Source organism: Gopherus flavomarginatus, chromosome 9 (genome assembly GCF_025201925.1).
Source record: "Gopherus flavomarginatus isolate rGopFla2 chromosome 9, rGopFla2.mat.asm, whole genome shotgun sequence".
NCBI lineage: Eukaryota > Metazoa > Chordata > Testudines > Testudinidae > Gopherus > Gopherus flavomarginatus.
The window spans coordinates 36,199,240-36,321,135 of NC_066625.1; the positions used below are offsets into that span (position 1 = coordinate 36,199,240).

At 47.2% G+C, this 121,896-nt stretch overlaps 2 protein-coding genes across 5 annotated transcripts; both read left to right on the forward strand.

Annotated features, from left to right (window-relative positions):
* The first annotated feature begins 63,255 nt into the window (after positions 1 to 63,255).
* On the forward strand, positions 63,256 to 69,143 carry NHLRC4 (NHL repeat containing 4). 2 transcript variants are annotated; one of them, XM_050968396.1, is made up of 3 exons: positions 63,256 to 63,352; positions 66,420 to 67,146; positions 67,618 to 69,143. In XM_050968396.1, the coding sequence occupies exons 2-3, from the start codon at positions 66,435 to 66,437 to the stop codon at positions 67,779 to 67,781; spliced, it is 876 nt and encodes a 291-aa protein (XP_050824353.1). In that variant the 5' UTR covers positions 63,256 to 63,352; positions 66,420 to 66,434; the 3' UTR covers positions 67,782 to 69,143. The 2 variants fall into 2 exon arrangements, with proteins under 2 accessions (XP_050824353.1, XP_050824351.1); XM_050968394.1 differs by having other exon boundaries at positions 66,420 to 69,143.
* A 1,333-nt stretch (positions 69,144 to 70,476) lies between these two features.
* On the forward strand, positions 70,477 to 121,462 carry PIGQ (phosphatidylinositol glycan anchor biosynthesis class Q). Of its 3 annotated transcripts, XM_050968226.1 has the most exons (12): positions 70,477 to 70,544; positions 75,368 to 75,639; positions 80,467 to 81,167; positions 87,680 to 87,811; positions 89,872 to 89,992; positions 102,405 to 102,531; positions 103,579 to 103,732; positions 106,132 to 106,243; positions 107,711 to 107,791; positions 108,834 to 108,948; positions 113,368 to 113,429; positions 117,212 to 121,462. In XM_050968226.1, the coding sequence occupies exons 3-12, from the start codon at positions 80,494 to 80,496 to the stop codon at positions 117,362 to 117,364; spliced, it is 1,731 nt and encodes a 576-aa protein (XP_050824183.1). In that variant the 5' UTR covers positions 70,477 to 70,544; positions 75,368 to 75,639; positions 80,467 to 80,493; the 3' UTR covers positions 117,365 to 121,462. The 3 variants fall into 3 exon arrangements, with proteins under 3 accessions (XP_050824183.1, XP_050824182.1, XP_050824181.1); XM_050968225.1 differs by lacking the exon at positions 75,368 to 75,639 and having other exon boundaries at positions 70,479 to 70,544; XM_050968224.1 differs by lacking the exons at positions 70,477 to 70,544; positions 75,368 to 75,639 and adding an exon at positions 77,979 to 78,289.
* Positions 121,463 to 121,896: the final 434 nt, after the last annotated feature.

Genomic DNA, 121,896 nt, shown 5'->3' on the forward strand with positions numbered 1-121,896 from the left:
CTGAATAAAGAGATGTGCTTTCTGCTGTCTCCCAAATGGAGCAAAACTTGGTCTCTGATGGATCTTGACTGAGGGCATATCCTAGAGACAAGGACCCCTGAGTAAGAACACTGATTTTCAAAAGTTTAAAACCCTCTGATGTTCGTTGAATACCTGCATCACTTTGTGTGGGGCCACTGTCTTTCTCACTGGAGTTGCCATTTTGCTGGTCAGATGATGTAGGTTAAGTCACCGTAAATGCAGGTCATCACTGCAATGAACAAGACTGTCAAAGTATCTGGAAGGTCAATTCTATTAATTTAATGGTTAATTCAGCTAATACGTTTGCTAAATAACATAACGCACCACCATTACATTAAGCAGTTTAAATACGTAAATTATAAAATGGACATTGCAGCAACTCCTACTTTGAAAGACCCCTCATTCCTGAGCTGCTGTGCCACATCAGAGACAGATCTAGTCCTGTGCTGAGTGCCAGGCCTGAGTGCTGATCCTTGTTCTGACACTAGGGGCTGGGGCAAAATTTTAAAAGGTGCCTAAGAGAGTTAGGAGACTAAGTCCCATTGTCAAAAATGCAAAATATTTTTCTAGGGAGGGAAAAATTAAAGACACAGCTACAAAATGGGAATAACTGGCTAGGTAGTAGTGTGATAGGTTGGAACCCGTAAGGTGCCACCTGATGCACTGAGATACCACTGAGCTCACCAGTTCTGCTAGCCAGGGCACCCTTTTTACGTGTCTTGTTGAGCCAGGCTATTAAGCCTCCTCCAGCACACACACAAGCGGGGCCACACCCAACTACAGAAAGACACAGACACTGAGATCAGCTCTAGGGACTCAGATTAAGGGACTTGCCCCAGCACGCAGGTGTCCACCTCCCCTCAGGTGCAGACCCAAATGTATATTATGAAATCCACCTCCTTCCTCAGTGTGGAGGAAGGTATGCACAGCCTCTTATCCCTCCCCTCACCCAGTTATGAATTGCGCAGACTTTGTTATATTATAAACAAGAAATAAGTTTAACTATAAAAGGCATATTTTAAGTGGTTAAAGGGGTAGCAAACAGAACAAAGCAGATTATTAAGCAAATAAAACGAAACACACAAACTAAGCTTGTTTCACTAAAGAAATTCATTACAAACAGTAATTTCTCACCTCAGATATTGTTGCAGGCAGATTATAGAAAGTCTTGAAAGGCAGCTGCACTGGCCTGCAGCTTGAGACTTCAGGTATTTCTACTCATAGCCTAGATACCCTCCCAGCCTGGGTTCAACCCTTCTCCCCCCAGTTCAATTCTAGCTTCTAGGTGTTTTTCAGTGTTTCTTTGGGTGGGGAGGCAGAGGAAAACCCTGATGATGTCACTCCCCTGCCTTTATATAGCTCTTGTGTATGGCCGGAACACTTTGTCTCCCAATGGAAGAACACTGGCATTCCAGGGAGTGGGTCCAGTACCAGGTGACTCAGACCCATGTCTCTGCAGGGCTGTGGCAGCCATTACTCGTAGGCTGCCTGGAGTAACCACAGGAAGACTAGGCTCTTTCACAGTTCATTGTCTTTGCTAATGAGCCATTAGCCCTGACTTGCTTTTCCATTGTTGCACCTGAAGGGCTAGTTGGGGGTGACACTCAAAGTAACACATTTGAAATACAGATACATAGTCAATATTCCTAACTTCAGGTACAGAAATGATACAGGCATACAAATTGGATAATCACATTCAGATACCTTTCCAATTATACCTTGCATGAATCATCTTGCATAAAGTATATCTCAGTTATGTCATATCCATATCATAAGCATATTTTCATAAAGAATATGGAGTGAAACGTCACAAGTAGCACTGCTGAAAAGGAGCTGGGGGCAGAGTGGAGCACAAATTGAATATGAATTGAGAATGTGATGCTATTGCAAAAAAGGTGAATACCATTCTCAGGTGTATTATATACAGGAGTATAGTAAATAAGACACTGAAGATAATTGTCCTGATCTACTCAGCACTTGTGAGGCCTCAGCTGGAGTCCTGTGTCCGGTTCTGCGCACCACATTTTAGGAAAGATGGGGACAAATCAGAGAGAGTCCACAGGAGAGCAACAGAAATGATAAAAGGTTTAGAAAACCTGACCTATGAGGAAAGGTTAAAGAACTGTGCACATTTAGTCTTGAGAAAAGAAGACTGAGGAGGGATAGCTCAGTGGTTTGAGCATTGGCCTGCTAAACCCAGTGTTGTGAATTCAATCCTTTGGGATCTGGGGCAAAAATCTGTCTGGTGATTGGTCCCGCTTTGAGCAGGGGGTTGGACTAGATGATCTCCTGAGGTCCCTTCCAACCCTGATATTCTATGATTCTATTAACCTAACAGTCTTCATATCTGTTAAAGGCTGTTATAAAGAGGACTGTGATAAATTGTTCTTCATGTCCACTGCAGACAGGACAAGAAGAAATGGGTGTAATTTGCATCAAGGGTGATTTAGGTTAGATATTAAGAATAACTTACTAGCCTTAAAGCAAGTTAATCTCAGGAGTGGGCGTCCAAGGGAAGTTGTGGAATCCACATGGATGGAGGTTTTTAAGAATAGGTTGGACCAGGGGTCGGCAACTTATGGCACACGTGCCAAAGGTGGCCAGTGAGTTGCTCAGCCCGCCGCCGCTCTGAGGTTGTCACTACTGGACCCTTGCCAACCGGGATCCTGCTGCCAGTCCCACTCAGCACCAGCTGCTGGCCTGGGGGAAGGAACTCCAGGCTGGCAGCGGGCTGAGACCCTAGCTGGCAGGCGCCAACATCTGAAACCCAGAGCAGCACAGGCTGAGCCGCTCAGCCCGCCTTCCCATTGGGGTTTCCACCACCAGCTCTTGCCAGGTGGGGTCCCACTGCTGTTCCCATGCAGCACCTGCTGCCAGCCTGGGGTTCCTTCTCCCAGGCTGGCAGCAGGCTGAGACCCCAGCTGGCAGGAGCCAGCGGTGGAAACCCCAGAGTGGCGGTGGGCTGAGCTGCTCAACCCACTGCTGGTCTGGGGTTCTTGCTGCTGGCCCCTTGCCAGCTGGGGTCCCACCACCAGTCCCACTCAGTGCCCACTGCTGGCTTGGGTGAAGGAACCCTAGACTGGCAGTGGGCTGAGACCCAGCTGGCAGGAGCTGGCGGCTGAAACCACAGAGTGGAGGCAGGCGGAGACACTCAACCCACTGCCAAAACCCCAGATCTGGGCAGGCTGACCCGCTTGGGGCGCCCCTGCTCAGGGGTTCTGGCTGCTGGCCCCTTGCCAGCCAGAGTCCCCGCCACAGCCCCAGTCACCTTGCTTCCGGTTGGAGTTCCAGCATAGGCCCCCTGCCAGACAGGGTCCAAGCCTCCAGCCCTGCTCAGCCCTACCAGCCGCCAGCTCCACTCACCTCAGCTGCCGATCTGGGGTTCCAGCCAGTTAACAACTGATCACTCAGAAGCCTGTGTGCTGCTTAAAATATCCAAATAGGTGCCACCAGACATTGGAAAACACAGCAAGGAAAAGCAAGGGAAACGATCACACTAAACTAATAAGATCTGCATTTTAATTTAATTTTAAATAAAGCTTCGGAAACATTTTGAAAACCTTGTTCACTTTACATATAACAGTAGTTTGGTTATATATTATAGACTTACAGAGAGACCGTCTAAAAAATGTTAAAATGTATTACTAGCACGCAAAGTCTTAAATTAGAGTGTATACATGAAGTCTCGGCACACCACTGTTTAAAGGTTGCCAACCCCTGGCTTAGACAAATACCTGTCAGGGATGGCAAAGGCTTACTTGGTCCTGTCTCAGTTCAGGAGGCTGGACCAGATGACCTCTCGTGGTCCCTTCCATCCCTACATTTCTATGATTCTATAACTGCAGGAGATGCCGCTTTAAGGAAAACACCAAATAGTGTGAGATTTGCGATAATGTCACAAGAGAAGGCAACAAGGGCAAATGCAAGGCTATTACTGAACTGAAATGAAGAACACATCTTCTACTGGAATAAGCAATTAACTGAAATCTCTGTATTTCTGGGCATGGAGGCTTTCAGTTTGCTGACAATATTGGGCCTTGCTGAAAAATTAAGGGCTGGTCATGTGATAAAAAGTTCTACAACCCCATCATCCCTGAGGGCTGTGGAACCACCCTATTGGCTGACAGGAGATGCCTGGGTTGCTCCATCCCCTTTCCATGGTGACAATGGAATAGCTGTGAGGGAGGGGCTTTTCTATTCTCCCGTATCCTCATTGGACATATGATCCAGAGCCAATTGTGCAGGGAATTGGCTCCGCTGATTTCTCCTCTCCTACCCCAAACACAAGTTCTGCTGGGGCGGATGGGATGATCCGGGGCTTTCCCTTTGCCCACTCTGTGGTGGGCTCAGCCAAGCAAGAGGGCCTGCTGGGGTGGGTGAGGGGCAATCTTTTGATCAGCATTCTATACATTTTGCCCAAGTGTAGCCAGAGCGAGCAGCTCACTCACCCATCAGAAGAATTTAGTGTGAGAGCCCAAAGCAAGGAACAGATGTCATTTCACTGGGATTATGGGCTTGTCTACACTGGCACATTACAACTTTGCAACTTTCTCGCTCAGGGGTGTGAAAAAACACACCTCTGAGTGCTGCAAGTTTCAGCGCTGTAACGTGCCAGGATAGACAGTGCACCAGCACTGGGAGCTGGAGCTGGTACTGTGACTACACAAGCCACATTAAAACACTGCTGTGCCAGCACTTTAACATTGCCAGTGTAGACAAGCCCTTACTAAAGAGATTAAGGGAGTGAGGTGCTCAACTCCCACTGAAATTCAGTGACATCTAACTCCCCTCGACTTCTTGGCACAGCCCAGCCTTTAGCTGGTGTAACCAGGAGCAGAAACTAGAGTGAACTAGCAAAAAGCACAGTTTTAATAGGCACCTAAATTATTTTCACTGCAAAAATGAGACATGGCAGCTCAGCTAATTAAACTAGCATCCTAAAGCAATGCCTGTGTGTATTAGCAAATGTGGTGCCATGATTAGACATCAGTCTCTAATTCAGCCACTGTGCTAATAGCGTGTTGGGCTTGTCTTTAATAAGGACAAAATGCAACAAATGAAATATTTGAAACTTTCCTCTTTAAACAATTGAAATAAAAAAGGCAGCTCCATCCTGATTAAAATGATGGCCGTAAACAGAGTGAGTCTGTAGTCAGGGATGTATAAATAAATGTGGTCATACTTATATGAAGGTTCTGTTTATAAACAGCTCATAAAGGGTTCATAAATGATTAATATGTGTTTTAATAAATGGTTAATCAGTTGTCATAGAGTCCAACAGGTCAACAGGTTGTTTATACCCAGGGCTTACAATCATCTGCAGTAGCTTCCTCTGATGCCTTCACAACCATTTGTAGCTCACAATTCTCACGTCTATAACATGCTGATAACACTTTATAACAATGTATTAACCTTTGTAAATGAAACTGTAATATAAAATGTCACCAGAAATGCTTTTGATGTGGGTCAGTTTCTGATCTAATATACAGCAGTGTTAATCTGGAACGGAGCCACTAGGACAGGGGCGGGCAAATTTTTGACCTGAGGGCCACATCTGGGTGAGAAAATTGCATGTAGGGCCATGAATGTAGGGCTGGGGCAGGGGGTTGGGGTGTGGGAGGGAGTGCAGGGTGTGATGTACAGGAAGGGGCTCAGGGCAAGGGGTTGGGGTGCAGGAGAGGTTTGGAGTGCAGCAGGGGGCTCAGAGGAGGGGGTTGGGGTGCAGGAGAGGTGCAGCAGGGGGCAGGGGGTTAGGGTGCAGGAGGGGTGTGGCAGCAGGCAGGGGGTTGGGTTGCAGGAGGGTTGTGGCAGGGGGCTCAGGGCAGAGTGTTGAGGTTCAGGAGGGGTTTGGGGTGTGGCAGGGGGCTCAGAGCAGGGGGTTGAGGTGCAGGAGGGGTGCAGCAGGGGGCTATGGGTAGGGGGTTAGGGTGCAGGAGGGGTTCGGAGTGCAGCAGGGGACTCAGGGTAGGGGGTTGGGGGGCAGGAGGGGAGTGGCAGAGGGCAGGGGGTTGAGGTGCAGGAGAGGTGCAGCAGGGGGCTGGGAGCGGGGTGCTGGAGGGGGCTCAAGGCAGGGGGTTGGAGTGTGGGGTGCAGGAGGAGTTCGAGTGCAGGCTCTGGCCCAGCACCACTTACCTGGAGTGGCTCCGGGGTGGCAGCAGCATGCACTGGGGCCAGGGCACGCTCCCTGTCTGCCCTGGCCCCATGTCGCTCCGGCACCACGTTCTGCAGCCCCGGGAAGTGGGGGCAGAGGGCTCCATGTGCTCCCCTCGCCTGCGGGTACCTCCCCAGAAGCTCCCATCGGCCGCGGTTCCCTGTTCCCGTCCAATGGGAGCTGCAGGGGGTGGCACCTGCAGGTGAGGGCAGCACACTGAGCCCTCTGCCACCCCCACCCAGGGCCACAGGGACGTGGTGCCGGCTGCTTCCGGGAGTGGTGTGGGGCCTGCGGCGCCATGAGGGTGGCAATCCCAAGGGCCGGATCCAAAGCCCTGCTGGGCTGGATTCAGACCACAGGCCGTAGTTTGCCCACCCCCGCACTAGGAGTTTGAACAGCAGCACTGCTATTTTTATGGTGGTGTCATTTTGTTTTGTTAATAGACAAGTCATCTCTGTAGGTACTTATCTGGCCCCCATCGCCACAATATCTGAGCACCTCACAGTCTTTAACAAGCAAATCCTCACAATGCCCCTGTGAGGCAGGGAAGTGTCATTATTCCTATTTCAGAGCTGGGGAACAGAGGCACCGAGAGATTTAGGAACTTGTCGAAGGACATGCAGCATGTTGGTGACAAAGCAGGGACTTGAACTCAGTCTGCTGAGACCAAGCCTAGCACCCTAATCACTAAACTGTCCTTCCTCCCGTTGCACCTTTTGTTGTGGCCTAGCTATAAATGTAAGGGGCTGACAACCCTACTTCAAAAGGGGAGCAAATATTTAACGATGCTCACAAGTACCTAGTAAAGTAATCACAGCATTTTCCTTGGAATTCACAGCACACAGCAAATCCCCATTCTTTTCCTTTGGTTTTCATTAACCACACTGAATTCATGCATCACTCATACTCAGTCCAGTTCCTGGTGGACAGGTATCCTCATCATAGAAACCATCACTAGAGTTGGCACTGACTGCCTTGGCAGAGAGGCCAAAGGCTGAAAGGGGATGGAGAATGAAGCACCATCTCACCCCTAGAGGGGTCCCTCCAAGGCAGGAGTGGAACATATTTGTGGGACATTGTTGTGGTAACCTGACCAACAACTGACCAGGCTGTAGCCATTCTGTGGACAGATGATCAGCCTCTAGAGCCATCTGAATGGTGCCTTCCCCCAGCAGTAAATTCACTACCAAACAATTACATCAAGGTAAATTAATCTGGAGTGAATAGAAATTAAAACTAACCATACGAGTTAACACTATTCACCTCTCACTCTATATGGGTAGAAATTACCCCCATGCAGAGAGCCAGCATAGATATCATGCAGCGCTGAAGTCCCATTTCAGCTCTATTCTCAGGTATCTAAGTGCTGCACAGTTTTGCAGCACCTCTTAGCACACGGGTGAATTTCACCCTAGGAAAATCCCAGTGTAAATTAGCTGGAATCAGTATTTTGTTATCATCTTGCTACAAAACATTCATAGCAAATGAACAGTCAAGGAGCAGCTGGCAGGGTCATACAGCTGGCAGGGTCATGATGATCAAGACACATGTGTAGGCCTGGATCCAGGGAAGTCCCAGGAAGACAGATCCCTGCCCAGTTGCCAACTGGTAATGCCCACTTCCACCCCAGGCACACGAAAGGAATGTTCTGTTCCTCTGATTTCACTTCCTGTCCTCAGAATGTTCCCTGAGTCTGGGCAGGTGAGATTCCTACCACCATGCCAGGTAATGCAGGTATCAAGGATCACCTGAGACCTGAGTACTCAGAAGTGATAGGGAACCATGTACGGCTTTGCCTGAAAGTGCTAGCCGTTTGCTAACAGTCTGTTGTAATGCGCTGGCTTTCAAGGAATGAGGGACAGATATTGTTTTCACAGAGGGATTAAGGGATCTCCTGCTAGTACCAGTCAAGGGACACCTTCTTTAGTTCAAGTTGTAGAGGCCTGTATTTTGAAGAGGAAGGACTTAAATACAACCAGTTGACATTTTTCATTCATATAACTTTTTTGATGAGAAAAGGCATTTTTCATCAAAATGGAAATTTCAGATGGAAATATACATTTTCAACCATAAGTCTGGGGGTTTCACCCCAAAAATAGAAAACCAAAAATTTTGCAGTGAAAAACTTTTTGTCGGAAGAGCAAAAAGATATTGTTTGAAAGGCCAATGTTTTTCCAGTTTTGGCCAAACCATTTTCAGGTTTGTATCTCTCATTTATTTGTCAAAAACCTCAGAGGCAAAATGTTGATGAAAGCAACAGAAAAATTACCTATTTTTTTGGCAGGAATAAAATCCATTTCCCTGCCAGCTCTGGACTCAAGCTCTAGTCCCAGTTGCCCGCTCCTTTGCAGGGTAGGGGAAATTCATGTAATTGTACATCTGTGGTCTGCAGACCATTGAACTTTTGCACTATGATACTTTGTCTGTGGTGGGAGTGAGACAGGAGGAGGAAAAGTCTTGACTTATTTCAGTTTGAATTTTGTTAATAATCAATCAGACCCAGTGTGGAGGCTGCACACTCAAACCCTTGTGAGGTGTCCATCTACGCTTCAAGGGAAGAAAGGACAAATTCAGAGCAGAGTTGACTTGTAAGGGGCAGCATCGCACCATGGTAGAGTCATAGTACAAAAACATACCTGTGTACAATACTGCAGTGTCTGACCCTTTGCATGCTTATTGCTGAAATACAGGACAAATGGTGTCCTGCATTGACTTGATATGGCAAGGGAGATATTACACACTAGTAAGGGACAGCCCTTAGAAGAAAGGATGGGAGAATCCCCTTAGCCCTACAATGAGGGCCCCTAGTCACTCCCTAGTGATTGCCCTATCATCATCATCAGAATCATCATGACAAATCTCAAAGGGAAGTGGCCCCTTGCAGATCAAGCACCAGCTGGGTCAACCTGTAGCTTGGTCGATAAAGGTGGTCTGACTGGAGATTCAGTTTATGTCCATCATTGGCAATCTTAGTGCACCACCAAAGCTTTTGGTGACCATGTGATTCCTGGCAGCGTAGCAGCATTCCTTGGTAAATGTGCTTCATAATTCATTAATCTTCCAGCCTAATAACATGTCCGTACTAAGAAAACTGCCAAAACTGAACCAGTGCTGATGGATATATTTGGGGGTTCGTTACAAATATCTTCATTTCTGATCATGTTCTGACACTTAACATGGAGTGGCTGACTGCTCTAGCTGACCACCAAATAGTCCTGGCTTGGCTAACGAAGGAGGTGGGCCTGGGAGATGGATCAAAGTGCTATTTAGGGGGCTGGGAGAGTACAGAGAGAAAATGTTCATCATCGGAGTTCTCCCAGGATGACAGATGTCTCGCCCCTACCTCAGCTCTAAAATCTCTACAAAGATGTAGAGACACTCTTTGTAAAAGTTCTCTGTGCTAGAGACAGCCCAAACCACAAAGCTCCACCCCAGCTTTGGGTCACACCAAGCTTCAGGGGTGTTTGCATGAGGATTTGGGCTCATTATAAAGACAGGAGCCATACCTGAAGTTGGAATCTAGGTCCAGATTTGGACTCTAAACACCTCTGACTGCTGGGGATATTTCTAGCTGAGTCTGGTTTGGGAATCGCTAAATAAAACACAGACATTCATCCACATGAGCTATTAAATTAACCCCTTGTGATGCAAAGAGTGAATCAAACAATCATAATGATGATTTTTTCAGATTAATTTGTTTTATCATAAATTAGAATGACATTTCTTGCTTGTGAAACATCCCTGGAGACTGATCCCTCTGTCCACAGAACAGCTCCAGCATGGGCAGCAGCAGGACAGCCTTCCCTCATACATCACTCCACCAGCATGCTTCTACATTGGCCTGGAGAGACAGCGACTAGGAGATTGGGATAGTTCAGTCTCCATGGTCTGTCCAACTCTCAGCTTCTCTGCTGAAACCTCCTCTATGGGGAGTCCCTAGTGCCAGCTGGGATGGTGAATTCTGTGATGTAGAAACCAATTTGAGACCATCATGGCATTTCGCTCAGGCCCCTGGACAGTTGTTATATGGTAGTAACTTTCAGTCACTGAAGACTGGGTCACATCAGAACTGAAGTGAAAGACTCCATCACTCATTTCCAACCCCTGAGCCAGCCAGTCCTCTATTTTTACACTAGTCCACATTGTTAGCTGCTATTGAATGTAGGGACAAAATGTAGATGGGATGTGAAACAAGAGCATGAGCCTGAATAGGCTCCTCCTTCTTTGAAATCTTCAATCCCCAGTTAGACGTTCCAGAAAGCGCCAGGCTACCTCAGTCACTTGCTCTGAGGAGCAGGTCCCATAACTTCATATTCCACCATCCTACACCTTGTCCATGGCAAAGGCTGGTTTTACCCTTCTTTTAGGGAGAAATCTAATTACAAACGTCCCTTTGAAGGGACCATCATGATCATCCAGTCTGACCTTGTGCATAACTCAGGTCCTAGAATCTCACTCAGTGATTCCTGCATCCTCCCCAATAACTTCTGAATGAACTAGAGTGTATGTTTTAGGAAGACATCCAGTCTTGATCTGAAGGAGAGTTTACTGCATCCCCAAAAATCTCTTCCAATGGCTAATTACCTTCAAAGTAAAAAAGTGGTGTCCTATTTTCCACTTGAATTTTGCTGACTTCAACTTCCAGCCATTGATCTTGTTCTCCTTTGGCTTAAAGAACAGTCTAGTATCAGGTACCGTTTCACAGTGAAGCTGGTTATAGTTCGTGATACACATAACAGGCTCCAACCTAGGTTATTAGATCAGTACCAAGATGGGCAGGATGTGTTGAGAAGGCACAAACCAGCAAGCAGAGAAGGAACCTGGAGGGGGATGTAACAACTGGAAGACTCTCAAGAGAAGTTCCTTTCACAACATTTCAAGTCTAGTGTGGCTGCCACTGAGTCAACCAGCAATAAAATCCCAACAGGAGCAGAAGGGATAAAGTAATGAATCATGGATGACCTGAGGGAGGTCTAGAATACTCCAGACGTGGTGCCAGATTTCTGCACATGGGACAGAGAGACTAAGCGTCTTATTGCTCAGACTGATTGTGTTTCGTAGCCCAGTCTTACCGTGTTCTCTAATTTATTATCTCCAGATGTCCCTTTTGATGCCAGCATTGGGCACTCTCTCCTCTCAGCCTCTTCACTCCTCATCCCTGCTGCTGACACACTGAGTGTGCATATATCAGCCAGGGAGCCATGGACACACAGCTGCACACCTTCACTTTGATACTATTGCAGTCTTCCCGCATCTGGAGGCTGGTTTACTACAGAGCCACTGAATCAGGCAGCTGGAAGCCTTCAGTCTCACACAACTCCTTTACCATTTAAGAGCGGGCTGCACATGGGAAAGCAAACTCCTCATAACGGAAGCAGCAGTACACAAGTGTTCCTTACCGTAACTTTGTCCAGGTGGTCAGCTTAATCTGGGAAGAAGTTCTAGCTACTGTGTAATGGGAACTGTCACCCCCCTAAGGGCTGAGATAGAAAATGCAGTAACAGGATCAGACAGCTGGAGGTAATGAGGTGGCTGGTGAGCTCATTAAATGTGCCACCTAGAAAGGCAGAATCTTATGCTCAAGAACTTTAAGGCTGCATGGAAGACGGGATAAAGGCAATGTGAGTGGTTTAAAGCAATACTCCTGTTTATCCTCCACTGGGGAGAACAGGTGTTAAGTGGCAGTGAGAACTCCAGACTGGTTTCATTTCTGTTGCAGGCTAAGAAATGCTGCTGTATGGCTCAGAAGGAGTGAAAAAGAAGGTCGTCAGGGTTATTTATTATTTGTTGTGTGACAATGTGCTTGGAGCTGTAGTTCCCGAAATGAGACATGAAGCTCTCCCTTGTGAATTTACAATCCATCTGAAACACAGACAGCTACAGACGATTCACACTTTGGTGAGAGAAGTTAGGGAAGAGCGGTACTGTTGAACTGATACCGGAACAAGCACATGGGTCGTGGAACATAGAAGACTTAATTTAATGATACAGAGAAAAGCAAATGTGTCCTGGCAGTGACTCTGGATGCTGTATGTTGAGGGGGAGCAGCCTCACTGGTGAATTGCATTGGAAGGTAGGAAAGTGTAGTACCCCTAGGTAGCGTGAACCGGCAATTGGTGGCAATGGATCTTGAAGAAGATCAAATAGCCTTATGTCCACGCAGGCATTTGGGAAGTGTTCCAATAGTCAAGATGCTGAATAATAGCAAATAGGGCTGATCAATAATTTTCTGTCCAACCTTTTTTTGACAGAAAAATGTGGTTTTGACCAAGCAAATTTTCACAGAAAGTGTCTGCTTTTCTCAAAACATATTTTTTGCCAGAAAACCAAAAAACCCTCACAAAACTAACCATTTTGGGGTTTTAATTGTTTGGTTTTTATCTGAAAATGTTCATGGGTTTCAAGTTTTTCAAAAATTTTCCATGGAGAAATCCTCCTATTTTCCAACCAGTTCCATAAGCAAAGGCATGCTGGGGCCTGGCTGCATGAAGATGGCCTCCATTTCAGTGGGAGGTGGAGCAGACTGTAGAAGACAATGTGTTCTCTATGCAAATAGAGTATTATTCCAACAGCATCTGGAGATGCTCAAATGCTGTGAGTGAATGAGTGCTGGACCCTGTTTCATGAGGACGAAGACTTTCCAGTGATGTCTAGATGAGGCTGAGTAAGTGAAGAAATCCCATTGAATGACCACCATTGTGTAGGGGATCCATCTAACAGACATTGACTATGACACATTTATCATGGAGGAATAACCTCTGGGGTGAACAATGTTTTTAATGACTGTAAATGTCTGACTGGTTCAAGCACTGATTTGGCCACTTGAAACACGGTGCACAGCTGCCAACAGCTGGAACTACAAGGCAGCACAAAAATGGAGAGTCTTGGTAATATGTCTTGGCCATGGGACACATGTACTGAGCCCACCATGGATGGGCAAACAAACAAGAATTAGTAGACATGGTGTGAAGATTCGGTGACCTTGGAAAAGGTGAGGGGGAATTGGGGGAAATTCTAGGCCTCTTTTCAAGGAGCTATGGGGAACAGATGGAGAGAAGAGGACACAGCAAGTGGCTCCATAGATGCCAACTGAGAGTAAAGTGTAAAGCAGGGTGGGACCTGATTTAAAGTTTCTGATGTTGGGATCCCAGAATCACGCATCACACAGATGTGACTTCCCAACTGGAGGCTCTCTTCTCTGATCATTTAAACATACAAACTCATTTTAAAATCCAGTTTCCTTACGGGGTGAGCTTTTGAGGTGAGCAGAACAGGGCTGCTTCCTCTCCAGATGCAAAGATCACAGTCTGCCTCACTAAGCAACTGTTCTGTCCCTTCCATCCCATGTTTTCCTCTCTTAATCAGAACTATTGGCATTTTCTTATGGCAAATAACCCTCACCACGTCCCACAATTAATGCTTGTGCAACCTCTGGCTATGAAAACAGCAGGGACACAACATTTGCTAATAGCCAACGTAGGCCCCGCGGCGAAAACACACACCATGGGAAAAATGGTTCGTATTGATCATGAGGTTGAAAAATCCCTCCCCCTCCTCTCTGTCTTGTCCTGTTCTTCTGTTTCAGTATCAGTAAAACCGAGAGGCAAAGGAAGGTGAACGACCTGGAAAAGCCACAGAGGGCAACTGGGGCAGGGTCATTACAGGTGGTACTTTCCATGATGGAGTGATGGGCCATAGAACGTCCATCACTGGGAGCATCTGCAGCTTGTAGCATGGGAAGTGCTTTTTGTTCCTTTAGATAGTAATTTAGACTGCAGGCTCCTCGGGGGAGAGGTGATTGCATTTGCCTCCCTGTCAACCAATAATAATGTTGGGGCTACATAAATTCTTCTCCCATTCTCACTTTCTTCTTGCCCTCAATCATTTTTCAGGGCTGTGTGCAGAAGAGCAGTCATGTGGCCAGTTCTGTCTGTCTAGCAGGGAGGAAGGGAACAAGAGAACCTGGTGCTTCATGCCATTGTCCAGCTTTGGGATTTCAGCTTGAGCAACCTGCAGGTGTGTGTGTGTTTTAGCCTGTGCACATCCTGTGGAGGCTGACATGTATGAGGAGTGTGTATGGCGGTATGTCTATGATGGCAAGCACAGTGCTGGGCAGGAACGATTTGGGGTGTAGCAGGAGTGTACAAAAGTGAGTACTAAATTAACAGAATAACAATCCCCCCCTTCAGTTCTTTGGTGTTTTTCAATCCAAGGATCTCAATGCACTTTACAAAACATTAATAAGGTCTGCAACTGCATCCAAACTACCTGCCTAAAGCTCTCCTCAGACAGGTTCAGATCATTATTCCCATTTTACAGATGGGGAAACTCAGGCACAGAGAGATTGTGACTTCCTCAAGGTTAAAAAATGAATTGCTGGCCAGGCTGGGAATTCAGAAGACCTGAATTTAAATCCTGCATCCTAGCTAGTAGGCAACATTCCCTCCCACAGAAAAAAAGTTGACCTCTTTCCAGCCAGTCATGCTTCTTCTAATCACAAGCCATATTAGTAGGCTCATGGTGCTGCCTGGCCATTAAAGACTCAGGATGAAACCCTGGCCCCAGTGAAGTCACAGTCAAAATTCCCCTGGATTTAAATGGAGACAGGATTTCAACTCTTAACCCTGATCTACACTACGAGTTTAGGTCAAATTTAGCAACATTAGATCGATTTAATCCTGCACCCGTCCACACGAGGAAGCCATTATTTTTTACTTAGAAGGCTGTTAAAATTGATTTTGGTACTCCTTCCCTGATGAAAGGATTAGCACTGAAATCAACCTTGCCGGGTCGAATTTGGGGTAGTGTGGTTGCAATTCGACAGTATTGGCCTCCAGGAGCTATCCCAGGGTGCTCCATTGTGACCTCTCTGGACAGCACTCTCAACTCCGATCCACTGGCCAGGTAGATAGGAAAAGGCCCGCGAACTTTTGAATCTCATTTCCTGTTTGGCCAGCATGTTGATCTGCAGGTGAGTGACCATGATGGAGTTCCAGAATCACAAAAGAGCCCAGGCATGGACTGAATGGGAGGTACGGGGTCTGATCGCTGTATGGGGAGACGAATCTGTGCTATCAGAGCTCCGTTCCAAAAGACAAAATGCCCAAACATTCGAAAAAATCTCAGAGGGCATGAAGGACAGAGGCTATAACAGGGACCCACAGCAGTGCCGTGAGAAACTTAAGGAGCTGAGGCAAGCCTACCAAAGAACCAGAGAGGCAAACGGCCGCTCTGGGTCAGAGCCCCAGACGTGCCGCTTCTATGATGAGCTGCATGCCATTCTAGGTGGTGCAGCCACCACTACTCCACCCCTGTGCTATGACTCTGTCAATGGAGTAGCACGCAACAGGGATGCAGGTTTTGGGGACAAGGAAGATGAGGAGGAGGAGGTTGAAGATAGCTCACAGCAAGGAAATGGAGAAACCATTTTCCCCGACAGCCAGGAACCGTTTCTCACCCTGGACCTGGAATCAGTACCCCACGAACCCACGCAAGGCTGCATCCCGGACCCGCCAGGCATAGAAGGGACCTCTGGTGAGTGTACCTTTGTAAATATTATACATGATTTAAAAACAAGCGTGTTTAATGATTAATTTGCCCTGGCATTCGCGGCCAGTACAGCTACTGGAAAAGTCTGTTAACATGTCTGGGGATGGAGCAGAAATCCCCCAAGCCTTTGCAAAAGATTTCTGGGGAGGGCAGCCTTATTCCATCCTCCATGGTAGGACACTTACCATGCCAGGCCAGTAGCATGTTGTCTGGAATCATTGCATAACAAAGCATGGCAGCCTATGGTCTCGGTGTTTGCTGGCATTCAAACAGCATCCGTTCTTTATCTCTCTATTATCCTCAGGAGAGTGATATCATTCCTGGACACCTGGTTGAAATAGTGTGATTTTATTAAGGGGACATTCAGAGGTGCCCGTTACTGCTGGGCTGTTTGCCTGTGGCTGAACAGAAATTTTTCCACTGTTAGCCACGTGGTGCAGGGAGGGGTGAAGCAATCATCCCAGAGAATTGTTGCGGGGGGTTAGTTGGGTTTGTGCTGCACGTTAACCCGAAAACCGCAGCCCCTCCTCCTTTTAAATGGTCAACCCAACGGCTGCTTGGTATAGGAAATGAGGACGATGATGTTTGAAACCATTCCCACATGTTATGAAGGTTAAAGAAGCCAAAAGACTGTCTTACCATGGCTGCTTGCAAGTCAAATTCTGTTGCCCTGCCCTTCATAAAAGATCTCTCATACCAAACTAGCATACCCTCAATAAGAGGCAAAATGCAACCTTGTACCGAAAGCACATATGCTATCTAATGTTAACAGCAAGGTTTACCATGAAAGAGTCTACCCATTGTTCTCTAAAATGTGTCTTTTTAACTACCACTCTCCCTTTTTTTTCCTCCACCAGCTACAAATGTTTCAACACTCACACTATTTTCTCATTCCCAGAGGCTAGCAAAGATTAGAAGGCGGAAAAAATGGACTCGCAATGAAATGTTCTCTGAGCTCATGCAGTCCTCCCACACTGAAAGAGCCCAGCAGAATGTGTGGAGGCAGACAATGTCAAAGTCCAGAAAGCACAATATGAACGTGAGGACAGGTGGTGGGCTGAAGATGATAGGTGGTGTCAGCTTGATGACAGAAGGGAAGAGGCGATGCTGAGGCTACTGGAGGAACAAACTGATATGCTCTGGTGTATAGTTGAGGTTCAGGAAAGGCAACTTGAGCACAGACCACCGCTATAGCCCCTGTGTAACCAACCACCCTCCTTCCCAATTTCCATAGCCTCCTTACTCAGATGCCCAAGAACGCGGTGGGGGGCCTCCGAGCACCCAACCACTCCACCCCAGAGGACTTCCCAAGCAACAGAAAGCTGGCATTCAATAAATTGTAAAGTTCAGTGTGGCCTTGTCCTTCCCTCCTCCCTCACCCCACCAGGTGCTTCCCTCCTCCCCCACCCTTCCCGGGCTACCTTGGCAGTTATCCCCCTATTTGTGTGATGAATTAATAAAGAATGCATGAATGTGAAGTAACAATGACTTTATTGCCTCTGCAAGCGGTGATCAAAGGAGGGTGGGGAGGATGGTTAACTTACAGGGAAGTAGAATGAACCAAGGGGTGTGGGGTTTCCATCAAGAAGAAACAAACAGAACTTTCACATTGTAGCCTGGCCAGTCATGAAACTGGTTTTCAAAGCTTCTCTGATGTGCACCGTGCCCTCCTGTACTGTGCTAACCACCCTGGTGTCTGGCTGCTCGTAATCAGCAGCCAGGCGATTTGCCTCAACTTCCCACCCCACCATAAATGTCTTCCCCTTACTCACAGATATTGTGAAGCACACAGCAAGTGGTAATAACGATAAGAATATTGGTTTTGCTGAGATCTAACCTGTCAATAAACTGCGCCAGCGTGCTTTTAAATGTCCAAATGCACATTCTACCACCATTCTACACTTGCTCAGCCTATAGTTGAACAGCTCCTGACTACTGTCCAGGCTGCCTGTGTACAGCTTCATAAGCCATGGCATTAGGGGTAGGCTGGGTCCCCAAGGATAACTATAGGCATTTCAGCATCCCCAATGGTTATTATCTGGTCTGGGAAGAAAACCTCTTCCTGCAGCTTTTGAAACAGACCAGAGTTCCTGAAGATGCTAGCGTCATGTACCTTTCCAGGCCATCCCACGCTGATGTTGGTGAAACATCCCTTGTGATCCACCAGTGCTTGTAGCACCAATGGAAAGTACACCTTGCGGTTTATGTATTTGCTGGCTTGGTGCTCCGGTGCCAAGATAGGGATATGGGTTCTGTCTATCGCTCCACCACAGTTAGAGAATCCCATTGCAGCAAAACCATCCACTATGACCTGCACATTCCCCAGAATCACTACCCTTGATATCAGCAGCTCTTTGATTGCGTTGGCTACTTGGATCACAGCAGCTCCCACAGTAGATTTGCCCACTCCAAAGTGATGCCCGACTGACCGGTAGCTGTCTGGCATTGCAAGTTTCCACAGGGCTATCGCCACTCACTTGTGAACTGTGAAGGCTGCTCTCATCTTGGTATTCTTGTGCTTCAGGGCAAGGGAAAGCAAGTCATAAAGTTCCATGAAAGTGCCCTTATGCACGCGAAAGTTTTGCAGCCACTGGAAATCATCCCAGACCTGCAACACTATGCAGTCCCACCAGTCTGTGCTTGTTTCCCGGGCCCAGAATCGGCGTTCCATGGCATGAACCTACCCATTAACACCATGATGTCCACATTGCCGGGGTCCCTACTTTACGAGAAGTCTATGTCCTCATCACTATCGTCACCGTGCTGCCGTTGCCTCCTCATCTGGTTTTGCTTTTGCAGGTTCTGGTTCTGCATATACTGCAGGATAATAGGTGTGGTGTTTACAGTGCTCATAATTGTGGTGGTGATCTGAGCGGGCTCCATGCTTGCTGTGCTATGGTGTCTGTGCTGAAAAAAGGTGCAAAGTGATTGTCTGCTGTTGTGAGGAGTGAATGATGACATGGTTGTCACACAGAATGGCCCCCTTGAGGATTGAACTCACAGCCCTAGGTTTAGCAAGCCACTACTCAAACCACTGAGCTATCCCTCCCCCCACTAGTCACAGAGGGAAGGAGGAGCAAATGAATACAAAACAAATCTGGTCTCTTTATTGTTTTGATCCACTCAATCTCTCTTATACATCTTAGGCTGGCAGCAGACGGTGCAGTACGACTGCTAGCCATCATCGTCTCCTGGCTGCTTGCCAGAAGACGGTGCAGTATGACTGCTGGCCATTGTCATCTCCCATTTATATCCAGGCGCCCCCAGCTGACCTCACCGAGGCCAGCCAGGAGCACATATATCTGGCCAAGTGCCCCCAACCGACCTCACCAACGTCAGTTAAAAGAGCTACCAGTCGTGATGCACCCTCTGCTGCTAAAAGGCAATGAGCTGCTGCTGTGTAGCAATACAGTACCATGTCTGGCAGCACCTAGAAAACATATGGTGAGGGTGACATGAGCAGGCTCCATGCTTGCTGTGGTATGTTGTCTGCATGGGTAACCCAGGAAAAAAGGCAAGAAACAATTTATTGCCATTGCTTTCCGGGGGGGGGGCGGGGGGGGGCTGACGACATTTACCCAGAACCACCAGTGACAATGTTTTTGCCCCATCAGGCATTAGGAGCTCAACTCAGAATTCCAGTGGGCAGTGGAGACTGCAGGAACTGTGGGATAGCTACCCACAGTGCAATGCTCCGGAAGTTGACGCTAGCCTCACTACTGTGGATGCACTCCATTGAGTTAATGGTCTTAAGTGGGAGCACACACAACTGACTGTATAAAATCGATTTCTAGAAAATCGACTTCTATAAATTTGACCTAATTTTGTAGTGTAGACATACCCTTAGTGTAAGTTATTTTCTGGGAAACAGAATATTTCATTAGGAAATGTCATATGGGAGTGTTCTTCCCCACCTTTAAACAATTAATAATACTCATAACAACCCCCCTGGGAGCTACAATAAGAAAATGGAACAATCTATTTGTATTCCAGTAAGATTAGAGACATGAATGAGGTGTCAGGGCCCCACGGTGCAAGATGCTGGACACATGGAAATGAATCAGTACTGGCAGGGGTTTTAAAATGCCACTTTGTTCTCACTAAGAGAGCCCTGACAGCCAAGCAGATCAGATCTACATGACTGAGCAGGTTCCCTGATGCTTCAAGCAGAGGGTCCAGTGTGTATTATTTGAAGACAAAATGGACTGGAATAGGGCTTCAATGTTGATTTACATTTACAGAGCATCTTCAAGCATTCTGTGGAAGGGGAAGCCTAGGAACAGAGAAGTTAAGTTACTTCTGCCAAGTCACATAGTAAGTCAATGGCTGAGACAGGAGTAGAACCCAGGAGCCCTAGTGCCTGGGCCCCTGTTCCTTATGCACTAGTGCAAAGCATCTGATAAACTATGGGTGTTTTATCCAACTCATTTAGCTCTCTGAGGACATTTCCAGAATCCTGTGGGAATGCATCATTGTGAGGTAGTGTTTTCTAGTGGATAGAGCACTGCCCCTGGGCATAAGAGACATAGGTTCTATTCCTGGCTTGACCTGGCTGCTAGGTGACCTTAGACAAGTCACTTCAGTCCCCTGTGCCTCAGTTTCCCTACCTGTAAAATGAGAATAATGATGCTTGACCTTCTTAGCAAAGTGCTGTCAGATCTACTGATGAAAATCACTAGGTGAGAGCTGGGCTCACTCTCTGCTCTTATTGCATGATTTGGCTAGACCTGAAAATAAAATGTCTTGAGTGGGTACCTGTCTGTCCCCCATACAGATTTGGGTGCTTTTCAGTAGAATACATATGATGTGATTGCTACCATCCTAACCTCCAAGAAAAATGGCAGGTTTCACCAGGGCAGGTGGGAGGAACCTGCAACAAAACAGCTGGTCAAAGCTTTTGGCAGCTAGTTGGGATCCAGTTGCAGATCTTGTTCTTTAGGAGTCTTAGGGGAGGGTTTAGGGGGTTTAACCACTAAAGAGACACTATAGCTGATGAAGCATCAGTGACACCTGGTAGCTGATTGGAGCACTTCAGTGCTGGGACTATTCCACTCCAGGGCTTGTAGATCATAAGGTTCCAGATCCCCTAAGAGCCTAAGCTCAGGTTTGAGGCATCCCAAGCAAACGATTCGGACATCATATATTGAGCATCACAGCTTCATTCTAGAATAAGGTGGGAGAAGCAGAGAGTCACAAGGGAAGGGCTCAAGTAATAGATCTGGGACTGGGATCTGAACTTCAGATCTGACAAGAGGGGAAGACCATGGTGCATCATGGGAGCTGTAGTCTGGCCAGGGAATAAGGCCCTTAGAGGAGAATGGGTGTATGAGGCAATCTAACTACATCTCCCATGAGGCACTGTCATGGCATTTATGAATAGCTTTTGGCTGAAAGTTTTTGGGTTTGGGCTGGAAACTTAGTTTTTGAAATATCACCCCAAAAATTTCAATTTCCCGTGGACTTTTTTGACAAAAATGAAATTTGTTGTTAAAGGTTTTTGTGCAAACCCGTCTCCCACTTTCCAACCAGCTCTATACACACAACAATCTGTTCTGTGCAATCCCCTGCCTCATTCACTATACACCAACCATCTTCAGAAATGATTAAGACAGGGGTCATCCAAACAACAGCCTCCTTAAATACACTACTGTCACAAAGGGGAGCTGGGCAATCATGCCTAATGGTTGGAGCAGGAGCCAGGAGACAGAGCCAGAGTCAGGAACCAAAGCCAGGGGGCAGAGCTATAGACAGGAAACCAGTATGGAAGCAGGGCTCAACCAGTCTGGGTGCAGGACAAGAGTAAGGCTGGGAATGAGGCAAACTGATCAAACAAACTCCAGGGAGGTCACTGGAAACAAAACCTGCTGTGGTTAGAAAGCAAAGAAGGGGTTTTGCTGAGGGCCAGGTTAGGAACACCTTCCTCATACTGGCGAACTGTTACCAAAATAGGGACTCTGGAGCACTGTCCTTGCATAACTACTCGCTCCTGAGAGCACGGGGCTCACACTCTGGCCCGTGGATTGTAAGTGTCTTTTGGATTGTTTGATGGTACCTCTGACAGTTATTCTCTCTCCAATTCCTTCTCTTTTTCACTTCCCACTTTTACTGTCCTGCTCTTGCTATGCCATTCTCTCTCTCTCTCTCTCTCTCTCTCTCTCTCTCCCTCCTTCCCTCTCTCTGTTCTCCACTCTCTCTCCTTTCCTTCCTGCTGCAGTCCAGCTTGCTGACCTGGCCCTTGTCCCTCTTCTTCCCTCCCTCCTTCGTTTACTTCTCGAGGCTGCTCGTGATGGAGGGTGCAGAGATCCTGTAATTCCCAGGCACAGGTGCAAAGTCCCTGCTGTGTTCCTGCCCCCCAGGCACATCCCCGTAACATCTCATCTGATAGCCCAGTGGAAATAATGTATTGTGGCAGGCAGAGAAATTCAGCAGACCAAGAAGATCTGCTAGTGCAAGAACTGCTCTGAAACCAGGAGCACAAACACCTGTCCCTCTTCTCCGTGGGCCTGATCCAAAGCTCATTGACTCTCATCGACTTCATCTCTCCATCTGTGTATTTTTTCCTTCTGTCGCTCACATGCTCTATTTCTCACTCTTTCCCTCTCCCTTGGTCTCTTTTCTCAGTGTTTCTGCCTTTTGCTCCCTCTCTCTCTCTTTGCTGCTTTGAGGAGGGTAGAAGTGGCAGGATCAGTTCAAAGAGGGGTATGCTGTGTTTGCATGTAAGCCTTTGCCTCTCTCCTGTATCAAACCAGCGAGCCCTTCACAAAACAGTCCTGCTGTCCCTCTTAATGGGGCAGGAGAAGGGCATTTTTCCGGCAGCATGAAAGGAGGAGGAATCAAGTGCACAGAAATGGAACAACCAGTTCCAGTCTCCCAGCAAATATTTCTGCAGCCGCCTCTGGCATATAAACAGCAAATGTTTGTGCAACTGACCTGCAAACACACTGTGTACTCCAGCAGGGCTGAGACTCCCAGCTTTGCTCCACCAGCACTTGATTCAGCTTTTCTTGCCCTAGAAGAGGACAAAATCTATCTCAAGCTTTTTGGCAAGGGAAACATGAACAGACCAGTCGGTGTTAACACATGGCCTTGAGTCTGCCACCCATGTAAATCAGGAGTAATGCCACTGAGCAGTAGAGTTACAATACTGGGGTGAGGGAGAGGAGAACTGGGCCCATTCTGTGCACCTGTAAGGGTGGGCTTTTCAATGGAATCTGTGAGGGATTTAAGTGCTCAAATACCTTAGAGACTGGGAGTCCAAAATCCCTTATGCTTGAAAATCCCAGCAATATGGAGTATGTGTACAACATGTGTGTATAGATAAACTTATCATTCTTCACAGGTGTGACTGAGGGCAGAGTCTTGCCACATATATATACACACATACTCATTCACATGACCTGATTGTGATCTCCAGAACAAGGGTGTCATTCCAGAGGAACTCCATTTAAATCAATATGGATACTCAATACCTACACAGGTGTTACTGACAGCAGAATAAGGCCCCGGTTTCTAACTGCAAACTATAAAGCTGCAATTATAATCAACATTCTCTGCTGACAATATAAATCTCAGCAAGTTACAAGTATCCTGAGATCATTAGAATCACAGCCCCATAACAATCAATGCAGCTTGGATGCATTTTATTTTTTAATGTTAGTTGGGAATTTTTCCCGCAGCAATTCTGGTTGTGCAAGGCCCAGACACTTGCACGTGCAAATCTGATGCCAAAATTAGCTGACTGCTTGAATACCATTGTGAAAATCCTTGGGGCTTTGCTCATGCAAAATCCAGAAAGCAAATCTCTCCTTATCTCCCTCTGTAATCTTTCGGCAATTTTGACTTTGGAAACTCTGGCTCTAGCCAATATAATTTAACATTTTTGTTCCTCCATATCAAAGCTACTTACTGTCCTGCAAAATGCATTCTGTATTTTTTTCAGCCACTTACAAATGTTGCTATATCTCTCAGGGTTTCTAGCACAGACCAGGCCTAAAATGCAGTTAAAAACTGTGAGTAATACAGAGTAATACTTTTACTGACAAAGAAAATGGCTAGAAAAAACAAAATTGTAAGTCTGGATACTAAATCCAGGCCCCTGGAATGTCCTCCCCCCCATACCCCACTAAACAGATAAGTTCTTATAATAAAAAGCGAATGGGGGCCCACTTGAACTGCTTCGGGCCCTAAGCAATTTTTTAGTGCCGGCTCTGGTCTTGATTGAGGGGAGGCTGAGCTGGAGTGGCATGCGAGGTGCCCGACTGAGGGGGGTAACTAACCCTATTTCTGCTTTAGGTCCCTATCTCAACCCCTACAACCAGTGTGACTCTGGTCCCCTGCCAGACTAATGAAGGTATCACTGCCTCACCCTACATCCTGAGTGATGCCTCTCTCCTGCCTCATCCTCATTCAACCCTGTCCACTTTGCCCAGACATTTCGAGAGCTGGGCCAGCAGCTCCTGATCCCTCTGATCTCTCCCCACTCCCTCTACAATGTCTGTTTCTCTCTATCTCTCCCTGCCTTTTTTTACTCTCTTTCCTCCTCTCCTCTACCCTGCAGCCCATGTGACAGGGCTGGGCTGGGAGACTGCCCAGGGTTGGGCCTGGAGCCAACCAGTCTTCACTCTCCCCCCTCCTGGGGATCGGGCTGGACCCAGGAGTGAAGTAGGAAATCCTTAAAGGGCAGTTTGTCGTCCCCCTCTGCCCCTCCGTTTATGACTTGTGTCCATGATGCGCAGGGCAGTGTTTCCTGGCTCAGCCCCACAGGAGAGTCCTGGAGCCTGGAGCCAGTGAGTGCAGGGCAGATGGGGATTAGGGTTACCAGGTGTTCGGTTTTCGACTGGAATGCTCGGTTGAAAAGGGAATCCGGCGGCTCCAGTCAGCACCACTGACTGGGCTGCTAGAAGTCCAATCAGCAGCGCACCAGGATAAGGCAGGGTCCCTGCCTGCCCTAGCTCTGTGCGGCCCCCAGAAGCAACTGGCCTGTCCGGCTCCTAGGTGCTAGGGCAGCCATGGGGGCTCCGCGTGCTGCCCCTGCCCCGAATGCCGGCTCCAGAGCTCCCATTGGCCAATGGGAGCTGTGGGGGTGGTGCCTGTGGGTGCAGACAGCGTGCAGAGCCCCCTGACCCCTCTGCCTAGGAGCTGGACATGCCAACCACTTCCGGGGCCATGCAGAGCCGGGGCAGGCAGGCAGGCAGGGAGCCTGCCTTAGCCCTGCTGAGATGCAAACCGGGAGCCACCTGAGGTAAGCACCACCTGGCTGGAGCTTGCACCCTGAACCCCCTCCTGCACCCCAACCCCCTGCCCCAGGTTGGAACCCCCTTTTGCCCTCTAACTCCCTCCTGGAGCCTGCACCCCAACCCCAACCCCTGCCCTGAGCACCCTCCTACACCCAAACTCCCTCCTGGAGCCCATAACCCTCCTACATCCCACTCCCCTGTCTCAGTCTTGAACCCCCTCCTGCACCCCAAATCCCTCATCTCTGGCCCCAACCCAAAGCCTGGACCCTTAGCCAGAGACCTCACCACCTCCTGAACCCCAACCAGGTGAATATGAGTAAGTGAGGGTGGGGGAGAGTGAGCAATAAAGGAAGAGGGGATGGAGTAGGAGCAAGGCCTCAGAGAGGGGGCAGAGCCACAAGGCAAGTGTGTTCAGTTTTGTGTGACTAGAAAGTTAGCAACCCTAGCAGGGACTGCAGCCAGCTGGGGTCCAGAGGGATCCTCCACTAGGCAGGTCCTAGGCACTCACCAGCTCCAGCCCTCTGCCCACCTAACTACACCAACAAGAATCATAGAGTATTAGGGTTGGAAGGAATCTCAGGAGGTCATCTAGTCCAAACAGATTTTTGCCCCAGATCCTTAAATGGCCCCTGTAAGGATTGAACTCACAACCCTAGGTTTAGCAGACTAATGCTCAAACCACTGAACTATCTCACCCCCTTGGGGGGACCAGGGGCTGGGATTAGAGTGGAGGGGTAAGGGATCCAGCCCTGGCTATGTTGGGGGAGAGGGCTGCCCCACTGGGTGCACAGCTTGGCCTTCCTAAGCAACAAAGTGTGTGATCCTCCAGTTAGTTGAAATTGATTTTTTGCAAACATGCAGGATGCTTTTTTGCCCTCATCAAAGCCGTGGCAGCAGCAGGAGAGGAGGAAATTCAGTGTTCCCTGCAGCATTTCCTTCCTCAGAGAGAGTCCCCTCATCCCACTCTCCAGGGCCACTCTCAGGATTGCCAACCCCAAAGGTGAAAAAAGCATAAGTCAAGATCCCAGAAATCATGCTTTTAAAAAGAGCTGTATTGTTTTTTTAATTGTTTTCTCTCTCCTGTGTGCATGTGAAAATGTTGGTGATTTATGAAGGTGATTTTGCCTCCTGCTGCGGTTCTCTAATCCCCCCATCTGCCCATGACCAGCAATGAATTGGTTCTAGCTCCCTTCAGTTCTCCCCTGCCAACAGCTCATCAATTCTGTGACCAAATGGTCAATCTGGGTTTTGGCTTTTCACCACAGTTGATAGGGTTCTGACCAGAGTTGGAGGGTGAGGGGCCCAGCCAAAGAAGGGGAATGGAGGGCCCCCCTAAACCTAACACTAAATCCAAACCTGAGGCCTCACCCCTCTGTCCTGAGTATCAAATAGTGAATTTACTGGAAATCAGACTTTTCCACTTTTCTGATTTTCACCAAAATTAATAGGGCTAATGTGATGCCTAGAATATTCCCTAAAATGTTGCTATTGATTAGATGCAGCATTCAAAAGTTATAGACAGACAGAAATGCCATTGAGTTGACTGTAGGGCTCATTTTGTGTGGCCAATTAAACATGCTTTATGTTAACTTCAGGGCTTCCTGAATCAGGGGCCTAGGTAGTGAGCACCCTATTGATTGTAGTCGACTTGTCCTTCCACTCACCTGGAAGGATTGAGTCATAAGAGAATATGTTTTTATTCTGGAGACTGGGCAGCAGAACTCTGTGTATAACATCTCCTTGCTTGTCATGATCCCATCTTTCATCACTCAGATTTCTGACCCCTCAGCCATTGCTCTTTATAACACTGTGACTATCCTCAGCTGTCCATCATGTTTGAAGTTACAAAGACAGGGTATGGGCAGAAGGGTATCTTTGCACTGAGAGGTTAGGCACTACTGTCAGCTCCCAGAAAGCTTGGACTGTTGTTATATTGTCTAGGTTTCTCTCCCTTCATTCTTTAGCTATTCTTCTTCCGACCAAAGATATGTGCAGTGCAGTATTGTGCTTCCATAGCATTTTCTATCAGAGGCAGTCAAGTGCTTTACAAGTGCCCCTGAGTTAGCCCCTTCCTGCTCCTCTGAGAACTAGATCAGGAGTATTATTATCCCCATTTGACAGGTGGAGAAGTTGATGCATAAAAAGGGGGAAGGGATTTGCCCAAAGTCCCAAGGAGAAACAGTGGCAGAGCCAGGAACAGAGCCAGGTTTTCCAGACAGCGATGTCTGTGCTTGAGCCTTAAGATGGTTGAAAACAGGAGCTTTCTTTGCTATGGGTCCATCTGCTCCCATTGCCCATTTCCCCCTGGAGACCCAGTCCTCTGGGCCATCCCAACTGGCGGCTACGGAAATTACCATCATGTCCCAGAAGGAGTCAGTGCGACTCACCTTCCTGTGAGGTGCTAGTGTGGGCTAGCAATTTGAGCAGGGCACTAGAAAAGGTGTGGGCAGATTCAGCACCACTTCTCCACTCTGTACAGAAGGCACAGGATGGGGGTGTAGAGCAGCCGGGGGAGGCATGAATCACCTCAGTGGAGTCTATTCTCGTCTTTGCTACTGACTCCCCATGTGACCTTGCACAAGTTACTGCCACTCTCTCTGCCTCAGTTTCGTCGTGTTGATAATGGAGCAATGATACTCTCCTTTGTAAAGTGCTTGGAGATCCACTGTGAAAGGCGCTGGAAGCAGAGGATCATTGTTATTAATACACTATATCACCTCTGCCTCTCTGTTTCCCGGAGCTGGGAGAACACCCTCTTGCGTTGAAACTTCGCCTGAAAGGTATTGCATTAGTGAGCAGCAATTGTTAATACTAATGATTATTCATAAGGAGTCATCTCTAAATGTCCTTGGCACTGAGGAACAAGTCATGGAGCCACAGTTCCCCTGATGGCCCTTAAAGGGGCCTGATTCTCTGAGGGCACATACTCAGTACAGTCTGTAAAGCAGGCCCCCAAGACTTCCAGTATTGCTTGCAAGCTCCTTAATAGAAGGGCCCAGGTGCAACAGCTTGACCTGGGTGGCATGGCAGGTGGTAGTGGTGGGGGGTGTTATGTAGACAAATCCTGACCAGGGGAGAAGGTTTGCATGGGAGTCACAATGCCACTTTGGAAGGGACAGGTTTCCTTCTGCAAAACCTTTTCCCATTCTCCCTGGAGGGCTTCTGAAGTTCCAGCCAACAGGAGCTGAGCAGATTGCTTCTCCTAATGGCTCTGGCTGCCCGTGTCAGTGGCAGCCTGGAGAAGCTGCTTCCAAGATCCTCTGCTTCTCCTCCTCCTCCTCCTTCCCAGGGCTATTTTCTCCCATTTGCAGAGCTGGCAGCATGCACACAGGTGTCCCAGAGTTAATGCCAAACAGACTCCAAGAGCCTGTCAGCTCCCACAGGCTGTAGCTGCAGGTAGGAAGGCAGCTGCTCCTGCTGGAAGGGCTCTGCCTCCCTCTGCATAACCGTGGGGTCAAATCTGCCCTTGGATCTGCATGGACAGCTCCCATTCATGTCAGTAGGAGCCTCTTGTGTGAATCGCAGGGCAGTATTGGACCCCTAGAAATTAAACAGATTGGTTTCATGAGGAGTCCTTGTTTTCTGTCTTCACATTGCAGAAGAATGGTCACTTTCCCCAGAACCACTGCAAGGGTTTTCTTCTGTGAATGGAGGGCAAAATATTGCATTGACTCTCAGAAGGGATTGGATGGCTCCGGGGCTGGCAATGAGACATAGGGAGACTATGGCTTCTGTGGCCAGTGGTTCCGTAAGTGACTACTCATTTGGGGTGGCCACCATTTTGGGCATCAGAGGGCGGGTGCTCAGCTCTCTGAAGGTCAGCCCCCACTGAGATACAAAATCTCTAGTCACTTTTGCAGATTTAGGCCATGGTTCCAAGGTGGCATCCAGGCCGAGACAGTAGGGAGTGGAAGCTGCCACCAGTTGATGACTGTTTGGTATCCTCTAAGATGAGGTGGTGCCTTCAATCCAGCTCTTAGGGCTGCAGGCCCTCCAGGATTGTCCTGGAGTCTCCAGAAATTAAAGATTAATCTGTAATTAAAGATTATGTCATGTGATGAAATCTCTAGGAATTCATCCAACCAAAGATGACAACCTTATTAGTGAAGGCAGACCACATCACTCAGCCTCTCTGTGTCTTAGCTCACCATCTGTTAAAGGGGCTAGTAGTCACAAGGGGTGTTGTGAGGATAACTATATAATTGATTGGGGGGTGCTCAGGTCAGACCAGGTAGCTTTCTAAGATAGATAGATCTGCTGCTATTTGAAAAAGGGACTTTTCCCAGAGTTGCTCTGAGGGTTTTATTTTCTGGTATGCAAGGAAGAAAAGCATACTGCCAAAAACCCCAACAATAGGGAAGGCCAGACAGCTCAGAGGCTGACAGTGAGACCACACTAGCACTGGAATTTGTGGAGCCCGGTGGGAATAGGAGGGAATAGGACTTTCACTAAATTGTGCGTTTCTTTATATGCTTTTATTTCTCATACACTCCCGGCTTCTAAGATAATAAGATGCCAAACTCACTAGTCAGAAGGAGGAAGACAGGGTGACTATAAGTTTGTCTGTAAGTCAGCTGAAGCTTGATCTCAAGAGTATAGCCACCAGGAGAGCTAGCTGGGGTTTGCACAAAGATACCACAGTAATTAGAGACACTGGAATGCAGATAGGAACATGACTCTCCATTGGGGTTTCAGTAAAGTGTGAAATTGAAATCAGTAAATTGGACTTTAAAGGGCACCATTTTCAGAAGTGGCTTGTACGCTTGCCCCTGCAATATTGCCTCTGTGCATGTCAAACTACATTGTTCATGCCAGTCAGATAACTGCCCATCTAATCCCCAACTTGACAGAGGTGTATAAAATCACGAATAGGGAAGTGTTACTGACCTCTTCATATACCACAAGAGGTAGGTGTCACCCCATGAAATTAAGACAGCAGGTTTAAAGCAAACAAAAGGAAGTACTTCTTACAACGCACAGTCAACCTGTGGAACTCATTAGCATGGGATGTCATGAAGGCCAAAAGTATAACTGGATTCAAAAAAGAATTAGACAAGTTCATGGATAATAGGTCCATAGCTATTAACCAAGATGATCAGTGATGCAACCCCATGCTCTGGGTGTCTTAAGCCTCCAGCTGCCAGATGCTGGGACAGGATGACAGGGGATGGATCACTCAAAATTGCCTTGTTCTGTTCATTCCTTCTGAAGCATCTGGCACTGGCCACTGTCAGAGACAGGACACTGGGCTAGATGGACCATTGGTCTGACCCAGTATGGCGATCTTATGTTATGACGTGTGCAGATGTGCTTTTGTCCATGCCGATGGTAGATGTGCTATTTGCTGATACTGTTTGAGAAATCACTTTACATTTTTGAACAAAAATTTCAAGGGCTTCAGGCATTCACGGCTACAGTGTATATATTTCTGTCATTCTGAAACTTGACAAATCCCATTGTGTTGTCACACAAATGTATGTTGGGTTACATAGGGTGACCAGACAGCAAGTGTCAAAAATCTGGACGGGGGTGGGGGTGTAATAGGTGTCCATATAAGACAAACCCCAAACATCAGGACTGCCCCTATAAAATCGGGATATCTGGTCACCTTAATGTTACAGCAAGGAGCAATGTGTTGCTAATCTATATTCAGCTCAACAAAATAGTTTTCATGTCAATTTTACCTCTGAGTCCATGCAAGCAGCATTAAGGCAACTAGGCCAAATCCATCCTCCATTGACTTTAATGGCACTGCCTCAGAGATGAGTTTGAGCCAGCATCTTTTGCAGGGCTAGCGTGGCAATATGGCTGCATTACTTGGTTCCCTAATCACACCAGAGTCCACCATAATGGTCCCTGCTGCAATGCAGTTCAGAGGCTGGGAATGGGAATGGCCTGACACATGCTGTACATAACCCCAAGCTCTCGAGAGCAGAATTATCTCATCTGGACAGACCACAGCAGTAAATTAGCTCTGACTTTTGCTGTGTTGTCCTCTTGCAGGATGTGCAATGGTTCTGGGCTGTGACCTTTAACATCCAGAACCAACCCTGCTGGGTGCTGCCCACACCACATCCACCCCCGCAGCCATGTCGAAGGACGAAGTGAGCTGCAAGCTGACATCGGTCTACAAGCACAAGGAACGTAAGCCTAAAAAGCCCCATTACATCCCGAGACCATGGGGGAAGCCGTACAACTACAAGTGCTTCCAGTGCCCTTTCACATGCATGGAGAAGTCCCACCTGTATAACCACATGAAGTATAGCCTGTGCAAGAACTCCCTTTCTCTGCTCATTGAATCCGATTGGCCCTATAAGAAGAGGAACTTGCTGCACCCCGAGCTCCATCTCTTGCAGGCCACGGAGGCTTCCCGGCTCCGCGGGAGGAGACACGAGCAAGAGGCCTGTGACTCCTCGGCTGTGGCGGGAGGCATGGCTAATCCCAAGCAGGCCATGGATGGGGACAGCGAAGGCAACAAGGTGGCGGCAGTAGCTGAAGCCCTGCCTTCAGAAGGGATGACCGCAGATGCTAGCCAGTTCCAAGAGGAGGAGGAAGACGTCACCAGGCTGCTGAGGGAGATGGACGCAGGAGACAAGAAGGAGAAAGTGAAGGAGACGGGTTGCTCTGGTGACCCAGCCAAGCCAGACTCTCTGCTCTTCAGATTCAAGAACAAGAGGGACAAGCCTTGCAAAGAGGCTGAGCCTGACTTCATTATCACAGATGTTTTCTCCCTGAAGAACCACATGACAAAGGGCAAGGAAATGGCTCCTCCAGAGTTAGAAGCCAAGCCAAAGCATTGCAAGGGGCCAAAACAATGCCTAAGGAGTGGTGGGGTCCTCATGGAGCAGTGGAAGCTGGTCGCCAATGGACAAAGAAGGGGCACCACTGAAGTCTCCTCACCATGTGCTGAAGGTAACATCATCCCCTGCTATCCCCCTCCAGCCTACAGCGACTACCATGAACCTCAGGGCCTCAACCTCTCATTGCTGGGCATCAACTATCCACTGAACCCCGGCCTCTTCTCCTATCTCAGTCCCAGCATGGCCAATAGCACCACGCCACACCCACAGCTGGCCCAGCTGCCCTTCCTGGCCTCCACTGCCCAGCTGATGCACCCACACTCTGCACACTTCCAGCCCCTCCAGACCCCTGAACGATCAGCCTTCCTCCCAAGATTCTACTACCCCCTGCTCTTTGAACACACCTTCAGCTCAGCAGAAAGCAAGATGGTGTCAGGCAAAGCAGAGGCCCAGGCGCCAACAGGCTCTGCCATGCCTGCTCCTACCCAAGCCAAAACCCCTAACGAGCCACCAAAGGCGGGGCTGCTGAAGGTGCCAGTGCTGAAGGCTAGTCTTCCTTGGGCGAAAAGTGTCAGGGAGGAGCCATCTCCTGATCTCAGCCATAAAACCATGCTGGTCGAGGAGGAACAGGAGAAATGGCTGGTCCAAGAAAAGGAAAGCAACTCAGCCTTGGGCATCAACAACCTTTGCAAAAAGCCAGCGTCCAACATCTACCGGAACCTTGTGGGGATAAAAGATGGGGCCCTTCTCCCCAACAGCATCAGGAAGGTGGAGTTACCAGTGGTCACCCGCTTGGAGAACACCGGCTCCTCAGCCAGCTCCTTGAAAAGGAAGTTCACTGGGAGTGGACTTGAGTCCACAGGATCTGAAACACTGATGCCTGGAAAATTAGGCTATCAAACCAGGTAAGATACAGTCAGTCTCCTTATCTAATATCCCATCAGACTTTCTATAAATGATAAAGGAAGGCTTCTGTAAGGTTGCTGTCATCCCCTCCCTGACCTTTCCCAATCATTGTTTTAATCACTTGCCTTTCAAAACTGAGTCCTGCACAAAAAAGGCAGATCACCGTCAGGACACGGCAGACTCGCCTGCCAGTAGGGTATTTCTGTGGCATCAGTGGGTTTTCTCCAACTCTTATGGTCCTTTTGTCCTTTTTGGAACCTGGAGTCTGCAGCTGCCATTGGGATATTAGCAACTCAAGCAGTTCTTCCTCTCTTTCTGTAGAACCTAACAGTGGGCCAAATCCCAAGGCTCTTGCTCAGTTGTTATTCAGTCCCGATGCAGGCAGATTCCTGTGGACTTTGCCTGAGTACCTGACTCAACACTGAATGAAGACTTCAGCCTTTGGCTCCAGATTTATTATGACAAAGACAGCCACGTAGGATAGTGGACTGAGCACACGGCTAAGTGCTAAGAATACCTGGACTCCCATCCCAGCTTTGCCACTGACCTGGGACCTGATTTTCTGGAATGCTGGGCACTCATAGCTTCCCAAGTGGTGCTGTGGATGCACTGCAGAAAATCAGGCCCTTGGTGTGTAGCTTTGGACAAGTCACTTTGCCCCCTGGGTGCCTCGCTTTCCCCATCTGTAAAATGGAACTAATGACTAGTATTTGTACAGTGACCCTAAGCATTCTAAAGTCAGGCCCAACAATATCATGAGATTGGCTTTAAAAACCTTGCAATTTTAAAAGAGAATCAATTTGTACTCTTTTCACTTGCCTTCTGGTTTTGGAGCCTTTAGGGGTCGCATTTTCAAGCTTTTACCAGAGAACTAGAAACTGACTTTCTTTTTACAGTGAAAGCTGAAATCCACATCTAATCACTTGGCTCCAGGAGCTGTGTGCTTTAAGGGTAGCAGAACTATTGCAAAACTCACAGTAGAATCATGAGATCTGGCAACATGGAAGGTGCTAAATAGATAAGTGCTAAACACAGTAAAAGCTGTTTTATCCGGCACTTCACCAACCGGAAAGCTCTGTAAACCAGCATTTCTGATCTTCATTGAAATTCCAGATTATAGTCTGGTTGGCGCGGGGCTGGCAGACAGTTGGGGCGATGGAGGGGGTTTGGGGAGCAGGCTCTGGGAGGGAGTTTGGGTGTGGGAGGGGGCTCGGGGCAGAGGGTTGGGGCATGGGAGAGGGTGTGGGGTACCGAATCTGGGGGCCGCTCACCTCGGCAGCTCCTCACAAGCAGCGACCTGTCCTGGTTGCTCCAAGGCGGAGGTGCAGCAGGTGGCTCTGTGCACTGCCCCTGCCCCGCCCTGAGCTCTAGCTCCTCAGCTCCCATTGCCTTGGAACTGTGGCCAATGGGAGCTGTGGGGTTCTGCCTAGAAGCAGCCGGGACAGGTTGCCTGAGGTGAGCATCCCCCAGATCCGGCACTCCACATGCCTGAACCTGCTGCCCTGAGCCCCCTCCTGCACCCAAATTCCCTCCCAGAGCCCACACCCTCCCACACCCCACACCCCAGCCCCACACCCGCTTCCACACCCAAACTCACTAGCACCCCTCTTTCCCCCAACATGCTGGATAAAACAGTTTTTACTGGTATATGTCAAACAAAACCCCCATTTTTCTCATCAAAACACCACCTCACAAAGACCTCTGCCCCACAGCCAATGCCAGCCAATCACTGACATGAATTAGATTACAGATCAGTCAACAAAGCCAGGCTAACAATGAACTCATGTCATGTTTTAAGCCTATCAGAAATACAGGGGGATTTAGAGCCCCAGCCTCTCCAACCCTGGATGACAAGGATTTCCATAGTCTAAGTCACCCCCTGCTTCCTCCATCCTGCTGGCAGCATCCTTTTAATTACGAATGGCTCCCCAAGAGGAAAATGACCCAAAGCTGACCTTGGTCAACTCACTAAAATGACCCAAAGCTGACCTTGGCCAACTCACTAAGGCTTAGATCCTCAAAGGTATTTAGGTGGAAGTTAGGAGCCTAAATACTTTTGAGGGTCTGGGCCTTAGTCTCTCTGTGCCTCCGTTTCCCATCTACACAGTGGGGAAGACGGCCCTTCCCTGCCTTCCCGGGTGTTGTGAGGATAACTCACCAAGTATTGGGTGATGCTCAGGTAGACAGTAATGAGGGCCAGACAGGTTTGGTAAGTATTCTAAGGAAAACAATGAGCAGGAACAAGTAGGGAACATGATCCATGTTTCCTTTTGTCCCTTTGCACTGCTGGAAGCTGTGCCCAATCCTGACAAGCATCTCCTGTGCCCATTCAGGCAACCCAGGCTGGTGAGGAGGAAGAAGTCTCAGTTTCCTAGGGCAGCTGGGAGCAGTCATAGAGTTTAAGGCCAGAAGGAAACTTCAGATCCTCTAGTCTATCCTCATAGACCAGCAACCACCACCAAACCCAACAACCAGAATTAGAGCAAAGTATTCCAGCCCTCAGAAGGCTAAACCACAGGCAGAGAACAGGAGAGACGGGGGTGCATCCATGCCTGAAGCCTCTGCAATCCCTGATGTTTTCTGAAATGCCAGTCAGTTAATGTTAGAAGCCCCCTTTAGGGCACACCTTGTGGATTGGATAGTCTCCGTGTGTTGTGAATTGGTTATTTTCCATGTCTTATGGACAGATTATTCTCCATCCCTCTTATATTTCTCCCCATTCCCTGCACAGTCTTCTCCCAAGTCCACCAGTATGCAGAGGGCATATGCTGATCTGTGATTGGGTCATGAAATTACTAGAGGTCTGCATCATAGGATTGGCCATTTTCATTGGCACACCTCCATCTAACTGAAGTATACGTGGGATGTGGCTTCCTCTGGCTGGCCCCGGGGCAAGGTGTCCAGCTTAACAGAGTTCCATCCCAAAGTCTGGCAGCACAGCTGCAGAAGTTAGTCTGCTGGAGCTGTCCCTTCTAATGTCTTAGAGGCCTTAGACACCAACCATTAGCTGTTATGGACATTTTGTTCATAGAATGGTTGACTTCTCACTAAAGTGAAGTCATGTGAAGCTTCCACTGGCTTCAACTAGAGTTGTGGATGCTCAGCACCACTCAGAATCAGGCCCCCGGTGTCTCAGGTTGGGCACTGGAAGATGGAAGCACACAAAATTAGCTGATGCTTTTGGAAATTCTGGCCTAAGTGATGTGCCCAAGCCCAAGCAGCGAGTCAGTTATCACTTAAATGGGCTCTCCTGTCCAATTATTATTTCTGTTTTTGTCTCCTTTCCTTTTCTCTCCAGTAGTTTGAAAGCCACCCCTACCCAGCTCTCAAAATCCCTGGACCACTGGCACATGGAATTTCATGCCTGCATGCCTGAAGACCAGGAGAAGACCAGTGGCTCTGATGTTCTGTCCCCTGTGATTACAGCCTCTGATCACCCGCTGTGTAAGCAGAACAAAGTACATCGGACTTCCACCAGCACAACAGACCCAGAGGCCACAACTGTGCTCATTGGGGACCTGTCAAAAACCCTGGAGGAGTACCAGGAAGTGGAGAAGAAACTCTCTGACTTGGCAAAGGAAGACACCCCTGGGCAGAGGCAGCTGAGGGAACAGTTGGTCAAAATCCGAAGGGAGCTCTATCACATCCACCAGGCGCTGGAGAAAGCCACTAAGCCCCATGAAGGCCCTTTGGACCTCTCGGTGAAAAGGTCCCAAGAGAGCCCTGAGATGGGCCACCAGGCCAGGAAAGAACCCTGCAAGGCCAACCAAGAAGATGAGAGGCTCCAGTGCAAAGAGCAAGGTGCCATAAGCAGGTGCTTGGCAGCCAGTGAAGCCAGGGATGGGGATGGGATGCCAAATTGCCTTCTGGATGCTGAGAATAAAACCATAGACCTGCTGATCAAGATGAGCCGGTCAGAGAACCTCCAGGCATCATCCTCTGAGGCCCAACTGGGTGCCGTGATCAAAGCTGAGCTGCTGCCCCTCAGCATGCCCGTAGAGCTCCATCACGTCATGGAGCCCTACTACAGCCGCACCACCAAGTGTGAAGCAGACTCCAGTGTGCTGCTCTGCACAGACGGAAGAGTCAGTGCCACCCAAGGCTCTCAGATCCCAGGGACTGAGGACAGGCCACTGAGCTGCCGGGCCATGCAGCGCTCTCTGTCCTGTGGCCTCCCCGGTGAGACAGACACCGGGTATATCCATAGCCCTTTAAATGCAGACCCGTGATCCTACTGGGCACTCAGTGTGCATTCACTGATAACTTCTCATTCTCAACCTCCCCAGCCCACTCCCACCAGACAAAGGCTTAGCCGCTGCTTGACTGCGAGGCCACATAGCGCTTTGCTCTCTAACTACCCGTGACAGGTTCCATAAGGTGTAAAAACCAATCCCCTCTTCACCCCCTTCCCAGCTGCTATGCACAGCGCTCGTGGGCTCTGCATATCCTGCCGCCCCTGTCCTAAGCCTGCAGCTCCTTCCACTCGAATGAGAGGCAGTAGGCAAGGAAGGGCAGTGGCTTCAGCGTAACTCTTAGCCTCAGCCGTCTTCCTCCTCCTCAGCCAGCCAGATGGGGGTCTCTTCTTGTGGCTAATTGTAGAGACTTGGGGGACCCCCAAAAACCAGCATTGGTGAATCAACAAAGCCCAAGACAGACGATCTGAGACAAGCCAGGAGCCTGCTGAGCCCTACAGGACAAAGAGCTGAGACTGAAATGAACTGTGACCATCGCATCTGAGAAAGCCGAGGCAAGGAGCTGACAGCTGCTGTGGGGTAGCCATAGGGAACAGACACACGGATTAACCTCACTGCATGCTGGATGGTTCCACTTGCTCCACATAATAAATCTGAGAGCATCCGTGGCTGTAGCTATAAGACTGATTCTGAAGGAGAGAATTTAATGTTGGGGCATCCTTTCCCCTTTGAAACTTGCTCCACAGCGCTAGAGGGCTGCATTGTACTCAGACATCTGGTGAGCAGTGGAGCCATGGTCTTGTCCAGGAGCTTGGCCACCCTTGGAGGCCTGGCCCTTTCCTTTGTCTCATGTTTAAATACCCTTCCCTGGCCTGTACCCTGATAAGAAGTAATTTCAGAGACAAGGCCTCAGATCCAGTTCCTGGCATGCCATCTCCTGGAGAAGCAGCCACTCCCTAGAGCTCTTCTTTGTTCATTAAAAATTTGCCCCATTTATAAGGACATGAATCCAGATAATAAGAGGGCTGGAAACCCTGGTGATGTAATCAGGGGAGCAGGGGCAGCAGAGCTGTCTGAGGCGCTGCTATCAGTGAGGCAGCTCCTTTCCTAATAATGATTTGAAAGAGACTTCAGCTTTCAAGACCTCCTAGAGATTCCAGCTGGCTGACTGGTCCCTGCTGCCCCGAGCTGACCCTTTGGGAGAATCTCTCATCTCCAGTCAGTTGCTCACATAGAAGAGGCTTCTCCAGAATTGTCGAGGCAGCTGGGCAACAGTGGCCTGCACAACAGGCCAGCAGAGCCCCCTGTGACTTTAAATACTGAGTAAGACCCCCACCTCTCTGGAACTTCGCCTTCTCCCTGTGTCTCCTTCTCGTTGGATGGTCGGATTCCAGAAATGCTCATTGCAGGAGTCTTCTGCTTCTTGGTCTGCTTCTGCCACTACCCATTCGTCAGTAGTAACAAAGGGAGAATGGATTCGGTACAGGGACCTCAAATCACTCCCCCCTTCCCCACAGCCCTGGTTCAGGATCATGGATATCTGCCCTCATGTCTACCATGCTTTTGACAGAAAAAAAACAGCTTCCCAGAGGTCCCCTGGCCTCCTAAAGAGCAGCATCCATCCACTGAAACCAGTGCTGCCCACATAATGATTTCCAAAGATAGCCCCCCCCCGCCTCTCCCACCTTTACAACCATCCCATTTACTAAAGAGGCAGTGGTTCCAGCAGTCTAGACCAGAGAACCATAACTAAGTCTAGCTGGTGGCTGGATCTTTTGACTTGGGGGGCAGAAAATGGGAGAAACAGGTCAAAGAGTAGAACCACCCCCCAAAAAGGGGCTTCAGCGGCAGAACAGAGCGACCCTTGCTTTAGACAATCCTTGTACTCTGCAAAGGGTAAGTGAACGTGGAGAGCTTTTCTGACCCTGGGTGAAGAAGGAAGATCTTCAGATAAGACATAAGGCCCCCATATAGTTTCTGGGCATCTGAGGAACCGTGGTGGACTGTCAGCTGGGAGTGTTGCATAATACTGAGCCTATGGCAATGGCTGTCTGCTGAGCTCATGGATGTAGAGCATCCACTTGACCTAAAATGTGCATTCTATGCAGTCCTGCGTGGCTTGTGGCCAGGACACAAGGGGAGGGACAAGAACTTTGTTTGGGGGACGCCGGCAAATGCCAGGCCCTAAGGATGTTTAGAGTTCATGGGGGCTCTCGTTGTCTACAGAGTTGTCAGACTTTGCTCTTTGGAAGGCACCTGTCCTGATGGGGTGTCAGTAAATGGAGCATCCCCCAACCAGAAAGGGCAACCTCTTCAGCAGCACAGCAACCCTAGCATGTAGAGGGCAGCAGATGAAGCACGTCCAGATGCTAAAGGCTGGCAACCCTAAGACCATGCTAAGCTGGCATTATGTAATGCCCCTCCGTATTAAGAGGGCAGGTGCAACATACCTTGATCTAACACCCTGCCCACAGCTCAAGTCATGACAGCAGCACAGAGCCCTCAGACTTGACACAGGAGCCAGGGGATCCTACACAGATTGGTTTGTTTCTGTGCCACAACACAACTTTTGCATGTTATAATGTCCTTGACACACTTGCCACTCAGTCTTCTGCCATGCTACTGCAGCAGGAGACATCTTGACACATGCCAACTGAGTTTCCCACTGGCAAGGCTACCACGTTCCAATGAGATCATCCCCTCCCCAGGCTAATGCTAGCCCCCTTCTCCTGAACTGGGACACAGGGGAGAAGTCAGAGAAAACAGATGTTCCTGGAGCTTCTGTGGGTTCCTAAATGGGAATCTTTATCAGAGGATCTGCCCCCATTAATTTCAAGGGAGGCAGGAGCAGGCCCACCCAGGCCTTGCCCACACATCAAATCAGTGACAGAGCTGGGATCAGAACTCAGGAATCCCTGGCTCATGTTCAGACCACTGGCCTATGCTGCCTTTTGTAGCCTCTCTCCTGTAGCTGACATATGGCTTAAATATGGATAACTCCTCGCCACCCAGCTCCTCACCCTCAGCCCCCACCGAAATGCAACCACCACGGGAATGCCCCAGGGCTCTCCTTAGGCACTGTTGGACTGTGTGTCGCCTACTGACAGTCACGCCCCATGGAGCAATCTGTACATGGTAGGTTATTTATTTCTGTAGAAGACAGGTGCTGATGGAGGAGTGGCTGGCATATGCATCGGGTAGGGGGTGGAGACTAGTCACATGTTATTTATTGTTCACAGTTTTAAGAATGTAAAAGTATTAAAAATGACCTTTAAAAATTAAGGAATTCTTCAGTCCTTTTGTTAGCATCTCTGGAGCCAGCTGCCACAGGAAATGCATTCTTGCCCCCCTCCCATTCCTGTGGCAGCAGTTTTATAACAGCAATACTACCCCTCCTCCTTGGCCATCAGCTGATGTAGCCACCTATGCTTTTAGTACTGAGCCACCTCCCTGGGATGTTGGGTGGATCAACTGATGTTTGCACTGATTAGATGTTTGAAGATTAACAATGCTACATAAGCGTAACACACCAATAAAGTTGTCCCCCTCTAGTGACTCGTTTGTTCCATATCAACAGCTTACCATTGCTAGTGCAGTGGTCCCCAAACTTTTGAGGGTCATGCCCCTCTACTCCCTGTCTGCGCCCTCCCTCTGCTCTGGAGTCAAGGCCAGGAGTGGAGCTGCAGCTCGGGGGGAGGAGGGACATACACACAGATGGGGTAAAAGGGCCAAGGCTGGGGTGCAACTGGGGATGGTTCTGAGGACAGAGCCAGAGGCACTGGAACAATTTTTATAGTGGGGGTGCTCAGAGCCATTGAACCAAACTGTAAACCCTGTATGTGATGGAAACCACTTCAAGCCAGGGGATGTGGCAGCACTTCTAATTCTAGCACTTATGGACAAAGCTGTGGCCAGGGGCCAAGGCTGGCAGTGGGAACAGAGCTGGGAGCTGGGTGGTGCTCCATTTCCACTCCTCACGAGGTGCCCCACAGTTTGGGGACCTCTGTGCTAGTGGAATTTCTCCTTTCTACAAAGGGCACTTACAGCCTCCCAGGCTGGACTCCAGAGTCGCCATCCCTGCAAAAGGGGACTGACAAACAGCAGGGATGGATGCAGGCCCTACTGAGGCAGATGTTGGACATTCTGCAGAGACGGGGAGGCCCAGGTCTACCTGCGTAACTATTTGACTGGGCTGGCTGAACAGCAGCCGTGTTTTTTTAAGCTCCTGTGGAAAGAAATTGGTAGAGGTCTCAGGGAGCGAGATAGAAAGGGAATGCTACGGCCAGGAGACCGGAGGCCCAGCTAAAGCAGTACAAGGAGATTGCCCCTACCTGTACAGGAATGAGATGCTTCACCCAGAAGGCAGGAAAATAAGGAAGCCCAAAAGGGGAGGGATAGCTCTGTGGTTTGAGCATTGGCCTACTAAACCCAGGGTTGTGAGTTCAATCCTTAAGGGGGCTATTTAGGGATCTGGGGCAAAAAATCTGTCTGGGGATTGGTTCCCCCTTTGAGTAGGGGGTTGGACTAGATGACCTCCTGAGGTCCCTTCCGACCCTGATAGTCTAGAAAAAAGCCCAGCCTGTGAGGAGAACAGAAAAGGAAGGGGTGTGTTTTGTCTGTGGTCAGCAGGAGCACCCACAGAGTGAGGTGAAGGCTAGCCCATGGGAAGGGGCTGGACAAGAAAAGGCCAGTGGGAGTCCTACTGCCAATGCAAGGTAAAGAGTTTGCTTTGGGTACCATGAGGTTGGCCATATAAAATGCATTGCGGCCTCCGTAGGGGGAAAACATGGACCCCAGTGAGACTGGACAAAGGGAGTTACAAGAGAAAATGATTGGGATGGAGAGGGCCCAGGCGGACATAGGAACGGCCACAGAGGTGCAGCAGGCTCCTGTGGGGAAAGGGTACTGGAGAAGTCCAGGGAACAAGCGAGGGAGTTCTGAGGAAGGTAGCAGTGGCAGAGCAGGCCCTGTGAATGGCAGAAGAGGACCTGCAGTTCCAGAGGGAAAAGTTTAGAGATGCCATGGAAGACCAGGGTAATCTGCATCTCTGGGTGGGAGAAGTGGAACAGGAGAGGGATGATCTGCAAGCACAGCTTCAGCAGATGCAGAGCAGGAGGCATCCCTTCCCCCAAAGGTTACATACTTGAGGGAGAGGGTGTATGAGGGGGAGTCTTCTCCACACTGACCCTGAGAGGTCAGTTGGGCCCAATTCACTGCCATGCTGCACCTGGAGGAGGACATGAGGAGGGATTTAGACACAAGGTTCAGCAGAGCAGGGACAGATTGGGCCTGTATAAGCCAGGATGCTGGGAACAGAAGGGGCTGCAGGGTAGCAGGCTCCCATCACTCCCTGAGAGGGCAGAGGTAGCTAAGGACTACAGAGGGCAGGCCATGGTCACTGCCTGGAAGGAAGGAGTTGGGAGGCTGGCGAACCCAGAGAGGTAGGTAGAAGGCTCTGGAGAATAGCAGCAAGGAATAGCAGTGTCGGTCTTGGCTGCTAACCTGAGGGCCCCTGAGCTGGAACCCAGAGTAGAGGGTAGGCCTGGGTTCCCCTGACAACCACTGAGGGACGTGGCACTAGGGTTGCCAGATATCTGGTTTTTGACTTGAACACCTCATCAAAAAGGGACCTAGTGGCTCCAGTCAGCACCGCTAACCGGGCCATCAAAAGTCCAGCTGGCCACTCACACTGGGGCAAGCAGAGTGCCTGCCTGACTCTGTGCGGCTCCCAGAAAGCTGCCAGCATCTCCCTCTGGCTCCTATGCTTAGGGCTGGCTACAAGGGTTCCGTGCGTGGCTCCCCCAGCCCCAGTGCTGGCTCCGCAGCTCTCATTGGCTGGTAACTACAGCCAATGGAAGCTGCAGGGCAGCGCCTGCAGGCACAGGCAGCACACACAGCCACCTGGCCACACCTCCACCTAGGAGATAGAGCAGGGGTGGTCAAACTATGACCTGGGGGCCACATCCAGCCCTTCAGATGTTTTAATCTGGCCCTCTAGCTCCCACTGGGGAGCGAGGTCCAGAGCTTGCTGCAGTCCATATGTGCCATGGCTCCATACGGCTCCCAGAAGCAGAGGCATGTCCCTGCTCTGGCTCCTACGTGTAGGGGCAGCCAGGAGGCTCCACACATTGCCCCCATCCCAAGTGCTGCCCCCACAGCTCCCTTGTCCAGGGACTGTGGATGGGGCAGCATGCAGAGCTGCCTGGCCGTACCTCCGCGTAGGAGCCAGAGGAGCAGGACTTGTTGCTGCTTCTGGGAGCTGCTTGAGGTAAGTGCCGCCCAAAGCCTGCACTCCTGACCCTCTCTTTTACTCTAATCCCCAGCCCTGATCTCCCTCCCACCCTCTGAACCCCTCGGTCCCAGCACAGAGCATCCTCCTGCACTTTGAACTCCTCATTTCTGGCCCTACCCCAGATCCCCTCACCCTCTTCCACAGCTCAACCCCCAATTTCATGAGCATTCATGGCCCACCATACAATTTCCATTCCCAGATGTGGCCATTGGGGCAAAATGTTTGCCCACCCCTGAGACAGAGGGACCTGCCAGCAGCTCCCTGGGAGCCTCCTGAAGCAAGTGCCACCCAGACCCAACACCCCACCCCAACCCCCTGCCCCAGCCAGTAGCCTCCTCCTGCATCCCAAGCCTCTCATCTCTGGCTCCAGCCCAGACCCCACACCCCCATCCCGGAGCCCGTACCCCCTCATGCACTCCAACCCCCTGCCCCAGCCTGGAGCCCTCCTCCCACACTCTGAACCCCTTGACCCCATCCCAGAGCCCACTCCTATACCCCAAACCCCTCATCTCCAGCCCCAGTCCTGTCCCTACCAATCATGGTGCCCTACGCAGCCCAAGCACCTCCTCCCCCTGCGGAGGGTCTGAGCTGTGCTCAAGGCCTGCAGGGCCACGGAGGTAGGAGCTGGGGGTGGAGGCTGCTTTGGGGAACTCCACAGGCCCAGAGCAGCCTGGGAGATTAGTTGGGGGCCTGGTGCTGGCAGCAGGAAGTGGACTGACCCAGCCCCAGCCCACTCCGCTCCCCCTGCCCCAGCCGTGTCACTCAGGGGAGGGGGTTTGGGGGAAGGTGTCTGCCCCCCCACCCCCCCACTCACCGGCGGCGGGAAGCAGCTACACAGCAGGCAGCCAGTGGAGTGGAGCAGGCTGGGGCTGGGTTGCTCTACTTCCCACCACCACCGGTGAGTGCGGGGGTAGGCCTGACCCCTGCTGCCAACGCCAGGACCCCCACTAATCCCCTGGGCTGTGTCCGTTGCTGGAGGAGGGGGTGTGGGAGAAGGGGTAGAAAATGAGGGCAGGATGGGGGCGGGAAGAGGCAGGGCAGGGGCGGAGGGAGTTGTCCCAGGCCCCGCACCCTCCTAAGAACATTCCTGCTCTTGCAGTGGGCACGCCCCACAGGGGGGCCAGCTGGGGGATGGGGCCGGCCGCCAGCGCTGCAGCATATGAAGTACACAGCTGTGTAGGGCACTATGAAATTTGGTGCCCCAAATTTTGTGGTGCCCTATGCAGCTGCATATTCTGCGTGTGCCTAAGGATGGCCCTGTCCGGCCCCACCCCAGAGCCCACACCCCCAGCCCTCACCCCATCTCACACCCCAACTCCCTGTCCCAGCCCAGTGAAAATGAGCAAGTGAGTGAGGATGGGGGAAAGCAAGCGAGGGAGGTATGGAGGGGTATGGAGTGAGTGGGGGCGGAGCCTCAGAGAAGGGTGGGGCATGGGTGGGCCTCAGAGAAGGCATGGGGCAGGGCAAGGGTGTTCGGTTTTCTGCAAATAGAAAGTTGGCAACCCTGAGTGGCACAGACCAGGCAAAGGATAGTGGACTGCCTGAGATGATTTATCCTGGAAAGACTTCAATACCGTGGAAGGGGGGAACATGCATGGTGACCCAGCAGGAGGGCTGAGTCGTGAAGAGGAGGCTGCGGTTCTTGGAGTGAGAGGGATCTGCAGGGTACAGGGTGACCAGACAGCAAGTGTGAAAAATCGGCACAGGGGGTGGGGGAGGTAATAGGAGCCTATATAAGAAAAAGACCCCAAAATCAGGACATCTGGTCACTCCAGCAGGGTAAGAGGATGTGAGAGACACCGCCAGGGGAGGCTGCAGCTCCTGGCTGGAGCTACTCCCTAGAGCCACCAGCAGGAGGCACCACCAGGAGTGAGTTCACCTCGTGACACTGCCCCATACTATTATCTTCAGAGTCTCTCTCCAGTGGCAGCTGCACAGCCCCATTGCCCTCAGTACTAGTGTCACAGAGGACTGACTCTGAAGGCAGTGGAGTTCCATGTGTGTCATGGAAGGCCTGATTGGGCCTGCAGAGCTTTTATTACTGGAGTTGATGCATGAAAAGGAAAGAGTCCAGCATGACTCCCAGAGCAAGTTCACAGGGCTAGCAGTTAAAAACCCCTGTTTGCCTTGGAAATGGAGCAGGCTTAATCTGGAGTCACAGAGCCACAAACATGAGACACACTGCCCTGTCCTGGCACTATGATGTGCCAGGACAGACCCCCCGTTTTAAAGTCAGATGCTGCCTGTGAAATTAAGTTGCCCTCCCATGCTGAGGGATCTGGGCATGTCTGCTTGAGAACTCACTTGCGCCCACAGCAATGGCTTGCCCCATTACCTGCTTCTGGCAGATAATGTGCCTTGCAAGCGCTCATTGCCTGGATTGACTCCACGAGCTATGACTAACATTCACCAGCTCAGTGTTTCCTCCATGTCACATTGTCAAGGTTTCTTTCCCCAGTTTGAACTTTAGAGTACAAAAAGTGGGGAACTGCATGAACACTTCTAAGCTTAATTACTAGCTTAGATCCGGTACACTGCCACCAGCCAGAATTTAGTGTCTGGCACACTTTCTGTTCCCCCAAAACCTTCCCTGGGGAACACAGATCCAAACCCCTTGGCTCTTAAAACAAGGAGAAATTAACCATCCCCCCTTCTTTCCCCCCAGACTTTCCCCTCCCTGGGTTGCCTTGAGAGGCTTCACACCGATCCAAACTCCTTGGATCTTAAAACAAGGAGGAATTTACTATCCCCTCTTCTTTCCCCTTGGTGAGTTCAGACCCAATCCCCTTGGATCTTAAAACAAGGAAAATCAGATTCTTAAAAAGAAAGCTTTTAATTAAAGAAAGAAAAAAGTAAAAATTATCTCTGTAAAATCAGGATGGAAAATGCTTTACAGGGTACTCAGATTCATATAGACCAGAGGGACCCAGACCCCAGCCTTAGTTTCAAAGTTATAGCAAACAGAGGTAAAAATCTTTCCAGCAAAAAGAAACATTACAAATTGAGAAAACAAAAATAAGACTAATCTGCCTTGCCTGGCTATTACTTACAATTTTGAAACGTGAAAGACTGATTCAGAAAGATTTGGAGAGCCTGAGTGTACATCTGGTCCCTCTTAGTCCCAAGAGCGAACAACCCCCAAAACAAAAAGCACAAACAAAGACTTCCCTCCACCAAGATTTGAAAGTATCTTGTCCCCCTTTTGGTCTTCTGGTCAGGTGTCAGCCAGGTTTACTGAGCTTCTTAACCCTTTACAAGTAAAAGAGACATTAACCCTTAACCATCTGTTTATGACACACATGCTACTCTGTATAAAGGTGGCACACAATGAATTGAGTGAAACACCTGATACTGGAGACTGACCCATTTATTATTATAACAAAAAGATAGATCAGAACAGGTGGATTATATATGGCAATACTAATATCTAGTTCTGTATTGTGTAGACCTCAAAGCACTTTACAAAGGAGGTCAGTCTCATCCCTATTTTACAGATGGGGAAACTGAGGTACAGGACAGGGATGTGACTTGCCCAGGTCATATATATCCCTATAAAATAAGTGCTATTTGTATAATACCTTTTGTCCAAAAATCCCAAATTCTCTGTAGACTAACTCACAAACTATTGTACACATATATGTAGGAATCATTTCGCCCACCACTGAAATGCAGTCACCTCTGAGATTGAGCACGGCAGCTGTTTAACAGTGCACCATCATGCTACACAATAGTTTAGGACACAAAGTGAAGATGAATCCTGTATCTTATTGAAACTGCAGAGGGATTTTAGGCACTAAAGACACAATGCAATTACTAGGGCTGGTTGGAAAATGTAGGGGGAGGGAGGTTTCCACAGAAAGTTTTGACTTTTCTTTGAAAACCCAAACATTTTCAGACAAAACAAAAAAATCTCTGAAAATTGTAACAAATTCAATTTTTGGCCAAAAATATTGGACTTTGGGTTTTCTGATGAAAAACTGAATATTATTGTTAGAGAGACAGATGCTTTTTCCAGGAAAATGTTGGTTGAATTCAAAACCCAGTTTTCCTTGGGAAAAAAAATTGAGATGGAAAATTTTTGACCAGCCTTAACAATTACCCAATTTAAGTCAGTTTCATTCTGTTTTGGCTATTTCCTGCTCAACTCCTCTTCCACTCTAACCCTGCATGCCAGGGCAGCATAATCTCCACACTGAAGTTTGCATGCCACTGCCAGTCATTCTCTCTCTTTGCCCTGGACAATACTTCCAGGACCTGTCAGGCTGTTCTCCCTTCTTCTATTCACTTCTGTTTCAGCTGCAGCCTGTCAGATTGTGCCAATATTAGTCATACTGAGTAGTACCTTATGCCAATGGTTTTCAACCAGGGGTCCTGGGCCCCCTGGGGGGCCGTGAGCAGGTTTCAGGGGGTCAGTCAAGCAGGGCCAGCATTAGACTCGCTGGGGCCCAGGGCAGAAAGCCAAAGCCTCACTGCATGGGGCTGAAGCCCGGGGCTCTGAGCACCACTTGGGGCTGAAGTCTAAGAAATGTAGCTTTGTGGGGGGCCCTGTGGCGCTGGCCCTGGCTTTTATATGCAGAAAAACAGTTGTGACATAGGTGGGCTGTGGAGTTTTTATAGCAGGGAGGGAGGGAGCTCAGAAAGAAAAAGGTTGAGAACCCCTGCTTTATGCCACAAGTAGGAAGCAAGTTACTCTTCATGGTGAGGAAGGCTGGCAGAGAAAACAAGGGTTGATTGCACTCGCTAGAGACACACACAGAGAACAAGCAGGAGTTTTGCAAGAACCACAGAGGAAAATAAACCTCATGAACAGGGAAGTGCTTTGGAATCAGAATCTTTGCCCTTCTCCCGTCCTTTCCATCCAAGGATCTCACAGCTCTGCACAAGGGTGGGGTGCTCAGCACTGTCAGCTTGGGACTGAGACATGCAGAGGTGAAGCAACTAGCCCAAGGTCACAGGCAGGATCCAGAACAGAGCCCTCAGGGTCTTACCTCACACATTGCTCTAAGCATCTGAACAACTGGGAATAATACCATCGCTCCGAGGCAATCGAAACCAAGGGGAAGGAGCAGGTGAGCTGCTGCAGAGCCACCAACATTCCAGTTCAAAAGGTGAAAGTGTTTACCTTTGTGTTTAAATAATTGGATGGGAGTTGAACTGCTTGGAAGACTTATCCCGGCTGTGATCTAACCCCCAGGATTCCGGGCTCGCTCCAGTGCAGGCCACATTACACGGCTATTTGGTCAACCTAAAGGCATCTGATAGCCGACCATTACTCCTCTTTTATGGTCAGCCTGCCTGATAGGCATCTAGGTTGGTCACGGATGGCTGAAGCGCTGGGTCCTCCATTTTCATTTTCCCACACCGCTGCCAAGCAGAATGGTTGAGAATCCCCAAAGCCCGCGTGGAGAGCAGAGTAAATGGGGCCAAATTCCCCCCATAGCATAAGCCCACAGAGGTCACAGAGTTCCATCCCAGAACACTGCCCCAAGTGTTGGAGGTAACACAGGGTCATAATAGAGACTAGGTGCCTGAATGCTTTGCCCAAAGCTGGGAGCCCATGTTCAGCAGCGCTTCACGGGTTTTATGGCTCTCTAACTGAAGGAAGGCAAAACACCTTCCATTCCATAGGGACACTAATACTTTTAACACTGTATTTCTTGTCCCCTTGTAAGGATTGGAGGGGGCTTGGATTCAAACTTACTAAGCTAACAGATTAGATGTATTTCTTTTTTAGCCTGGATGTATGGTGGGAGGAGTATAAACATGGATAAAACCTAAGTCTTACAGAATATTTTCCAACAGTAACCCTCAGGGCACTTTACAAAGGAGGGCAGCATCATTAGCCCCATTTTACAGATGGGGAAATTGAGGCACATGGCCACACTCTGACTTGCTCAAGGTCACCCAGCCACACTTTGACTTGCTCAAGGTCACCCAGGAGTAGAATCCCAGCCTCCTGAGTCCCAGTATGATGCTTTATCCACTAGATCATACTACTTCCATATAGGCGGGGTTGTCGGTGCCTTACACGATTCATTTTTGTTCAGCTGCATGACCATATGTATGTGTGGAACTAACTCAGGAATAGAGAAGCCCCCAAATTCACCCCAACATCCTCCTTCCTTGTGCTTTTTTCTCATGTGTCCACAACTCCAAAATCTCCTCCCTATACCAGTGTTACATGAGATGTAACTAAAAAGCAGTATCTCTATATATGTGCATATATGCAGTTAGCACATCATCTGAGCTCATAGAGCCGAGAAGTGAAAAATAACACTACCTTACAAGAACATTGTACACACCAAATAACACTACCTTACAAGAACATTGTGTAGTTTGCAAAGTTGGGCACCGAAAAAGTAGGAAATGTGAGATTTATGCACAACCTTAACTCTGCCCCTTTGTGTGTCCATTCTGTGTACTCGTAGACTTTAAGGCCAGATGAGACCATCATGATCATCTAATCTGACCTCCTGCCCATTGCAAGCCACATAAACTCACATACCCACTCCTATAATAGACCTCTAACCTCTGGGTGAGTTACTGAAGGCCTCAAATCATGGTTCAAAGACTTCAGGTTACAGAGAATCCTGCATTTACACTAGTTTAAACCTGCAAGTGACTCGGGCCCCACACTGCAAAGGAAGGTGAAAAAATACCCAAAGTCTCAGCCAATCTGCCCTGGGGGAAAATTCCATCCCAACTCCATATATGGCAGAGACTACAGAGAATTCTTTCCCAGGTAACTCAGAGCCCTTCCCATCTAGTGTCCCATCTAGATATTTGCTGCTATTTGTCCTCCTTTGAGGCATATGCCATCTCTCCCGGTTCAGCTCACATCAGGTTGGTCCCACCCATGTGCAGGGTCTCTGAGGCCTGCAGTTGATTGCCCTGTCAGTCAATGAGGCTCCTGATCTGACTCTGGCTTCCTAAGGCAGTTTGTGCCTCTCCAGCACAGAGGAGGTAGGCTGTCTCCTTTCCATCCCCCCCTCCATTTTAATTGTTCTCTGGGCTGCCAACCACTAAACCACTCTGGGAGCTAGAGAGGCACAGAAAGGTGTATTTGTGAGGCTACCTGGTGGGAGAGGAAGAGGGAAGCAAGCCATGGAGTGAGATGCCTTAAGGGGCATGAAGACCATGTCAGAGGAAGAAGAGATGTGACATGAAATAGAGATTAAGAGTTGTCTGCACGGCATGTGCTGAGACAAGCTGGGAGCCCTGGTGTAGGCCCAGCTAGGTAACAGCAGACACTGCCAAATCAGAGATACTTCATTGAATGAGATAGGGGTCCTGGGAGAAAATTAGCCTGTGGTCATGTCACTGAAAACTGGATCATAATGAACACACAATATGAGAGCAAAATACATCGCTGTGACTCTTATATAGACCCCTTTTCTCCCTCTGCCTTAGTGGAGCCATGGGCCTTTGACATGCAATTGTCAGCCAGTGATAAAGTCAGAAAGCTTAGGAGCAGGGAAACTCCCCTCGTTTACTCCACTATTTGTGGATGAAAGGCCAGTGGGTCTGATGTGGAAAATAGCTGGTGGAATATTCTTCTGCTCTGGAAGATGTGCAATCAAGATTTCAAAAGGCACTGTCAGGTTAAGCCAAAAAATCACCTTCAACACTTTCCAGTAGCTAGAAACCACAAGCAAACCCCCGCTCTGTATGCAAACTAGCCACCCAGACAGAAATTTTAAAACTTGTACTTTGTTGCTGGCAAATCAAAATATATTTCCTTCTATTTTGTTAGGGCCCACCATAAATCAAACTGTGTGCTCCCCCTCCTGGCCTTCAACCAGCACTGTCCCAGCGTTGCCAGGGAGCCTGGTAACCACAAAGAAGCGGAAGTGATACAAGTCCCCCTCTGTGCCAATCCACAGAGAACAGAAGTTCTTACAGTCCCGTCTTATATGATGGGCTCCATCTTGGCTGGCACACCAGGGACTGAACATAAACCTTTGGAGCTAAAAAGCATGAGCTGCATCAGCTTGAGCCAAAGAGCCACTCCTCTGTAATGGTGGGCTGTAACAACTCATATCCTCTCTGGTCAGCCCAGGAACAGGGGGCACAGGCCCTGTAATGCACACTCCCAACTGGGATACATAGACAAGAACCACAACAGCTTTTGCTCCACTAGTAACACAACGAGAAAAAGGCAACATACGCCAAAGGGCCAAAGTCAGAAATGATGGAAAGTAAAAGCCTCGGAGGAAGCAAAATGCAATGGAGAGTTAGCCCTTGATCACTGGCCATCATTCAGGTGAATGATGCTGAAACTGGCTGTTTTGCAAGCTGATGAGATGGCTTGGCTGAGGGCACTAGTCTGCCCAAGAGCAAAGGAGCTGAGCAGCAACACAGGAAGATTCTCCTGTGTGGAGGCGAGCCTGCTCCAGCCTGCCCACCCGCTGCTGGAAAACCTCCCATTCCTATGACATTAGCTCAGGATTGCCAACTCTTGTGATCTTATCATGGGTCTCATGAGATTTGGGGTTTACTTACAGTCCTAGTTCCTGTAGCGAAATGACTATGTGAGAACCTCAACTTTTATTTCCAACAAAAACATTTCTAGCTCTCCTGATTATGGAGAAAGGCTGGAAACCATGGCCTGAGTGTGATCAAAAGGACTCAGAAACCCAACAGCTGAGGAAAAGAACCCCAAAGGTATATATTGTTTTAATAATCACACCATTTTTAAGCCAGTCTCTTGATTTTTGAATGCTTGGCGTTGGTGACGTCCTTAGCACCTTGCACTGCACACCTCACGCTACCTGTTCGCAACCCAAGGTGGCAGCAGTGAGGTGGGTCACATAGAAACTGCTGTCCAAGGGCTTGGGGGTGGAGTGGAGGACACTGGCGAGGGGATGAGTGGGATTGCAAACAGAGATGGGTGAGAACACACATCAGGGAGAGAACACACATCAGGCTCCTTGTGCCTCCCTTGTACACTGCTACAGGTGAAGCCAGGATATGACCTGCTCTCAGGAAATCTATGCAGAACCAGGAAGACAATGCATGTCCCCCAACTCCCAGCCCTGTGCCTTAACCTCCAGCACCCCCTGAAATGCCCTCCTCGTGCTCTTTCCAGTTCAGTAACTGGGGAGAAGACACAATCTCCCAAGAGGCAATGTGTCACCCATGCACAACATAAGGCAGAGGAAAAAGCTCTTCCAGTTCGGTGAAAACTTTGCCATGCTGAAAGCTACCAGGGAACTTCTGTTCCTTTGATCTTCTTTCCTATGTGACTAAACTCTAGGGCCTCTGGAGGGAACATTTCCCAGGGCCCGTTCTCATGCATTTACCGTCATTCATTTTCTCTTCTCTCTCCTCTGTAAAAAAAAATCAATGCTTTTTCTAACTCTCTGGGGAAAGAACTTGCTGGCTGGAGCAGAAATCTCTCTGCCAAAGGAGGCAAAGAAGGGATGAGAGCCATGGGCACAGGCTGTATATAGGCCAATGGCATGCAGAAGGCTGCAGTCTTCCAGAGCAGTCGTTCTCAACTTTTTGGGGCTCAGGACCCAGTTGTAAATGTTTTGGCCTGCTGCGACCCAGTAAATAGTCTGGGGATGGAGGTCCTGGGGCAGTTTCTGTCAGATCCTGCCTCCAGGGGTTTGGATCCTGCCCAGCACTCACCCCACAGTAGTGGCTCCTGTGCTCTGAGGCTGGCTGGACTTGGCTCTCTGCTCCAGGTGCTGCAACCTCCGGGCTGCAGCACCACTCAGGTTTGGCCACACACCCCTGACTAAACCAAATTTGTGAGAGTGAAGTTGTGACCTGGCTCACTGGGTTGCAGCACCACTTACTCAGATTTGGCCTACCTGGACTCCCGTCGTCACGATGGCTGGGCCAGACCTGAGTGGTGCTGAGACCCCAGAGGTTGCAGTGCCTGGAGCAGGAAGCGAGCGCAGCCAGGCCCATGGGACAGGAGCCACAAGAGCTGCCACATAACCCTTTGAAACATTCTGGTGACCCAATTTTGGGTCCCATCCCATGGGTTGAGAAACCCTGTTCCAGAGGAGCATTGTCATGAATGGCTAAATGACCTAGGGGCTCAAGGCACCATAACACATTCCATGATGACAGACCAGGGCCTCCTCCTTTGGGGTCTCAATTCACTGTGACTTCATCTCTTGGGTTATATCATTGGCTCCTCCCCCTCAATCCCATCCTGAGTGGTATCTACCATTCATCTCAGATTTTCTTGGTTGCTGGTGGAATGTTCCCGTTTGCAGCATGCTCACTGGACCACAGTCACTTCGATCATGCTGGGGTATGAAGTCTCAACAGGATGACATCTTGACATGACAGTGTGATATTTGGATGTCACATTACTGGGCTGCACTGTGACAAGACAACACAACATTGCAATGTCACAACCAGAGCTATGTGGATAACCAATTTTTTATTTCACTGGCAATTCTGAAAAATAGAAACAAAATTGAAATTGAAAATGAAATTTTTCAAAATTTTCAGCCAGTTGTAAATTCAAAACCAAATTCATTTGAGGGCAAATGAAGTATTTTTTGTAGATTTCCATTTTCCAAATATCCTTATTGAAAAAAATTATAAAATTAAAGGAAATTTAAAAGCAAAGTTTTGATTTTTTTCAGTTTATTTTTCTCTCTTTTTTTCCAGCTGAAGCAATTCAGAGAAACAGGCATGAATTTATGAAATGTTTTGATGTTACCGAATCTGCATTCTTTGAAAAAAAAGGAAAAGAAAAAGGTTCAGTTGAAAAATTTTGTCTCGCACACATTGTGATGTGTGAGCTGGATTTACAGAAGGTGACAGCCCTAATCCACGTGCTTGGTTAAACCCAAATAACAAACACATAGGTACACTGATAGAAGGATTAGTGTATGATTGCTATTACATAGCAACATCAACCCTTGATAGCTAATAGAAAATCAGACACAACTCCTGCAATTGACATATGTAACATATCCCTGCCATGTATTTTTCCAACCCCCATTGTTCTGATTGACATTTTCCTTTCACCTGCTCTCAGATGTCTCTGAGTGGATAATCTCCCTGGATATTCCCCTCGGCTAGAAACATCCCTGCTTTGGAGTTGAAGCAAAGGATTGTTAGAGAAGTAGGGAGGTTTAATGAGTTGAAAGAAACTGTTTGCAAAGCGAGTAAGAGTGAAAGCAAAGTAAGCTTTCAAATAACTGAGCTAAAGAGCTCACACCTTCCGCATTCTGACGTGCCTGGATGCCACAGTGAGGAACATCACGGAGAATGGTCTGCGGGATGCTGTCAAGAAGCAAATTGCCAGGACCGCCTCCAACCACGATGTTGCCACCACCCTGAGCGGCTCACTGGAAGGTGAATTTGGAAGAGACTGAGGAGACTTTGCTTCACTCTGGATTCGTGCCCGCAATGCTACGCGATGACTGGAGAAGCATATCAGCTGCCACTGGACGTGGTGCAAGGAACGCCAGGAGCTGGGAGTCCTGGTGCCACAGGTGAAAAATACAGCTCACATTATCATCAATCCAAGAGCTAGAACCATGCTGGAGAAGACCCTGAAGGATGCCAATCTGCTGCCAATACATGGAAAACCTGAAACAGAAGCCGGATCAGGGCAAAGTGTTCGAGGTGACATGCAAGTGGGACATGCAACTACTTCCTCCCCGGGGGCTGCTTCATCCAATTTGCCGACTGGAGGTTCATCCAACTGCATCCCACTGAATGGAGCTGTCCGCCATGGGAATCGGCGCAAGCGATGCAGGAAGTGCAGCTACGCCAATGAGACGCTACCCTGTGTCCTGTGTAGTTGCAAGCCCCATTCAAGAACTTGGCAGCTGCGTCAGAGCCATCCCGCCAGCTGTGGGGAAGGTAGCAATGAACTTCGCCATCCCCGGAACCGACAGCCAACTGCAACCGGACATCGCCATCACCAATGAGGACCGAAAGAAGATCATCATGGTGGATGTCACATCATCATGGTGGATGCCTTCTGAGAAGGCAGAAGGAAACCAGTAAGAGTGAAAGCAAAGTTTTCCTGGTTCTATATGAAACTGACATTCCCTGAGGTTTCCAGAGCACAACAGAAAGCATGTTTCTTCTTAGCATTATAGCACTCCAGCTCAGAGCAAGGCCAGAAAAATCACAGCTGAACAGCTGCCCATGATGCCTGATCATCTCTCTTCATGCACTTGGTGTTAGCAGTCCAGGGGGTTCTTGTCTATATGGAAACTAGGAAAAAATGGATAAGATCTTGGGGTATTTAGTAAGCCGTTTGTGACCCCAGACCTGTTTCTGATCTTAGACTGACTTCTTTTGGAGTCCCTCCAGATTTACAGGAGTAAATCACTGTTTGTGAGAGGAGATTCAGCAGCCGTGGGTGTTGGTGTAGGGATCTGCAGACTATTCACAGAATGGGCCATAGGAAGGAATGCATCAGTTTTGATTGCTGAAGGTACAAGTTATATGGGGTGACCACAAAGGGTCACTAGCCTCCTACTACAAAATTGCACTCTACAAGCAATCACATAGTCCAGGAAGTATGACGAGAACAGATCCCCAAGTTATCTGCTTCAAATAGTTGAAACAGGAATAAGTTAGGAAAGCCCTGTGTTCTGTGTGACATGGGAGATCAGGCCAGATGACCACAGTGGCCTTGGAATGTAGGAATCGATGAATCTGGGGAGAGCTCCCACTTCATACCTAACCTGGAAGCCATGGTCATCAGAAAACCAGACTAACCCCCTCACTTGTATGTTACTGGGTCTGGAGTCACATGGAGTTAATTTCTTAGGGCCAAGTTTCCAAAGTGGCCTCTATTCCGCTCTCAGTTTTGAGTGTCCACATATTTTGAGTATCCAACATTTTAGTGCCTAAGCTTTGGGCTACCACAAATTTTAAGTGTTCAAAGTTCAGTGCCTAAATTTAAAGCCAGTCTATGGAGCATTTGATCTATTACATGTGTGACACCCTGGCACCCCAATATTCACCACTATCATCTAATTAGGATATGTTTTGTGCAAAATATGCCTTGTGAGGTATCATTCTAGAAGTCTTGATCTGCTAGACATTAATATCTTGTTGGATTGTATGTGCTATCATCATATGTAAGTTATGAAGTTTGCCTATATATGTGTTACTGAAACATGTTATGAGGTTGAAAACACCCACAAGCAGCCTTTCAGGTACAACAGTAAAAAGGCCAAACAATGTTAATGGCTTGTTGAGGCAATGCACACAAGCACAAGGATTATCCCAGGAACTGTGTGCAACAGAAACCTCTCAGAGATAGCACTACACAATGGGAACTGTTTGACCCAGGTCACAGCAAAAGAGCTTTCCAGCAAGTGGGAAGCAGCTATAAAAGGGAGACAATGACATAATGATGGTACCTCACGATGGTACCTCACTCTCCTTACAACAACACACCAGGAAACACCTGAGGAACAAGACTGAACTGTGGAAAAGTGATGGTCCCAGGCTAAAGGGATTTTTAGCCTGCATATGAAAACCTGGGAAAGCCAAGGCAACTTGTGCCTTAAGAATCTGCCAGCCTGTTTATCACTCAGTGTGAAAATGTTCTAATTCATATCCTACCTATCTAGTGTGTTAAGCTCAGTTTGCAGTTTTGTTTATTTACTACAATAATCTGCTTTGATCTGTTTGCTATCCCTTATAATCACTTAAAATCTTATATTTTGTAGTTAATAAACTTGTTTTTGTTTTGTCTAAAACCAGTGTGTGGAAATTATAACTTGGGGCAGAAAGCTGTTGCATATCTCTCTCCATGTTGAGGGAGGGGGTGAATTTCATGAGCTTACACTGCACAGTTCTCTGTGCAGCGCAAAATGGTACAATTTTGGGTTTACCTTCCAAAGGGGGGTGCGTGCCTTAGGAACTGGGAGGTGCCTTAGCGCCTTCCCATGCAAAGCTGATCTCAGCATGTGTGTGTGTAGTGCAGCAGCTGAGTGTGTCCTTACCTGTGTACATGCTGGTGAAAGAGCAAGCTTGGAGAGCTTAGCAATCTGTTACAGCAGCACAGTGTGAGAGGTAGCCCAGGCTGGTGGGTCAGTGGGGATCAGTGGTACCCCAGTTCCAGGTGGCACCCCAGCAAGGGAGGGAATCCATCACAACATGTCTCAGAAAAAAAGACTCAGATGTTATGATTTTACAAATGTTATTGGCCATTCAATCAAAGGGCACAGGAAACATATAAGAAACAAACCAAATTACCACTCAAAATCAAAGCATAACACTTCCTTACAGCTGGGTAAAACTGCTATAGGGAAACAAGGAGAGAGAATACAGTGCCCAGGAGTAATATAGCCAGTCCAATTAGGGTTCAAGCATCCCTTCAAATCCTCCTTTGAAACAACACCCCCTTATGCTAGCAGCACAGTACAGCGCACAGCAAGCAGGAAGTCAGCCAGCATAACAATTTCAGCCATCAGCCTGGTCCTGCCTTACAGGAAACCAGACAGCTTCAGAGGACTAAAAAGGACAAAATAGCAACCAGAACTTGTCCTGCTACTACACACAGAGAATGGTTCCCACTCACGGCTTTGTCATCATAGTTTTGAATTGCCATATTTCACCTTTCTAAACCCAGCAATTTGGGCTACAGAACTGTCAAAGAAACACCAGAAGATTTTTTTGCTATACTTTAGAAAGCAAAAGCATATATATTGTTTCATTCCCCTCCTATTCAAAAATGATGAAACCATTTTTGCTAAGTGATGAAACCATTTTTGCTAAGTGTTCGCCTCCCAAAAGGTCAAGCATGGAAAATTTCAGCCTAACAGATGAAAGTTACAGGTGACTGAAAACAGGGAGTTGAAATGAAAATGCTCCTGCAACTTTAACTACAACAGTCTCTAGTTATTGGCATAGCAATGTAAATAGATAGGTGACCAGAGAATGAAGCTCAGATACTATGGAAATGGGGGTTTGTGTAAGTACCAAAGATTAGATAGACAAGGTGACTGAAGCAATATCTTTAATTTGACCAACTTCTGCTCTTGAAAGCTCATCTCTTTCACCAACAGAAGTTGCTCTAATAAAAGATATTACCCACCTTGTCTCTCTAGTGTCCTGGGGTGAGGTGGCTGAGAGCACATCCTGGCCCATGTCCCCGCCATGCGGTTCCCCCACCCAGGGCAGGTAGAGGGTTCACAGCTCCCCGGCCACGGAGCTCTTACCCCAACCTGGCTCCAGCCGAGGGACAGGGCCTTGGTGCTGCAGCACAGACATAGGAAGAGCCACACATTCAGGCAGCTGTGAGGAGCCATAGATCCTCCACCTGCCCTGGGAAGGGGGCCTGCAGGGGGGGACATGGGCCGGGGGCTGCTCTCAGCCCTCCCAGGCCGGGCAGGTGGAGAGTCCGCAGCACAGTGCCCCCTGCTGCCTGGGCTCCCTGGCCAGACTCCAGCTGCCGGTCTGGCCGGGAGGGTGGGACTTCAGGGGGTAGAGGAAAGGCGGGAGGCAGTGGCAAAAAATGGGCCCCTGTCCCACCCTATTCTGGTACTGATGGATAGATCTTGCTTTTCTATAGATCCCAAAGAATCCCAAAGCACTTAAACTATCATACAAACTCTATGCAGAGAGGCAGAATGGAGGCAACGTTGAAGCAGACATTCAGAAGGGGTTAACTGACTCCTTTTGTCACCGTTCATACTTTAAACTGCTTATACTTCCATTATTGTTTTAAACTGCACAGGCTGGTAAACTCTGTCTCACACACACACATTTTGTTTTTTAACTATTGACAGTTATTTTTCTTCCATGGTTATTTAGATAGACTCAGCCTCCTGGTGACCAGATGGGGAAACTGCAATCAAACAGCCAGGCTGTGGGAAGGTATCGAGCAGCATTGGTGTTTGCATGGCACCATATATTTTTATTATTATTAATGATGACATTGCCAAACTGGCTGCTGCCCTTTTCAGGATCCCTAAAGTTGCTGCTTATGTTTCTGGGACTGGAGATGCCCTAAATCAAAGGGTTAATGAAATCTAGCCAAACTGAAACTATCCGTGTCTTTGGCTGTATAGAATCCTGTGGTACCTTACAGACTAACAGACGCTTTGGAGCATGAGCTTTCGCAGGTGACTACCCACTTCGTCAGATGCATGTAGTGGAAATTTCCAGGGGCAGGTATATATATGCAGGCAAGCTAGAGATAATGAGGTAGTGCAATCAGGGAGGATGAGGCCCTGTTCTAGCAGTTGAGGTGTGAAAACCAAGGGAGGAGAAACTGGTTTTGTAGTTGGCAAGCCATTCACAGTCTTTGTTTAATCCTGAGCTGATGGTGTCAAATTTGCAGATGAACTGAAGCTCAGCAGTTTCTCTTTGAAGTCTGGTCCTGAAATTTTTTTGCTGCAGGATGGCCACCTTAAGGTCTGCTATAGTGTGGCCAGGGAGGCTGAAGTGTTCTCCTACAGGTTTTTGTATACTGCCATTCCTAATATCTGATTTGTGTCCATTTATCCTTTTCTGTAGCGACTGTCCAGTTTGACCGATGTACATAGCAGAGGGGCATTGCTGGCATATGATGACATATATTACATTGGTGGACGTGCAGGTGAATGAACCAGTGATGGTGTGGCTGATCTGGTTAGGTCCTGTGATGGTGTCGCTGGTGTAGATATGTGGGCAGAGTTGGCATCGATGGCCAGGTCAGCCACACCATCACCAGTGCAGAACCCCTTCAGTCTCAGGGTCTCCCCCTCCCAGGGGAACCCCCACACACTAGCCCCAATTTGCTTCAGTCTTAGGCTACTGCCATTCCCTATCTACCCCCCCTCACTGGGACAGACTGCAGTGTAAGCCATTCATTATAGGCAAAGGGGGTTTGGGACGTGCTGCTGCAGCAGCCTACCCATGGGCTGTCCCCTGCAACCCAGTACCTAATAGGCCTTACCAGGTCTGCAGCCTGGGGCTTTCATAGGCCAGAGCTCCCAGCTACTCTGGCCCTTCCCCAGCCCTGCTCCAATCCAGGTTCCTTACAGACAGGCCCTTCCCCCTCTACACACAGAGGGAGACTGACTTGGGTCCTGGCTCACTGCCTCTTATAGGGGCCAGCTGGGCATGACTGGGGCTTGGCCACAGTTGAGCCTACCTTCCCTAATCAGCCCAGGCTTCTTGCAACCAACCATGGCCCTTTCCTGGGCTGTTTTCTGCCCTGAAGGGCAGGAGCAGGTAACCACCCCCACTACACTCCCATATATATAGCATTACTCTGCTGCCCAACTGCCTCCTGTGGTATCTATTGGGTTTCTGGGAACTGGGCGGGCAGAAGCCCACCCATTGCTAACAGATCCCCCACCCCTAGCCTAAGGGGAGGATCTACAGGACCTCAGAACACCACTGATTCTGGGGGACAACTAATAAAAGAACAGGGACAAGAGTGCGGTCAAAGTGTCATAAGAAGGGAGCCTGACGGGGACACTGAGCAGAGAACCCCGGACAGTGCCCACTGCCTCCTGTGGTATGGGTGGGAGGCACCTTCCTCAGCCTATTACTAGATCCCCGAAGCAGCCAATTGATGAATAATTGCAATAGACCATCTCACCAGGAAGAATAAACCTTACCCTCTTCAGCACAATTAGTCCTTCACGCTGGGATGCCTGTCAACTGCTTCTCTGTACAGTCTCTTAGCCTTACTTCCCCTGTCTCCCTGATACCACTGGCATTTCAGGGCATCTTCCAGGTCCCCAGGTGGGCTATCATGAAGCTATCATGCCCACAGCAGAGATCTCCATCTGCAATGCAGAGAGGCTTCAGAAGAGGGGATCCCCTTTAGAACTTGCCTCAACTCCCAGAGGCCAGAGGGCTCCTAATGTGTTGGAGGTCAATGGAGCAGTGGAAGGAGTTACTCCATTCATACAACTCACCTGGGGCTAACTCAAGGGAGGGTCACTTCACTGGAATCAATGGGAGCCAAATCTCCTTATGGCAAGCCTGAATTTGGGCCCCTAGATCTCTGCCCCCGCAACCCAGCCCATCCCCACAACTGAGCCAGGCAGCCAGTTAGTACTGGGACTTGAGGTATCTCCACAAGGGAGAAGGGAGTGCTTCTGTCCCCATGCCCTGCCCCTGCAGTCTCTTGTCCCAAGGTGGGCCTGGCCTGGCCAGGGCACTGAGCTGTGTCAGGACCCTGCCTTGACACAGGTGTCTCTAGGGTTTTAGGGGTGGCTCTCAAACAGGTTGTGACAGGGCCACAGTCCTGAAAAGGTGAATGTGAGCCCAAGGGCCAATGGCTGTATTTGTTTATCAAATCAACTACAACGCAACAAAAGGTCAAACCCTGTTGCCGTGGGAGATGGTTTTTGAAGCCTCCTACAGTCCTCCCAGTGTCCAGCTGAGACTGCCCTGCTTGTCATCTTGAGTTACATATGGTATTTATTTGTACTGGACACCCAAGATCCAAACACCGCCAACCTTTGGGGGAGGGCTCATCTAGATCCAAGCTCCACAGCTGGAGCTGTTTCCATCGCAGACAGAATGAAATCCCTGATCCAAACGCCCCCAAACTTCAGGGAAGTTCTGAGCTAGATACAAAAGCCATAGCTTAGTACAAACTCCAGATCTAACCTGTATCTATCTCAGCAAAGGACAGAACTAGAGACTCCAGATTCAAACATCCCCAGACTTTGGGGAAGTTTTGATCCAAACACATGCACCACAGCTTGAATCCATTGCAGCAGTGAACAGAACCAAGCCCACCCGTAGATTCAACTTTGGGGACATCCTGATCCAGATCCACACTCCCCAGCTTTAGCCCATCTCTGCAATAGATAGAACCAAAACTTGTACATTCTAAATCCCCCAGTGTTTGGGGAAATTCTGATCCAGATATTTCAGATAGGACCCAGCTGATTCTTCTGGGTACAGGAATAGTCACGAGGGTGGATTCATGAAAGTCATGAGTCTTTCCCTTGTTTGAGCTGAGCAGATGTACAACACTTTCACTAGGGGGTGAAATGGCTCAGGTAAAAGTCCCCCCACTGTATCCTTGAAACCAAACCTAAGCCCATGCCCTAGAAGTCTGATTGATTTGGGCCATTGGTTGCCTCTGATCTGCTAGTTTCCAGCCAGGATGGGAAACAGAAGGGCAACCATAATGCCAGAGAGGGTGTACACCTGGTCTTTGGAGAGCAGCTGGAAGTGGAGAAGCATGGTCTATTAGTTGTTGCAGCATAAATCCAAGCATAAGGAGAACTGGTTTCTATTCCTGTCTTTGCCACCATCTTGCCATGTAACCTTGGGTAGGGTATTCCATTAGAGCAAATCCTGCCTTTACCAGACGGAGCCATGAGCAGATGTACAACAAGAGTCTGCTTGTTAATACAAGAGTCATCCAGCAAGTGCAGAGCATGAGATAGCTCAGACTGGGCACTGGAGGGACACCAAGCTGCTTCATTGACAATAATAATGCATAGCAGCTTCTCATTCATTGATCTCAAAGTGCCTCGCAGAGTTGGGAAAGAATCACTATCCCCCATTTTATAGATGGGAAGCCTGAGGCACAGGGTTGGAAAGTGACTGGCCCAAGGTCACACAGTGAATCAGCAGCAGAGTCAGTAAAAGTACCCAGGAGTCCTGACTCCCCCAGCCCTGTACTCAGTCTACCAGGACACACCTACCCCCCATGAGAAGGAGCAGCAAGCCCTTCAGCTACAGATGACAGCCCCTTTCCTAGCATTCTCTTGAGAGCTAGGTAAGAACCCTGTGCTGGTGCTGAGCACCCTATGCCCTCTTCTCCCACCAGCACAGCCCAGGGCAGGATTTGGCCTTTAACCGCCTGTGCCTCAGTCTCCCCATCTGTAAAATGGGGGTGATAGTCCTGCTCTGCTGCAAAAGTTAACTCACTAATGTGTGCAAAGTGCTTTGAGATCCTCAGAGGAAGGTGCAAGTGATGGGATGATCCTTATTTCCCTGCCTCCTGGCCCTGCTCCCTGCAGGTGTGGTTCCCCCATTAGTGTGCTGCATTGCCTTTCCCAGTGGGTCGGCTCTGCTTCCAAAGGCCCAGCCTTACTTGGGTTTGGCAGCCTAGTCTTGTTGACACAGGCACAGTGAGTGGCTGAGTCGAGCCCAGCTTGGTTGCTAACAACAAAAGCAACTCACAGCCTAGCTCATCCTTTCCTGCGCGACCTGTGCTGCAGGGAGGTGGGAAGCAACACAGGAGCAACAAACCAGTGGGAGGAAAAGCTCTCCACACACACAGCAGAACAAAGGTATATGCAATGTATTTCCTCAGCTTTCTGTGGGCTGTGCTTTTGTGCCTTTGTTTAGGCCAAAATTGTCCTGTCTGCATATCGGCAGACTGGCACCTCAATCCATAGTTAGGCCTCAAAATTAAGCCTGAATTTTGATGCTTCTGAAAAGGGGTCCAGCTATGGAATCAGCTGTCCAAGTGTAGCTAAGCAAGCTGGAAACCTTTGACCTAAGTTGCTGTCTCAATATGTGCCCAAGCTTGGATGTCACAAACAGAGCTCTGGTTGCAATATGTTTATTGCTGGGATGACCGCTGACTCTGACAATCTCAGAGACAGGAGAGGAAGGGATAGCTCGATGGTTTGAGCATTGGCATGCTAAACCTGAGGTTATGAGCTCAATCCTTGAGGGGGCCATGTAGGGATCTGGGGCAAAAATCTGTCTGGGGGCTGGACTAAATAACCTCCTGAGGTCTCTTCCAACCCTGATATTCTATGAAAGATGTGTATTGTATGAGCCCATGCTGTACACCTATGGGTGTGTGTAGTGGTTAGAGTGCTGGATGGAAGTCCTGGCTTTGCTGCTGGATGCACTAGGACAAGGCTCTGTGTCTCTATTCCTTTACACCCAAAATGGGGGTAATGCCACTGACAGGGCCACCTGGGGGGCAAGTGGGGCAATTTGCCCCAGGCCCCACAGGTGCACCCACAAGAGTTTTTCAGGGCCCCTGGAGCAGGGTCCTTCACTCACTCCAGGGGCCCTGGAAAACTCTCACAGGGCCCAGGCCCCTGGAGCTTCTTCTGCTCTGGGTCTTCAGCGGCAGGGGGCCCTTCCTCTCCAGGACCCATCACCAGAGACCCCAGGTCCCCTGAATCCTCTGGGTGGCCCTGGCCACTGATCTCCTTTGTAAAGTGCTTTGAGATCTACTGACCAAAAGGTGGTTACTACTGGCACAGTGTGCAAGGCAGGGGGCCAAGCTTCAAGGTGCACTGGTCACTGCATGGTGCTGGCAATGTAGTTGAGCTTTGAGTGAGTGGAAATTAGATGGAGAAGAAAACTGCAGCACTGTACTCCCAACCCCCGGATCCAAAGAACAGCTGTGTTCAACTGTATTTGTGCCTGTGTTTTTGTTTGCTTTTCCACAAACTGTGGCACAAATGGGATTTTCGTCTGCATGGCTGTTCAGGGAATGGATGGTTGCATGCAAATAAGGGACATTACACACCGAGATGGATACTTGAACCTGAAGCCTTCCCCTCCTGCATTTGTTTGGAAAGATTTACTCATCTAGTCAAGAAACAGTGACAACTTCATGTGCTGATGACCAATCACATGCTACAAAGAACATAGTACAAGATCTAGCCAAAGTAATGGCTCATAAACAACCACTAGCAGCTAAAATAGGTTCTCATTGAAAAAGTACAAATATGTAGAAATCAGAGTCTGTTCATGAAAATACAGGGACTTTTTAAAAGGCTACTTCTCTCAGATAAACTAGGCATGTTAACTTGGCTCTAGTCGTTCAGCCTCACAGTGCATGGGTTTCTTCTTATTTAAAATGGTCATGCAGTGAGTTTGTGTAATGTAGCCCTTTAGGTTACTATGGAAACCATGGCCCTGATCCTGCAATAGAGTCAGCCTGTGTGGAACTGACTGTAGGACTGGGGCCCATATCTTTAAATTTCCTGAGTTTTGTGCATTTAATTTCCTAATTGTCTTGTTTTTTGAAGAGGTAAAGGAGAGAAAATCCCCAACCCAACCCCTATGTCTGATATCAGGTTCAAATAAAATTGTAACAACATCCTTGGCTGAACTGTCTGTGGGGACTGAATGTGGAACCTCTGGCTTTCAAATTAGGAGGCACTTCTGCTTTAGTTAAAGAAGCAGCTACAGTAGTTTAAGGGCAGAAGTAGCAGACATAAACCTTTCAAGAGGAAGACATGGAACCCCATTGTGTTAGCATTGGTTACAGTAGCATTACATATCTTTGAATGTCTGATTTTTTAAATAAATACACATTTATTTCAGAGTGCAAGTCACCAGATAAGTCATGCACAGATGCTGTGTGCTTTTTCCATGCCTTCTGACTCTTTAAAGACCATTTTTTCCACACTTGGCAAAGCTGCAGACTACATCTGAAACTGAAAACAAAACTAGTGTTAAGCAAACAATGCAAACCCACATCTGAACAATCTGCCTAATTCTTTAAGGCCAGCGGTGCCCAAACGTTTCCTGTCGCACCCCTACCCCTTACCAGTAATGGAATCTGTCCACAACCCCTACCATTACTGCACAGTTGGCTCAGCAGAGGAGCTTGGGCTGAAGGTGGAGCTGGGGGAGAACTGGGGATGGGGGAGGAGCTGGCCTGGGGGTGGAGAGGGAATGAGGGCAGAGCTGGACTGAGGACGGAGCAGCAGAGCTGTGGCTGGGGCCTGATGGAGCTGGGCTGAGGGCAGAGTGGAGCTGCAGCTGGGGCTGGAGCTGGGCTGGGCTGGGCTGGGCTGGGGACAGAGCAGGGCTGAGTGGCGCTCCCTCCCCAACCCCCTTGGTGGCTGGCCCAGGCTCCACCACGCATCATCCCGAACATTCCTCTGAGCCCCACAGTTTTCAGGACCACTGGTTTAGGCAAATATTGAGTGTTGCTTCAATAAATGGAGTTACAGAAAAAAATGAATTAAGCGATGCTGGGGCCAGCGCACTAACACAAAGAGTACCAGATGCAGAGCTAGTGATCCTATAGGCTAGCCTGCGCTGACCCCACTGTGAATTATAAAAACCCTGCACCAGATCTTCACTGATGTCAATGCACCTATGCCAGTTTACACCAGCTGAGAATGTGGCCCTCTTTCTTAGGAAATACCAGAGTCTCGGATGCAGAGGTTATGCAAGGGTAACTCTATCCCAGTTTGCCTTTATTTCTTATAGATATATTTGTATAAGAGGCCAGAATCTGGTCTTAAATACATGGGTCCACTGAAGTCAATGAAACTGTTTTGGATTTACACTAGTGTATCTGCGATCAGACTCTGTTCTCAGATGACATTGCTCAGTGGGAACTGAAATGATTGTATCATTTTTTCCAAACAGGAAGAGAGACTAGCCATGGACTATACTCTGGAGGCCACCAGGCAGAAAGAGAAACTTCTGAAGACTGTTTACATGCTCCAAGTGAAATCAGACACTACACTCCAGAAGGCAAGCCCACTTCTGAGCAACCATTATGGGATGGGCATGGTGACAGAACACCAAGTCCACCAGCTGGCTGAGAAGGCCAAAGTTATCTGCCATGACCTGGACAACATCAGAAACCACCTCCACTACCGACAAAATGACCTGGTTCAGCAGATCCCCAACCCCAATGGCTGCCGCTATGGCGGACCAAGTGGAATCCATTGCTCGCTGGATGGCTCTATCTATGTGACTAGTGAGAATGCACCCTGGGTCCACATCCTCACTCGCTCAGGTCAGACTTTGCAGTCCTTGCCATGCGTGGAACAGGGAAGGGAAAGTGAATCCTTTTTGCCAGAAGATGTGACTGTGACTCGGGCAGGGATGGTGGCTGTAACCGACATGATGAACGGGACCATCCACATCTTCAACCATCACTCCAAATTCTCCAAAGGGGAGTGGATCAAAATTGGGAAGGTTAATTCTCCCAGGGGTATTGGAGTGGACTCCACAGGAAGGATCCTGGTAGCAGACTACACTCAGGGCAAAGTCCACAGTTTTTTTCTGGACCACACCTTTAAGATACAGAGTACCCACTCTGTCTCCAACCTGCGTGGACCCCGCTACGTCTGCTTGGCACGTGATGGTGGGTTCATTGTGAGTGAGGAATGTGGTGACGTCAAGCTCTTCAATAGCAATCATAAGCTGGTGGGCTCCCTTGGCTGCAGATACGGGCACAGGTTTGGCAACCCAGCTGGGGTCTGTGCCGACGTAGAAGGCAACATCATTGTGGCAGATGAACAGCACCGAGCAGTCCACCTGTTCCCCAAAAGCGGGTCTCCCATCTGCCTGGTGTCTAAGGGGCTGCGGAAGCCTGCAGGAGTGGCTTGTTCCAACTCTGGGCTGCTTTTAGTAGCAGACTCTGGAGATAATTGTGTCAACGTTTTTAAATACCGTGTAAGGCCCCCCTACAGTCCCGATAATCCTTGGGCGGCCAGTGGCAGCCCAAACCCAACTCCTAGATAGGGCTCAACAGTTCTGCATTGAAACCATTTATTTCAGTTACTCCAGTTTATTTATTTCAGTTAATCCAGTGCCCCATGTGATTGACTTACAGTGACATCTGCTGGCAGAGACAAGAACTGGGACCCCAGAATTCTACCTGAGTTATTTGGATTGGGTCACCTCCACTACAGTAGCATAAGGTGTGTCATTATTATTCAGAATTCCCTCTCACCCCTCCTGCATGTAAACGCTATTCCCTTCCAGATGCTAGTATAGCTACCTGTCATCAACACATACCAATCTCAGACTGGCTGGGTCTTCACATTTATGGCATCAAGAAAGATGGTGTGAATTGAGAATCAAGTCTAGGTCAGAAACAGAGTAGCATTGTCCACTGTGTGTAGTTCACAATAGCCGTCATCAGGATGGAGTTAAACATTAAAGATAACTGATTATTTGTGGGTCAGATGGTTTTGTTTGGCCTTTATGTTTTAGACAGTACCAACGGCATTGAGAACACTGCACATCCCAGGGCTGGAAAAATATTCACAGAAAGCAAAGGAGTTCAGAATAAAGACACTAAAAAGATTACTGTCTGAGATCACCAAATTTCTATAGTGATCATGATACACATGCACACACAACCAGGACTGAGCACCCCACATTTGTGCAGCGAGCATCCCACACACATACAATAACACACACATACACAACTGCACCATGGGGACTGAGTGTCTCACACTTTTGCAATGCACATCACACACACACACACAACTGTCATTGACTACCCCATAGTCCTGTAGTGAATGTTGCACAGACAGACTCCACAACTGGCACTGAGTGCCCTACACTTGATAGTGAGCATTGCAAACCCCGCAGCTGGGGCTGAGCCCCACACCTTTCTGTCATGCCACAATTGCCTGCCACCTTGGACAGCCAAAAGCAGGAGTCTGTGAAGCGCACACACGAACCTTATCAGCAAAGGGCAACATGCTGCAGAAATGGTGTGGGAGGGAAGGAAGAGGGTGTCCCACCCAGGGGGGGTTGTGTGGGTTACGGTCATTTCACAGCCCTCCCCAGGCTTTGTAACTGACACACTGTAGCTGGAGTAAGCTGTTCAGACACCACTCACTCCCACATCACCCAGGCCATGGTGGAGTTACTCTTTCACCTCAGGTGAACCATGGAGAGGACTTTCTCTCTTGCACAGCCAGGGTACCCACCAAGCTGCCATACTTTGGATCAGATCCCAGGCCCCCTCCCAGTACCAGGACGGGATCAAAGAAGATGGGGAGATGGCCCAGAAAGAGCTAGACAGGTAGCTAGGTGGCATAATATGGGGAAGAAGAGATTATGAATGGCCCCACTCACCACCTCCACATATTATTGTTAATCATGTTTATTACAGCAGTGCCTAAGGGTCATCCCATTGTGCTAGGCCCTGCACAGACACAGTCCCTATCCCAAAGAGCTCACGATATAACTAAACAAGACAGATCCAGGGTAGGGGATGGCATAGAATACACCAGCAGAGTGAACAATGTGCGGGCAGCAAATGGCATTTTACCAGGAGTGCCATGGATTTTTTTCTGGGTGGGCTTAGATAGGAGGAGACCCACTAGAGGGAAAGGACAGCAAAGGGAGAGGGGATATGGCAGGGAAGGGAGGCGAGGGGACAAGGTGGGAGAGAAGAGGGTAAGGGGGCAGGGGAGTGAAGCTGAGGTGATGAGGCCAGGAAGGAGAGGGTGGTTTGGAGCAAACAGCCATTCATGCAGGGCAAAGAAAGTCCACTCAGATCTGTAGCGAGTTCTCTGAGATCCCTTCTTCGGGATGCTTCCACTCCTACCAACTGGAATCTCTGGCTGGCTCCTCTCTGCAAGCTTTTCCCCAAAGCCACTTGAGGGGTGGGGCAAAAGGGGAGGCAACACCCGTGTCCTTGTTTCCCCCAAAGTGTGTTGGAGAGTCTCCCTTGCACAGTTCTGGATCTAGGGGAGACGGTCCTCAGTGCTTAATTTGTAATGAAAGAGGTGCCAGGGATCAAGCAATTTTTTTTACTTTCATAACTGACGCAGCTAGCAGAAGTGCCGGGGCCCTGAACTGCCAAGCCCAGAAGTACCGGGGCTCTGAACTGTCAAGCCCAACAGTTCTGGGGCTCTCAACTACGAAGGCCAGAGGTGCCAGGGCTCTGAACTGCCAAGCCCAGAGGTGCCAGGGCTCTGAACTACCAGGGCCAGAGGTGCTGGAGCTCTGAACTGCCAAGCCTAGAGGTGCCAGGGCTCAGCCTTGGCAAGCCCTGGCAGAAATTAAGCATTGGTGGCCCTGACTGAGCCCATTTTACCCTCTCCCCACAATGCAGCACATTCTCCCTAAAAACATGTTCTACCATCCACTCCCCAGTTACATGTTCCCCGCACCATATCCTTCCATTCCCTAGAGATCTGAACCCCAGCATAAGCTCTTTTGGGTGCCCCCAAACACCTAGCTATTTTTCCCTTTACTCCCCAGTTATCCAAAGTCCGGTGTATTCTCCACAGTCCCTAAGCCAGGCCAGCCTTCAGAAAGGAGTCCTGATCTGCGGTTCCAAAGACATGATCACTTTTTGAATGCATGTACCAGTCCTAGCCAGTCTGAGGAAGTGGGGATGGGGGTGGACTATGTGTATATGAGGCAGAAGGGGTGTGAGTATGTGGGAAAAGCTAGTGGGCCAAATTTGCCCCTGAGATAACTCCATTATCATTAATAGACTTACACCAGTGGCCCTATTCACCCACCACAAAGTGAGAGCAGCTCCCTTGAGGTCAATGGGAGTTACTCATACCTTTTTGGGGGAGGGGAAGACTGGGGCCCTAGGGCTGAAGTTGGCCCACTAGCTTTTTCAGGGATTCAGACATTGTTACACCAATTGGGTCCAGCCTTTGAAGAGTTAAGCCAGGCAGCTTGTCCTTATCAGTAGGCTCAGCTTGCTGTAGCAGAGCAGTTACAGTTTGAATGTAGTGCACTCACTGCTCTCACAGGCCTAGGAAAGAAGCAGGCGAGGGGGTAAGTTCTCTCACAGCTGTCCCTGCCTGAGTTTCCTCTTTGCAGGGCTTGATACACTCATTTCAGTGGAAGTTAGAAGCCTAATACCTTTGAGGATCTCCGCTCAGGTGGATGTGGCTGCTAGGGCATCCCTCTCAGTTTGCTGCTCTTCTTAGTTCCTACAATATGCGGGAAGAAGAAATCAAGAGATGCTGATAGGAAATGAAAGAACAAGACTGGTTCAGTGTCTTGGGGTGGTATTCCACCCTACTATGCAGGAGAGACCTAGGTTTTGTACTGGGACTCCTGCTAACATGACTGGGGTGGGAACTGCTGTGGTAGCAACATGCATGACAAGCTGAGAGGAATGCACAGAGGTAGCCGGGCTGGTTCACAGGGCAGTGGGCTGTGCTAACAGCATAGGACACAGCAGGCAGAGCTGGTTAGAAAACTAACATTTTCACCCCAAGAGAGAGACAATAGTTGAGGTTTTTATTGGACTAACTTCTGTTGGTGAGAGAGACAAACTTTTGAGTTTACACAGAGAGTACTTCTCCCACCTTGTCTCTCTAATATCCTGGGACCGACACAGCTACAACAATCCTGCATTTCCCTGCAAGAAATTTTAATGACCAATTTTCATTCTAAATGTTTTGGTTGATTGTTTTCGGTTTGAATCAACACTTTCCTGTGAAAAAATTCATTGTTTATAAAACCATATTTTGGGGCAGGAAAACTTTATGCACAAAAAATGCTGACAGCCGTAACTGTGGGATACCTGCTCCCTAAGGGTATGTTTACACTACGGGATTATTCCTATTTTACATAAACCGGTTTTGTAAAACAGATTGTATAAAGTTGAGTGCACGCGGCCACACTAAGCACATTAATTCGGTGGTGTGTGTCCATGTACCGAGGCTAGCGTCAATTTCTGGAGCGTTGCACTGTGGGTAGCTATCCCGTAGCTATCCCATAGTTCCCGCAGTCTCCCCTGCCCATTGGAATTCTGGGTTGAGATCCCAATGCATGATGGTGCAAAAACAGTGTCGCGGGTGATTCTGGGTAAATGTCATCACTCAATCCTTCCTCCGTGAAAGCAACGGCAGACAATCATTTCGTGCCCTTTTTCTCCTGGATTGCCCTGGCAGACACCATAGCATGGCAACCGTGGAGCCTGTTTTGCCTTTTGTCACTGTCACCGTATGTGTTCTGGATGCTGCTGACCGAGGTGGTACTGCAGTGCTACACAGCAGCATTCATTTGCCTTTGCAAAGTAGCAGAGATGGTTACCATCCCTATTGCACTGTCTGCTATTGTAAATTGGTGATGAGATGATGGTTATCAGTCATTTTGCACTGTTTGCAATTGGAAATTGGCAATGATGGTTATCAATCATTCTGTACTGTTTGCAATTGGAAATTGGTGATGATGGTTATCAATCATTTTGTACCGTCTGCTACTGTCATGGGTACTCCTGGCTGGCCTCGCTGAGGTCGGCAGGGGGCGCATGGACAAAAATGGGAATGACTCCCCGGGTCATTCTCTTCTATATGTTTTGTCTAAAAATAGAGTCAGTCCTGCCTAGAATATGGGGCTACTAGAGAGCCAGAGAGCACAGCCACTGTGGGTCAGAGCCCCAGAGATCCCGCAGAAATGATGAGCTGCATACCATTCTAGGGGGTGCCCCTGCAACAACCCCACCCGTTGCTTCCCTCCTCCCCCAACCCTCCTGGGCTACCACTGCAATGTCCTCCCATTTGTGTGATGAAGTAATAAAGAATGCAGGAATAAGAAACACTGACTTTTTAGCGAGATAAAATGAGGGAGAGGCAGCCTCCAGCTGCTATGATAGTCCAGGCAGTACATTAAAGGGTGAGGGGGAGAGGAGCGCAGCCTCCCACTGCTATGATAGTCCAGAGAGTAAAGAATCTTTTCTTTAGACACAAAGGGGTAGGGGGGGCTGATGGTGCTCTGGCTCCAGCTGCTATGATGAGGACGGTTACCAAACATTTTGTACCAGCTGCCAGGATTGACAGGGAGTCATTCCCATTTTCACCCAGGCGCCCCTGGCCGACCTCACCGAGGCCAGCCAGGAGCACTCACGGGATGATGATGGTTTTCCACCATTTTGTACCGTCTGCCATCAGGAAAGGAAGGGGAGGGGATGCTGCTGTTCAGCGCTGCAGCATCGCATCTACCAGCAGCATGCAGTAGACATATGGTGACATTGAAAAATGGCAAGAATCGATTTTTTTTCCCTCTTTTTTCACAGGGGGGAGGCGGTAAATTGACGAGATATACCCTGAACCACCCCGGACAATGTTTTTGACCCTACAGGCATTGGGAGCTCAGCCAAGAATGCAAATGCTTTTCGGAGACTGTGGGGACTATGGGATAGCTGGAGTCCTCAGTCTCCCCTCCCTCCCTCCTTGAGCGTCCATTTGATTCTTTGGCTTTCTGTTACGCTTGTCACACGGCACTGTGTTGAATCCCTGCTGTGGCCTCTGTCTATCATAGCCTGGAGATTTTTTCAAATGCTTTGTCATTTTGTCTTCTGTAACGGAGCTCTGATAGAACAGATTTGTCTCCCCATACAGCGATCAGATCCAATACCTCCCGTACAGTCTATGCTGGAGCTCTTTTTGGATTTGGGACTGCATGGCCACCCGTGCTGATCAGACCTCCATGCTGGGCAAACAGGAAATGAAATTCAAAAGTTCGTGGGGCTTTTCCTGTCTACCTGGCCAGTGCATCCAAGTTCAGATTGCTTTCCAGAGCGGTCACAATGGTACACTGTGGGATACTGCCCGGAGGCCAATACCATCAATTTGCGGCCACAGTAACCCTAATCCAACATGGCAATACCGATTTCAGTGCTACTTTTCTCATCGGGGAGGAGTATAGAAACCAGTTTAAAGAGCCCTTTATATCGATATAAAGGGCCTCGTTGTGTGGACGGGTGCAGGGTTAAATCGGTTTAACTCTGCTAAATTCGGTTTAAACGTGTAGTATAGACTAGGCCTCAGTCTTGGCAGAGGCTGGGGAAAAGCTCTGGGAGCTTTATGCTAGGGTGGGCAAAGGAACTGCTCTGTTTTGGTGTTTTGCCTATTTTGTGTTTGAGTTAATAAACTGAGCCCTGCAGGAAGGGCCTGAAAGAGACTTAGGTGTGGCAGTGAGTATGTCCTGGGCTGGGGAGATAGGCAAACAGCCTACAAGCCTGTATCCAGGAAGCTGCTATTTTGGAGAGTTTGAGACTTTACAGATTTGGGCACTGGGAAGGCATGATGTTTATATTGGAATGCTTAAGATCATGTTGTGCCAGTAAATCACATTTCAATGTGAAGCTGGCATGACACAGTTTTGCCAGATCCTAGCATCAAAAGTAATGTTAGCCCCTCCCTTCTGGTTTTTGAGACCTCAGGGTGAAACTGAGTCACATTTTCAGACTTTTCTCTGCAAGCATCGTGGCTAGAAACTTTCTTTTTCTTTCTTTCTTTCTTTTTTTTTTTTTAAATAAAAGGTGAAGTTTGTATCAGTTTATAGATCATAAGGCCAGAAGGGACAACTGTGATTTCCTAGTTTAACCTCATAAAACAGGCCAGAGGACTTCCTTGAATTAATTCCTGTTTGAACTAAGGCAGATCTTTTTAAAAAACATCCAGTCTTGATTTAAAAATTGCCAGTGATGGAGAATCCACTGTGACCGTTAGTGGTTAATTATCCTTACCTAAAAATTTGCATTTTCTTTCTAGTCTGAATTTGTCTAGCTTCAGTGTCCAGTCATTGGATCTTGTTATACCTTTGTCTACAAGACTACAGTGTCAAATATTTTTTCTTCGTGAAGGAAATTAAGCTGTGATCAAGTCACCTCTTAACCTTCTCTGTGTTGAGCTCCATGAGTCTATAAGGCAGAGTCAGGAAATCACTTGTCTCTATGATACGGTCACACTGATGATGCAGTGTCCTCATGCTGTGAGAATGTCATGACACAACAGCAGGATGCTGAGGATCAATCTAATAAAAATGGGTGTGACCCCAGAAATGATCCCTGCAAGAAGGATTTACATGCTGTTAAAACATGTCCATGGCTGACAAAAAGATAGGACATTGCATCATGATGTGGTGACACACGGGCCAAAGTTGTGGAATACTGATCTCCAGGGGACAAAATTTTGAGTATGGTGATCACAGCACTCCCCAGGGCCAGCATTTCAGACACCCAATGAGAGACACTGGGGGAAAAAGTGCTGGTAAATTCTACCCATTTGCTCAGCACTTACAACACCCACAAAAGTAGCATATTTGATGCCCTGGTGTGCTGCTATGGAGAAGATATGCCCCGTGAGGCCAATTCTCACTATTTTATGGGTGGTGTTTCTTAAAGTCCCAGCTCCTGGGGGATGGTTTGTTATTGCATGAGAATGAGAATTTTGGGAGGAGGGGTGTAAAGGAAAGCTTCTAGCCCTTGCGATTGCAGAGAAAAGCCTGGAAACATGCCTCAAGTGTGGCCTAAAGGTTCAAAAGGCTGCAGCCAAATCAAGGACCCCAACTTATTATTTTAAAGCCAAGCTCTTGACTTCTGTGGCCTGGTTTATGGTCATTGGGGGTGAGTGATGCTGGTGTCATCAGACCCCTGGCACCTTCCCTTTGGCTGGGTGCCCACAGGCACCCCGGCCAGGGACAATGTATCTGTTGCGTATAGAGGGGCTTTGGGGGTGAAAGATGACCCTGGGGGCAAAAGTGAAGTGCACAGGTTGCCCGCTCCCCTTGCCAAGGCATCGTGAATGGGACAGAGTGGAAGCTGCTGACCCTATATTAACCACACACTCCCACCCCACTCACAGATCAGGCCCCTCCTTCTAGTCTGGGGAGCCGGGGTCGGGTACCGTATGCCTGAGGGGCTGGAAGGCTCCCCACCCGCCCCACTGTGAGAGGGGTGGAGCGCTCCAGGCAGCGGAATCTTAGAGCCACGGGCTTCCGGTGCCTGCCCGGGACGCATTGGGAACGGACGGCCCGGAGTGCTGCGAGCGGCAGACTGCGTCTCCTAGCAACTCGCTAGCAACACCCGGAAGTGGCTTGAATGTCACGAGGGTCCGACGCGCCGGCTGTTTGACGGGTAGGAGAGGGTCACTCCCTGCGGTGGGGGGCGGAGGAGGTAGTTTTTGGGGTGAAGGCGAGGCCTGCAGGGAGGGGGGCTCGGGTGGAGACTGGGAGGATGTCATGGTGACGAGGCTGCAAGGGAAGGAGCAGGAGGGGTCACACTGGGGGATCGTGGGAGGAGGCAGTAGGGGGTCACACTGGGGGAGTGTGAGAGGGAGGGGTCACGCTAGGGGATTGGGGGAAGTGGGGAGAGGTGGTGTGAGGCCAGGCAAAGGGTGGCCCTGTGTGATGTGAACTCTGGAGAGAGGTAGGGTGGGCTCACAGTGATGGTGGGGGCTGCAAGAGCAAATACAGTAACTCCTCGCTTAACGTTGTAGTTATGTTCCTGAGAAATGCAACTTTAAGTGAAACGATGTTAAACAAATCCAATTTTCCCATAAGATGTAATGTAAATATCGGGGGTTAGGTTCCAAGGACATTTTGGGGGGGCAGACAAAAGGCATTATATACTGTACGGTGGTTGGGAAGTGCCCCTGGATTACCCCACAGAGGCATAGCCTGCTGTAGGCAAGGACACTAGGAAGCACCTTCGCAGCAGCAGCGGCAGCTTCTCCGAGAAGAACAGGTGCCGACTTTGCCGGGAATTCTCCAGGTCCATCTCTTCCTGTCCCCGCTCCCCTCCAGGCCCACTTCTTTCTAGCCCCACTCCACCTCCTCTCTGGAGCACACCACATTCCCACTCCTCCCCTCACCCCCTAATCCTAAGCACCACCAACAGCTGTTTGGTGGCGCTTAGGACTTTCTGGGAGGGAGGGAGAGGGGCAGAGACACAGTGCTTCCCCTCTCATCCCCCTCCTTTCCAGCAGTTCCCTGCCGCCAAACAGCTGTTTGGGGTGGGGGGGAGACGAACAAGAGGAACTTGTGCAATGCTCCCTTGTAAAGTTGCTGCTCTTCCACAGAATTTTACAAGCAGTGGACAGAGCAGGCAGACAAACGACATTATAAGGGAGCATTGCACAACTTTAAACGAGCATGTTCCCTAATTGAACAGCGACGTAACTTTGAAACTGGGGTTGTTTAATCTGCAGAAGAGAGGAATGAGGGGGGATTTGGTAGCTGCTTTCAACGACCTGAAAGGGGGTTCCAAAGAGGATGGATCTAGACTGTTCTCAGTGGTACCAGATGACAGAACAAGGAGTAATGGTCTCAAGTTGCAGTGGGAGAGGTTTAGGTTGGATATTAGGAAAAACTTTTTCACTCAGAGAGTGGTGAGGCACTGGAATGGGTTACCTAGGGAGGTGGTGGAATCTCCTTCCTGAGAGGTTTTTAAGGTCAGGCTTTACAAAGCCCTGGCTGGGATGATTTACTTGGGAATTGGCCCTACTTTGAGCAGGGGGTTGGACCTCCTGAGGTCCCTTCCAACCCTGATATTCTATGATTCTATGAAACAACGTTAAGCGGGAGGACATTAAGTGAGGAGTTACTGTATATGGAGTATATTGGTTGGGGAGGGGTTATTGTAATCTGCTGTCCTCTGTTTCATTGCTCTGATGAAAGGCATGTCTCTCTCTCGGGTCCTTGCACTGTATCCTCCATTCCCTGGTGCTGGCAGCTCCCCTGTATGCTCTGGTTACCCAGATGGGATCAGAGACACTGAGCACCCAGAGTCAGGCTCCTTCACTAGGAAGTTTAGATTTGAAATTAGACGAAGGTTTCTAACCATCAGAGGAGTGAAGTTCTGGAACAGCCTTCCAAGGGGAGTAGTGGGGGCAAAAGACATATCTGGCTTCAAGACTAAGCTTGATAAATTTATGGAGGGGATAACCTAATTTTGGCAATCAATTGATCTTTGATTATTAGCAGATAAATATGCCCAATGGCTTGTGATGGGATGTTAAATGGGTTGGGATCTGAGTTACTACAGAGAATTCTTTCCCAGGTGTCTGGCTGGTGAGTCTTGCCCACATGCTCAGGGTTTAGCTGATCACCATATTTGAAGTCTGAAAGGAATTTTCCTCCAGGGCAGATTGACAGAGGCCCTGGAGGTTATGGTGACATTTGTAATATAATTCTTAGTTTTCAGATATAACCTATTGAAATGAACGAGGCAGTTTACACTGCAAGTCACTGGCAGAGTTGGAAATAAGCCCAGGTCTCATGAGTTTCCAGGTTGCTTCCCTGATTACCAGAATATGTTGCAGTAACTATTAACATGATGCAATTTATTTTCCTGCTGTAGAGATATTACATGTCCCCTTAAAAGTAGTATCTGAGCTCCCTCTGCTCGATTTTCCAACAGTTAACAAGCACACACATTCAGAGCTGTGTTGTTATTTATATTGATGCACAATCAAGGTAGTAAATAACTCCAGGTTAATTTTGGGGGGCAAGAGGAGAGAAATACAATCAATGTTTGGTAAATAGAGAAGGGAAAAATAGAAACATTTTACCTTCTTTCTTCTTAGCGGGGGTTATAAAAAGTTGAGAACAAAATGAATGCTAAAGCTACATGGAACAGCAATCTCTTTCTAAAATGATGGTTGAATTGGCACGGACTCTGTGGAGGGAGAGTAGCAGAAGACACTGGAAATTCTCTTGCTATGATAGCACTTTTAAAACTGCTGACACTACCTGGAAAATTTAAAAATAAAAATTCAGCTTTAAAGGTACTGTATCCTCCATTCCCTGATGCTGGCAGCTTCCCTGTATGCTCTGGCTACCCAGATGGGATCAGAGACACTGAGCACCCAGAGTCAGGCTCCTTCACTAGGAAGTTTAGATTTGAAATTAGACGAAGGTTTCTAAACATTAGAGGAGTGAAGTTCTGGAACAGCCTTCCAAGGGGAGTAGTGGGGGCAAAAGACATATCAAGACTAAGCTTGATTTATTTATTTATTTTATAAAATTTATGAATTTATAAATAAATAAATTAAAACTTTAAAAGGTACTTTAAAGGCAGGATAAGTGTCACCATTTGAAGAAAAAATATATTTATATCCCTACCTATTCCATGTTACTAAAAATATCTTAGACTGTTAAAACAGAAACATCTACAATCTCATTCACCTTTCACTAATAATTATTTGAGGTTCTTCTAAGATCCCACTTCCTCAAAGGCTCCACATAGAAGAAATTATCCCTCTGGTCCAGGAGGGAAGGATGTAACTCTCTCTGTGGCCTGTGAATGCTGCTCTTGCAGTCAGCCCGAGGGGACTGTCAGACAGCAAGGCAAGGAGCTCACTCCCTTCAGGAGCTAAGGGAACTGTCTGCTCTTAGCAACATTAAGAGTTCTGCACCAATGTTTCTACACTAAAAATCCCCAGAAACGCACACATGCACCCTCTTCAATGCAGGTATTGAGGTGGCCTCAGCTGTTGTGAAATGACGGGGAAAATTCAGACCTGGGAGATATTTGCCTTTGATTGCAGCAGTTGTGGTGCTTGCCCCACTGCCAGCACATGCCAAGAAAACTTCATCTTTCTGCCTCAAGGGGCTGAAAGGAATTCATCCATGAGCAGTCAATTCCTACCATTGCATTTGGCAGGCTGGGGGTTATGTGACTTGTCAAGTGACTTGACTTAATTGTTCCCCACCGCCCTCCTCATCACAGACAAGTGTATCTTTTCATAGCAAATTGCCAGGTGCATAGATTCAGTAGATCAGTTAAACTTTATTAAATAGAGAGAAAAACACACACACCAGGGACTGTGTACTCTCAACATGTTATAAATATACTGTGTATTTCTCTTTCCAATTGACTGCTTCCATCACAAAGATGCCAGCCTGAGGGATTCATGGAGTTTTCACATCCCTAGCACAGCACTGAAGGACAGAAAAGGACAACAGTCACCGAATGCTGATTATTCTGAGGAAGCACCCTCCTTAATGCAATTATATTTCTATTAGATGCTTCAGCATTAAGTAAAGAGACATTGTCAGCTAGTTCAAGGCTCAAAATGTATTTATTTATTGTTAAGGTGATTTATAAAACCACAGAAATGTGTTCTCCCTGAATTGGGCGGGGGGGGGGGAAAACTGCTTTAGATTGCATGGTGGTCAAGGACTGCTGGCAAAACAGGGATAAGAAGTGAATATAATATTTGACCTTCTTTAGGACCTTCTATCAAAGGAATTAAATCAGACTTTAATCAGTAAAGCCTTCCAATCCTCTTGTGAAGTAGATCAACAGTTATCATTTTACAGGTGGAGAAGCTGGGACACAGAGAAATTAAGTGACATGACCGAGATTACACAGTGAATAGGTGGCAGAGCATGTCTCCTGCTGCAATGATATAAGTGAGGATATAAGTCCTCTTGTTTCAGGGCATAGGTCAGCTTCTAATTGAAGGAGTTAGGGAGAAACATTACCCTATAGGAAAGGTTATTATACAACTATCCATTTTAAAGTTACTGCTCCTTTCTCTGGGCCATGTACTGTTGGCTGCTGTCAGAGACAAGATACTGGACTAGGTGGACCCTTGGTTGGAGCCTGTCCAGCGATTTGCATGGATTTTAGTGCAGGGTTATGAGAGATGATTCCAACACTTGCAAAATACCCTTGTGTTGGAAGCTCCACTACAAGGTCATTTGAAGAGCTTGTGTTTATCAGAAATGTGCCAAGTCCCTCTTTCACCTATGATTTTAAATGCCACTTCGTTAATAGCACCAAAGTCAGCTTCTTAATCTAAGATGCAGAGGCAGTTCTCAGCTCACTCTTGAATTTGGTGTTTTGGAACTTTACTTGATCTCCTCAGCAATGGCTTTCATTAAGCTCAGTTATTTTTTTTTTCAGTTTGTGCCTTTACCCACAGTCTCTAAGTTTTATTTTTGTATTTATTGGCAGGTATTACGTTCTTCCAGGATTGCAGTCATGGTTCTTAAGGTCTTCTTCCCCTCTTGCTGTGCCACAGCAGAAAGTGGCCTTTTGATTGGCCGTTGGATCCCAGAACAGAACTCTGCTGTTGTCCTCGCTGTGGTCCACTTCCCGTTTATTCCTGGCCAGGTGAAGCAATATCTCTCTGAAGTCCAGCGGGTGACTCAGGTCAATATGTGTGTGCTGGGCTCATGGAGTAACAGCAAACAGGAGAAGGAAGAGGTCCTGGACAAGTTCCTGGAAGATCTCAGCACAATCTTTTCCCATGAGCCCTGGATACAGCTCAGCAAAGAGGGAGACAGCAAGTTTTGGAGCTGCTGTATCTTTCAGAAATACCCCAGCAGCCCCAAGGAACATGAATTCATCTTAGTATATTATGACCAGCGCAAAGTGATGCTTTCACAGCTGCATCCCACCGACAGCCTGACCACATCTGCTGACCATAAGGGAAATGATGCCTCAAAACTAGGTGCTGTGTTTGACACCGTTGCAAAGAGCAAGGTTCTATTCATGACAGACAGATATGATGATGGGCCTATCAAACTGACTCACTGGCAGTCAGAAGGAGTGGAAGCCAGTATTATCGTGGAACTGATGAAGCAGGCTTCTGTGCCTGTGTGTGTGCTGCTGACATTCCTGCTTTCACTTGTCTCCAGTGTTTGTAAAAGCAGGTATGTGATGCAAGATGGGGCAGCTTGTGTGCTACATTGAAACGTAGTCCAACCCAAGACTATCAGTAGGGCACAAGTTTCCTGCTCAATCCCAGCAAACAATGTGCATTGTGTTAAAATATCTCAGCCTAGGTGGGGATGAGACAGTCTGAGTGGCCATCAGGGACTGGTTAGCCAACTCGCAGTCAATTTCCCCACAATGAGTAAAGACCATACTATATCTCTCTCAAACAGCAATTCCAACCCTGAGGAGCTGCTACTGATAGTAGCCCTATCCTATTTAAGTGGGAGGGCAGGGACCTGCTGTCTGTGATAGTCTCCCTAACACCCATGGGCCATCCCAGTACAAGTTAATGCTGAATGAACGATTAGCCTGTGTTGGGTTCCAGGGCATAGCAGCTGGCAGGGAATCCCCTGACTGAAATCTTCTGTTGGAGCCACATTTACATGGAGCTTGAGGGTAGTGGGGGTGGGATTTGAGCTGATACTGATGCAAGGTACAATGTTGCCATATAGATAGTAACAGTTCCCTCATACTCCAGGAGGTTTCTGGGGGAGCTGTGAGGTTTTGCAAGCTGAATTTCTTCCCATTTTCTCTGGGGGAAAACCCTCTGCCTCAGCTTCATGAGCTGAACCATGGGTTCTTCCAGCCACTGCTTGAATGACAGGATGATGCAAAGAGAGCTAACAGTTTGGTGTTTCACCCCAGTAGCTCTGTAGCCAGGATACCCTAATCTCTGTTTGCTGTGAAGTGCCTCTGTAGCTGAGGAACACTGAAGTGTTGGCAAACTGGGCATCTGATTCCAACTTTTGACATCAAATGGCACTGCTGCAGCCCTGGGACTGGATAGCAGGAGGTTAATAGGAGCACACTGGATCAAATACATCCTTGCTGGAACTTTGTTAACTTTGCTTACCTCGTGTACTGAAATGGAGTTTCACCAGGATGAATATGATGCCTCCAGTGTAACATCCTGCAAGTGCTGGCACCAAAGGGGAAATCTGAACAGACCTGAAGGAAAAAAGCTCTTGAATATAAAGCTTAGTACCACAGCTGGGAAAGCCGTCTAATGAGATTGTGTTGTGTTGCCAAAAAGGGGATTGGTTTTCAGTGTTCAAGCTGGAAGAGGACAGTTTGATTAATCAGATTTGGATAACAGCTACTAAAGCATTCATGGACAAATCTTTTCAAGTATAGCCTCAAGCTATGGGGAATGGAATCTTTTAACAGGTTTCCAATTGTGTAATACTGTCATGAAAAATCACAGTGAACCATTTCATACGGAATGGTTTGTTGGATTTTTCTACTTGATCTGTAAAGCTGAAACTGTTATAATTTTTTCTAATTATCTGTTAAACTCATTTTAGGGTCAAACTCAGACTTGGTGTAAGTAGATGGAACTCCATTGGAATTTCACTATTGTAATGGGTCTGAATTCAGCCCCTTGATTATACTCATGGAATCATTATTTAGTTGGGTAGAGCACTGAACTGGGAATCGTGTTCCAAGTTCTTTTTCCAGCTCTCCCAACGATTCACTGTGTGGCCCTGTGTAGCGGGGTGGTCACCTGCTCCTGCCTTAAAAGGATTAAAACTGCCCGGAAAGAGGGCTGTGGCAGGGAAGGAAAAGCTAGGCTGATTAGGGGAAGCAGCCACAGCTGGCCCTATAAGAGGGCTGAGGGCAAGAGGCTCTCTAGTTTTGAGAGGGGGGGACCTGGCTGCAGGGAGCTGAGAGAAGGTACCTGGAGTGGAGCAGGGCTGGGGGAAGGCCAAGGGTGCTGTGGAGCTCCAGCCTGGAAACCCCCCAGGCTGCGGCCTAGTGGAAGGCCAATTAGGTACTGGGGTTGCAAGGGGCAGCTCATGGGTAGGCAGAGGCAGCAGGTCCAACTCCCCCCTACCTATGATGAGTGGCTTTTACACTGCAGTCCGCCCCAGTGTGTGGGGGCTAGATGGTGACTGGCAGTAGCCCACGACTGAGGCAAGGTGGGGATAGATGGTTGGGGGTTCCCTTGGGTGGGGAGACCCTGAGACTGTCGAGTTATTGCCAGGGGGCAGCTCACCAAAGACAAGGGGCACTGGGTCCTGGAAGGGACATGTGGGGCCAGCAGCAGCGGGACACCGGCCTTCAGAAGACCGCTCCAGAGGCTGGAAATGCTAATTCCATGAGAGACCAGCAGGAGGCACCGCAGGGGTGAGTCCCACCCCGTGACACCCTAGAAAAGTCACTTTGTATTTCTCTGCCTCAGTTTCATTCAGGGCCACCCAGAGGATTCAGAGGCCTGGGGCAAAGCCATTTCGGGGGGGCCCTTCCATAACAAAAAGTTGCAATACTACAGAATGCTATATTCTCGTGGGGGCCCCTGCAGCTAGATCTCCCACCCCTGTGCAGCTAGTGGCCTGTGTTCCCCAGTGCCATGCTGGAGCCTCTACGTTTATTTGACAAATAAAATTTGCAGAATTTTAAAATATTGTGTGCAGATTTTAAAAAAATTTTGGCGCACAATGCCCTCAGGAGTAATACCATTTAATCTCACCAGGCATCTCATTGCTTAAGGCTCCTTTGTGTCAGCCTACTTGGTGCAAGGGTCATAGGGCAGTTGTAAGGCTTCTCTCCTTCCTTCCCCCCCGTCCCCGGAATACTTCCAGTCCTGGGCAGGGGGCATCTATATATGGAGTAGAACTGGCTCCACCAGGTCTGTGCTGCCTCCAGTCACTGAGGGCATTCCAGGGTTTGGAGCAGGGGTAGGCCAGAGGAGGGAGGACCTGCAGCCTGGTGATTCTGCATCTCTGCGAAGCCTCCTAAGAGCCATTGAAGTCTGCCCCTCCAGCCCTTGCAGAGAGGAAGGTGGTGGTCGTTCAGATTTTGTACAATTTGACTTCAGAGAAGCTGGATATGGAAATGGCTTTTGGCAGTCACTATTGTCCCTGGGGTAATTCCTTTTGATAATCCCTGTGGTGATAGAATTGTATTTGGTGAAGACATATGCGGTGTCCTCTCTGCCTGAGCTGCTGCAAGTGTCCCTCACTGAGGTTGAAAGATGCTTGGGGAGCTTCAGTCTGCACTTTACATATTGGATGCTAGTTCCTCCCAGGCTATTAAAATCAAACCATGAGGTGATGAGTCTGTTATTGAAGGTGTTGGTTTTGACCTATAAAGGTCAAATGATTTGGGTCCTGGCTACTTTAAATACTGCAGCTAAGGGTACCTTAGTTACAGTCTTGTACCATAGTAGATGAGATCACCTGGGTGCTTGAGCTAACAGTTCTCTGGTTTAATGAGAAGGGGCTTCTGGCAGGGTGATTTCAGTGAAGTGACCTCAGTTCTGGAACTCACTTCCTCATCTTGTGCTGACAGAGACCAAGTTTGATGCTTTTTGGGGCACGCTGCAAGGCTTATCTGTCTTCCCAAGCTTTTGTGCAGTGAGTGGGTTAGAAGGGGTTATTAATCTTGACAGGCTGGAGGATTTGATTACTGAAATCCACACAAACTCAGGGCTTTTTGTATGTTTCTTTTCAAAACTATACCTGCACATGCAGATAGGATGGCACAGGTAAAAATCTCATAAATGAGATTTCCCTGGCAACAACATAGGCTGCATACAGTGATTCAATGATTCAGACTTACAAAATGCCCACACATTCTGTAGCAGGTACATTGATCTGAAACATAGACATCTCTTCAGCACCACCCTGTGCCTAGCTGTGGTAATTGCAGCTTAATTTTTAGGGTTTATGTGCAGAACTTCCATTAACACTGAAAGGTCTCGAGTGCATTGTTAAGACCGTTAGAATAATTTAATATTGCGGCAGTAAACGCCCCGTGTTCCTCTTTTTAAAAATAAACTGCTTAATGGCTTCCTATTGATACTATCTGATCCTCAGAGTCCTCACCCAGTAGGGAAGCTTTGTTCCTGGAATTGTAGCACAGAGTAGCAACCAAGAGGTTCTAGTTAATGGAGCTTTCACATTTCTATGCAATCTAGATTCAAATATATTGCTTTTCATCTGCGTTATCCATCCATAGTCTTGAAACAAATTGTCTGAACTGGAAAATCAAGACTCTCTGTGCAAAGTAGGTTAAATTACTCGCATTTGGAAACACCTCCGATATCCACTTTTATTGCTCAGAACTTTTCCATTTAAACAATGTAATGATATAAAAGCCAGTCATTCTGCAACATATTAGAATTTTCTTATACATGTATCAGAAACCAGTCTGCATCCTATAAGGGTGAAAAACAAACAGAAGCATTTGTGCCAACTTGCCTTACATTGCAGCAGTAACGTAAAATCCTGGAAGTATTTTTGGTTTCTTGCTTGGATATTATTACAAATGGAAATTTCCATAGCTGATCCTACAATCGCTTTATTGGTCTCTTTCTCTATGTGTCTGGATTAGATATATTTTCAGGATTACTGCTTTTTCTTTTTCATTTCTTTTGACTGGGAGTGAAGAGTGGAGGTTAGGTTTGATGAAGTTTAGTACTAAGAAAAGAGAGAATCGGACATAATACAGACAGGCATTGCACAGACTTCCCCAAAACAACATTTTAAGCATCCTCTGTTATTCCAGTCCTGGGCTTCCCTTGAACAATGTCTGCAGAATATAGTGGTTCTATAATTTGGACAAACAATCGGCCTCATGGCTGAGGGGTGAAAACATGTCCTATCACCTCTCTCTTTGCTGCTGCATTGGGTCCAGGATTAGATGTGACATTGATCTCTCACAAAGTTCAGTTGTGACAGTGTCTCATAACAAAGGTCCATGGAGATGTCAAAGACATTGGAGAACCAATCTAGTTTCAAAATGGCTTGTTTCTCACATTTCTTACCAGTGTTCAAAGTAAGGGGTGGAGCAAGGGAGATTTCCAACTCCCAAATCAGTTACCTCCTGGGAGGAGCTTGCAGATGTTGACTGGAACAGTAGGTTCTTAAATTTTGGCCTTCTGTGGACAATCTTACTGGGAAGGGGAAGAAGATCTCTCCCTTTCTCCTGCATTTGTAGCAGGATTCTTTGCCCCAGCAAATGTTCTGTAGGACTTAATTTGTGAACCATTGGGTTAGAACATGATCAGAAAAGAAAACTCATCTCCACTTGTGCCTCATTGCATCTGTGAAGCCAGGTCTGTGAGATCAGTGGCCAGTGTAATAACCTACTGTGCTTTTCCTCCTCCACCTGTTCTTTCCTCTGTCACTTTGGATGTTACACCCTGATAGGCCAGTTGAACAGCAGTGCATTAATTTGGCTGTGAGATGGATGGCTGTACTGAAGAGCAGAATTATTCAGAGGCCCTGAATTGAGGAGAATGATTCAGAGTACATTGCATGGGATTCAAAGCCAGTGCATCTAACATTGGAACTGGGGGGGAGCCTGAGCCCTCCAGGGCTCTGGGTTTAAAACTGACAAACCCGCTGTAAAGTGCAACTGAAAAGGCTCAGAGGTGCACCTTCACTGAATCCTGCAAAGTTCTCAGCCAGCCACCCAGTTACTGTTTGTGGGTTGGATTACTCTCCTTGTGGTTGGATAGCTAGAATGATGTATGAATTGCAACACAAGGCACAGTTAGTATGTTATGCTGTCCGCTTTTAAACACATGCTCCTGCTACCAGACTCTAGGCTAAACTCAACCAACTGTAGTTTGGAAAAAGCAGGTGCAAGCCCCATGGAAATCCAGATCTAGCAGTGATGTAAATTCAAGAGCAAAGTAGGGTAACTTGCACAGATTTAGCATTCAGTGGGGGTGCAGACTGAGAGAAGCTTACATGAACATACCAAGGAACTGGAAGGGGTGGATGATGTTCTTGAAAAGACGATTAATAGGTGGACATAGAGAAAGAAGCTCACTTACCCTTAATGTAATGTATACTGCAGCCTCCCCAGTACTCCCAAGGCCAAACTAAGCTCTGATGGAAATGGGTGCAACTCCTATTGACTTCAGTAAAGAACTGACCCCTGCTTGGTAATTTTTCCTGCTTAGCCATGCTACAGGCAAGATAACTAAGGCTGGGATTTTCAAAGGTACCCAATTTTCAGTGAAATTCAATAAGGGTTGGGTGTGAATAATCCCAACTTAAAAAGGTAGTTAATGCAGAAAGGCCATATTGTACCATTGCTCACTATGCAAACCACCCATTAGTGGGAGATCTGCTGTGAACTGAGGGTAGCATGCAGTCCTACACATACACCCTGACCCATAATGAAAAAATGGAATTCAGCCCCCTCTGGAGAATGAATTTGACACAAGGGAAGCTGGTAGACTGGCATCTTTATGGGAGGCAGAGTTAAGGTAATTTGAGTGTCAAGTTTTGAAGGGAATTGCTTAGTTTTCTAATGGTAGAAGGTTTTTAAATCTCTAATTTTTTAAAAATTATTCTGCACCCAAACCACTTATGTGTGTGCACAACCTTAAACTGACCTGAAGTAATTGTTTGGTGTGGGAATTTGTAGAAGCGTCATACCACCTGTTTTACTGGCAAAAGTATCAGAGAGGATTCCCCTTGTGTTTCTGCAGAGTGCTGAAGTTTTGGCCTTTGTCTTTCATCTGGAGTAAACTCTCAACTTGTGAACAGTTGGGGCACCGACTGGAGCACCTCCAGATCATCAGCAGCAACAGGAAGGCTCAGAATCAGACCCAGCTAATGAGGTATGCTGTGTGTGTGTTCTGACAGCCCACTGAGTGACACCTGTGACCAGCTGGAGCCTTCATCAGCAGTGTACCAACCCATTTCTTCTCTAGCTTTGAAGAAATTCAGCCTCCTCTGGCTCTGATATAGCTGATACTGAGGTTGCCACCCAGTTGTTTTCCTACACTGAATGGTCAGCTTGTTTTTTATTGGTGAAGCATCTTGTTTTGTAGCAGTAATATGATTTTACAGGAATATGTGGGGGTGGCTTTACTTTTTTGTGGAGTTGCAGCATGAGAGAGACTTTTACTCTCCCATCAGTCTCTTCCTCTCCCCTTCCCTTTCCCCCCGCTCCACAACACATACTTGAGCCTGCAGAACATCTCTGCTATGCTAAGAAACATTTAAGTTCCGTCCAGAAACTTAGTGTCACCGAAGCTAGCCTGGGAAACAGGACAGGGATGCACTGGCCGAGCTGCATAGGGAAAACTTGCTCTGCAGTTCTGTAGAGCATAGGGTCTCAACCTTTTTCTTTCTGAGCCTCCTCCCCATGCCCCATCCCCGCCCTGCTCCAACATGGTATTAAAACTCCGTGGCCCACCTGTGCCACAACAGCTGTTTTTCTGCATACAAAAGCCAGAGCCAGCATTAGGGGGTAGCAAGCTGGGCAGTTGTCTGGGGCCCCATGCCACAGGGGCCCCTGCAAAGCTATGTTGCTCAGGCTTCAGCCCTGGGTGGCAGGGCTCAGGGCCCAGCCCCATGCAGTGAGGCTTCAGCTTTCTACCCTGGGCCTCAGTGAGTCTAATGCTGGTCCTGCTTGAAGGCCCCCATGAAACCTGCTCACGGCCTCCCTGAGGGCCCTGGGCCCCTGGGTGAAAACCACTACTGTAGAGCCTTTGCTTTTACAGGCATTGAATTAATCAGATGGGATATAAAATCAAGGTTCCATGGCACTTGCCGTAAGAGTATCAATCCCCACCCCCTTATCCCAGTGTTCTGGAAGATCCATCCTCCGGTAACTGAAGGCAAGGAGTGGCAGTAAACATCGAAGTAACAGAAAAACCAAGGAAACACAAAACCCCACTGTGAGTAGAAGAGGGAGAGGCAAAGATCAGAGATGGATATAGACTCCTTAAGGCCATCACTGTGCAAATCTTACTCTATGTGGTGCTCAGATACTATAGTCATTGACTCCAAGGGAATACTTAAAATACACTAATAAATTTTAAGGCCAGAAGTAATACTATGATTATTTAGTCTGATTTTGTGTGTAACACAAGCCATAGAATTTCGTCCAGAAACTCTTGCAGTGAGGGGGGAGTTAGTCTACCCTACAGTGTAAGTAAACATTATTTAGCCCAATGACTAGTGCTTGAACTAGTGCTTGAACTGAAGCATATCTTTTAGGAAGGCCTCTGATTGCAAATTAAATACTCCAAGTGATGGTGAATTTATCTGAGTAGCTGAATCCCACTTGAGTGCTTACCTAACATTCCTCTTGGAATTTCAATCCAGCTATTCAGTCCTCCTGCGAAAACCTGTTGCGTAGTGTTCTGGCTTAGCATGGATGCTGTGTTTGACCCTAGAGACAGTAGTATATTAGTGGTAGGAAAGCAGTCCCTATTCTGTGTATACCAGGGGTGGCCAAACTCACTGACCCTCCAAGCCGTATACAACAGTCTTCAGAAGTTCAAGAGCTGGCACACACGAGCCAGGCCTCAGGGCTTCAGCCCCATTCCTGCTGAAGCCCCAAGCCCTGGCAGGTGTATCCCGGAAGGCTGAAGCCCTGAGACCCTCCTCCCCACTGGACAGAAGCTCCTATCCAACCATCCCCTGCAAAGCAGAGGTCCCGAGTTTCCCTGCCCCTAGTCTGGTAGGTGGAGAGGGCTTGCACTTTAATGGTAAAAGAGGCTCACGAGCCACAGTTTGGGCACTCCTGGTGTATATCTTCAGTAAAGAGTCTTGATGGCCTTCAGAAATGAAAAGCGCTATGTAAATGAATCTGGTGATGATTGTTATCCAAACATGAAACAGCCTTCTTCCTGTGCTCTAATTTTGTTCTTCTTTCTCCTGAATGCAGGAAAGCCAACATCTTTGTTTCTCTCCTCATTGACATGGCTCTGGGAATACTGCTAATGTCCTGGCTCTACAGAGAGAATCAGATTGGTCAGCTTGCTGACACTCTCATCCCAGTGGCTGATGTAAGTCTGCCTGAAATCGTTTGTACTTAATCTCTTCTGTAGAAAGTGAAGAGCAGTTCATGCTTGTGGTAATTGTAGAGAGGACTTCATGCAGAGAAGAAAAGCATTGACTGAAGTCACAAAAATGAGGTCTCCTCAAAAGCGATTAAATCTTCAAACCAAACCTGTTGAGACTAATCAAATGTAACATTGCTCTCCTCTGAGTATCCAATGAATACAAATTAGATGTTTTCTGGAGGGCACTTCCTGCTCACAAGGTAACAATTACATCATGAGCACAGTAAATAACTCTAAGGACTGAAGAATGGAGTGCTTATCTGCCCAGGACACTTTTATTACGGAATTAACAGGAAGTGCCCTCAAGCTGTTGTTCTAGTGGGGTATCTGGGAGGGGGGAAAAGTTAGTCCAATTAGGTCTCAGAAATCATTAAACTTGGAAAAAAACATGAGAAGCTGAGGCAGCTAAGTTTGGTGAGAGCATGTTGGTGGTGAGTTCTGAGGGCAGTAGTTAGTCAGGGTAGGTAACACTGAAATTCTCTCTCAAGTGTTCTAATGATAGATTGGGGAATTCACCTTCTCCTGTGCCATTCTCCAACCTCAGGCCCTAAATGGCCAGTATAAATTACCTAAGAACGAGCATGACACATAGCATCCTGTTTTTCTGGCGCTAGGGACTTATCTACAAGGATAATTAGTGCATAGCAGGGCTAGTGCACTGTATGTTCACACCCCAGCTTGCTGTGCACTAACTAGCCATGTAGACAAGCCCCTAATTTCTTATATTTTGAATGTGTAATTTGAACATACATACAAGCTTCGCTCCAATTTAATTTAATTTTTTTATTTTTTGTGTGTGTGTGTGTGTGTGTGTGTGGTGTGTATGTGTTGTCCTGGGAACATACTGTGTTTGTGTGTAAATTATTATCTAAGTAGAATTTACCTTTAACAGGTAAAGGACCATTTTGTCATTCAGTAGAGCTGCAAAAAAACATAAAATGTATGCATCTCATAGACTTTAAGGTCAGAAGGGACCATTATGATCATCTAGTCTGACCTCCTGCACAATGCAGGCCACAGAATCTCACCCACTCACTCCTGTATCAGATCTGTGTCTGAGCCACTGAAGTCCTCAAATCATGGTTTGAAGACTTCAAGGTGCAGAGACTCTTCCAGCAAGTGATCCATGCTCCATGCTGCAGAGGAAGGCGAAAAACCCTCAGAGCCTCTGCCAATCTGCTCTGGAGGAAAATTCCTTTCAGACTTCAAATATGGTGATCAGCTAAACCCTGAGCATGTGAACAAGACTCACCAGCCAGACACTCAGGAAAGAATTCTCTGTAGTAACTCAGATCCCATCCCATCTAACATCCCATCACAGACCATTGGGCATATTTACCGCTAGTAGTCAAAGACGAATTAATTGCCAAAATTAGGCTATTCCATTATACCATCCCTTCCATAAACTTATTAAGCTTAGTCTTGAAGCCAGATATGTCTTTTGCCCCCTCTACTCTCCTTGGAAGGCTGTTCCAGAGCTTCACTCCTCTGATGGTTAGAAACCTTCATCTAATTTCAAGTCTAAACTTTCTGATAGCCAGTTTATATCCATTAGTTCTTGTGTCCACATTGGTACTGAGCTTAAATAATTCCTCTCCCTCCCTGGTATTTATTCCTCTGATATATTTATAGAGAGCAATCGTATCTCCCCTCAGCCTTCTTTTGGTTAGGCTAAACAAGCCAAGCGCTCTGAGTCTCCTTTCATAAGACAGGTTTTCCATTCCTCGGATCATCCTAGTAGCCCTTCTCTGTACCTGTTCCAGTTTGAATTCATCCTTCTTAAACATGGGAGACCAGAACTGCACTCAGTATTCCAGATGAGGTCTCACCAGTGCTTTGTATAACGATACTAACACCTCCTTATTTCCACTGGAAATACCTCTCCTGATGCATCCCAAGACCTTATTAGCTTTTTCACGGCCATATCACATTGACGGCTCATAGTCATCCTGTGATCAATCAATACTCCGAGGTATTTCTCCTCCTCTGTCACTTCCAACTGGTGTGTCCCCAGCTTATAACAATAGTTCTTGTTATTAATCCCTAAATGCATGACTTTGCACTTTTTACTATTAAATTTCATCCTATTACTATTACTCCAGTTTACAAGGTCATCCAGATCTTCCTGTATCATATCCCTGTCCTTCTCTGTATTGGCAATACCTCCCAGCTCTGTGTCATCCGCAAACGTTATTAGAACATTCCCACTTCTTGTGCCAAGGTCAGTAATAAAAAGATTAAATAAGATTGGTCCCAAAACCGATCCCTGAGGAACTCCACCAGTAACCAGCCTGACAATTTACCTTTCAGTACGACCCATTGTAGTCTCCCCTTTAGCCAGGTCCTTATCCACCTTTCAATTTTCATATTGATCCCCATCTTTTCCAATTTAGCTAATAATTCCCCATGTGGAACCGTATCAAATGCCTTACTGAAATTGAGGTAAATTAGATCCATTGCAATTCCTGTGTTTAAAAAAATCTGTTACTTTCTCAAAGGAGAAGATCAGGTTGGTTTGGCATGATCTACCTTTTGTAAAACCATGTTGTATTTTGTCCCAATTACCATTGACCTCAATGTCCTTGACTACTTTTTCCTTCAAAAGTTTTTCCAAGACCTTGCATACTACAGATGTCAAACTGACAGGCCTGTAGTTGCCCGGATCACTTTTTTTTTCCCCTTTCTTAAAGATAGGAACTGTGTTAGCAATTCTCCAGTCATTTGGTACAACCCCTGAGTTTACAGATTCATTAAAAATTCTTGCTAATGGGCTTGCAATTTCATGTGCCAGTTCCTTATCTGATTTCGTCCCATTAAGCTGTTCGAGTTTGGCTTCTACCTCAGATGTGGTAATATCTACCTCCATATCCTTATTCCTATTTGTCATCCTACCATTATCCCTAAGCTCCTCACTAGCCTTAAAAGGCTGAGGCAAAGTATTTGTTTAGATATTGAGCCATGTCTAGATTATCCTTAATCTCCACTCCATCCTTAGTGTTTAGCGGTCCCTCTTCTTCTTCTTTATTTTCTTATTTATATGGCTATAGAACTTTTTACTATTGGTTTTAATCCCCTTTGCAAGGTCCAAGTCTACTTGGCTTTTGGCCTTTCTAACTTTATCCCTACATGTTCTGACCTCAATAAGGTAGCTTTCCTTGCTGATCACTCCCATCTTCCATTCCTTGTAAGCTTTCTGCTTTTTCTTAATCACATCTCTGAGATGCTTGGTCATCCAGCTTGGTCTACAACTCCTACCTATGAATTTTTCCCCCTGTCTTGGGTTGCATGCTTCTGATAGTTTATGCAACTTTGACTTGAAGTAATTCCAGGCTTCCTCCACCGTTAGTTTCCCCAAGTTCTTCAGTCCAATCCACTTCCCTAACTAATTGCCTTAATTCTTTAAAGTTAGCCCTTTTGAAATCAAAAACCCTAGTCACAGATCTATTTTTGTTTATCCTTCCATTTAGTTTAAACTGAATTAGCTCATGATCGCTCAAACCAAGGTTGTCCCCTACAACCATTTCTTCTATGAGGTCCTCAGTACTCACCAAAACCAAATCTAAAATGGCATCCCCTCTTGTTGGTTCAGCAACTACTCGGTGAAGGAATCCATCAGCTATCGCATCTAGAAAAATTTGAGCCCTATTATTATTACGAGCACTTGTCCTCCAGTCTATATCTGAAAAGTTAAAGTCTCCCATGATCACACAATTCCCATTAGTGTTTACTTCATTAAAAACATTAAAGAGGTCCATATCCAAATCAGATCCCGACAGTCTGTAGCACACCCCAACCACTATCTCAAGAGAGGCTCTAATAGCTTTCTTCCCCAATGTGATTTTTGTCCAGACAGACTCTGTCTTATCCATTCCATCCCTTCTTATTTCTTTACAGTCTTCCTCATCATTGATATACAATGCTACTCCACCACCTTTGCCTTTATTTCTGTCTTTCCTAAACAGCACATACCCTTCAATACCTGTACTCCAGTCATGACTGCTATTCCACCATGTTTCTGTTATCCCTATAATATCTGGTTTCACTTCCTGCACCAGTAACTCTAGTTCCTCCCTATTGTTACCTAGGCTCCTCGCACTGGTGTACAGACATCTTAATTCTTGCTGTTTGGCTTCACTCACATTCTTTACCCGATCAGGCCCAGACATTCTACTGCCAGTATCACCGATTAGAATTGTATCTGCAGTACCCTTCCTCTGTATGTCCATTCTCCTACCCACAACAGTATCCCTTTCTTGCTTCGTTTTCTTCCCTCTCAGTGTTAAAATCCGGCATGGAGATTACTTGGACATCTCCCAACCATCTCTCCCCAATTCCTAGTTTAAAGCTCTTTTAATCAGCTGTGCCAGCCTCTATCCTAGAAGTCTATTTCCCTCACTACTCAGGTGAAGTCCATCCTGAGAGAACAGTCCTCTGTCCATGAATGCTTCCCAGTGGCCAGACATCCCAAGGCCCTCCTTATAGCACCACTGCCTGAGTCATCTGATTGCCATAATCTTGTCATACCTTTGTTGCCCTTCTCTAGGAACAGGCAGAATCCCACTGAAGATCACCCGTGCCTCCAATTTCCATAAGTGTCTTCCCCAGCCTGGCATAGTCTCCCTTGATACATTCCAGTGAGAATCTAGCCGTATCATTCATTCCCACATGAAGGACAATCAGCGGATTCTTTTCCGCTCCTGTTAGGATCCTCTTCAGCCTCAGGTCCACATCCCATATCTTAGCACATAGCAGACAGCACACCCTTCTGTTCTCCGGATCAGCTCTGGTTACAGGCCTGTCTATCCTTCTCAGTAAGGAGTCCTCAGTCACATAGACCTGCTTTTTCCTGGTGAAGATACTATTCTCTGGTCTATCCCTTGTTCCCTCTGGCTGCAAGTCCTCTCGATTCCTATTCACCCTTGCAATCCTCCGCAACCCATCCCGTATCCTCCTGAGGCTCATGTTTGGTGTCATTTTCATTGACTCTTCCCCTCGCCTTTTAGGGCTAGCTGCTCTTCTCTTATTCCTTGCCCTCTCGCCTTCAGCAACCACCTGCTGTGCCCCTTCTTCATTTTCCACCTCCACAAATCTGTTCCTGAGCTCTATTGCGCCTTCACTAGCCCATCTTTTCCTCTGGCTGGTTCGCCTAGTCACACGCTTCCACCATCCACTTTCCTCACCCAGCAGTCTCCCCACAGAATTCTTTGGTCCTACTTCCATCTGCACATCTGAGCTTATCCCTTCTGCCTCATCATGTCTTTGCGCCATCATCCACTCAAACACTTCTAAACTTGACCAGAGTTTCCACCTGCATCTCCAGTCCTCAGATCTTTTCTTCCATCAGGCGGCACTTCATGCAGACAAAACTCTTTTCAGGTACCCCCTCCAGGATCACGTACATGCCACAGCTTCCACATCCAGTCATCCTCATTGTGTCTTCCACTGCTTGGGTCACTACAACTGCTGCCTCTGTATCTGTCATAGGCTTCCCACCTAAATCCTGTAAATCTGGGAAACACAAACCAACCCAAAACACCACCACCCACAGCAAAACAAACCCCCAACAAGCACCAAGACGCTGCTAGAACACTGCACACTCCCTTCAGTAGCTTGCGTGTTCCTCTGCCTGCCTTAGTCTTCCCCCAAACTCCCCTTGTAAACGTCTACTCAAACTCCCCTGTTTACAGTTCTGTTTGCTGGCTCCTGTGTCACTGCAGCTGTCTATGCCGCTGCCTGACTGGCTGGCTACCTTTATAGGACCCCTAGTCAGAAAAGCCCCACTCCCTAAACAGGGCTCAGCTTCTCTCCCAGCACACTGCCCCTACCAGCCTCCACACATACAAATACAACTACAAATAGCTACAAATACCTTCTCCTCCAACAGAAGTCCCACTCAAACTCCCCTGTTTACAGCTCTGTTTGCTGGCTCCTGTGCCTGCATCCTGCTCTTGAGTTGCAACATTTGCGTCATGATGTTGTGTCAATATGTGCTTCTTCCATCTTTTTGTGACTCAGCATTGTCACATATTGGTGAATACCGTGATAAGGCTGCACAGCATCATCCCTTCACTGTCCCTTCCCTTTGGTTTCTGGGAAAGAGGGGCAGATCTTTCCTTTTGTCTTACAATGCTTCTGCTGCAGGAGTCCTCATTTTACTGTCTCCAGCTTCTGGATGGTAAGGGGCTCCCAGTCCAACTTATGAGGAATTCCATCAACAACTTATTTTCTCTTCTTCTTCCATTTATTGGGAGGAACTCACAGCTGCTCTGTTGTTGGTCCCTTTGCTCAGTGCTCCTCATCTAATAACATATTGGGCAAAACTAGTTGCACTCCTGTGATCATCTTTCTGCATGCGATGCAGACACAGCAAGCAAAGTGTCTATCGTGCACTTACCAGACAAGAGCTTAAAGCAGAGGTCTCAAACTCAATTTACCTTAGGGCCAGTGCCAGTCCTCAAATCCTCCCAGCGGGCCAATGTCACTCATGCTGCCCAGAACTCACCCTCCCAAACTCTGACCCCCCAAAAAACTCCACCCCTCCCCCACCTGCCTAAGGCTCTGGGATGAAATTTGGGTGGGGGAGGAGGTCTGGGGTAGGGGATTTGGGTTCAGGCTCTGGGAGGGAGTTTGGGTGCAGAAGGGGTGAGAGGTTGGGCTCTGGGAGGGAGTTTGGGGAGAGGAGGGGGTCTGGGGTGCAGGCTCTGGGATGGAGTTTGGGAGTTGGGGGAGGTGGGGACAGGGCACAGGCTCTGGGAGGGAGTTTGGGGGTGGGAGGGGTGTGTGGGAAGGGGGCGCAGGCTCTGGGAGGGGGTCAGGGGTGCAGCGCTTACCTGGGGCTCCAGGGCGGGGGGGCCTCCATGTGCCACCGCCCCCACAGCACCCCATTGGTCGCAGGGGCGATCAAGGCGGGGGCAGTGCACGGAGGCACAGCCCCGCCCTGCCCCTGGTCCACAGGAAATGGCCGGCAGCCACTGGAGTGAGCAGGCAGATGCTGCTCACCTCCGCTGCACTGCCAGGGCCCCTGAAGGGGGAGCGCATGGGGGCGGCAGGTGGGACCAAGGGAGAGACCCGGCCCCAAAACTGCAGAGCTCCACAGACCACACTGGGGAGGCTTGTGGGCCGCAGATGGCCTGCAGGCCGGGTGTTTGAGACACGTGGTTTAAAGTGTCTCATTGCTATTATCTAGTCAAACTTTCAAGGGTGGGCCCAGTTTCAGCTGTTCAGTGTTCCGGGGAAAGGGGAAAAAGAGGGTGATGGTTGGAATACAAGTCTCCCCTTCTAATATTTGATCCAGTGGTAGGATTAATATGAGGCATAAACTCTCAACCTTTTTATGCATTGTTATTCTGAAGTCTGTTCCCATGTGGAGATGTTTCAGCTGGAAGATCACCTGCCCTGTAGTGCTCTCTGCAGTCTGCTTGCTTAGCAAATGTGAGATGACAATGGCTTTGGCTCAGTTCCTGTGTGCACAGGTGGACTCAAGAAGTGTTCTGTCTGCCCAGTGTCTATGGCAGATGGACACTCTCCTGCTCAAAGTGCATTGGACCGCACCACCTGTCCTGGATGGGCATGCTGTAGGAGTTTCTCATTTTCTCCTCTTGAATCATGCAGATAAATCATTCACTCCCACTTGGATGTTGCAATATCCATTATTTCCTTCTGTCCCTTACCTAAGTAGCCTGTGATGTCTCAGAAGTACAGAGAGGTGTGCACTCAAGAGCTTACTTCCCTGGAGATTTGAACTACTCCCTTGCTGTATGTTCTTCTCAGTTTGCCCCTTCCTGTTTGTCTAAGGTATTGCTTTACTGGTATGTCCATGATTATCAGTGAGATTTCATGCCATTTACAATTTCTCCTTGCGTCAGGAACCTGGTTTCTTCACTGTGGGCTCCATGGGCACATAAAGTGCCTCTAAAGTCACTGGGAGCTCTTTCATAGACTTCAGAGGGCATGGATCAGTTCCCAAGTGCCCATAAAAGAGGCGGGCCTGAGCCATCCAGAAATATCACCCTGATGACTTCAGCACATGTGGTGCAAAACAGCACCATTTTGTTTTCCAATATGACAGCAAAATCTCTGATCCATGCTGCAGCGGGTTTCCGCTAGCTGCTGCATTTCTATCTGGCATTTGTTATCCCGCACACTGGAGCTCTGTCAGGCTGGCAAGAAAGAGGGGCAGGGACAAAAGATTTGCATTTTAGGAAAGAAACAGCATGAGGTCATCTTCCTCCACCAGCCTCTGTCTCTTGGTTCTCAGCTGGACATGCTTTTCAGAGAGGGACTGACACTATAAAAAGAAGAGGCAAACACCTCAAGTGACCCCTCCTCTCTCTCCTTGTCCATCTCACTCTTTGCACCTGAGATGACCAAAGTAGCAGCCGTTGGCCCCGGGGAGTGAGGGGTCCTGACTTGGAGAGTTTGGTCAGTAATACTGTGGAATCATGTGGTGAGAAACTTTATTTTAAATCTAATGTCGTTTGTCAGGCACTAGAATGAGTTTTAGCTTTATTTTTCTTGTAGCCATTTCAGACTCCTGTACCTCATTGCTTGTACTCACTTTAAAATCTCTCCCTTTGTAGTTAATAAACTTGCTTTGTTGTTTTATCTAATCTAGTGTGTTTAAGCTAAAGTGTCTGGATAACTCCATTTAGGATGGCAAGTTGTGTGTATATTATTCTCTTAAAGAAATAATGGGCTTAATATATTTGGACTGTCCAGGAGAGGGCTGGGCAGTATAAGGCATACATTTCTGGAGGAAAATGCGGGACTGGGAGTGTGTTGGGGCACCCTGCTGTATAACGAAGGCTGGTGAGAGTCAGGGTGTGACTGGCAGGCTGCAGTTACACAAACACATTTGGGAGGGACCTGCATGCTGGCAGGCTGTTTGTGAGCAGTCCAAATTGGAAGCTGCAACAGTAAGGCATTGCAAGGCACTCCAGGTTGCATAGCAAGGGTGACACAGCCTCCCACTGGTGTGGATTGCACTCTAGTATGTCACACCTTCCCACCAGCCCTGTCCAATGGCGTAGCCAGGTTCTAAGAGCATGGGGAACGAACATATAAAAAAAAGAAAAACCCAAGTCTTGCCGCCGAAGACTGAAGAACCCGCCACTCCGAATTACCCACCGCTGAATTGCCGCCGAAGATCCAGAGCGACTGAAGCACACGCTGCCGAATTGCCGCCAACCTGGAGCTGCCTGTGGGAAACCCGTGCTGGATTAGTCCTCAGCCAAGCAAGGTAGCAGGTGCCCCTCCACGGGCCCAGGGAGGAGCGTCACTTGGCTGCCACAAAGCAAGGACAGAGAGAGCAGGAGAAGCACCGGCCACAGGAGCCACTGCCGCAAGATGCACGGAGCCTGAAGTGAGTGCCGCCAAAGACCCGGATGTGCTGGGAAGCGCCGAGTGAGTGCTCAGGGGAGTGGCTGCTCCCCCTGCTCCCCCACAGCTGCGCTACTGGCCCTGTCTATGGAGACAAAAAATAATAGTATCAGAGGGGTAGCCGTGTTAGTCTGGATCTGTAAAAAGCAACAAAGAGTCCTGTGGCACCTTAAAGACTAGCAGATGTATTGAAGCATAAGCTTTTGTGGCTGAATACCCACTTCAAAAGCTTGTGCTCCAATACATCTGTTAATCTTTAAGGTGCCACAGGACTCTTTGTTGCTTTTTAAAAAATAATAGGTATGTCACTTTCTCCTTTTCCAACTGCCAGCACTGTAAGCCCAACCTGCTGTATGGAAATCAAGCTGTGCTCCTTCCCCATCATTTATTATCCCCAGGGATAATGATTCAGCACTTAGTTGACAATTGTCAATAATGCACAAGGCACCGGCTCCAGCTCCCTCTTTCACAGCTTGACTAGCTGTTCAGTGCTGACTATAACAACAAGTTGTTTTTGTCAGTAAATGAAGCAGATGTGATTCAGAAACATCTAAAGAGTAGCTCTGTGCAGTATAAAAGGCCAGTTTTGGAGTCAGCTGTCTGAATGTATAGTGGAAAATAACCTTTCTTAGTTCCATATCTGCCCTCACCTCCTCCTACACACCTTCCCACTTTCTCTGTTCAACCCAAGCTTCCCTGCTGGCAGCTCCTGACTCTGCCTTCTTCCAAGCTGCCCCTTCTCCCAAAAGCCTCACAATGGATCTTCTGCACTAAGTCCTCTTCCCTGTTTGAAAAAGAAACAAAACCTTCTAACTCCCTATCTTCTCTGTGAAGTGTTGTGGTTATAAAGGCCAGTCCCCCACCCCATGCTGTCTGTGTTCCATATTAGTTTTGCTCATGGATTTAAACTGCAAGCTCTTTGGGGCGGACACCTGTTTATTATCTGTCACAGATCATGCCCCGATTAAACCATGCTGGATATTTCTGATCCTATACTAGTGAATGCATCTCAAGTCATTCTTTAAAACAAGTCCCTTGTCAGTCAAATTCTGCTAATCCATAAATAAAACAAGGAGATAATATGTTAATTTCATTATTATAATTATTAGTTCTAGTCCAGAAGTGCCTAGAAGCCAAGGCCCGTTGTGCTAGGCACTATTCAAACATATATCAGAAAGACAGTTCTTTTTAGCTTTTGAACAGCTATGGTTTGCTCTGAGTTTTATGAGACCACCCATTAAGAGCTCGTCCTTGCCTGTGCTTGTGTCCTGCTACCTGTCCTTAACGGGCCTGTCATTCTCCTTTGGTGCCACACCACTATCAAAGTCTCTGTTGAGAAGAAAGGTGCACTGCAGTTAAACAAGAAAGTCATTCCAGACTGAGCTGATCTAAACCAGTTTAGCTGTGTTCTCAAGGTTAGTGATGCTCCTACAGCACCTTAATGAAATGACTTCCACGTAATGTACTACATTTAATCTATTAATATCTGACACATTCAGTATTAACGATTACAGCTAGAAGATGGGACTCTTAAAGTCATGTATTTTAGTCTACTTGCTGTCAATTGGCTCTAAAGCATCAAACAGCAAAAAAAAAAACCCACAAGACTACACCCCAAGGCCTACAAAGCAACAACAGCCAAGACACCATGCAGGAATGCTTAGCAATAGTCAGGATTTAACTGCAAACAAGAGTCCTCTAAGGACTTCAGTAATTTTCCATACCAGAAAACAACCTTGCAGAAGGACTGCTCTCAACATTTAAATATTTAATTTAAAATTTAAAAAAAAAATTCCTTTTTGCTAAGTTACAGCTGCAACACTTTAAATATTAACAGAGTTCTATTTATAAAGTATCTGGCACTTCTTTCTCAGTGAGGGCCAGGTTCATTGGTACAAGCCAGCCCTGGCTTGCAATGAATGTTTTAAGGGATGTGAGGGCAAAGGAGGGTGGATGAGATGAACAGACAATCCTGTTGGCAAGGAAAACTGTGTTCATGTTGAAAATGTACTGCTCCTAAACTAGAAGTATGTGTGTCTGTTATGTTTATAAATTCAGCAATGTCTGTGTGACTCTAGGATGAAAAGACATTATGCACATGTATCATTGGGAGATTAGGTCCATAATCCATCAGTCTTGGGTACCAAATCTAGATTCTCCTGCATAATCCACCATTGTAGGCATGTGTTTGATTTTGGTTATGTATGTGATTTGGGCACCTAACTCCCTTTAGGCTTTCTCTTCACTGACACAAAGATTTTTTTTTTTGATCGAGGTAACAAATGTGATAGTTATCTTGCTGTACAAAGTGGAGACAAGGCACACGTAGTGTTTATTGCGAGGCTACTACCCGAGATCAGTCCTATGCCCCCCTCCTATGGCTGATCTCACCTAATTTATGTCTTGGGAAACACTACAAGTGCCTTGTCTCTACTGTGTTTTTACAGCAGGATAACTACACCACGTTATTGTCAATGGAGACATAACATCAAGCTCTTCTGAAAATCCAAGCCTATTTGTGTAGCAGTCTTCCTCTGATAGATTTCTCCACCATCTTAACTGTTTAATCATCTCTAATATATGTTACTTTGGGTAACCTGTTTACTCAGCTCTCAAGAGTTATCATTACCTCATGAGAGCCTTCTGTGAAAATCACTTAGGTTGCTCTTCTCCCTGCGAAAGGGTTGTAAGAAGCACAATCTGTTTTCTAATTTCTGACAAGGCTTCTAAGGAGCTCTTGCTCTTAGGTGGTGATATCTTAAGATTCATAAAGGGGTCACTGGCTCATCGTGAGGTATATGCTATTTCTAATGTAACTCCTATAGTATTTTTTTGTGCCTCTGAGGCAGTTTTTCCCCAAAGGTTTTAGCTTTAGAAAAATCTCACCATTCCTCTATCAGTGCACGTGAGGAGTGTTGCGAACGTACAGTGTAATAGCTTTCCAGTAACTAACATTGCTTGTCTCCTTATGTTGTAGCATATAGCCAAAGAGCTCCAGGACCTGCTTCAGTGGCTAATGGGAGTGCCAGCTGGTTTAAAAATGAACCGGGCTTTGGACCAGGTATTGGGCCGGTTCTTCCTTTACCACATTCACCTGTGGATTAGTAAGTGCAGTTGTTTAACCTTTCATCTTTCCTTCTCACTTCTCCCTCCCTAGTATCTAAGATTGTCCTAGTGATGTATGATGAATCAAAATTTTCACTGCATAGACATACTGGTCTGTGAATCTTTCTGGTCTGGGAACATGAGCCAAATTTGGATTCATGGAATCGACACAGGGAAATGATGCAAATAAGTACAGTGCTCACCTAGTTACTTTGCAGAAAGTAAAAAACATAGTGGTGCTAATTTATTTCGCACCAGTGATTGTTGGTGCCCAGGCGAAGGTCCAGGTTCCCCTATAGACTTTTTCATCTGCCCTACAAAGGGTAGTATAATAGCATGGTGGTGGGGAAAGTTTGAGGGTTTAAGTTCAGGACCTGTCCTGTAACTGACTTCAGTTTAATTTACAGCACTTCTAACTGTCTCATGTTTGCATTCTTCACCCCACTTTGAAACAGAATCTCACTGGTCATAAGGATATTTTTTATGTTGGAAAATAGCCACGTTGTACACAGAATCCTGTGACTGTCTCCTTCTGTTAATGAATGAAGCAGAGCTCTGGTTTTCCAAGATTTCACCCTACCTTGATGATGATCAGAGAAGCTTCGTGCCACTAAAAATGTTGCACACACCATTTTCACAACAACTCCTTTGCGGTGGTTTCTGTTGGAGTAGGAGACTTTGGTGAAAATGTATCAGTAATTGATTAGTATGTTCCTGAAAAATGTACCCAGAGGATTAAATGAATAACAAGCTCACCTTGTCTGGACAGGGTGAGCAGGTATTTGTGTGTCTCACTAAAACTGCCACACCTGTGCTGAGAGGATCAGGAAGGAAATGAGTGGTATTTGCCAGTCATCGTAGATATAAGATGGCAGTCTAACAGAATTTGCTGTTTTTACTTTCATATGATCTTGATTCTGATCTCTGCAACAACATTCTGCGAGGGGTGGGGGAGAGAGAAGCTGAGGCCATCAAGTGTTTCATCTGAGGCTCCAGAGAGAAAATAAATACCCTTTGTACAGTGTTACTCTTCCAACTTTCACCAGGCTATATCCACCTGATGTCTCCATTCATTGAGATGATCCTTTGGTATGTTGGCCTATCAGCCTGTCTGGGCCTGACTGTAGCGCTTTCCATCCTCTCTGACATCATTGCACTCCTGACCTTTCATATCTACTGCTTCTATGTCTATGGAGCCAGGTGGGTGTATTTGACCTGTTTGTTTCTCAAGTATATCTGGCCCAAACATCATATTGGGCCTAGCATTGAGATATACAAGCATCCTAAGTGTCTTAGATATAAATGTCTTCTCCCTTTCGACTGTGGCAGTTAGAAAAGTAAAACTATGCTGAGGAGTGGAATGAGAGAGATCAATTTGCCCAGGAGTCCTAGATTTGAGAAGATAACTTGTGTTTAAGGCTATTCCAGAAGTGACCTCTCCAGGCCCTAGGGTCACCAACCCTCCAGATTTGTCCCGGAGTTTCCAGGAATTAAAGATTAATCTTTAATTAAAGGTTATGTCATGTGATGAAACCTCCAGAAATACATTCAACCAAAACTGGCATCCCTACCTCTACCTTGCTTCAGAGGATTGCATCCATATGGATTAACCTGTCTGGATTTTCAACTGCAATATTCAGATTGCCCAATTTTGTGGTTAAATTGCTGCTGTATTGCTCCCTCTGCCCCAGTAGAGGGCCACGTGCACTTTACAGTCACAGGGAAATGGGTAGGAACTGGGAAGGCCAAGGATATATGTGTACATGGCTGATGCTCATTCTGCCTTTCATGTCATATTCTGTGCTAGGTATGTCAGAGCTATTCTTACAATAAGAATTCAAAACAATATGTTCTGCTGGTGATCTACATTAACGTGGGGGCATCCTTTAAATCACAAACAGAATAGCAGCCTTATAGAGGAAACAGAAGAGCTGAGGGGGTAAATAGGGAAGCTCCTCCCTAATAAGTATAGAGACAGCATTCTCCCAGCGGATGGTGGGGAGGTTAGAGGTCTAGTACATTGTGTAGGACAGACGGAATTTCAGAGGAGGCTGCCCAGGCAGAGTTCATACGTAATTCTGGAAATGGTTAAAGGTAGAGAGACGTCTAAGTTAAGAATCTTACTGTTATCATTAGAGAGCTTAGGACTAATAGCAATATTGCCTAGTAGGAAACTTATCCACAGAGCTCTTTTACTTGAAGTCTCTCCTTCTGGCTGTAGAGAGTGCATGAGGGGATCTGTTCCTCTTAGGGACGGGACAGGGTGAACAGGGGCAAAAAGGCGGAAGCTTTGTCCATGCCTAGCACTTCTGTCTTGTGGGCTTTGACATGCCAGTCTGCACAGTTCTGTATCCTTGTTAGAAGAATAGCTACACAAGACACTTCATCATGAGGCCTGCATCAAACTAACTCAGCTGTTGAGAATGACCCCTGGTGGGGAGGGGGAACCAGGCAGTGAGCTCAAATTACCCAAACAATAAAATTACCACAAAATCCTGGAATTGAGCAACTAGGAGGAGAAGTTCTGCAGCAAATGAATGCTGTTTAACTGGCGAATTCACTGGCCAAGGAAACATGGAGTTCTTGGGGGGTCTGTTTCCAAGATAGCCACATGGTGAATAAATGACACCAGGCATACATATACAGGTAGACACAGAAGATGTGGCAATATCAGACAGGCAGGTCATTGACACTTGACATTAGGTCATTGATTGCTTGAGAGTGGGCATGTGCAGTATTAGTCAAAGGACTGAGACAAGTGTGCACCAATCAGAGGAATTTGGTGCACAAAGGTTGAGTTGTCTTGGGAACACTGTAGCCTGTGGATTACTGTGCTGTTCTGAGCTTTACCAGCTCGTTAGTCGCATTATACTAGTCTCTTTAGGCTTTATGCTCCTTTCAGCTGTTTTCCTTTGTTTTATAAGATTTCCCCACTTCCACTTCCACAATAGCAGTTTAGTGTTTGACTTGACTATATATTTTAATTGTACTCACAAAACTATGCTAAAAGAACAGTAGGTTTGCAAAGTCAAGCACTCCAAAGTTAGGAAATGCCAGAACTAAAGTGGTCTGTGGAACCGTTGTGCATATGCATTAGGATAAACTCTTTACATAGGAATTATTATTAATTATTATCTCTTATAGTACTTTTCGTCAGCAGATATAAGTAGATTGCAATCTTTAATGTATTTATCCTCACAATATCCCTGTGAGGTAAGTACTAGAATATATCTCCATTGTACAGACTGATGGGAACTGAGGCACAGGAAAGCTAAAGGTCTTGCCCAAGGTCACCCAGGAAGTCTGTGGCAGAGCAGGAAATTGAACCCAGGTCTCCCAAGTCATAGGCTAGTGCGCTAACCACTGTTTTCCCCTGGCTCCTTCAGTGCACAGGCTGGACACTGCTCACTGAATGAGCAGCTATTCAATATTTTGTTTTATCTTTGGTCAGTGTGTTTTGTCTCCTTGAATTTGTGTGACTTCATTAGGTTCACATCCTGCCCCTGCTGAACTGAGAGTGTGTGTGTGTGTGTCTAGAAATTGCAGTTGCTTTGGGGATCTCTTAGTTCTAATTTGTGGTGCTTCTCCCCTTTGCACAGGCTCTACTGCCTGAAGATCTATGGTTTGTCATCTCTCTGGCGCCTGTTTCGTGGGAAGAAGTGGAATGTCCTGAGACAGCGGGTGGATTCCTGCTCCTATGACTTGGATCAGGTAGTGGCAGAGCATCAAGGAGGTGCTGTGCTACACAGTCCTGCAGCATGACCTGATCTTGCCTCATTTCATATTGGGGTGCAGACTATCAACTGCTCCATTATATCCAAATTGAGTACAGCTCTTGGCAAATTGTCCGTCTGCATGGCTCCTCTCTATTGTACCCCAGATTCATCATTCCTCCCCAGTTTCAAGGGAACTGATCCTGTGAGGTGCTGAGCAGTCGTAGCAATGTCAGTGAGAGTTGCAGATGCTCTCTACCTCTCAGGGTAAGGGTAGAGGAGTGGATATGTGGGAGCGAGACAATTTAAATAATTATAGTGGTGCCCAGCAGTGTTGCCATAGTAACATGCTTCTTAGTGTTTCTATTAAAAGACCCTATTTAATTCACGTTGGGATGGAGCTTGGCCCACACGTTTTCACCAGCATGTAGAAAACATTTTTCTAGAATAGTGTATATCTGCCTTTTAAACTCTAAAATGTCATGGAAACAACATGAAAGTTGGTCAGAGCCAGGCTCCTCTGGCCTGATTTAAAAAGAATAATTTAAATGGTGCTTAGTTAAAAAATCTTCTTGGCACGTTATTTTATATTTTCACTTACCTTGAGAATTGCAGGTACACTGAGAGAGTGCCTAGCTTCATTGCAGCTTCCGACTTTGCGTTTGTAATCTCTGCTGAAGTGCTATTTGGTAACTTCCGGGACCAGTGCATCTCAGTGAATTGCAACAGATAATCTTAAGCCTCTTACACAATGCTGGAGGAGCTATTTTTCCTCTTTTCCTCATTGACAGGAAAGTAAGAACTTCAGTTTCAGAAAGGCTGTGTGTGCTACTGCAGGGTTCTATCCCATTGTATATTGATGATAATGGGTTTGGCGCTAAAAGCCTCATCCTGCTGACATTGAAGCCAGTGGGAGTTTTGTCATTGGCTTCTGTGGGAACAGGCTTTCAAAGCACAGACGTGAAAAGACTTTCTGAGATGCTAATACATGATGATTTTGCTAAGTAAAGGTGGGGGATGAGAGGAGCCTTGATTTGGGGGGGAAAAAAAAAAAAAAGCTGTAAACTAGAAGCTGGCCAGGAGTGAGTTATAGTGTATTTCTGGTTATGTGCTTAAATCCATGATGTTGATCTGCCTCTGGGGAAGGACCCTCTGGGTACTATACTGAAGAAATGATGATGCATCATTATCCTGTATCCTCTCTGTTATGGAAAATGGAATCTAAAGCTAAAGAGTCAGGTTGGAGCTATGTTGATTTATGCTAGGCATTTATTGAAGGCGGGACCACTGGAAGTATTCAGAGTAATACAGTATTATTCACCAACTAGATGGGCTCAGAAGCAGTGGCATGGGAAGCCGGATATTGAGAATCTTTCACATGCCCACAGTCTAACCACTTAATGCTGTCTAAATTTCTTGTGCCAGTACTCTACTAACAACAGTTTATTGTGTCTTTTTCCCCCAGTTATTCATTGGCACTTTGTTATTTACAATCCTGCTATTTCTTCTGCCCACGACTGCACTGTATTACTTGGTGTTTACCCTGGTAAGATTCAACCTTTAGAGATGGTCACATCTCATCTATGTATGTGAGTGAAGTGTAAAAAAGATCCCTAGTCATTTTCCCCCATCCCCATACAAATATATTCCTATGACTGTCCCAGGAAGGGTTCTTGCCCGCAAGTAATGTGGACCAAGCAGATGGAATTCAGGATACACACTTGTGTTTCTCTGAAGGGAATTCCCAGAAAATCAAAGTCATCATGACAAACTGCCCCACTGCCTTTCCCTAGAGCCATGTTTACTCTTTCCCTCCCATTTCCTAGGGTGGCTACACCTCTGGTTTGACCCAGAACTCTTCCGTCCGGAAATTAACCTTTTCCATTAAAATCTACTTGGCAAGACTTTTGGGGAGGGAATCAGACTCTTTGTCCAATCTGACCAGTCCAATCTGAGACATGGATGCACATTTTTCCACTAAAGGCTGGAACTGTCACATGATTTTAGCCTCTCTTTTGAAAGGGAGAAGGGTAAAAATAGTACAGGACTCAAATGAGTTTGACAGAAAAAATGATCAATAGTATGACAAAAGGAGGTGCTCAAATCAGCCCTGGCAAGGGGCTGTGTGAGGATACTAAGCAGAGAACTCGTTTCTAACTGGTGTGCTCCTGCTTAAATGCTCTATAAAGGGATTCTTCAGTCACAAGCAAGGTATTTCTAGAGACAAGGGTTTGCACCTATTTACCAGCAGCTGCTAGACAGAGCGATGGATGCTACTGGAAACAGAAGCATGAACTCCCCACATCAGCCTTTGATATGCTGGCCAATTATCTGAAAGTAGAGTATACCACATGCTTTTGCCACTGGCACCAAGGTTACTGTTATAGACCTAAGGCAAGATTCTTAAGGAGCCTGACTCTGACAGGGTAGGTGCTTAGCACTTTCTGAAAATCTGACCCATTGAAGATGCCTTGTGGTGAGCATCCACAACTTGAAGCCCCCACCAATTCACTAGTCCCTTCTGATATTGTTAGCCCAACTGCTTACCTCAGTCCTGCCTGTTTACTTAACTAACTGTTTCTTTTTAGCTCCGTCTGCTGGTGGTAGTTGTGCAGGGCCTGATCCATCTGCTCGTGGACCTCATTGACTCTCTGCCCCTTTATTCAGTCATCCTTCGGCTCTGCAGATCCTACAGACTTGCAGGTTGGTCCTACACCACCGTACTGGCAAAAGCACAGGCTTCTGACTTTCACAGTGGTATTGTGAGTGGGCTTGATCTAATGCACAGGTAGCTTATTGCACTGAAAGAGGCAGCGTGCCTGAAAAGTACTCAGGTTCCTAATGCAAAATTCATGCACTTGTCAATACTATTAACCAGTTATCCTGCGAAGCCTGATGATTAAGTTAGTGGAAACTAATGTGACACTAAAGCTGAGTCATAGGCAACATTATAAAGAACATTGAAACAAAAGGTACCATTCTACTATACACCTTTTAAATCAGTTCAGCTTATTTATAGCAGAACAGGCCAGATGGATCAGGGACTGGTCCAAACCTCAAATCCTCTGATATTCAGGTAAGTTGTTAACTTGTGCTTTTCTCTTTAATTTTCACCCATCCCTATGTGGCTGGGAACCAAGGTGGAGATATACTTCAAGAGAATCTGTTCTTCAGAAAAGTTAGATCCTCAGGTTGCACTGACTTCTGTGGAGTTACACTGATTTGCATTAGCTAAGGATCTGACCTGTGGTTTCTAGCTTTATTTCAGAGCCCAAGAACTCTGGGTAACTTTCAGATAAGCATTCCCTTTCTAAGGTTAACCTGTTGCCATTTCAAAGTTACTTTCTGCCAAGCCACTGTTTGACAGCCATTTTTTGGGACCAGACTAAAGGATAGCACTGAAATGGGGTTAGCTGAAAACAGAGATAGCCTATTTGATTTAAATTAGTTGAGCTAAACCACAAGCCCCAAGCAAGTTTAAGAATATGAAGCACAGAGTTCTAAAAGCAACAACGTGAAGAGCTTGATCATCACGGAATCAAGGCCAGTCATGAAATAGAAAGGAAGCCCGAGTCAGCTGATAGTGGCCTTGTCTATTGGAGAGATGCCAGGCTCAGCTTTGGGAGCGAAGGTGGCGAATGCTACCAACAATGTTGCTTTCCAGTGCCTGTTGTCAGTAGGTCTCCATGTATTGGCTTGCAGGAAGTTCTTGATCTGCTAGGAGCTGTCTTTGTGAGACAGAAATGCAGCTGAAGAAAGTTGTCCAGTAAACTGCAAGTGATTAGCTAGAAGGAAATCATGTTGATATTGATAAATAATAGATAAATAACTTTTCTATGATACAATCCAGCCTTCAAGATGAAGGAAAATGAAAATATATTAGGACCTCTGTTCAGGAGGGACATCATGAGAGGTCATCTTTTAGGGTTTCCATGGTCTCTGACCACCCCCAATCCAAAACAGGAACATTTTATCTGAGAAAGGTGGAGAGAGAAAGGATCTGATCAAAATTCAAAGCAGAGATAGCTCTTCAAGAACCAGCATTCTTTCATTTCCCTCCTTCTTGGTTTCTGTCACCAATTACTGAGTCATGTCCCAGTGGTATTGCTTTTTTGGCATATGTTACTGAGCAGTTGATCTTGGAAAGATCATGAAGGTTGTTTCAACACTCTGAATTTCTTACTTTACTATCATTGAGGATTTAGTGCAGTGTTTAACTGCAGCTCAGTTCAGTCCTGACATCTGGCCTCTGATTTCCTTGGCTTAGACCAAGGGTGGCCAATCTGAGCCTGAGAAGGAACTAGAATTTACCAATGTACATTGCCAAAGAGCCACGGTAATACGTCAGCAGCTCCCCCCTACCCCTACCGCTCCCAGGGCCTCCCACCCACCGGCAGCCCCGCCGATCAGTGCCTCCCCCTCACTCCCCGCACCTCCCGATCAGCTGTTTCGTGGCATGCAAGAGGCTGGGGTAGGAGGGAGTGAGGGCATGCAGGCTCAGGGGAGGGGGCGTGAAGGGGTGGAGTGGAGGCAGGGCCTGTGGCAGAGCCAGGGGTTGAGCAGTGAGCACCCCCTGGCACATTGGAAAGTTGGCACCTGTAGCTCCAGCCCTGGAGTTGGTTCCTATACAAGGAGCCGCATTTTAACTTCTGAAGAGTCACATGTGGCTCCGGAGCCTTAGGTTGGCCACCCCTGGCTTAGACTCTGAATTGACAATACTCTAGTATTCATGTCACCTAAACAAGTGTAGATGGGTAATGATCAATCCATAGGTTAGGAGTCTATAGATCTTACTCCTACACACCTAAAGTGAAATGTTTTTATAAAACCACCTGGAAATCTATCAGAGCTATAGTCCTCCAACCAAGATTGCTGTACGCCCAGCAGTGACCAAAGAGAGACAGACTGAAGCAAGCTGTCCTGAATTGGGGTGGATATGCTGCATTCTGGGGTTAGAACAGGTTTTCTCTTGAAAGTGGCATTATGTAGTGGGTGAGTCACTGCACTGAGAGTCAGGGAAACTGGGTTTTGTTTCTGGCTCTGCCACTGGCCCACTGTATGACCTTTGGCAAGTCACTTCACTGTCCAGCCTGGCCTTCAGGCAGGAGAAGCACACGTGTTCTTGCTCTGCTAGTCCTCTCGGCAGCACTTGATACTATTTGATCACTCCTGTCCCATCTCATATAAGTTGCTAGCATGAATAGAAGTGCCCTGAAATGGCTAAGAGACATCCTGTCAGACTGAACGCAGAACATCACTGTGAGCAACCATTCTTCCTTCTCCAGAGTCCTCACCTGCTGGCCCTTGCAGGGCTCAGTCTTCTGCTTGGTATTATTCACTATCTATATGAAACCACCGGGAGCCACTGAGGCAATGTGGGCTGAAGTGCCAGCAGCCTGCAGATGGCACCCGGTTCTACATCTCCTTTATGACAAATGTAAACTGCATCATTTCCCAGCTTTCATCAGTGACTGACTGGAATAAACACCTGGACAACAAGTTCCTGGCTTGAGCTGAACCCAGACAAGACTGAGGTGATGCTGGCTGGCAAATGGAAGTGCTTCAAAGATCTTGCCTGCTCTGTAACGCTCTGCACTGTCAAGGGAATCTACCCTCAAATTTCTTAAGTCCAAAGCCTTGGGGTCCTTTTGGATTCCTTGGTGCTGTTGAATGCCTAAATAATCACGGTAGCAAAAAATGCCCACTACCATCTGTGTCTGGCCAGAAGAGTGTGCCCCATCCTATTGGATAGGGACCTGCCCATAGCGATCCATTCATTCATGACCGCCAGGCTTGATTACTGAAACTCCTTACATCTGAGAATGAAGCCACAAGCTACAAAATGTGGAAGCCTGTCTATTTAGCAACACAGATCACCAGAACGCATCATCCTGGTGCTTTGCTTTATGCTGGTTCCCCAATTAAGCCAGAATCCAGTTCAAGGTTTCTCTCCTGATAGTCAAAGTGCCCCATGGGATTGGCCATAGCTACATGAGAAACACCTCTTCCTCCATCACCATGACCTTCCAAGACATTTACCTTTCACTGGAACAGTGAAACTGTCATCCTATAGGGGAGGCTCATATGGAGGGTGAATTCTCTACTCTAAGGTCTGGTTGCTGTGTAAATTCTGCTTTACACAGGAGCTGGACTTTAGACAAGGGAATTCACTCCAACAAGAGACAAGAATGACCGCAGGCCTCACCAATTGCAGAACTTAAATGTCATACTCCTTTGACTTAGCTTTCCCTTAATTTTCTACACACATACACAATCAAACTATAAACTAATCTAAAGATTAAGAACAGGGAGAGGTTATTTTTGTTTTTAAAAAATTTGGGATGCACTTAGATACTATGGTGATGGGGCCATACAAGTACTTATATAAAGGATTTTATTTCTGATTCTACAACTGACCTTGGGCAAGTCACTGCAGCTCTCTGTGCCTCAGTTTCCCCATCTGTAAAAGGGGATAATAACAGACCTGTTTTGTAGGGGTGTTCTGAGGATTGATTTCTAGGGGGGCAGGAAGTGTTTTGAGAACCTCCAATGAAAGGCCCCTCTATAAAGTGCAAAATACTGTACTCTCCCTCTTCTAAATGTTACATTAAGCATTGTTTGTGTAGAATATGTCATAGCTTGGATCTACCATCTTTCCTGTCTGACTTTAAAGTACTGTGGGATTTAGCGAGCCCTGGAGGGAATACAGGAGTGAAAACTGGAGTGGCAGCTGCGGTGGTTAATAGCATGCTGAAAATATATGAATGGCTTCATTGTGGTCAATAGTCATTGATTGTTTTGAATTTACTCAAATGCCTTTGTGTCATCCACTATCACAGGCCTACCCCCACCTAGTCTGCAAGCAGAAGGGAAACATATACATGTACAGTAGCCATATGAAAAATGACTAAAGGAGAGCTTTCTGTCCCTCATTTACATGGGGTAGAGCATTCCCCGTTTTTGCTGAAATACTAAGAGCAAATATAGATCTTTGTAGTTCCCTTGCTATGATCCCCACGCTTGCTCTCTTGTGTGACTTTTAGGAAATCCCTTTTAACTCATTAATCCAAGAAGAGAATGGAGATTGTTCTCCTCCATCATGGTTCTTTCTTTGTTTTTCAGCTAGCGTGAAGTTCAGAGTCCTTGAACAGAAGCCTGGAAAACCTCTTCGACTCTTAATGCAGGTAAACCACAGGCTGCTTGGTGCTCACAGTTGTGTCCTCTGCTATAGGATTGCCAGCAGGACTGTCCCTATGAGTCTGACTGCTTAAGAAAGAGTTCTGATAGCTCTCCCAAGATGGAATTCTAGGGAAAAGCATCTCCAAAGTTTCAGTGGAGTTCTGGGATATGGAGGTGGGAGAAAGTACATTTCACCTTGATGCTGCAGTCTATCGCTCCTAGCTAGTGTGCCTTGCTTTTGTGTTCATCTGGTTGGCTTCTAATGAAGCATTATACATAAGAAGCAGCATTCTGTATGTTACAAAATGAAACTTGAATAGTTGTGAGTAATGATGGTCCATCACGTCTGTGATTAACATTATCTCACTGCCCTGATGTCTGCAGCTGTGCTTTAAAAAATGCTGTGCCTTGAGAGAGACAAAAAAGACTGGCCACGCTCCACCAGAGTAGCAAACAGTTAAGGAGAACCAAAACCCAGCTCTAGTAAGAGGGCCTTCCCTTCCAGATGAGCTGCTAAGCATGAGCTACCTAATGCGCCAGTCAGCTTGGTTCTTTGTAGACAGGAAAAGAAGTGTGGTTGCCTTGTGAAATGTTCTTAATTTCATCTCGGGATTGTCGTGTGATGAGCTGAAGGGAGGAGTCTCCTCCTTGCTGTCTCTCAAATATTACATTTTCTGTCCTCTAAGGAACAGGTGTTTAAGGAAGGCTTTTCTGAAAATGGGCTGATATGGTGGCAATTTCTTATTACAAGTGCAGAAGCAATTGGGGGATCTCTATTTCCTGATCACTATTTGCAGAGCTAGTCCATTCTTGCAGTACAGTCCGCTGGTCAGTAGAATAACAAGAAGCAAGACTTTGACAACAGTGGGCCAGTTTCTTTGCTGCAGCTGAGATCCACTTGTTGCAGTGGAAAGGGGGCCATCAAGAAGTCAGCTACAACTCATCTATACTTTCACCTGGTTCCACCCGCACTCTAACTCCTACTTGCATCTCCACATAGGATAGAGCAGCCTGGAGCTAGTCTAATCTGCACCAGCTGGCAACAGTTCTCCAGGTACCATCCACGAGCTGGGCATAGCAGAGCTAGAGTATGCTCTGACCATAGTGCCTGTTTCCTCTGCTGGGGCCAAGGGATGGCATAAGAGGCAGCTGCTCTGACTACACTCACAGGGATCTCCCCCACAGGGAAGGTGTGCACAGTTTCGGCTCTCTTTATGCCACTGGAGAGATGCAAGGCAATATGATGGGGCTGAGGATGTGGCCCCAGTGATTATAGCGGCATGGTTGTGGCTGCTCCAGGTTAAAGAGATCAAGGAGTTAGTTGGTGAGCACAATAAGATCTTGGTCAATAGGCCCATCACAGAAAGGAATCTTCCTAACATATGGCACCATATATTGTATCAAGAGAGGTTCAGAAAGGCCTGGATAGACAGACCCTCTGTATCCTGGTCCCACCTCGAAAGGTCAGCACACAGTAAAAGTGGCTTTCTGCTGCAGTATGGGGACAGTAATGCCAGGCAAGCCTGTCTCAGAAATCCGGTGGGCCTTACCACTATCAGATCAGGATATGCAGCATGAAAATCTGGGAAACCTATTTTGACACAGATTAAAAATCACACAGTGCTACACTGAGCTCTCAGTGTAGCAACTCATGCTATTTCTGTCCCCAGCTTCCATGATAGTCTTGCCTTGTGCCACCTGCCTATTATCCCCATGTGCCTCATTACGCCATGAAGCAATGCTTCCCCACACTGTGCCAAAGGGGACAAAGTTTGGGTGTGTGTATAATTGTGCGCACACGTACAAAATATAAGACCTGGATGATTGATGATTCTCCCTGTCTCTGGGCACTAAGCTGATCTAGTTGGCAGCAGATCAGAAACTTATGACAATGTCATGATAGAATAAAAATGATTTGTAGACTAATTTGAATTTGGCTGTCTCTGCAGCTGGTTTATGAGGATGCTTACTTCCCTTGGGATTCAGCAAACGATTGTTTTTTTTATTTAAAAAAAAAAGTTCAGTGTCATCAGCATGTAGAATCCAAATACAAGTATATTGATGAGGGCAGGAAGATTCCATTGGTGTTTAATTCACTCCAAAAAGCACTGTGCAACTTAGTATTTACACTGGGTTTTAAAATAATGTCTTCTGTAAACATATCAAATAATACTCCTGGTTACTAGCTATTGGCTTCCCTGATTTTCATGCAGCCAAGTTTTATAAAAGGGGATCTAGAGTATTTGACTTCTTTACAACTTTGATCCCTCTTTGCACATTCACCAAGAAATTTCCTTTTCCACAACAAGCTGTTTGGAAAGGGTTAAGCGAAAGAGGAAGGGAAAAGGGAACTATTCCATTATGAAACAAGGGAGGTGTATTTTATCAGTTTATATAGCCTTGAACTACAGAGACTGTATAAAAGGAACTCACGACTGCAACTTCCCTAACAAAACTTTTTTGGTTTTATTTTAAATTTAAAACATGACAGTAAGATACTATTATGCTGTGCTGTGTTGAAAGCCATTTCTTATCCCTCAGCAGGTGAAATTCACTCCTATGCCACCAGTCCTCCACACAGATGTACATTTCAACTAAATGTGCATAGGAATATTGTGTCCAAATAGTCAGTGGCCACCAAGTGAATGTACAAGATGGCTCACTTCCCTAGCAACAATCCCTTGTCGTCCTCCCCAAATGGACCTGTTTCCATCTAAGATTTAACAGTGTGGCTGGAGCTGGGAGAATAGCTAGTAATAAAGTTATTCAAATGTTGCGTCTTTTTCTTTTGGCAGATTCCCCGTGATCCCCATCTTGAACAGATTAAATCTATTCAGAATTACTCTCCAATAACTTCAGTGATTAATTATTGGTCTGGAGGTTGAGAGTATTTGAAATTTGAGCTGCATTAGTTCTTTTGGGTTAGACAGACAAATCCCATAGTACGATTCTGTTCCCTGACTGGATGAGTACAGCTTTTAGATTTCTGCTGCAAATGCTCATCTTGACAAATTGAAACCTAGCTTTCTGTGAATCTGCTCAGTATTCACTTAAAATTATTTTTCCCTGAACGTGTCTCATTCACTAGCAATTGGTACAAAGCAAATATGAAAGAGATGTGAACCTAACCAAAGAGAATTAATTTTAAAGTGTTACTGACTAGTCATGTGAAATGTTCTGTGGCATGCATCCAGTTCTAATTGGACTTGATGCTGCAAAAGGTGGAACAGGTGCTGAGTTTAGTATATACGTAGGTTCATTGCTGGATCGGTGCCACAGTGCTCAGCCTCTTGCAGGATTGAGCCAATAATTAATCAATCTTACTGGTATATTCCACAGAAGTGCTGTAAAAATGTGTCCCCAAAAGAGTATTCTATTTAATGCCATGTCTGTGGACATGGTTCCAGTACAGTTCCATTTTGTCAGGTAGATAAAACCTTAGCAGTGCTCTAAAACAGGCTTATGACTTGGGCTGTGCCTCTGTTTCCCTATCTGTAACATGAGGGTAACAATTCCTTCTCCACAGAGAGATTGTGAGGCTAAATTCATTTGAGATCTGCAGGTAGGAGGTGCTGTAGAAGAACAAAGTATTATTACATAGCCAGCAAACTCTTTTAACCCATTAGCGTGCAGCAGTATAGCTGGGAGATTCTAATAGGGTGTTAATGTGACTGTACAGAGGCAGGAAGAATTGCGCACACACACCCTCTCGCTTTCCTCAGTTGTCCACAGTTCATACCATGACCCATTTTCATTGCCATTGTCCCTCTTCCTTCTCTACTTCCAGATAAACCCTCTGTCCTATGGCAGCGTGGTGCAGACCTACAGGCTCACAAGCTATGCTTGTTACCCTAAGGATTCCTGGAGCTCTCTGTGCAAGAAGCTGTTTGTTGGAGAGCTGATCTACCCTTGGAAGCATAAAGAGGAGAAGCAGGACTAAAGCGAAGCAAACAAGCCAGGCCTGAAAGAATGAGCCAAAAAACACCATTCAGACCCACTCGCTGCTCCCAGGACCAGTGAGCCTGGACCCAGCAGCTGCTAACTGGGACAATGCTATCAAATCCTCTGCTGAGACTTTGGTAGTATGCGAGGAGGGGCTGCATTTTAAGTGGGAGTGTTTTTATATCAGTGTTTCTCACACTTTTTTGTACTGGTGACCCCTTTCACATAGAAGGCCTCCAAGTGTGACCCTCCATATAAATTAAAAACACTTTTTTATACGTTTAACACCATTATAAATGCTGGAGGCAAAGGGAGGATGTGGGGTGGAGGATGACAGCTCACGACCCCCGCTACTCCCTATAAGAATCTTGTGATTCCCTGAGAGGTCCGGACCCCCAGTTTGAGAATCCCTGTTTTATACAGTCTCTTTCAGCTTTCCCCTACCTATATGGCCCCATCCAGCTGACTTGGTTTTCAGGCTGTTCTCTGTTAATGAAGTGTTATTCTGCCCTAGATTACACTGTTCCTGCCTGGCAGCACTAGGGACCAGAGGTTTAACCCTTCAGTGCCTCTCCACAGCAGCATACCATGTAAGCCAGGGAGTAGCTCCTGATCAGCCCAATGGTCTGTTAGTCTTTCCATGCAAGTTCCTGGGGCCTGAGGGTGATTAAAGCCAAAACGCCGAGGTGGATTATTACATCCAAGTGTTCTGGACCTTTCATATTCTCGTGTTCAAGCCAATTCATCAAATGCATGCTCCCAAACTGCACTGTCAGCTTAGAAACAGTACTGGTCTGTAGCCCACTGATTTGTCCCATTGCTTTTTCTTTGGTAATAGAATTGGCTTTTTCCCACTGCAGCACCACAGCAAGAGTGAGCATAGAAAAAATGTAGCGTGGAGGCCAGAAAACACACACTGCTCTGGTACCATGCCTAACCCACCATTTACAGCAGGAACAGACACAGGTAGGGTTTCACCACAAAAAGTCATCTTTGGCCTAAATTTTCCTAACTGACTAGTGACATTGGATGTGTCTGTTTCTCAGTGCCCAATCTGAGACCTTTTAAAGGCACCTGATTTTTGAACAGTCCAGACCCTCTAACGGCTCTCAAAATCAGCCTCTAAAACTACTAGTCACTTTGGAAAATCTAGACCCCATTTCTTAAGAATACTTTTCTTGCTTGCGGTACTAACCTCCAGATCACAAGGAAAACAATGGTCTCTTTCTATATCAGGTTTTAAGTGCATACACATTATGGTGTCTGTTCCCCTTTCGAAGTGTTCCTCCTACTAACCCTAATGGGAAATACATTCATGTGTTGGCCAAGGAGTAGATTCTTTAGTATGTACCTACCACATATATTTCTGTAGTTTAAAATAGACTGTATACAGATGTGTAAGTACACTGTGCGTAGGTGTACAACTGTCACTTCCCAGATCCTAAACAGGATATGTAGTGTTGCTGTGTACTGTTGCCAGGTTGCATTCCAGAGATGGCTGCATTACATTGGTGGTGAAGCTATTCCTATGGACTAAATCCTGTCTCTTCTCCTTTGCAGCCGAAAGTTCTGCCTTCAGAGGAACCAGCATGGGAAAGCAGGGTAGGATTTCTGGTGTCTATGCTGCAGAGCTCTTCTCCGCATTCCTGTGCAGTTGCTTACAGGAGGAAAGGAAGGGAGGAGTGGGGTCAGGTTTGGTGGAGCCACTACCACATGGCTCCACTAGCTGTTGTCCTCTGCAGGAGTCCAGCAGGAAGGGAGACTATTGCAGCTTTAGAGCTGCAGTAGTTGTCAGAGAACATATCTACTGGCACTCTATAGCCAGGGCAGTGGTGGGTGAGGGATCTTTTGTCCCATCCCAGTGTTCAGCCTGATTACATGGGCTTGAGGGAGGATTTGTCCCCATATATGTAATATGCTTTGAGCTCTTTCTGGCTGAGTAAGCACTTGTTACACTGGTGTACATGTAGGTTAAAATCTTCATTAAGGCTACGTCTCTGCTTGGAGCTAGGGGTGTAATTCCCAGCTCGCATAGGCATACTTGTGCTATTTCTATGAGACTTAGTCCACTAAAAATAGTAGTGTAGCTGTGGTAACATGGGCAGCAGTGAGAGGCAGCACAGAGTAGTTGTTCTGAGTACAAACCCACCTGGACCCCATGAGTAAGTACTCAAGACAGCTAGCCCATGCCACTGCTCCCTGTGCTACTGTGACTACACTACTGTTTTTGGCACGCTAGTCCAAGTATATCTATGCAAGCTGGGAATCACACCCCTAGCTGCCAGTGTAGACTTAGCCTCAGAATGCAGCCTTCACCTTCACATCCACAGGCCTGAGCTGAAAAAACAAATTTGTTTACATAAATATTTGTTTAAGATGTTCTCTAAAACATTCCTTACCTGGCAAAAGTAAAGTCTGCAGCAAGACATTTCCAGGTCCTTAGTTAAGTCATTGCACAGGAGAGAGAACATTATGCTGCCGGTATGGTTTGGGGATTAGTGCAATCAGGAGACCGTTTTCTGCTTGCATGGTCCAAAATAAAGTATATTATTGAAAGATTTCAGAGTAGCAGCCATGTTAGTCTGTATCCGCCAAAAGAACAGGAGTACTTGTGGCACCTTAGAGACTAACAAATTTATCTGAGCATAAGCTTTTGTGGGCTACAGCCCACTTCACCAGATGCCTAGACTGGAACATACAGCAAGAAGATATTTATACATACAGAGAATATGAAAAGGTGGAAGTAGCCATACCAACTGTAAGAGGCCAAGCAATTGAGATGAGCTATCATCATCAGGAGAAGGAAAAACTTTTGAAGTGATAATCGAGATGACCCATAGAAGGTGTGAGGATACTTAACATGGGGAAATAGATTCAATTAGTGTAGTGGCCCAACCATTCCCAGTAACTGATTGAATCTGTTTCTCCATGTTAAGTATCTTCACACCTTCTATGAATCATCTCCATTATCACTTCAAAAGTTTTTCTTCTCTTGCTGATGATAGCTCATCTCAATTGATTGGCCTCTTACAGTTGGTATGGCTACTTCCACCTTTTCATGTTCTCTGTATGTATAAATATCTTCTTGCTGTATGTTCCAGTCTAGGCATCTGATGAAGTGGGCTGTAGCCCATGAAAGCTCATGCTCAAATAAATTTGTTAGTATCTAAGGTGCCACTAATACACCTGTTCTTTATATTATTGAAAGCAACTAGTTTGGCAAAAATCCCTCTTATCACCCCTAATACTGCCAGGGAGTTTCAATGAAATCTTGATTTGTAGATATGACGTTCCCTAGGGTGCAATTTGGACTGCTATGTCCCGTTAGCTCCCCAGCCTAAGATGCTTTTTACACTGCTTTCCTGGTGAACAGCAACCCCTCCGTACTCTGTGGGCACACAGCCACTAGCATGTAAAATCACTCCCAGATGAATACATGAACACTGTGCTCAGCTATCCATGAATTACATACAGGGTGATACCCACATATTCTTCAGTTCCAGCCTTCTCCCTAGAAACGTGTGTCGTGTACTGCTCAGTAACCCCCTGGATAGTACAAGCTCATAAATAGGTTGTCATTCCAACACTCAGTAATGATTATGCACCAACCTTGTTTACCCTTGTCATAAACAGATAGTTAAGGGTTAATGCCTCTTTTACCTGTAAAGGGTTAAGAAGCTTAGTGAACCTGGCTGACACCTGACCAGAGGACCAATAAGGGGACAAGATACTTTCAAATCTTGGTGGAGGGAAGTCTTTGTTTGTGCTCTTTGTTTTGGTTGTTCGCTCTTGGGACTAAGAGGGACCAGATGTCCATCCAGGCTCTCCAAATCTTTCTGAATCAGTCTCTCATGTTTCAAAATTGTAAGTAATAGCCAGGCAAGGCGGATTAGTTTTATTTTTAGTTTCTCAACTTGCAAATGTCCCTTTTTTGCTGAGAGGATTTTACCACTGTTTGCTGTAACTTTGAACCTAAGACTGGAGGGGGTTCCTCTGGGCTATACGAATTTGATTACCCTGTAAAGTATTTTCCATCCTAATTTTACAGAGATGATTTTTACCTTTCTTCTTTAATTAAAAGCTTTCTTTTTAAGAACCTGATTGATTTTTCCTTGTTTTAAGATCCAAGGGAATTGGATCTGGACTCACCAGGGATTGGTGGGGGGAAAGGAGGGGGGATGGTTAATTTCTCCTTGTTTTAGGATCCAAGGGGTTTGGATCTGTGTTCACCAGGGAATTGGTGAAGCCTCTCAAGGCAACCCAGGGAGGGGAAAGTTTTGAGGGGGACAGAAAGTGCTCCAGACACTGAAATTTCTGGATAGTGACAGAGTTACCAGATCTAAGCTAGTAATTAAGCTTAGAAGTGTCCATGCAGGTCCCCACATTTGTACCCTAAAGTTCAGAGTGGGGAAGGAACCTTGACAACCCTAAGTAGATTTCCCAAATACTTCAATCCAAACACACACTGGCTTAGGTAAAACAAGTGTATTAACTAGAGAGAGATTTTATGTGATTAAAAGTGATAAGGCA

Excerpts from the sequence above, each read along its gene's own strand:
- NHLRC4 (XM_050968394.1), top strand. The coding sequence starts at position 66,435 with ATGGACTATACTCTGGAGGCCACCAGGCAGAAAGAGAAACTTCTGAAG.
- PIGQ (XM_050968224.1), top strand. The coding sequence starts at position 78,224 with ATGATAGCACTTTTAAAACTGCTGACACTACCTGGAAAATTTAAAAAT. Across the intron at positions 81,168-87,679 it reads TCCAGTGTTTGTAAAAGCAG|AGTGCTGAAGTTTTGGCCTT; the intron begins GTATGTGATGCA and ends GTGTTTCTGCAG. Across the intron at positions 87,812-89,871 it reads AATCAGACCCAGCTAATGAG|GAAAGCCAACATCTTTGTTT; the intron begins GTATGCTGTGTG and ends TCCTGAATGCAG.